The sequence below is a fragment of the Oreochromis niloticus genome, linkage group LG7, assembly GCF_001858045.2.
Source record: "Oreochromis niloticus isolate F11D_XX linkage group LG7, O_niloticus_UMD_NMBU, whole genome shotgun sequence".
Classification (NCBI taxonomy): Eukaryota; Metazoa; Chordata; class Actinopteri; order Cichliformes; family Cichlidae; genus Oreochromis; species Oreochromis niloticus.
Window position 1 is genome coordinate 5,764,720 of NC_031972.2, and position 101,740 is coordinate 5,866,459.

At 38.7% G+C, this 101,740-nt stretch overlaps 2 protein-coding genes across 2 annotated transcripts; both read right to left on the reverse strand.

Annotated features, from left to right (window-relative positions):
* Nucleotides 1–21,634: 21,634 nt before the first annotated feature.
* On the reverse strand, nt 21,635–83,673 carry si:ch211-266k8.4 (TBC1 domain family member 10B). Its single transcript, XM_005449358.4, has 15 exons — nt 83,390–83,673; nt 82,641–82,728; nt 82,425–82,532; nt 76,944–77,136; nt 76,478–76,603; nt 75,174–75,297; nt 74,844–74,913; nt 70,767–70,881; nt 70,488–70,605; nt 63,220–63,332; nt 46,347–46,448; nt 44,359–44,549; nt 41,931–42,043; nt 37,358–37,630; nt 21,635–22,990 (listed from the first exon to the last, which is right to left on the reverse strand). The coding sequence occupies exons 1-15, from the start codon at nt 83,530–83,532 to the stop codon at nt 22,924–22,926; spliced, it is 1,944 nt and encodes a 647-aa protein (XP_005449415.1). The 5' UTR covers nt 83,533–83,673; the 3' UTR covers nt 21,635–22,923.
* A 1,598-nt stretch (nt 83,674–85,271) lies between these two features.
* Nucleotides 85,272–94,095, reverse strand: olfml1 (olfactomedin-like 1). Its single transcript, XM_003439575.5, has 8 exons — nt 93,558–94,095; nt 91,388–91,491; nt 91,063–91,253; nt 90,858–90,961; nt 89,392–89,580; nt 87,636–87,816; nt 86,365–86,524; nt 85,272–86,259 (listed from the first exon to the last, which is right to left on the reverse strand). The coding sequence occupies exons 1-8, from the start codon at nt 93,681–93,683 to the stop codon at nt 86,103–86,105; spliced, it is 1,212 nt and encodes a 403-aa protein (XP_003439623.1). The 5' UTR covers nt 93,684–94,095; the 3' UTR covers nt 85,272–86,102.
* Nucleotides 94,096–101,740: the final 7,645 nt, after the last annotated feature.

A 101,740-nucleotide genomic window follows, 5' to 3' on the forward strand; every position in this document is an offset into this window, starting at 1 on the left:
GACTGTGGCTCCACACTGACTCCACAATCTGCCTTCCCACTCGGAGATTGGCCAGGTTTGCAAACAGGAAATAAGTTAGGGCTTTAATTTTTACCCATAGTGCGAGGCAGTTATCAAACATTTTAACAGACACCATTACAAACTACAGTCTTTGGTGTAAATGTTGTGTATTTGTATGTCCACCAACCCCAGCATCTTCCTCTTAGTCTGATGCAGTTCATAAATGTAAGGCTTTATTACCAAAATGACACCAAACAAACAAAACTCACACTGTGAACATCATCCAGAAACCAAATCTTAATCCTTCAGGAGTTGATAGTGTGCTGACTTGTAACGAGGTCTGAGCCACTCTTTTTTCTCACTGAAGTGTGTCTAAACACACAGCTTGCGGTTCGGTTTGCACGAACGTGCTTTTTTCCACTGTAAACACTGGTCACTGTAAGAATTCGTAGCGCTCAACGTGTATCCAAGTGAACCACAGAATAAACTGCACACTGTTGTGCAATCAGACAAACAAAACATGCAGTAATAGGAAGGCTGTAATTACTCTTAAACAGCCACTAACTACATGGGTTTTGTGTGTGTGTGTGTGTGTTTCTGACCTCCTGGTGCCATGCTTGGCATACTCACTGCAAAACCATTCAATTTACTCAAAAGACTGGAAATTATGTAACTTGGCATTTAGGCTGCTGGGGATACATTCAGTGTGTGTGTGTGTGTGTGTCACTGAGATAAATAGAGACAAGCAGTGATGAGAAGACAAGAGGAGAGGGTGATACAGTTAGATTATGCAATTTTGTTAGAGTGTTTTGTGTGTGTGCAACTGTGTGTGTGTGTGTTTGACCCCCTGGTGCTGTGTTTGGCACAGACAGTGTGGGGTGGTATAAGGCCCAGTTAGCAGCAGCTGCTCACATCTTTAAACCAAAAACACCACGGTTTATGTAACCAGACCTGGAAAAACGTGCAAAGACAACATGCATAATGTATGCACAATGGCTGAGTGTAAATACGACTTAACTAGCAGTTTATCGACATGGAGTTACTATAATTATATATAAACTCACCTGCAGGGACCAGATGTAATACTGAGGGACACAAGAAATGAGAAGTGGGGTGAGAGCGTGGGGCATGAGAATGAGAAAAAAAGACGTATGTAGTGAATGAGTGTATGGGTTGTGGTTCTGTTGCTGACATTCAGGTAAATTATCTCAAACAGATGCAACATGCAAGCACTGATGTGCTTTTTGAACCTCTCAATGATGGAAACGCTTTGAATTTTTGAAGCAAACTTAATTTTGCAGCCGGTGAAAGTCTTCACCAGCTGTCAAGCTCTTTCGCTGCTTTTCCCACTGATAAATTATTTCTTCCTTCTTTTAAACTATAGAAAATCTACGTGTGATTTTTGGATTCACCCTATTGGCCATCTGCCTCTGTGGCCTTTAAAAACCTGAGTTCATATGCATACATACAGGCGGGCGGGGATTTATGGACAGCACGCGTGACAACAATGATGTAACATTGTTACGTAGAATGAACTGAAAACCTCATAATAAAAAACAAAAGAAAAACAGACAAAAGCTTACAACCACACAGCAAACTGAATAAATGAGTTTCTCCGAGTCCTTCAGGCCGAGGACGCGGATACACAAACAGCTGTCCAGCCTGGACAAAAGAGGATAGTGTTTGAAAGAGTGTGTGTGTGTGTGTGTGTGTGTGTGTGTGTGTGTGTGTGTGTGTGTGTGTGCACGTGCAGTTGTGTGTTAAGTTAATCCCTGATGACAGCTTGCAGACAGACATACAGACAGAGCTGTGTGTGTGTGTTTAGTATTTGTGGAGTAAGATGGTCATCCTGTGTCTTCCAAATCATTTCATGTCACAACAGATCTGATGGACATTTCAGTGGAGACACATTCAAACACTATCTGGGCACCGGATCCTCGTCAGGAAATGTGAGACTGAAAGGTAAAATAGATGGAGAGCGTCTGTTAAAGCAATGCATTCATTTGCCCTTTAAAGCTGTGAGTGTGTCGGGCACCCGTGGGTCACACAGCTGGTGACAGATGCAGCTTAATTTCTAGTGCAGCATTTTAAAAACACCTCGTTAGCAGCTCACCATGTCAAAATCTAATCCTCATTGAAAGGCTTTAACAGAATTTAATTTGGAGTGTGAGAAAGGGGCGGAGGTATTCTTAGGATGTGTTTATTCTCTGTGGCCTGATTGATATTGTGCATTTCAGCTGATTCTATCTGGCAGCGATCAGCCACTGCGATAAGACTGAAAGCCACAGCTCGTCTTTCTGCTGTGTCCTTAACTGGCCTCTCGCTTTTCAGAAGCCAGCTTGTTGGAAATTATCTGCAAAGTGATGAGACATCAACTTATGTTTACTGAATAAGAGTAAAAATGAAAGCTATACCTGCAGGACTTTTCTTTATGGGGCTACACGTGTTTTACCACCACCACCACCACTAACAACAACACTTTACTCTTTTTTTTTTTTTGCATATCTTGATTAATATTTTCACTGCCTGTTATACAATAATTCTTTTGCCTCACATACTATACTATACTACTATTTATACTTATATCACACAAGCATGTATTTATTCTATTTTTTTTATTATTTTATTCATCTATTTTTTAGCTATTTTATTTTATTTATCTATATATTAATTAATTTAATTTTTGGCATTTAAATTGGTGGTCATTCATAGTCAAAATTAAGTGTAGACAGCAGTTTAAATATTTATTTTAACAGATGTAGGATTCTTACAGAATCCACTGTCAAATGTGCTATGCCTAAAATCAGATAGACAGTGTAGCACTAGCAAAAAGCTGCTATATACCATCAACTTAAGTTAAATATATACAGTCGAGGGTTGAAGTTGCAAAGCAATACGACATCCCACAGCCCACTTACAATCTCACCACATCTCTTTTTTCTTCTCATCATAGTGATGCATTCATGGTGCAGATGCAAATGAAGTTGTGGTTGTGGTACTACCTAGCTAGCATCTAGCATATAAAGAGTAGTGATTTCAAGAAGCTCAGCAAATGTGATGAATGTGTTCAGATTTGTACTTTCAGCTAGCAGACACACCCTCTGGAAAAGAGTCTCTGTGCAGTTTGCCACAGAATGAATCTGCTATCTAAATATACAGTTTTTTTTATTAATGTGCAACACAGAGATAGAGAAAGAGAAGACAGGAGAGGAGAATGAGAGATTATGTTTAAAAGTATAAACTGCTAAGCAAGTCAAAAGTGGCAATTTAAGTCTTAAATATCATGTCCTAATTAATTTTAGAGCTTTTAAATGAGATATTAGATCTAACTAACCCTAGCTAAGTTGGTTAGCAAACAGAGTCATAAGACTAGCCCCAGTAAAACTGATCGTGTTGAGAATATGAATGTCCATACTGGATTGGAAAAAAGTCCATCAAGTGGGTAACTACAAGAACACCTCCCATCAGACACCGCAGTAGGATTGTGCAGTCACTCTGGCACATTAGAGTTTCCTCCATCATTAACCTTTTATCATAGCCTACACAGAGCCCTGACCCCGTGCAACAAGTCACTTAGCTCATGATTTATAATGCTTGTCAGTGATATTATTTATTTAAACACATTTTTACCCCAGGGTAGAATGTGTCTAAATACACATCCTCTATGAAATCCACCAAGGCCGACAACTGAGTAAGAGAGTCAGACCATAAATAATGAAGCAGAAACAGCTTGTAGGGCCAGAGCTGCTGTTCTGCCATGTCAGCCTGTATTAAGACAGGGACTGATGAGGACAGCAAGGGTGGAACATAATCATACGTTTTACTTAGAGAATCACAATCTGGTGGCAACACTAATGAGCATGTCAACATGCATTAGCAGGCTTGTACTTTAAGAGACCAGCAGGCAAAAAGAGACCAGGGAGGAGTTTTTAATAGCATGAATTTGAGCTGTGTGGTTTACAACTTTCAACGTGAAGATACTGGTTAAAACTCAGTAAAGAGCAAGCGTCCCTGACGCCGAGAGGGAAACTTAATCCTCTGCAGCATCGGGGATTTACAGATGTGTTAGCACTTTGTGACAGTTTGTCCTCAAATAATAAAAGCAGCTGGCAGCAGCGCATTGGTTAATGCAGGTGCGAGAGCAATGACAGGAACAAGATACTCCAGTCATGAAATAAGCTTGCTTCAGTTTTCTGGCAGGAAATCTGACTCAACACAAACTACTTCTGTTTTATTTTGACTGCATTTGTCTGCCTGCTGCAGCAGTGCTGTCTGACATGGTCGAATCCTTCAATCCTTCTTATCCACAGTCGTGTCACAGACAGTGTCTGGAGGCCAAAATACATCAGAACAGTTGATTGTTTAGCACGGCTGATATTTAACACCACGTTCATCCTTTGGCTACACATCATGCCGGTTTATTGAAGCAACTGCAAATATACAAACAAATTCCTGCTCGGCTCCGTGTCTCTTTGACGCTTTCTGTTCTTAAGCTCTGTCGCAGCATTTCTGGAAGAGAAAGAAAACAGGCAGGGAAATGTTTTCATGCTTTTGTATTAAAAACACATCCCCAGGTCTTTAGGAGGAAAAAAGACGATTAAATTTTTACCAGCTGCAGTTAAGGAGAAACATTTATTGAGCACACCTTAATGTTTTCCAGAAGACAGATTTATCCCTCACAGTTTTCTAGCTTAGTGGTATTAAGGAGTTACATGCTCTTACTATCTCAGTGTACAAAGTTCATCTCCAGCTCCTCCAGCTAGTGAGGCTTGTTAGATTTGGTCAGAGACAAGAATCACTGCTACTGGTGAAATGTTACTTACAAATGTTAGATACAGAAACAAAAGCACATTTATAAATAGTGACACCTGTGAGAGAAGTCATGATAAACACACTGGAACAGAATAAAGGGTAGAGTGATTATCAGCCTGGCTGATTATTGTATATATCTAATGATCCATATGCTTATTTAATACAAGTATTGATATAATCAATTCATTTTCACAGAGAACCACTGCTTTGGTTCTCTGTGACCAATACTGTTTATTTATTAATTAAAGCTTTATTGCTCTTTAAATTAGACAAAAATAAAATCAACATTTATGCTAAATAAGAAATGATTATGTTTTGTGCATCAGGACATAGAGGTTAGGCTCTGGAGCAAGGATTAGCAAATGCATCAGCATCGGTCTTAGTCTAGGAAGAGTTATTATTATTATTATTATTATTATTATTATTATTATTATTATTAGTCCATCATTCTACAGAGAGATTATTCACAAATATAAAACACTCAGGATCGCTGCCAACCTTCTCAGAAGTGGACGTCCCAGAAAGATCTGCTCAGAGAAACTGCAAACAAACTCAAGAGCTACATCTGAGATTCTGTAGGCCTCAGTTATTGTGTTAAATCTTAAAGTTCATGACAGTAAGACTGAACAAGTATGACTCGTTTGGACGGGTTGCCAGGAGAAAGACTCCTCTCTGTAAAAAGAACTCATATAACCTGTGAAGTGGATAAAACCCTGCTCTGTTAACTGTAACTCAGATTTGTAAAATCTTTTACATGACCCCTGTGCTGAGGACAACTTTAAACTTGGAATCCCATCCATATATAACATAATCCAACACAATTGTGTTTGCATTGGATTGTTCTGGCACTCCTTCCTGAAAGTGTCCTGTCACATTTAGTCACTTATTACAGAAGAAAAAAAAAGCTGGATGGAAAAAGAACAAGATGGAGAGAGAGAGGAGCCGTGAAAGGGGAGTGCAGGAGCAGATGATAAACAAGAGGAATGAGACACTGTGATTTATACGGCGAGGAGGGAGCTGGGCTTTGACGTTGATGAACTTGATGAGCCGGTTCTTTCTTTTCCTCTTCTTTCGCTTTCATTCAGACTCTTCAATCATTCCTGCAGCTCTGTTCCTGCCAGTCAATTAAGGCAGACGCCAGCAAGGAGGGCGGAGAGATGATCAATATTTCACAAAAGCAGCTCAGCGAGACAGAGCGAGTGCCGGTGGTGACGCCAGAGACACAAAGACACAAACAAACAAAAAAAAAGCTCCAGAGTCCAAAAACTAAAGTCAGTCCTATATACGAGTTCCATCAGTTGGTGTGAACAGAACAGAGAGGTGTGGGTTTGATCAGCGGAGGCATAAGATTTATTAGACTTCAGCTGCCGATGTCCTCTGTAATCTCAAAAGTTGCATGAAAGTTGTTGAGGCAGTAGTTATGACTTGACTGCTGTTACTCTGTTTCAGTGCCAGAGGAAAGCTGATGCTGCACTCCTTAACTTTTTCATTAGCTCTTCCTGCGCCAGTGTTTTGTGACCTCAGAGGAAAATGACTCAGTTTGATAATAACTTAGCAGTGTGCGGCAAAGCGCGATGAGATAATTGAAGAACGTATCGCTCAAACATCAGGTGCCTTCCTATTTTTAAGTCACGGTGCACAAATTCTTATGATAGAAAATCCAAAGAGCGTGGGCTCTTTTTGTGCTGATGAGATCATTTTCCAAGTCTGTGCACTTACTTTCTAATCAAATGTTTAATCAAAATCATGCAAATTCTGATTAGAAGAGAAGTTTGAACTTTTGAGTGATTTCCTCTTTTGATAAACATGTATAGTCAGTACTTTTGGAGCGGGATGGTTAGCAGCACTTTCAAGCTTTCCTACATACTCATATTGACTAAAGTGCACCTTTAGATTTCTCACGAGGTCCCTTACACTTTGCAACCTCTCTTTCATATCTCAGCTTTAAATTGTGTGCATTCTGCTGAGCACAAATCTTTTAAACTAATTTGAAATTTCGATAAATTTCATACAAAAGATCTGCAGTAATAGTGACGCCTACAGTGAGTGGCTTTTCATATTACTTTACTAGCAGCCATATACCAGATATAGTTGTGGTCAAAGTCTTAAATACACTCATGAACATGAATGGGTTTGTTTAATTGGACCATTGTACAGCTTATGTCTTTCATGCCTTTAAAAAGAATTGGGTAAACCAGTTAGAATTTGATCTTTTTAGGATTTTCTCTAATCCACACATGCTCAGAAGTATACACCAAGTATACGCCAACATTTGGTTAAATAGCAAGGTGCACTTCAACTCATTTTCCAGCACAGACGTGGCTTCTAATCGCAGTCCACGCACTTCACAAATGTTCAGCTTTGGGAAGCCCAGAAGCTTAATAGTAGTCTGCTTTATCCACTCCATGCGTTTGGGATAACTGTCCTGTTGAAACATCCAGATAAGTTTCAATTGTCTGTTAATACAGGTGAAGTTGAAAAAATCTGGACGTAGTCATTCTCATTCTTCATTATTAGATTTGTACTACTACCGCTTGCAAAACAGCCCCAGAGCGTGATGCTACCACCGCCATTAGCTGAAGTAAAAACACAGAAAAAAGAAAAAAAAAAAAAAAATTAAAACAAGAAGTAAACTTAAATGAAAACAGTTCAGAGGCTTTTATCATTTCACTGAATTCTGTCTCCTATGACCTATGAATGAATCTTAGTACACCATGTGGAAATCCCATTATATTGTGGAAAAGTGTAATAATTCTGTAAATGAAAGAAAAGAGGGGACTATTACTGATTAGGCTGATGTTGTTCCTAGAGTATTTAAAAGTAGAATAGGAGGGAGAGCCTTCAGTTTTCAGGCTCCTCTTCTGTGGAACCAGCTTCCAGTTTGGATTCGGGAGACAGACACTATCTCTACTTTTAAGATTAGGCTTCAAACTTTCCTTTTTGCTAAAGCATATAGTTAGGGCTGGACCAGGTGACCCTGAATCCTCCCTTAGCTATACTGCAATAGACGTAGGCTGCCGGGGGATTCCCATGATGCATTGAGTTTTTCCTTTGCAGTCACCTTTCTCACTCACTATGTGTTACAGTTTTTCTCAAATGCTAAAACACATTTCACAAACGTTCCCACCATGTTCCCCAATGTCTAAACACAACACCCTTTTCTAAAGCTACATAAACACAACCACACCTTCCCACTGCAAAACTCAAACTTTCACACCAAAAGAGCAGCTCGGAGCTTTCAAAAATGTAAACACTATACACATCATTACACACTACAGCAAAACAATTGAAAACACAATGCTCAATTTGTGAGAAGGTTCTTTGTTTCATAACTGCCAATGCATATTTTTCGAAACTATACAGTAACGGATCGTCGTAGATCTCTGCAAAGGATTAGGCATTTAGATTTGTGAGTTTCATATGAAGAGTATAAATCTATAGAAAATCCTGCATGTACGTACACTACTGTAACACAACTCAATGCAAAAACAGAATCTATTGCACACAACAGTACTCTTGAAAACATGATCAGGGTGTGAAGTTTTTTTATTTACTTTATTCACACCACACACACACCAAATCACTGTGCAGCATCGTGTCGCTGAGCTGCATCGGGCCACATCACCTCATCCACATTGCAGGCTATGTTGTCTCTCGCCAGGCACCGCGAAAAACGCCCTGGAATAGCGAATCCATCCTTGGAAGGCCTCTGCTGGGATGTCAACACAGGCCAGCTCCATTGCCCTTAGGAGGTTCTCTCTTGTGTATGGTTGTCTGTCATAAACCTTCCATCTTCACGATGACAAGAACTCCTCTATAGGGTTCAGGAAAGGGGAGTAGGGTGGCAGACAGACGTTTAAAAAGTGGTCACTGTTGGTGGTGAACCACTCTCTGATTTGGTTTGTTCTGTGGAAGTGGACATTGTCTCAAATGATCACATAAATGTGATGTGCGGGCCCAGGATGGTGTTGTTGGCGGTCCAGGAGGATGTCTTTTAGCTCCTCTAGGAAGGTGAGGAGACGTTGGGTGTTGTAAGACCCAAGGACAGCATGCCGGTGGACAAGCCCCTCCGAACCCATGAGGGTGATATTACCCCCCCGTTGGCCAGGGACCTCAGTGATGGCTCTTTGGCCAATGATGTTATGGCCTCTTTGCCTTCGTTTCTGCAGGTTGAAGCCTCATCCAGGAAGAGGTACTCATGAGGTCTGGCCATCGCGTCCAACTGTAACATCCTCTGTGGCAATGTGAAAGTGGACAGGTGTTCAGAACAACAGTCAATCAGGGAGCACAGTATTGTCCAGAAGTAATGTACTGAGCAACACAGTATGTCCACTAACTGTACTGTGAACATGGATGTATACTTACTTGCACATACTCGTAACGTAGGTCTTTGTGTCGTGCAGAGTTGCGATCAAAGGGATCGCTGTTTCATCCGCGTCTTTTGGCGCCGGAGAACTCGGTCTATTGTGGCCAAGCTGACATCGTCAATGCTCTCAAAGTTGACATTATCGGCAATGACTTTGTCTCTGATGTCCCGGAGTCTGATGAGGTTGTTCCCACGAACCATATCCACAATGAGGGCTTCTTGTGCCGTTGTAAATATGGCAACCATCCCACCTCTATGTGGCATTCTTTCAACTCTAAAGAAAGAAACATGTGTTGTCAATTGACATGTGTTACAATACAGTCACAACTGATTTGAACTCCTCTTCCTCGTTGGCCTGCTTCTCTTCTTCCAGGGCCAGCTCTTCTCCCTCCTCTGCATCGAATTCCTCTTCCCCTGACTCAGCCTTCATCCATTGTGTTTGTTTGGAATCTGCACTCTGAACTTGCTTTTATACATGTGTTCACAGCATTAGCAAAAAGTGTCTTCAATTTTGAGTCGTTGTGTGTAATGAATGACGCCAGGTATGTTCATTGTGTTCAAATATTGCTGACTGTGGCAAGCATTTTGCATCACATGAGCTTTCATTTGAGAATATGAGCAGAGTTCTTTTGCAACTTGTGTTTTAGCAAGGAAAGATGTGGTTAGATTTGTGACAACGGAGGATTGTGTTCTGTGAATTGTGTCTTCATGTCACATGTGTTTATGATAGTGGTAAATGATGGCTAGATTTAGTAAATGTGTTTAGACAACTGGTCATTTGGTTTAGAGGATTGGCTTTTGTGTTTTAGCATTTGAGAAAAACTGTAATAGACTTCCCTGCATTGAATCATACCTGTTATTAATCTCTGTCTCTCTTCCACAGCACGTCTTTATCCTGTCTTCCTTCTCTCACCCCAACCAGTCGCAGCAGATGGCCCCTCCCCTCCCTGAGCCTGGTTCTGCTGGAGGTTTCTTCCTGTTAAAAGGGAGTTTTTCCTTCCCACTGTCGCCAAAGTGCTTGCTCATAGGGGGTCATATGATTGTTGGGTTTTTCTCTGTATCTATTATTGTACGATCTACTGTGCAATATAAAGCACCTTGAGGCAACTGTTGTTGTGATTTTGCGCTATATAAATAAAATTGAATTGAATTGAAATTGAATTGAATATGGGAATTTTCCATGTTAATGAATATTTTGCACATCAAAATAAAAACCTTGTTAAAAGTTGGTGAATTTGCCCTTTAAGACATACAGCTGGGATAGGATCCAGATGGAAGAGATGCAGTATTGTGCAAAGGTTTTAGCCATTTAAAATAAAGTGAAGAGGCTTTCAAAAATAGTGCCATCCATAGTTTTTATTCATAAGCTGACTTCATGTGAAGTGTACCTTCTAAAGTGGCTGCAACCTTGTCTCAGTATTGTGGCTCTGGATACACACAGAGTACATTAGTTGGATCAATTCATTATTGATTTTGGTCTTTTAATGGAATTTGTTGAGTGTAAGAAAAATGGAGAATATAGCAGGAAGAAAATGTTTTGCACCCCATCTTCTTTCCAGCATGGCAAGATTGTGAAAATCCTCTGGCTCCGTCTTAGCGCCACACCAAAATAGCAAAGACAGAAAAAGATTTGTAGTCTGGATGACAATGTCAGCTGAGGACGCACAAGGCAAGTCAGAGGGAACGCAATGAAATGTAGAGTGCCTCATCTGTTGGAGAAACTGGAGATAAAAGACAGAACAGCTAAAAAATGGCATCGCACACGAGAGCAGTCCTGACATCATTCGTGGATCACAGGAAGGAAAGGCACTCGTCTATTTTAGTCATCGTTGTTCCAGATGGGCAGGGCCGGGTCAAACAGAGCGGAACAGTACGATTCTCCATCACGCTGATAGAAAGAAATCAATTTGTGATGAAAGGTGAAAAATACTAAGGAGCCAATCAAATTAACCTCTCAGTTCTGAAGGCTCACATATACAGAGAGCTTCAGTTTTGTATGCAGAGGTTTTGCAACATCTGCTTTACATGTTTAACAGAAAATGCTGTAAGTTTCAACAACCCAGAGCTACATCAATGGGTCGTCAAGACACCCCCTACTTACTGCGATGATATTAAATCCAAAACTATCTGCCTGGCTGGACACCACTGCTTAAGACAGAAAATACAGCTCTGAAGTTTAGTGATGGTAAGCAGGTGGATTTAGGGAGTTATCTGACGTCAGTCCCAGATTCAGACTACATGATATCTGTATGAAAGTAATCTGACCATAAAACAAAGTGCATAAAAGATTCAGCTTTCTGGTCTGAGAAGTAAAGCTAATGTGGAGGTGCTTTAAACCTGCATTCTTTTTAATTGTCAGCAGGGGGCGACTGATCTGGTTTCAAAATGAAGTATCACCGTGTAGAAGTCTATAAGGAAATAAGAATACTTCTCACCTGGATTATTATCTCGATAAACAGTTTCCAGTCTCAGTTGCTACTTTTAGGCTTTCTGCAACACAGGATGATTTTCATTTAGACAATTATTCTTTCATTTGAAGTCAGATTTGTGGTAAAGGTGGCATCTGATTTAGAGGATTTGTGAATGAGTCGAGTTTAGCCCCTCAGTGCTCAGTGACATGACATTATCTGTTTTCTGTAGCACACTTTTATAGCATTAATCACCAATAGCCCAATCAGCTTGTTCATGCTCAGTGTAGCAAATGAATGTTGCTACACGCTGCTTTGAATCGTAAGACCCATTTAATTGCAGGTCCTGTTTTTCTTTCATGTGTTTCTTGTAGCTGATGATGCCTGAATGGTTGTGAAAGTCTGGAAGATATGACTGGCCTGTCAGTCTGTCATGCGTCAAACATTTAGGACTATAATCATTTTACGCAGTGACTATCTTATCAGACACAAATATTGTGCAGGCTGAACCTAGCACCAGGCAGCAACTGCTACTGGGCAACATAAGTACCAAGGAAAGTCTCAAAGAGGCACCGCCTTAAGGACAAACCAAAGAATAAATGTCAAAATGTTCTTCCATGACTCACCGGCTCCGTACGTCATAACCTGACTATTACTCTAAGGCAGAATTACTTCTGACTGTGCTACTCAGAAATAATAAAATAAAGGATTAATAATAAAATAATAAAGGCAGAATGCAATGACTTGCAAATGTGATAAACCAATATTTTATCTGCAGTAGAACACAGAAAATTTCAAATGTTGAAGCTGAGAAAATTTGAATGTGATTGCAGCAGCACATCTCATGTCAAAAGAGAAATAGCTGATTATTTATCTCTCTATCGTTATGCATGTATGTGAACAGCACTCCACCCGGTTAAACATCAGCCCGGAGTCAACACACACTGCCTGAAGCTGCCTTAACCTCACATTCCTCAAAAAGTGTCAAAAGCACAAACACCAGCCGGTGTTAGGGTTTAAAGGAAATTATTATTTTAAAACACTAAATAATATATTTAGCAACTCTCCTTCTGTAGGTTAGTGAAAGACAGGATCTCTTAGGAAAAAGGCAGAATCTTTTTTTCCTCCACACTTTCACATTTTCTCCGAAGGAAAATAGTCGATGGGCTGCGGTGGTGTGTGAATGTGTGCGAGCTCCTAGTTCCCACAGGTGGGTGGTATCAGAGCTGAGCACCAACAACTTATCAATCATCCCACAGTGGAATTAGAGACAACACACATGCACCCCTCCCCCCACAACAAAAGGGTTTCTTTTTCACTGTTTAGTGGTGGAAAAGTTTTTTTGTTGCCCACCAAAATCACCATTTTTTTATCGATTTAATATTTAAATCAAGTAAATTTTAAGGAGAAAAAAACCCCATGACCAGTTAAAACCACAGGCACACTTAAGTCTGTGAGTCAGCACTTGTTGTTTACACTGTTGTCATCATGTCACAGTGTAACCTGAGATAAATGAGGAAGGGGCTTAGAAGGCAAAGCTGACCGAGGGGTATCAATCAAAGCCTTACGAGATTGTTGAAAGGTATGTACATTTAGAGATGGAGCTACCTTTAGCAGGAGACTATTGAGGCCAGGTGTTATTAACAGGCTGCCCTGGACTACAAAGAAACCTACCCATTCATTACCATTGCTGGCACGATAGGTACTTATTATGTATTAGTATAAAGGATGGATGTGATTTGGAAGCTTATTACATAATGACACCATTTATTATATCTAGAAAACCAATATGAAGGCTGTTATGGGGGCTTTACTGCCACATTACTGACAGAAGCTCCATCTCACATATACAAGAAAATCTATATAATGACAGTAGGTGTAATATATATATGGAAATACACTCTCTCCTCCTTAACGGGTGAGTCCGTCTGAATGAAACTTGCACAAATATCATCATACATACAATAATTAGAAACACTACGTTTTATGGTAAAGATGAAGAGGTGTTTCACGACTTTTGATACCCCATGATCCCCAAAGAATTTTGCAAAATTTTACGGCAAATTTTATTTTCACGTTTTTCAATTAAAACCATCAATGACTCTTCTGGTAAAGAAGAAGATAGTTAGGACACCAACGTTGCTCTTCAATTGAGATGATCAACAGAGTATTGCAATAATCAGAGCCAGAAAAGACAAAGCATGCCCTCATGAAACAGAGATCGGTATCAAAAACAGCTCAGTTTTAGTCAGCATTTTTGGTAAATGAACCAAACTCGGTATAAGTCAAGGTGGCTGAATCTTTCCTTCATTCTGATTTAATGTCACTAAATTTTCGAAAGCTTTGTGCTGAGGTTGTTGGATTGCAGCGGGATCTACGTAACAGTTACAAGCCACTCACAGGATTGATCTTATTGAGATGGGATGCGTGCTGAGTATTGAAAATAACAGTGTGCTGAGAACGGAGCCTTGAGGGATGCCGCGATTAAGTTTCGGCAACTCAGGAGCTTGCATTAGTAATGGCCAGAGAAAATGTTCTGTTTGAGACATAAGAAAATAAAAGATCCTTGAAAACTAACCCAGATGTTGTGCAGGACAGTAGAATGATTGACGCTACAAAGACGGAGTTTGAGCAGAGCCAAGTTGGTGCTAGCACCTACAGATCTGGCACAACCAAGTGTGTAGTAACACCCCCATGAGGGACTTTACGAATGATGCAAACTGGAAAAATGGAAAAGCTGCAAATCTGGATGGGCATGCTGAGTATGGAAGAGGCAGGCAGGATGTTCCCTAGGTCTCCAGCCTCGCCATCATCCTAACCAAAAGATGAATAGAGGGAAACAGATGCTGCCTTTTGCTTTCCTGTCTGTCGCTTCCCATTACCTCTGCAGTGTGTGCGCACTTACATAAGAGGGGTGTGTGTGTGTGCTGTCATCAGCACAGCTACAAATGGGGGTTGGTCTGTGAAAGAGCACGACAGGCCCTAAACCCTTAACTCCTACTTCCTTTTTATCAATACGCAGGGCACCAAATACCAGGTATTCCTCATTCATTCTAAACTGCATAAATATTGTTTACACTTCCCGCTCACCTTAATATTAATATTAATTAATTGATATTAATCAGAAAAGTTCTGTCATACAATATTTAAAGATGTTTAAATATAAAAATTATGACAAGTCTGCACCTCTGAGGTTTCTCTAGTGGGCAAACATCATCTGTATGAACTGAAATGAAAGATTGTTGTTTTTTTTTTATATATATTTTAATTCTTCCACTGACAAAACATTTTTAATGATTGTCTAGTTTCCCCTTCTAATTAGGGGACAATAAGGTTTTTGCACTGAATAAATTTGGTTTATCACCTACCCTTGACACTGCCTTTCCTACTTTTATTTTATATTATTTTAGATATATTTTCTCTAAAGCACTTTATGGTTCCTGTCTGTTAAAAGCACTGGATAAATATTGGTTGCTTTTATGTGATGCTCTTCTGCAAAAACAACACACAAATCTATCCAAATAACGTCATGTCACTCTTCATATTTTTTGTTTATATAAAAGTCAGGTAAATAAGTTAACTTTTACTGTATGTCATGTTAGAGCAATGACAACGACTCTGTTTCTAGAGCAGATTATTACCACATACAGCGACATCACTGATTGATTAACCTGATTTTTCAACATGCTTTTGATTCATTAATCAAAATGTTCATATTTTAATTGTACCTGACATGAGCCAGGCTCAGCTTAATTTAGTGAGAAGTAAACATTACATCAGATTAAAAGAAGGATTATATATTGTGATACATCAAATTAAACATGTCGGTAAAGTGGAACAACCTGAGCTGATGCTCAGATATCAAAAACCAGAATCAGGTGTCGGTGATTGGTGGAGATCTATTCAGTCTAGTTCTAAGTTGTTCTCTGTTTACTTTGCAAAGTAACAGCTGTAGTACACTCGATGCTGTCAGGAGGAACCTATCAGCAAACCAACAGCTTTTCCATGTGGAAACTGAGGTTAAAGGAGTGGACATGAAGAGCTTTGGCTTCTCTCCTTGCTTCACTCCTTCATGTATATATTTAATTTAAAAGTTAGAATGATGGCAGTCTGGTTTATTACATGTTGAGAAGCTGTGAACTTGATTAATATTATTTTACTTCTTCTCTAATGAGTCTAACTTGATAATGAGACGAGATTAGTGCTAATAAACTTGAAGAATAAATACAAATTCGGGAAATTTATGTTTTTTGATGTTTTTTAAGTCCCTTTCTCAGAGCAGCGGACATTTTATTAATATAACACTTGTATTAGATTAGTTTACTGTTTCTATGAGGTAAATGAAGCCAGACTGAGATTATGCATCCCTAATCTGTTAGATACTGGAAGCCCTCAAATGTTGGCCATTTCTCCCATTGACTTAGTCGTACGTTGATAGCTTCGTAGGTTGTGAAAACAGTAATAAGCAACTAGCAGAAAAGGACGTCTTGATACATGCTCAATCATCCAGGTAAGTAAATCCCAAAAGGTTGATTCTGTTCATCTGGATGAAGCGTTTTCAGTGGGAGAAACGTTTCGTCACTCATCTAAGTCACTTCTTCAGACTTCTTTAGCAGAACAGGAGGAAAATGAAGGATGCGCAAGCAGTTTACATCCAGCAGGCCGGAGTATCTGGAAACTACAGGTGATCGATAAGTATTGATACTACTAAGTAGTTTGGGTTTGTCCATAAATATTATGATGTATAGCATACTTTTGCAGATCAGTACTCTTCTTAGAGTGACCGTATCTACATCTTCACATCTTTATCTACATTTTTACTACTTTAAAATTCTTAACCCAGACTTTAAACCCTCAGTATTTCCAAATATCACAGTTTCTACAGAACTGGACTGTTTGTTTTTTCTGCAAATTAAGATTTCTTTTGGTTAATGGTTAAGTCAGATGCTACATAACCATCTACTGTTTGAATTACTAGGTTATTCATATCAAGTTCAGACTTGCGCGCACTGACTCAGATCCAAATGATGTGAAAGAAAGTCTTCAGAATCATCCAGTACAGTCATATAACTTGAATTTCGTAGCTGTTTACACGTATTGCGTACATTTCCATGCTGTACACTGTGCTAACCTCTTGTATAACCGCATTTCTGGGTCTTGTCATGCCAGCACTTGAACTAATTATGTATACAGACTTGACATGATTATTTATGGTTTTATGATTAGTTAAGACGCTGCAGTTCTTGCCTGGGTTGAAACTGACACTCCCACGGTTAGTTCGCTCATTCAACGTGGTGCAGGGATATTTGGTTCAGAGGGACTCTCCTCCACTTTACCCTGGAATGAAAGAATGCCATTGTAGATTATCTGAGAGGGGAAGTTAAGAAACAGGTGGCAATCATTAACCTCCGGTTCCTATCCAACAAACTATGAATTCTCACATAAATGCCCCTGCTCCATATGCAAGAGTGACAGTATTTATGGCATTTTCATACTAATTTGTTTGTACAGTGCATTTGTAACAGTCAGAGAAACTGTAACGAAACAATTAGTCCAACCTTTAAGAATTTGGTGAAAAAATATATTGAGTCATCAGTCTTGCCAAAAGTAATTTTAAACCTGCTGTTAGTTGAAAGCTGAAACTAAAATAGCTTTGTTCACATTCTCAGCCACAACAGATCGTGCTACAATATACTATTGTAAATATTGAAGGAAACCATGGGAAAAATGTTTGCTGAAGGCATTGATTTAAAAAAAACACACACACACACACACACACACACACACACACACACACACACGAAATGGGTATTAAGGCAGCAGCGACCAAGACGGTGCACTACAATGTAATGTAGTATGAAGCAGTGTTACCTATAATGATAACTGTACATTTGTGGGGTGTGTTTGCTTTAGTCTATGTCCCATCACGGTAGTATGTTACAAAGAGCTTTGCAGGCCAATGTCTACATACTGTTACTGCAAACTGTCACTTCAATGTCAAAAATATATAGAATAAGTTCTACAGGAAACCTTCATTTGTGTTGCTGGTCCTTTAGCTCGCTGAGAAGCCAAAACTTAAACACAAAACAAAATGTCTTTAGTAAATAGATTACTAAAAAAAAACACAACAAAGATGGACATTGCTGTGTTCAGAATTGGTGTTGGACTTTGCATTTTGAAGCCTCAGTGTCAGCACTTTGGCCACCACAATGTTTGTCTTTACTTTAGCAAGAAGTTACTACATCAGGACCAATGACTGTCATTGATCAGGACCATAGGGCTCAGTGCATACTTGCTCAAAAGGGTGCAAAAGAACAAACATGATGGAGAGATTCAGTTCAATGACTGGTATAAGTGGAGTCCAGCAGACAGCTACAGGTTAAGGCCCTTTCATATAGGATGTGGCAAACACTCTGAAACCCATTCTTTTCTATTGCTTGTGCAAGGCTCGGTTGCCCGTGAACGAGCCGGTGAGGAGTAGTCATGCATGGTGTAAAAGGGCCTTTAGGTGACAAAACTATCAATCTACACAATCTAATTTAATCCCCAACAGTATCCAGATGGATAACTAATGAGCAGCTATGGAAGGTAAAATTATATTAATTATAATCCACAGAGGCCAAAGGTGGTTTTTGTACCAGGCTTTAAACAAACGTTTAATGCTGTTAAGTTCGGCATTTTAAAGGATGCCTCAAGTGGCCATTAGACGAACTGCACTTTTTGTTGGCTTCACTTTTTAGCACTGGGGGTTTCCTTTTCTGTTTAAGACTTTTCAACAAATCCATATTTGACCCACAGATAGGTAACCAGCACTGTTGGTTGGACTGCATTCAAGTGCAGCTCCAGAGCCTCTGCATTGGTTGAACTACAGTCAACGATGGATTAACCATGGATGCCGATAGGAGTTGTAAAAAAATATTTTCTCCTTCGTGATATTTGTGAATCCCAGTTCTGGTATTTAAAAAAAAAAATGAAAGTGCTTCCTAATGGGCATCTAATTACCTTTTAGCTGATATTATCTATAATCTTTTAGCACTTCCTTAAACATCAAGCATACACTTATACAGGCAGGATGGGGAACAAAACCTCCATGGTGGAGGTAATAATATGTTAGGTGCCTTACATATAATTATCCCAAACAGCAATTTTCTGTATTAAACTTAAATCCAGAAATGTAATGTTTTACACTGAAAATATAGCCATTATGATACGCATGCCTTAGTAAAATGCTCCAAAAAGGAAGGTCTGCTTAATGGGTTTGGTGTTCTTTTGTTGTTTTAAGACTTCCTACAATAAATACAAATCCTAAATCTGCAGCATGACAATATTTTAGGGGCTTCGGGGAAATGTGTAAAAACATCAGTGTTAATGTTTGACCAAAATGTGATCTGTTTCGTTTTACCTCAGCTTAGAAACAGACTTAGTATCCCGTGAATCCAGGAACAAAATACCTGCTGTACCCAGTTTAAAACTCTAAGCACAGGCTTAATGTTTCTCATACAGAGAGCTGATTTCATAATGACGTACTGAAACTGTGCAGGCCAAGTGAACACAGGTATGCGACCTGCTCTGTGCACCCCCGCCTTTTTGGGCAGGTTGTGCAGTTTGTCTTTGATCCTGAACTACCGGGTTAACTAATTTCAAGGTCAGAGGGTCCACAGTGTACATTCCACAGCTTTTAATAGGTCACTGCTACAACACTTTGCACTGGAAAGAATGACAGAGCATGTACAAAATTATTAATTAGACGAGGAGCAAACATGTAGAGAGGAGGTGAAGGATACAAAAATGTTCCCACAGTCTATCTTCTTTCACCTGCTCCCCCGTTTAACAGCCTCCGCCATTAGTGAGCCAAGTATCAGGAACAATGTCTGCTTGTCTCAGACTATGCCCTTCGCCCATCCTCTGAAAATGCAGTTTGCTGCGACATGATAGATTAATGCCAGCACTAAATCAAGCTCTTCTGTTGTGACACTGCAACCTGGTGTTAATAAACAGGGAGACCCTGGGCTTTCCAGGTAAACAAGGAAACAAAGGAGCAGTTAGAGTATGTTAGAACATAATCTAGTGTTTATCTGGTACATAAAGTTTTATTACATGTAAATTAAGCTTCGTTACCGTCATTCCAGTCAGCTGAGCAAATCAGCTGCTGATTGTGGTTTCATATGTTTGACACAGATGCATTACAGAGGCAATGCTTGCCTTGAGAGTGTTGGTGGAGAAGTATACAGATCAGAAGTTGCACATCTTTGTGCCAAGAGAGGAACTATAGTACTGCATGAGGAGTTGGGAGTGGCAGAGAAGTACAGTATGTGAGGGTGGTGCAGGACACGTAACATGACAGTGGTGAAGCATGCGGCAGGAGTGACAGATGGGATGGGGTGGGAGTACATCAGGGATCGGCTGTGAGCCCATTCTTGTTTGCAGTGATGATGGACAGGCTGACAAATGAGGTCAGGCAGGAGTCTCCATGGACCATGATGTTTGCAGATGATACTGATCTGTAGTAAGAGTAACAGGCAGGCGGAAGATAGACTGGAGGGGGGGAGGTATGCACTGGAGACAAGAGGAATGAAAGTCAGTGGAAGCAATACAAAATACATTAGCGTGACTGAGAGGGAGACAGATGGAATGATGAGTATAAAAGGAGTAGAAGTGGTGAAGCTTATTAAGTTTAAATAACTAACAAAAAAACACAGGGGGGTGGAAATGGAGGTGGCAGAGGTGAAGATGTTTACATTTTTGTTGCGTGTGGCCAGGATTACAAATAGGTATATGAGAGGGACAGCTGGAGAAAGAGTAGAAAGGCTGAGATGGTTTGGACATGTGCAGAAGAGGGAGAGTGGATAAACTGGAAAAGGGAAATTGGATTTTTCCAAGCAGAAAGAAACAAGACAGACCAGAGAGAATAAGAACTTCTACTCCTGCACAATCGAGAGCGTCCTGACGGGAAACATCTGCACCTGGTTTGGGAACAGCACCAAGCAGGACAGACAAGATCTGCGGAGTGTTGCACTCGGCCGACCGCATCACTCGATCAGAGCTTCCTGACCTGCAGTCCATCTACACCAAGCGGTGCAAGACTAAAGCCAGGAAGATTATGATAGACCTCTCCCATCCCAACAATGGACTCTTCTCACTGCTGAGGTCTGGGAAGCACTTCCGCTCCCTTAAGGCCAAAACAGAGAGAATGAGGCGGAGCTTCTTCCCCCAGGCTATTCGGGCCCTAAACCAGGTGTAGGACTGGACTCTCTCACACACATCACATCACCGCACGCACTCTGCTTATTTGCACACTTCTTATAATTAATTTTTTCTTTCTTTCATAATTTTCTTCGTAAATCGTTACTTGCACAGTCCTTTTACTCTAAATTTCTAAGTTAAAACCTGTAAATTTTGTAGTAATCTGTAAATCTTACTGTCATTTAATGGTCGGGCATTGCACAGCAATAAACATTTCACCACATGTTGTACTGTGTATGGTTTTGTATGTGACAAATAAAATTTGAATTTGAATGAAAAGGCAGAGTTTAGAAGTAAACATAGATCAGTTTAAAACTTTAATCTTTGCAGTCATGTTAGTTTTTCCATTTAGCTTCCAAAACCAGTCACATCATTTAATTACTTCAAATGTGAGTTAACTACAGTATCTTAAATTAAAACAGTTGCATGACCTGAAATAGATGTGAAAATGTGTAAAGTTACTTATTAGGAAACCCTTTTAAAAGACATTTTCAAAAATATCAACTATTCCAGACACATCTGTGACATTTAACAAGCTGACTTCCATCTGCTTTTGTAACCCACATAAACCTGCATTATTCTACTTTGAACTGTGGGAGGTGAGATAAATGGTAAATGGTAAATGGCCTGTATTTATATAGCGCCTTTCTGGTCCCTAAGGACCCCAAAGCGCTTTACATATCCAGTCATTCACCCATTCACACACACATTCACACACTGGTGATGGCAAGCTACGTTGTAGCTACAGCCACCCTGGGGCGCACTGACAGTTGTTTGTATATCAGATTATATACACATACTGGCCTGAAATGTTGCCACGTTTCAAATGTTAAGATCATGCTACCTAACAATGCAGCCAGAAGCCGCCAGCTTAGCTTTAGTACAACCAGCTGCTAACCGAGGGTAGATCATTCCCAAAACTCTATTTCAGTCATTCCATGTCAGTCAAACGTTCTTCTACTAGAAGGCGACGTAAACCATTAACGGTGTTAAACCATAAGCTTCAAAATATTTCCAGTGCTCAGCTTTGACTGCTGTCTTCAGTGGCTGGAATGCAGAGAGTTACATACTAACGTAAAGTAGCACCAAGAGGGGTCAGATTTACACACAAGCTTCCTGGTTAAAACTAACATCACACGAGGGACTCACAATCATTGAAATCCAAACCAAAGCTCTTGTGTTTTCTTGCTTTCCACAGTTCTGTACTTTAAGGTCTGATTAAATGATGCTAATATTGAGCTTTGTCATATTGAATGTAAACCACAGTCTCCAGTATCGAAAGCACACACTGCACACCCTGAACTTATTGATATTTATTGCAGTGCTACAAAAACATTCTGCTCTTTCTGTCCCTGCTATTTTTGAGTCTGGGGGAGGAATGACAGTTTATGTTTACAAGACAGTCCTCGTCCGTAGAATGTGGTCATTTTCAGCATTTTAACCAGAAGCCACCGCTTTTATCCTGGAGCACAACTGCACCAATAACCAATCAAACTGACCCAATTTCCAAAGCTTTTTCCACTCAATTTAAATGCAGTGAACACAAACATCAAAGACTGAGCACTGGTGATACTTTCTGGGTGTGACTGATAAGAGTTCCAATGCTGGTTCAAAATAATTACATAGTAAGACGGTGGTTTTGATAGTCTGATGAAAAACTGGCACGACCAAAGCAGAGTGCAGTTTGGGCATGCTCCTAAATAAATAACGTGTCACTTTTAAAAACAATATCATAATTTATTAGTGTCAGCTGCTAAAGAGAATAAAATGTCAATGTTAAGCATTTATGATTCTAGAAGAAATAAACTGCACCAGTAGACAGAAAATAAGCACACAATAAAATTCAGGATACACAATCAAACTACATAAAACAGTTAGCAGGTTTCACACTGCGGCTGATCTGAGATTGGCTATACAGCTCAGCACAAACTATAAAATCAGATTGACCTCAGATGATCTGGGTGTGTTTGAGGTGCAACTTTCTAATCACACATCCTTTACCAACTATTCTAGATCCCAAACCAAACTACATAGTATGGTTTAAGCATTGTATTCTTCCCTCGTTCCATCACATCTTTTCTTCTTCCTTCAGTGTCAGATCAGCTTCGACTCTTTGGCCTTCCTGAACGGGAAGCTGTTCTGCTGTCTGGATGACAACTCCCTGAAAGAAGACAGAAATAAATGTGAATAAATATTCAACTTTAGGGGAAAATAAACAAAAGTGGAGATAACATTAAATTACAAATCCTAGCAAGTTAACTGAACAAAAAGAAAGAAAGAAAGAAAGAAAGAAAGAAAGAAAGAAAGAAAGTAAGAAAGAAAGCAAACAGCTCCAAGGGCTTGATGGCACTGTGATACAGAAGTGCTGCATTTTTTGAGCCAGACATCTCTCTACTAACATTTAAATCATACACATTTAAATGTCAAGTACGTTCAATGTGTAAAGATACTGAATTTGTCACGCTGCAATAAATAGTAGGGATCAGCCAAACACTGGCATCATAGAATACTGGTAAATAAGATAACGTTTACCCGACATTCATCTAATGTGTCCAATCATTTCTGTGCTAAATGTTCAAAGAGAACATAATAAAGATGTGACACAGCGGTGAGCTGTGTTTCCAGAGGTGAGCAACCAATAATGACAATGAAAATGGGATGTCTACTTTTTAATATACAAGAAGAAATGTTTGCTTTGTTACATTATTCTTATATCATAACTTGGGTTGGTTCTCTAGCTTTAGCATTAGTTAGCATCATGAGAATACAAACACACAGCCAGAAGACTTCATAAGCTTATTTTGGCAGAATGCCTACATGTTGCTTCATCACATGCGTGTCTACAAAACCTACACACTGCAAGAGATCTTAAGCTTTATCATATAAGCAGAATCCAATAACGTGATTTTCAATCAAAGCAGTTTTCCATTTTAAACATTTACTGTAGGACAGGTTTCATCTCCTGGGAACAGCTTTTTAATACCTAAGCTTCCAGACAAATAAGTGACATGCCAGCAGACACAAACAACACTGGTGAGTTATAATTATGTTCTGGGATCTGACTGCTACACCCACATGCAGCAGTTTGTTTAACCCGATCGACTTCACATATTTAGTTTGGTTCATTTAGTGAACTAACATAAGCAAAACGACTTCATTTTATTTGCTGGATATCAAAACCAATTCTGTGGGTTTATTCAGTTATTAATTATGGTTTCCTGCATTTATTTGAAATGATCCCATCCCATCTATACCACAGCTCCTCTTAAATTGCACCACAGAAGATCACTCTCTGGAGCTCAAATGACATTTAGCTCATCTGCCAAAGCCAACAGACGCTGAAAATGTTCTTGGGTCCAAATAAACCACAAACAATTTTGTCCCCACCCAGCAGCTTATCTAAGAATCCATCAGGCGAAAACCAGCATCGTGGAATCAAATATTGTACAAACATCCTGAAAGAGGTTATGCATACAAAGCGTGTTTGGATCAAAACAGAACAGCGCTCTGAATATTTCAGATACCATCTGTCCTTCCTTTATTTTTTTTATTGTTTCTGTTTCTAAGGACTTTAAATATTTGACACAAAAACACTTCATACACACAGCCTTTGAACAAAATAAAAAAAAGACGTATTGCCTGTGACACAAAGTATTATCTAAAATTCTAGCTATGCTTCACTGTGCACAGTGAGACCCCGTCTTTACCGTCAAGGCCGTTTTACTCCCCTTTGCCAACCAATAATAACCCAGCCTGCATCAACTCCACATGAAATAAACAGCAATTGAGTTTCTTGGATTAAAATGTCTGACTGTGCTGTGATGATGTGAAGGAGGACTTGTGGCTGGAAGAGATATGCAAGTTTGTCTGTGTGAATATGCCTTTTCTCAACTCTGTGTTTGATTGACTCAGTGCTGTTTGGCTTGATTGTGTGTTTCTGTCAGTGTGTGAGAAGTGATTAGACTGAGCAGGTTAGCTATGGTGGCTTTAGCTGCATGTGGTTGGAGACAGACCCAACCTGATGCAAAACAGCCATTCACTGTGACCAGCCCTCAGCCTGGCCGTCTTACTATACAAGCCTGTAGAGGTCATTCAGTGAAAGAATTGACACTATGGTAATGGTGCTCCTTGACCTGGTCCCATACTATACAAGCATATGGCCAAGGTGGTCTTTATAACCATTTAAATGTTTCACTAAGCAGCACAACCCCATGGAGCAACCAGCAAGGTGGGCCCCACAGTATTCAGTGCTCAGCCTTTAAATGAACTCAAATAATCACTTTATATAGGCAAAGAAAGCCTATGGGGAAACTAAGGTGCCTCCAGGATTAACAGATACTCCCCCCCTCCAGAGACAGCTGAATGGCACAAGAAATGAAAACATATGGCTCAAACAAAAACAAGAAACGACCATTTGGAGAATAATGCACCCCCTGCCACCCACGCACAAACACTATTAAACAAGAAAAACACTGTTGAACAATTGCTGGATCTGGACTTGCATGACTATTTTGTGATGTGTGCAGCTGGACAGTATACATGCCTGTGCATATGGGTGTGCTCTCTTCATTCAAGGTGGAAACCTAGACTTGTGAAAACCCTTTCTCCATGCAACAACCCACATTCAGTCACCATTCAGTTTGCTCGTTCCTGCCACTGCACTGACCACACTCAAGTTACCCCCAGACCACTTAAATGTAAAAAAACAAAAAAAACAACAACCAACAACCCCAAATTGCCTGTAATCTGACATTGTTGCATGCATGGTTCAATTCACAAGGTGCATAGAGAATATTTAAGTAAGTAAAATAGTATAAAAATAGTATAAAAAGTATAGAGAACGTTTTCTTGCCTAAAAGCACAGCCACAGTAAAAAGAAAGTACACCCTCACTCAACTCTAATGTGTGACATAAAAATGATCAAATCCTTAAAAAGTCTTAAAATGGTTAAAACAACCTTGGATGAACAACAACAACACATTACAACATTAACATGTATTATACAGGGTTTAACAAAAAATAAGCTAAAATGTATGAGCAATGTGTGAAACAAACATAAGTATACCATATGACTGAGTAGCCCATAAAACCCCTTTTAGCACAAAAAAGTTAGCCTTTTCTCGATGCTCTTATCAGTCTCTTGCATCGGTTGTGGAGGAATTTTGGCCCACTTTTTACAACACTGCTTCAGCTCACTGAGATTTGTAGGCAAATCATTTATGCACAGCTTTCATAGGGGCCCGTCACAGGGTTTTCATTTGAGCTGTATTGTTCTGACCCCTAAATCAATACACAAGGGACACATTGATTTGTTCTGTTAAAGGAACGAGAGGTTAAAGCATCAGCTCTATCAGGAATACATTTATCCAAACATATCTAACAAAAAGTGAGCACAATGAGCTCTCTTGACATGTTACAGTCTGACAGTCTGTAACTGTCAGACTGTTTGTCACTGACATATTTTAACATATTTCATTGTCGTGTCAAACAAAAACTGCTGCGTTAATGTAGTTTGCACTCATGAGGAGCTTCAATGGCACTACTAAAACATTTAGAGTGGGTATCAGGTTGGGACCACACTACAGAGAAATGGAATTTAAAAAAAAAAAAAAAAAAAAAAAATACACTAAGATGGTTGTGACATACTAATGTCAAGCTCTGTCTCACACAGACACTCATACAATAAATCATGTAAAGCCTATTGTGTGTGTGGCGCAGTAATGGGGAATAATGAGCTGGGTAACATCAGTCAGCTAAACTGAGCTCAGGTTGCTTCTAGTTCTTAGAGGCTGTGTGCACAAATGTAATCGGGGGAAAGTTACAAAATAAACATTATTGATGAATATATAGTAATGTATACAAGCACAGATATGGATGGCACATACAGGCATGAAAAGAAAAGTCATTTTTACTCTGTTGCTATTCTCACTCTCCTCTAGCAGACATACACCATGCATAATTTAAATTCAATTACACTGTAAGGAGACATAAAGGAAACAGGAGGGAGAGAGAGAGAGACAGAGAGAGAGAGAGACACACACACACACAGAGAGAGAGAGAGAGAGACTATGGTACAGTGCTGCAACAGTAAAAATATTTCCTTTGCTGTGACTCAGCAAGACCCACAAGCTGGGCTCAGGTACTCTTTGCTTTCTGCTTTACCTAACTTCTTAGTACATGATGCATCCATGACAAGTGACACCAGTGATACACTTGGAGAACCACTGTGGAAATACAGCTGGGCACTGTTGCACTTACGAGTCTCCAGGTACAAGCACATTAAATTTAAGTTGAGTTAATATTACTGTTCCTAGACTGTTTGTCTTTAACCTGCACACACGCAACATTGTACTAGTTTGTTGACTGTGGCTAACAGTAGTAGTGCTAGAACAGCAGCCTTCAGATGCCTGTGCAGAATGTGGTTATGCATTACATCCACCAAATGATTATATGCCAACTTTACACTGACACAGTCCACATACAACAGCTCATTTTCTACATTAAAGTGTTGCAGAACCATGTTGGATTTGCACAGATGCCATTTATCTTAATCTTCACCTTCTTAAAAAATAAAACCCCCAAACTTCCTATTACATAGAAAAATCAATCAGGTGGCATTATAACATATCTGAACTAACAGGTAACTGCTGTTCTATATTAGTAGAATAAAGTTGTTTAACTTTATTCAAATAGTATTTTTGGCACTGACTAGCAAGAGCAGAAATGTTTAAACAGGTCTACAAATATATTTTTTTTTTTTTTACAGATGGCGCACTGGGTCTGCGCATCTACACTCACTAAACATCAACTGCAAAATTCTGATGTTTAACGGGTAGTATTCATGGTTTGAAGTGGCATGTTAGCATGACAACATTTTCGCACAGCACAGAGGAAGCTGGTGGTTTAAAAATTATTTTTAAAGAGAAATTCCTCACATCTTCACCATCTGAAGGAAAAAAATAGTGCAAGGACGGGACTGAAATCACACACCTGTGATAAATGCAAGCAAGGGGATAAAGAGGAGCAGGGCAGTTGTACTGGGGGGGTTTACAAACAGAATATCTGACTCTTACTTGACAATGCTCAAGTCTCAAGAAAACTCACTATGGCTGTATCTTTGTGATGTTTTGTCAGAGATTTCCTGTGTGGCCTCTCTTCTTTATTAACCAACATACAGTACTCCATCTTAACACGTCAGTGGCAAATTCTGCATTTGACAAGCAGAAACAAAGACCTCAGTCATACATCAACAACCTTTACAGCCCCGTCTCCCTCATCCTGTCCTCAGCAGGTGTTTATACTCAAGATAGCAGACATCAGATACAATCTAGGCTACGGGTAATAGGAAGCTCTGGGAAGTTACTAAAGAACTCGAGCATGACAGTTTATTTAAAACAAGTAAGATGCCGATCAGGGTAAGCATAGACCACCTCATTTTCCCCAAACACTATTTTTTTTAATATTAGTTTTATTTCACTTTAAAATGAAAAAAAAAAAACGTATTGAGAAATATCATCAAGTGATAAACTAATCCAGATATCCTTTAATTCTTACGCTTGGACTGATTTTATACATAGTGGGAGGAATTTTCAGGAATATTACTGCAGTTACACATTATGCTCATTTTTCCAGCTTCAAACTGTGTACCACAAATATCTTTAAACACCTAAAACTTAAACAAGTATCAGATATATATGCCTGTTGATTATATCATGTTGCCCATTGTTCTTTTCCCGGGAAATTATCAGATAAATGAAGGTCTTTGCTAGGTCACCAGGTTCTTAAATCTGGTGATTCGATCAGAAAGTCTCTGACATAAAGCCTTCTAAAATCTTGAATTAATATCTTTGCACAAAATACCCCCATTGGCTGTGTACCAGAGGAATTACAGATTGCACAGCTCTTTTATCCAGGCTCTGTTTTCTTTTACTGGCAATCACAAAGGTCCTAGTGTGACAGTCAGCGACTTTAACCTGTTCCATTCATTGCTGTAACTATCATTCAAACCAAAGCCTTTCATTACGCTTACAGATAAACAACAACCTGACATATTTCTGGTTGAAATCTCAACATTGCTGCCTTTTCCATTTTTCAGTAACAAAATGACAGTTTTCTTTGTTAAACCAGACGACAAGTGCGTACCTAACGGAGAAATTTACGTTCAATCCAATTTATTACTTCCATTTCGGGGAGGGGGGGTATCCTTTTCATTCAACCCTTACAAAAACAGTGAGGTGTGGTCCATTCATGGTTCACTCACTTTTACATTTGTACCTGTTAGCTTTTGTTTGCTTTTCTAGATATATAGCACGGTGTGGGCCAGTGGTGCCATTTATTTACAGTAAGCTGTCCTGCTGCCTTGAGGCTGACCCCCGACAGTGCAAAGGTTAGCCCTTAAAATACTGTCAACATGGAAAATTGACTCTAATGAAATCATAAATAGAAGTGGTAATAGTAGAAGTAACAGTACGCCCACATTCGTCAGTTCCAAAATAGCCAAAAATCACCTTTTACTTTGTTGTTGAAGCCTCCCAGGCTTCAGGGATGACGTGCCAAGTAGAGTGGGTGTTATATAAGGTATGTATGATCAAGCCATAATCACTGCGTGGGATATCAGTGCAACTCCTGCTGTTTTTTTCTTTGTTTTGCTATGTTTTTATGCATGTGTGACCTTAAAATTCACACGGGTACAGCCAGGTGCATAAGCTCATATCTTTGCAGTAGTTGAGGCCAGTTTAAACACACAAAACGACAGCCGGGCATCGCTGGGAAATCTGGAATGATGTCATGAATGATTAAGACTATAGTGGTGTACTGTATCAAGGGAACAGCACTTAGGTGAAAACTGAATGAATGAATGAATAAATAAAAACATGGAAAACAGCAGTAATGATGACGAAGTATAGCCTGTCATGATCAATTGAACCTGTCATGTTTAACAACAGCTGAGCATGAGAGGATTAGCGAGATGTCACAGGAGCGACCGGCAAGTTGAGACCAGACTTGAAACTTTTTAGAGGCACATTGCTTTTGGCTGTCACATCACATAACTGGGTTTAGGAACAGCATGTACTAAATACTACAGTCTTTTAATATTTTTAAACTGCCAGAGGCAGTGAGAGAGATATAATTATATACAAATGAAAATACAAAAATATGCTACAAGGAAAGGATAACAGACAAAAAGGAAAGATGCTGATATTATACTGTAATAGTGGTTTTTACTATAAATTTTTTTTTTTTTTTTATCAAATTCAGGTCTTGTTTGTTGTGAATTTCTATTTCTTTATTTATCTATTATTAAAAACAAAAACACAAAAACAAACTAGTGAGTGGTGATGGTTATTACTGAAAAAAAAAAAAAAAAAAAAAGGTTAGCCAACTGTTAGCTTGTTTCACTGGCAGTTTTTTTAGTAGTAAACTGAATGACAAAGCAGCACATAGGTAAGTAAAATTAAAAGTAAAACTGCAGCTTAGCTGAAAAGCTTTAGCAGACTTCCACTGCTTACATTAGCACACATTTTCAGTGCTGTAGCTGGTATGGCTGTGCATCGTCTTTATAGTGTGAACATATTAATTTAGTATAAACTTTAATATTCTTGCTAACAGAAGGAGCTTTTATATAAGACTCAGTCAAACAGTATGTCATGAGCACCGAGAACAATCGGCACTAAACATAAAAAGCTAACCATAAATACCGTAAATCCCGGACTACAGAGCGCACCTGATTAAAAGCCGCATGCTCTAATTGTAGAAAGAAAATCAATTTTGTACTTGTACAGGCCGCACCGGATTTTAAGCCGTATGCGTTCCACTTGTAATATGAGATATTTACACAGAAATATTACACGTGAGGATTTTTAACGTTTAATTTAATCCGTAAGGTAACATAAACGTTATGGTAACATACAAAAATACATACTGCAAATGCTTTTTTTCCTCGAACAGCGCCTGTAACACGGCTACCTTTAAGTATACGTACGTATCGGTAACACACAAATTACGTTGCTTATGGTTTTTTTACGGAACAGTGCACAAACAACATTACAACATCTCTTAACAACCGATAAAAATATACACCATATATACTACTTATCATTTTGATTGGTCTACTGTTACCAGGCAAAATGTTTTGGCCGCATGAAAAAAAAAAAAATGCATTAGCCGCACATCAGTATAAGCCGCAGTGTTCACAGTGTGGGAAAAAAGTAGCGGCTTATGACCCGAAAACTACGGTACACTTCACACTAGATCTTATATGAACTTTAGTGAATGTACTGTCATCAATTTATCATTTCTGGGATTTTTGTTGTTACATGTTTTAAGATTGTGACTACACAGAGTAAAAAAGGCTTTAACATATAATAAAAAGCCTAAATGTGCTCAATACCTTATCCTATAAAGTAATAAACTATCCAGTGACTGAATCCATACTTTACTGGTAGTGTTCAGAGGAAGGTCTCACGTGATTGGCCAAAGTCCCACACACTGCAGTAATGCTCCCACTGTCCCTTTCTTTCTTGTGTTTGACCACTCATTCATCCTGTATCCTGACTACGCTGTTACATAACACTGCTACACCTGCATCTTAACAATGGTAAAGGTGGTGTGCGTGTAAATCTAGTACATCCATGCAAGCGCTCCACTTTTTCATGCACATAAAGGTTTTTGTTTTCCTTTTACAGCGCATTTCATTATATGTAGCATAAACGACTCAAAGGCACACATGTATGAGGGGCCGTACAAGCCAAAATTCATTCTTTCACTCTCACACACATACATTCTTCTTTCACATACATATATTTTCACTCTCACATACATACATTTTCATTTATGCATTCCTACATTTTGCTCTCATTTACATGCATTCAGTATGCATTTAATCTCACAAATAATATATGTATGTAAGCAGAGAATGCATACATGTCAGAAGAAAATATATGTATGCAAGAGAATAATGTATGTGAATGAAAGAGTATAGTGGAAACGGAAGGAGTTTAATGGAAACGGAAGGCTGGGTGTCTGTACCGCTGTGATTGGCTGAGAAGCACGCGCGGGTCACTTTCAAGTGTCTGACAGCATGGAGGGGGGAGAAGAAACTCGAGTTCTTCAGCAAGCTATCGGGGTGTTAAGAAATATTTTATCATCTCCTGAAACGGTGACATCGTTGTCCTCGTCACTTGATCGAGATGGGACGGGCTCAACTTTTTTTTTACGTGCGCTCAGAATAGTGGCACAAAAATAACGCCACAGTAACCCAGAAAGAGTAATATTTCAAACTCCGCCACTCTGTGCTTCTCTGCCACTGCCTCGTTTGAGTTTTGGACGAAATGGATTCTGGGATATTGCATTTCGTCATTTCGAGCCGATTGGAGACCAGAACAGCCAATCAGATATTTTTGCATCCAAGTCTGTGATTGGCTGGTTTATAATAATAATACATATATTATTTGTGAGATTAAATGGATACTGAATGCATGTAAATGAGAGCAAAATGTAGGAATGCATAAATGAAAATGTATGTGTGTGAGAGTGAAAATATATATGTGTGTGTGAAAGAAGAATGTATGTGTGTGAGAGTGAAAATGTATGTGTGTGAAAGAAGAATGTATGTGTGTGAGAGTGAAAATGTATGTGTGTGAGAGTGAAAATATATGTGTGTGAAAGAAGAATGTATGTGTGTGAGAGTGAAAATGTATGTGTGTGAAAGAAGAATGTATGTGTGTGAGAGTGAAATATGTGTGTGAGAGTGAAAATATATGTGTGTGAAAGAAGAATGTATGTGTGTGAGAGTGAAAGAATGAATTTTGGCTTGTACGGCCCCTCATACACATGCATTAGACTACACATATATGTAAAACGTGTATATAACACATTTTACTACTACGCTGCTGCACATACATCCTAGATGAGGATCAGATGACAAACTTCAACCCCCTCACACACACACACACTAATTGTTGGCTTGTACACTTCTGCCACGCTGCAGTGTCACATATGTTCTGCTGCAATAATGTGTGTGAACTTTTATTACTGCCTTCAACACATGAGGACCGCTTTACTGTGTGACTCTGTATTGTTGCCTACAGAGATACACACTTCAGTAGATTTATAAGACATCTGTAGCCTTGATATAAAGCCAGCACTTCTTAGTGAACTATTCAGTGAAGCTGAAATCAAAATACATGCCATTATTTGTCATGAATACAACGATATCCGTGTTATTATAATGCAAAAGAAAAGAGATTAAAAAGAAATCCTTTACCAGACTTTGAAAAGTGAACCTGGCTGCAGTTAGATTTAATTAAAGAAACGAACACACCCAGTTTCTGTGAAGAGATGGCCGAGGGACACAATGTGTGTTTCTTAGTAAATGTCAGCTCACATATGTTTGTTCTAAGGAAAAAAACAAAACAAAAAAACTACCTTGAAAATTTACAATAAAAACAATATTCATAATAAACAATATACACTATAGAACACACTGTACCTAATTGCAAATGTGTGCTTCAAGCACAAAGAAGAGTGTTTGTGTGTCTGTCTCTACTGCAGACAAAATACTGGTTGAACTAGTTACTTGGCACCGTGTCAGTAATAATTGGTTTTATGACACTTGAGAGAAAAACATGTTTTCTTGTCTCCTAGCTTGTCTATCTTGTGTTTCTCACATGATCACATGACAGAAAAGAGAAGATGGATGGAGAGACAGGAGGATGGGAAGTTCTGTGAGCAGGCCAAGATCCAGTGGTTTTCAGAAGAGTGTTAAGTACAGACCAAAGCTGAATTCAAAGCAATTTCTAAAACAGAAAATATCTGTGTCCTGGCAAGGCATCGCGTAAACAAATTTAACTTAACCCCCTCCAAAACCCCCCAAAAGGAATTCCAGTCCTTTTTCTTCAGCTTCAAGTTTTGAGCTCTAGCAATTGTGTCGCTGTGATTAAAGCTTCCTAACATTAACAAATACTGCTGGGACAAAGAAAAAAGGCAACTGTTTAAAAGAAGGTACAATCAGTACACAACTAATGACTAATGACCAATACTGTAAACAATCATCCTATCAGCAAACAGATTATGAACACTGAGAACATGTGTTTTATGTGTGCACTCATTTTGCAGCCATGACATCAGGGTAAATTTGTATGCAGTCATCAAAATTTCGAGGACCCCTGATTTAAAGGACTAGCATGCTATCATTTGCTAACTATGGTCAATTTATCAATTAGTGTCATAACTGTAATTTTCAATTTTGTGCTGATGATGGTGTGAAGAGTCAAGAGATCACCACAAAAAAATTACAAAGTCATTCTGAATGAAACATTCATCAAATTTCATGACAATCCATTACCATCATGGCTCTTATTATGGTTCAAGCTTATTATGGTTCTGGTGACTATGAATGGAACAAAATGTTATAAAGCCTTTTCTTTTTTAAAGAAAATAACAGCAAAAATGATATTTCTAAGGCAATACAGCTAGCAAAGCACAACCCCCCCCCCAATCAAAACAAATTATTTATACTTTTTATAGGTTGCAGTGTGCGGTATTTAATGTTGTATTTCACAATATGGCATCAAAATAGATAATATAGTCCCTTCTTTTATCTAATGTTTTTCAAAGTCTGAAATGATTGTTATTTATCTTAGAGGGGCTTTTAAGTCATCCTTGGTTTTAGCCCCCTTCACATACCTTTTAAACCTATTTTCTTCTTCTTTGATGAGGGTCAGCCAATTAGATTTAATCAGAAGGTGGGCGGGGCTTCTTTGTTTTTGTGTGCCTGCCTGCTTTTACCAACATACAGAAGCTGTTTAGGGCAGTCTGAAGCTTCAGCTTTTGATTCTCAGAAATTCTGGCCCAGTTTAATATGAGCTTCACATCTTTGGTTTGGTTATATCTTAAAAAAAACGAAAAAAGAAATCATTCCCTGATGTGAGCTGCATGATGGAAGTTATGAAAAGGGGGAAAGTAATTTCAGGCTGGGAGTGTCAGGGCCTCTGGCAGGCAGATAGTGTCCATCACTGATGCAATGAATACAGGACAGCTTAGCTCATCTTCCTGCACATACCAATCCTATTGCCTTGTTTCCCACACTTTCAACTGCTCATTCCCTGATTTGTCACTAAGCGGTCACTTAATATAAAATTCCTAATGGTAATTAACTTGTTAAAGAAAAGTCATTTAACTTTGTGGATTCCTTTAATTAGATTATTGGGAGGGACACTATGTACAAAACGCGCATTGTGTGTAACCAACTCAACAGGAAAGTACTGTTCTATTTTAGTGCTGTGTGTCCCCACCCTGATAGTAAAACACTATGGAAAACAATGCATCACAACGAGGGAAGGAGGGGCTCATCACTTTCTCGTAGTCTGTCACTCACATACACACATCTTATAAAACCATTAGACCCACCATAAACACATTGGTGTTTACAGCAGGAAACAGTACATACTAATAAGGATCACTGGGAAATCCAGCTGTAGGTTTGTGGAACATGGCAGCCAGGAGTTTGTGTGTTTCTGTGGCTAAAATATGACATTTTATAGTATTAAACATTCATGACAGTAAAAATATTTTGACAAGCAAAGAAACATCAGTGGTGTACTATTAACCACTCCTGTCCCATAAATATTAATAGGATGAAAGATTAAAAAGTTGCACTTCAACCGAGCAAATGAATAATGAATGTTTTTGTATGGTGAGTAAGTCTGGTGCCATTTCCACATACCACCTGTTTCTAGAAAAGTACACACAGTGAAAGGTTAATGGATTTCATATATCATTGAAAAAGTCTGTGTTAAACAAATTCGTGGGGTCCACTCGATACTGTGTAAAGCCAAAAGTATAAATACAATATTCACTGCAACAATATAATATTATAAAGTATAAACACGCTAACAATCATAAGGCAGATGTGGATACAGGGTCTTAGAAGTGCTGCACAGCTTTTCCATATGTGTGTTAGATTGTGTCATCCAGTAACAGCTGTAGCTGAGTGAGTTACAGCTTCAATAAATGCTAATATCATGATATTCAAGGCCACTGTGCTCTCAGATATAGTGTTAATATAATCTTTACATCTTAGTGTTGTCAGTGTAATGGTGGGCAACAGGAGTGAGCCAATATTCTCTTTCACTTTCTTATAGCAGTATTACATTTACTTGTGGCACTTGTGTCTGAATTTCTCCTTGAAGCACCTCAAAATTGTATATTATTAAAATTCATAAATATTTAAGTGGCTGCTCTACATTGATTATCATAATTTGTATCACAAGTTGAAATTGTATCTGAATGGCAGGTATAGAAATAGGAGAAAAATGGCTTTGTACTTCTTCAAACCTTTGACTCTCTTGATATTGATTATATAGCTGGGTTTGGGAGACATTACTTCATAAACATTCAGTGTAAGAGCCAGTCAGACTAATTATTTATGAAAGATAGTTAAATTATACTATATAGTAAATTAAGAAGTGTAGATCTGTATGCTGTAAGCTGGGATCTAATATTTTGTTACTGTTTAGATTCATTCAATGTGTCTTGGCTTTGTCTTTGGAATCTTGGAGGGTGTAGAGGATGGCAGTGTATGGAAATTAACATTAATCTGGCTTCCAGTCAACTTTGGAATTTTCTGTTTAACAAAAGCTGAAAAAGAAATTGGTTTCTGTGGCAGCTGTGACTGCCTGTAAAATAAGTACGCTTCCTTCAACCACATTATTACAGAATTACAAGCAGCTCATTTGATACTGTGAAACCTGATATGTTATGTGATGTGGTATGCTCTGCTTACCAAACTAATTTTAAGCTCGTCTCCAGCCGTATTCCATATCCGTTATCAGCCCATAAAAGAGTTTATTGGGCAGGTTACAGCCTGTTAATTAGCAGTAAGGTTGTCCCAACTTACTCATTAGAGTTACAATCTAGCAAATCCACAGTAAGTGAAACCATTTATGGAACATTTTGTCAAATTTTAAATGTAGTACATTTTTTAGCTATTTTGTATCTTTTTGAATACATTCATACGACTGAAAACAACGAAGCCTGAAGACTAACATTTTTTTCCCCAAATTAAGTTGTTAGTGTTAAGATTATTCAGTGTGGATTAATCAAAATAATAACTGTAAAAGTTGTTTCAAACCGGGCTAAGCCACTTTTAACTAAGGAAAACATAGGTGTTTATACAAAAGTCACGAGGATATGATATAAACCTCACAGTGTTTTCAGCTTTTCATATCTGTGTAATGTGGGACTCATTCAGAGAACACATTAGCATGCAGCACATTTATTTGAGGTCATTGGAGGATAAATAATTCAATCTGGGTGGAAGGAGATTTAATGACAATGTCAAATTAGACTTTTAATGAAATTAATTTTATGCTCTCAGGCTGTGTACAACTAAACACCCACAACAATTAACACTTTCAAGAATCTAATATTCTGTGACTCTGAGGAATAAAGTTCTTAATTATTCACTGCAGGAGGTATGGCAAGTCTGATGGCATTTGAAGGTGAAAAATGAATTTGTGGATCTTACTTGATGAGAGCTGTCCTGGGCGAGTCATTCTGCTCCCCACTTTTAGGAACACTGGAGAGCTGAAGACTAGAAGGTGGACTACGGATAGATGGAAGAGTGGAGGAACAGACGGATGAAGCAGGAACAGAGGAGGAAGAGGGGGGAGGGGCCTGCTTAACTGGGCTCTTGACACTTGGAAGAAGACGGAAGGACTTGACTCTGCTGTGATTGCTCCGACCATGAGCCACCTTGCCAACAGGTCCTGTACCTGACCTCTTTAAGGTTTGCTCTGACCTGAAATACAATTGTACATGGCTGTAGTTAATTTGAATCACTTCACTAAGGGATATTTCTAAAATTAAATCTGAAATGTAAAAATTCATACAATACAGTTAAAGTGATCAGAAGTTACTTGTACATGGGAATGAATACATAAAAACAACAGTAGCAAGGGGTGAGAGAAATGTAATGCTCACTGAACACATGGAAAATCTATAAGAATAAGAAGCAGGAAGATGCAATGTAATGTTTTGGGAGAATAAGGGAAGAAGCTAGACCTTGTGGAGTGCCTCATTAGGCTCACCTCAACCACATTATGATTTGGCACGATTCCATCTACATTTACACATGTATGTAACCTCACAACATGATCATTATGTAGGCCACGAACACACTTCATAACAAGTATGAATGAAAAATACTGAAAACCCCCCGAAAAAACTGATGTGGGCAAGTACTTCAAACCTTTAGGCTACTTTAGGATGTTAAATTATGATTTTGGATTTCAGTGATTATGACAAGATAATCACGATAAAATTATGGCTTTTTTTGAGCATGAAGCTTGGTCTTATGCTTTAAATCAGGTCTGTCCCAATAATGTGTATTTCACCTTTCCTTAAAAACTCCCATCTCAGAGACAAGATGACAAAGATCTACATAAAATGAACAAAAGTTAAAAGGTCCAAAGTAAAAGGCTTTGACAAGTAAATCTGTGGCTCATTCACAGATGCACCACCACGCCCACCATGTTCACCTCTCTCTCTTTTTTTCACCTGATTATTTGAATTTTAAGAAAATCCCCTCTTTAAAAAAACAAAAACATTTTCTTCTCATCTTGCAGTTTTTGCAGTTATTGAGCAAACTCAGCTAGGGGCAAGTATAGCTTCTTGTTCCATCTCATGACAAACATCCATATACCGTAATGGAAAATACAATGCAACTCAATATCTGGGATGGAATTACATAAAAATGATGCTAATGTCAAGACTTCAAAAGCTATTCCATACCATAAAGAACTTTCCCAAATAGATTTTGGATTCAGATTTGAAGATTATCAAATCTGTTGAATGTATGTAAGCCAGGTAGGGAGGCCAGGGGGAATTCTGAGGGACAAATGCCACAAAGGAACGCAGAGCATTCCTACTGTTGTCTGATGGACTCCTGTACGGCGCTTCATGTTTTGTCTACTGGTTTCTTAACAAATTCAACATGTCTGACAATATACCTCTGAGACAAAGGCTGAGCAAAAATACTCAAACACTGCACAGGGACAGGTATGTCACGCAGTCTTGGTATAATGTTAAGTGACTGTGGTATTCAAGTAGTGTGACCTCTTAGTGTAACAGGGGTCACACACTACCACCAATCCCTGAACTTTGACCCCGCTGAAGCTGGACCTACTTAGCCAAGTCTGATAGGATCCGACTTCTACGCAAGATGTTTTTCTTTGATGTTTGCTGTGAGCACTAAAAACTCTCAAGTCCTGGTTCAACATATCAGTTGTTTGTGAACAGATTATACAGAAAAAAAATCCTGATGCAAACTGAGTATTTTTGTTTGCCCTCAAGAGAAGAGAACAGAGCTCACCCTCTCAGTGACTTAATGATGAAATTAAGAACATCTTAGAAACCCTTTGCAGTAAGCAATGTTAAAAATGTATTTTTACTGAATCCTTGAAGCCCTGCTGAGAAACATAGCAAAAAGAAAAGAACAAAGCTAACAAACTGGATTAGATTTAAATTATGCAAAACTCGGCATAAGTGAGATGTGCAAAGGATTTTTTCTCATCATCTTTGTTCCTAATTTCACACTTGGGTGGTGTGAACTGCTTCATTCTCACTGACCTGCCGTGACGAGAAATCATCTAATGTTTAAAACGTGTGTTCTTAATGTGACAACAACCTTACAGGCTAATATCAGGTTTAATTAATTTATATAATAACTTATAACAGATGTATTACCATCTCAGATAATGGAAAATAATTACCAATGCTATGATCCTAAACCTGCATTAGTGTATGACTCTGAAAAAGGTATATCATCTAGTTATTATCATTATTTTTAAATACCAAAATATTTCTCCTTCTGTAAAAAACGCATCTGGAACGTAACTCATGTTGAAGGGGATTCAGTTTGGTTTTATTCTTGTTAAGACAGTAGACATTTTCACCACCTGGCCCTAACCGTCATCCACTAATTTGCCACCCTATTACAATAATCCCAGTGGTGACCCCTGGTGACCCACAGCCTGGTTACAACAACCTAAACCACTTGACACAAAGACAAAAGCTGCGAGGAATGACAAGTATGCTTGAAACATGAGCACAAACACATGCGTGAGGACACACACACACACACACACACACACACACACACACACACACCACTAACATGAGTGTGACAGCCTATGAGAGGGGAAAAAAACATTACAATGGGAGGATTAGAAGACTTTTGTGAAATTCTAAAAGCTGCTGAAAACCGAGTTGGTGAGTTTAAGTGACTGAAATTGTAGAAGTTTAAAAAAAATAATTAAATGACTGCATGCTATCATGCAGCAAGCACAATTTGTAACTGTTTGTGTTCTTATGTAAGGATTAGGGTTTCATTACATGGTGTTTGACAAAACCAGTGGCCTGATAGGCAGGTAAAAAAAAAAAAAAGTATCCCAGGTAACAAAAACAGCAGGAAGGGTGTGCAAAACGGGACAGTGTAAGCGATTCACCTGCATTTGTGACTAAAAATGGAAACATCCAGACTGTTAAATGTATTTAGGAGTACGTGCACGAACAAAAACAATTGAGTATCAGCCCAAGCAGCCTCTATTATTAAAAATATTATTATTATGGTGGTAGTTCATTGTGATGCTGCCAACTCTCCTCTTTGACACACACATACACACTTTTCACTTACTTCCATCCACTGCTGCTTTGTTTTACACAGTGAAAAAGCTGTTTAAAAACGAGGTAAGACAAAAGCTGCCCGTGTGTGTCTGCTTATGCAAATAAACTGCAAATCTGGCAGATTTCATGTAAACTTTGCTGCAGGATGACATCAACCATCCGTCTCTATGTCAGTGTGGTACCTGCAGCATGCAGGTGTGAGTGCAAAAGCATGGGGCACAGTGTTTACTCCAACACATATATTGTTAAGATTTTAACACAACTGAAGGTTTTGACTGTTAAAAATCTTAGTGCTTTACAATAAATATTTAAGGTTAAGCTACCAAACCATATTTAAATGTAATTAAAATCAGTTAAATGTTTAATGGGCCAGTGAAACATAAATGAGACCAATAAAACGTGAAAATGTAACATTGACATTAAATGACCCCTTTCTGTAGTTTCCCTTTATATTTACTGTAAATAAAGGAATGAAAAGAAAAAAAAAATACACTAGCCCAATCCTGTAGTTTAGGACATGTAGTTTTAAATACGAGTTTTTGCGTCCGTTTGTGTTGTTCCTCATGCTTTTAATTGTTAACTGTATTATGTATGTGTGGGCTAATTTGCATATGTGCATAACCACTTTTAAATATGCATGGGCGGTGGAGGTCACAAATCAATTTACTTCCAGCGCCTGTCCCAAGCCTGGATAAACACGTGTGGCATTAAGGGCATCTGGAGTAAATATGCACATGAATCCGCAGAGGCAACCCCATTAAAGTTTCGGAGCAACCGAAAGTATCTACCTACTCGCTTTTAAGTATGCATGGGAAAACCTCTCATACAGTAAAGTCCCTACGAGATAAAAGAAGAGTTTCTTGCATAAGCCCTACAAAGTGAAGACCAAATTAAGTTTGTACACACCTAACTATAAAAATGTTTCAAACTCTGACAAAGGGACTGATGATGAGCAGCCCTCAGGACAAAATTATAATCTCACATTCCAATTTGTTAATGACTCATGCACAAGAGGTTTCTCACAGCCCAAACAGCTGCAGGGAAAATTTTAAGGGATTGAGGGAATCAAAGAGCTCACCACTTAAATGAGCATAAAAGAAAAGGTGTTGATGAAAGGAGAGGGTGTCATGAATTTGTTTAATGTACATAAACAAAGGGAGTCTGAAATGGAGAGAAGAGTAATGATGATATCAGAAGGTGTTAATAAGCTTCAAAAAGATTTATTGTGGATTGTACATATTTTGTTGGAAAATCCTGGACAGACTCTGCGTCCGTTTGTGCTGTTCCTTTCAAACAAACAAACAAAAAACAGAATCATCCACTGTGGAGCAGTGGACATTGTTCTAAACCACAGTCAAGCATAAAATTTAAAAAACATGGGTGAGCACAGAGATCTCATAATTAAACTTCCTTACCCTTCAGTTTTTTCGCAATCTTCTGCATCTCCCACAGTGACATCGTCACTGCTCTCCTGCACTACTGGCTGATTCGTGACGCCTCTCTGCTGGGTCCGCCTCCTGGATCGAATCTGAAAGAAGAAACGAGGAGCTGGTAAAGGAGCTGAAACCAGATGATTTGGGGCTGAATCATAGCGATGAGATGTATCCCATTCTGTCTCATCAGCTACAGTGACATGACTTTCACAATGTTATTAATTATGAATGATCATCAAGACGGTACTGTGTCATACCGACTGTGCGCATTTTCTATAAATTAAAAACAAACAAACAAACACACAAAATTAAATGCTACACAATTTGAGTCTTTACCATAAAGTGCTGTTGTTGATGTTGATTGTGCCAAAACTGAACTTCAACACTTTTATAGACAATGAACGGGGATTGTGTTTGGCAGACAGAAAACAAGCCAATAAAATCTAAGAGTTATTCAACAGAATTAACTTAAGCTTCTTTGCACTGTATTTTCAATCTCAATTTTTTGTTTTCAAACTTTGTCTGCTTGCGGCACACTAGCTCAATTGGACAACTCCAATTCTTTTTTGCTGCTCTTTTTTCTATTATTTTTCACTTTCAGTTTTGAATCGATCGTCTTTATGTTTTTTTTAAACTTTCTTCTGATTTGTTTCCAGGTTGCATGCCCAAAGTCTCTCACAAAACCCTAAGAAATCCTGTTATTCTGTCACTTGCTAGTGATTCATGGACAATCAGAGCTACAGTTTGTTTGTGACAAAAAGGTCACTTTAAACAAAAAAATTCTGTTTACACAGAAAATCCTTTGTGTGCCAAGCTGTGGTGTCAAAGTGCAGTTCCAAACAAATGAACGGAGCTGAATGTCAAAACACAACCACCTCCAGAGATTTAGTGACCTGTGTGGTTTCATAACCCAACATGAAACGCTCCATCGATTTTATGCTCATAGCACTGTCTAACTGAGCTGTGCTGCTGAACATGACCAGTTTATTTATTCAGTCATCAGGCTAATAATGAAGAATTACACTAAGTAGACCCAGCTTGAAATAATAAGCATTTGTTTCCAGATATAGGAATGTGCCCTGACAAATAATCCTCTTTTTCCAAACTTACTGTAGCTGCTTCTGTGCTGGCACGTAAGGACAAACACTTGTGGTTAAAAGTTCAGAAAATCCTTGTTACTAAACATTATGTAAAGTCAGCATGGGGAGTACAGAGATAAGCCCTGCTGTGTCACAAGTGATTTACATGAGATGCCAACTTGGTGATCCTTGCTGCCCAGATTGGCTTTAGCTAAAGGATTTTGGATTGTGAATGGAGCTGTTGAAACTCTTGTAGTCAGACACTTGGTCTTTTGTTAAAGGCTTTCATAGATGCTGGTACTCAGTGAATGTTGGTTAAATTAAAAACAAAAGAAAACTCAATTTAGGTGAGAAAAATCAGAGTCTCCAAATGGGAGGAAATCTTGCAGAGAATTGAAGTTAAGGGGAATGAGCACTCAAAGAACAGATTGGAAGAATAACTTAATGTTGTACATATATTGCTTAAGTTTGAATCAGAATGAACTGTGAATAAGAACATTATTATTACTTTATTATTAGTAAGCCAAACAAAGCAAAAACCAGAGTGACGTACAACGGCAGTGATCGGGTTTCCAAACACACCTTCTATTTTTGTTCTGTGGTGGGTTAAATGGAAAATAATTAGGATGTGGTTATTAATCATTATCTCCTCAGTCATCAAACACTTGTGTCAGTCACAATGGAAAAGAAAGAACAAGATATTGAACAAGTGACTTTTCATAATAAATGTATACTTTTGCATGTGTAGTAAAGTAAGGCTTTGGCATTTAGAAATATATGACAGATGTGAAGATCAGGTCCTCTCTGATATCTGTCCAGTAAAAACAAGACTACGGCAAGCAGCCATTGAGCTCAGGGCAACAACCTGAGACAGGAAAGCAGCCAGGCAAGCCTGTCCAATAGTAATAAAACCTCCCTACCAGCAACTCTAAATCTTATCTCTAGACATGTTCATACACAAGGTCTGTAAAACTCAGGTGTGACTATGATACATGGGCAGTTTTATCAAAGGTTTTATGCTGGAATGGAATCAAATGGTGAATCAAAGAAACCCTCAAAAAAAGGAAAAGGTCCAGGACCTGTCTTACGGAAACTTAAAGGACTTGTAATTTACACTCTATAGCTTTTTGCATAACATGCAGGTATGAGTAATAATAATCATCTTATCTAAATCTCTGGGTAGGAGACACAACAATTCTCCATACAAAAGGCTTGTGCTGTGAGTTACACGCTTTAAAACCTATTGTTACAGTCATGGTTTAGCTGTATTTCAAAGCAAGACAATTAAAAAAAAAAAAGAAGAGAAAAATCTCACAAATCTTCAGTTTTACCTGTGCTTGTGTTAATGAAGCTGAGGTCCGACTCCTGCAGAAGCGTCCAGTTGCAGGACTCTGCTGTCTGGGCGCTGCCTGTGTTTGTGAAGTCTTTTTTTCGACCCGTTGTCGCCCCATTGGGTCCAAAAGGTGCCGTTGAGCCAGGCGCATCACCCGTGTCAGTATATTTACAGCCCCTGGAAGCGTGACTGGAGGCAAAAAACACAACGCAAGAATCTCTCATTCTGCTTGGAAGAAATTCCTAGATCTTTCATTCTCCAAGAAGAACTACTGCCTTTTGTTTCCTGGCTCTGCAAAACAGGGAATGTCATTTAAGATGGTGTAAATCTGCTGTAATACATTTTATTCAACTCCCATATTGAACACATATGTGGCACTTGAGTACTACTCCACTAACAAACTCTCGGGTACAGCACAGTACTGATAGTGCAGGCAAAGCATGCTGGAGTAACAAAATAAGTTATCATTCCATGACAGAGCTGCCCCTACTAAAATGCCCGTGTGTGTACTGTGTGTGTTTTGGTGTGTGTATGTGTCCTTGCTATACACAAATGAATGTTATCAGTAGCTTCCCATATTTACACAGGGGGCAGAATCTGCCTGCTTAGGCAAGCTGTGAACACAAAGACTCACTTATAAAGTGTACTGTCCATGTTTGTGTGCAGGCACACTGATGCATACAATCACAGTCAAAGACTCTGTAGATGTATCTCATGTTTATGCAAGTGATTAAAGCACTGTGATAATTTTTACAATGCACTGAAAGGAGACCCTGATATACTATACCATTTCAACAGGACATCAGAAAGTGAGCATTAATTTAGCAATTTGAAATCTTTCTGTCATCAAGCTGTGCTAGAAGAAAACCTGTGAAAACCTTAACATCCTAATATTCTTGTAATATTTTTGACTTTAAAATCCAGAAGCAAGATTTTGAAAAAAGCATCCATCACATTTTAACAATGTACCAGCTATTGTTTATGAACCTTAGCATACTAGTAAGGTTCTACTATGAAGATGGACTTACAGCTGTGTGATTTCCTTCATCTTGTAAAACTTGTTAACTTGAATTACTCAGAAGACCTGGGGCTCAAATACCTGGGGCAGGAACGTTTTGTTGTTACAGGCCAGTGACCGTTCCAATAAAATATTTCTCAATGAACTAAAGTTTAACATGATCAGCAGCCCAGAGTAAAATAAATAAATACATAAATAAATCAGCTTGCTGTCTCGCAAGCTGATTGGCCAGCTGCTGGGTCGTTGGGGCCAGTGATTATGTCACCACCAACCACTGTAGTGACTTGATCTGTGAAACAAACACGCTGAAGTGACCTTCGCTGACCACTAATTTTGTTTCTTGCCACCAGCAGCCAATTTTCACATTATAGGAAGCCTGCAAGGTTACTGTGTTAAGGAGGCTGTTATTAGTGAAAACTCAGCAGGAATGCTGGCTGTGCTCGACAACACGAGCAGTTCACTTGCATTTCTGACTAAAATAGATGTATGCTGACAGTAAAATATGTAGGAGCATGTGTGTGAAGTATTACAAAATTTAGCCCAAGCAGCCTCAGTGTTTCGACAAAAAAAAAAAAGCGGCTAACCCAGCTGCAGTGAAGATGATGATGTTTACCGTAGTTCACTCCTCTACAATTGAGGCCTTAATTCCTTAAGCAAACTGATGACAAGCAGTTTAGCTAAATTATTAGAGAGGATTATCTTGCAACAGTGCTATGGCTTAATGGAACTATTAGGCAAGTTTCTACTTGTCATACGTTTTGCATGGCTCTACCCTACGTTGAACCAGCTCAACTAAATTTGTACCACAGACTTCTTTTTCTTGTTTTAGCATGGCCCTTTCAGCACTTCCGCTCAATACATGGATGCCGCTCAATACATGGATGTGAGGGTTTCAAAACATTATGTAGACCAGTGATGTATGAACACATGAACATTTGTGCACATAAGGGCAAACGACAGAAACTCACCCTTCTCAGTGGTCTTTTCTCCCACAGATGCTGGTGATACATTTTCTTTCTCTTTTCCTTCTGTGACTTCGCCAGACAGTGTGCCGTGACTTTCACTCTGTTCTAAAAACAGCACATCACATTTTAGACACAATAGTTTAGTTTACACCATTAGAGGCAAACAGCAGGAAAGTTTTTCCAAGTCTTTTTTTTTTTACAGTTTATCTTAGTCACTGGTTTTGTCGACACATGAAACATACACACAAAATCTACCAAAACTACCAGAATTTTCAGCATTCATTACTCGCCATAAAATTGTCTGATTTGCAGCCAAGTTAAAGTTATATACAACCCAATCTATGTGTTTATTAGTTTATCCCAGTAGTTGGATTATTGTGTCTTTACTGAATACATTGTATAATCAATCACACTTGCAAGCTGGGAAAGTAAGTGAATCTCTGTAGTTATGACTCTTCCAGACGGTACTTGGAGTAAAGTGTTCCAATTAAGGGGATGAGGCTGAAAGTGTGGGTTATAAAAAGGTGCCCCTCTCTGTGTATAAAAGCATACAAAGTCTGGTTACTTAATGTCTAAGCAGTAAAATACTAAATAAGAATGGTGTTAAGCACTCCAAAAAAAAAAAAAAATACTGCCATGTCTTATGTTTATGAAAAAAAATACCTAGAAACACTTGAAGATGCTTGAAACAATGTTCTCTGGACAGATTAAAATGTTTTTTTTATATTGTACTTTTTGGTGTAAAGCATATGATTAGGCTTGGAGGAAAAAGGAACTGAACCCAAACAGTCAAGCATGGTGTTTTTGCTACTACAAAACCTGGACACCAAGAGAACAATAAATTCAAAATTGCATCATGAAATGTTACATTTTAACCATTAATTCCAAATGAGATGCTGTATAATGATATGGTAATAAGCCTTGTTCTCATGTTCATTTTGGTAACTAGCCAGATAAAGCTGTGGTATGGTTGCAGTAACTGGGTTTAACCTGTAGCATGTGGCAAGAATCTGCAGAATGAGCACTTCTAAAATATCAACTTGGTCTGAGATGCTGAACTTATTTCAGGTTTGTGCCATGTGGGAGGGAATGATGGTTTAGACTTCTAATTTATAAGGATAAGGCTTCTGGCAAACAGGAAGAGTCAACGGTACAGCGCAGTGTGTCCCAGTCATATGCAAGGTCTTTTCTGGGTCCTGAGTACAGTTATCTTTGATGTTAAAACAAGTCCATTTCCCAGACACACCCTCCTCCCCCCTTTTATTGCCCATGGCTCTCTCCCATAGCCTCATGTCTCTCTTTGCTTCCTTCCCTCCCTGCGATCCATCTCAATCACTGTCAGACATCAGTTAAGGAGAGGTTACCTTCTATAGCCAAATGCCAACTTCAAAACACTGACATGTTAGAGCATGTCTCCCGTTAGCCACCCAAAGACTAACAGGATGAGAACATGTGGCATTAGCTCATCGCCTCTTTAAAATAAATTACAACGTGAAAGTATGTTCACTGCTGTTGTGTCGTGTGTGCGTGTGTGTGTATGGCTACAAATTAGGAATGACTTAATAGCAAATACAAATAGTTGTCTCTGACATATACTTTATCTGTGACATCATAGAGCTGAAACAGTCAAACATACGTATATAAAAACTAACCATGGATGCAGGAACACCTGTGACCTCAACTCAAAGTTTCTGTATGACTCAGTGTTATAATTAGAAGTTCCAAATGGTTGTGTGTGTTTGACTTATTGCTGAAACTCACCCTAGAAGCATGTCTACCCTCACTTGAGGTGCCACCTAACAGTCTCCATTTTCACAGAACCTCAGTGATTTAAACAATACACGTAGGCATTACAGAACAAAAGCTACACTGTCCAGTATCAGACCAAACCTTACAATATACAGTTCAATGTATCAACACTATCAATTATTCCCTTAAACTGAGAAGAGTCAGAAGAGTGTGCAGTGTATCTTGGCACATGTTTAGGAAAAGGTGGGTTACAGGCTGGAAAAGCCCAGAGTCTATCACAGGGCTGACACAGGCTCAAATTGCAAGAGATTAATGGAGCTGCCTCTCCAGAGGGTTAGGGAAAAGTTCATGTCCCAGCACTTGGTCTAATCTAATCTAATAAGATCTGGTGTAATGTAAATGAGTGGTGTTGAGTGGCTCTACAAAAAGGGATAAATTAATTAGCTATAAGGAGAAAAAAAACTGATATATGTGAGAAAACTTGTTATGTTGTGGTTACGTTGTGATCTGCAATATCTTAGTTATTCCTAATATATGTCCAAGCTTACAAAGAGAGCATTAATGCCTGATACCTCTGAACCTTTAGTGAAAACTTCATCTCACATTCACCATAAACAAGTGTGTCGTTTGTTTTTTGGTCTGACTGATCAAAATTTGGGAGTAAAACTTCTGAGACAACCACCGTCCAAAATCTGATCTTGTTTTGAAACTCACAAGCTGAGTCCATATCATTAGTTAACATGATGCTCTGATCTTGAAAACTGAAGAGTTTGGAAAGAACAGAGTTGGTCTCGCCCTGCTTGACCTAAAAGAATATTATGTTATGTATGGTATACTGGGGTACCCCTGGGTATCAAGCCAAATGGAAATCCATTTAATTAAAACTAGCTAAGATTTAACCTCAAGCTAAGCTCTGACATAAAACAGCTCAAGAGGAGGCAGATTCCATTTCAGGCATCACTATGAAAATATTCTGAGATTATCAAGAAATTCCAACTGGAAGGTGACAAACTTAATAAGGCATTCACATTCGACTGAAAAAGTCACTTGGATGAGTGACAAAAACGCTATGTCCAGATGAAGAGAAGGCATTCACAGTTTCCCACGTTTGACTCAGCAAAGACAGCTAACACATTTTTAAAGTGAAGTGGGAAGGAGAAAACAGCTTTTTGTAACCTTGTTGAGAAGAAAACACCTTCAGATCACCTTCACATTTACAGGACAATAGATATACAATTGTGGAGAGTTTCAAAACATGACCTGAATTCACTATAGACTACCAATATACAATGTAACCAGGTTTAGAACATCTCTTTACAATGTATAGCTAAGTGTATAGAGGAGTGTTCCCTTCATCACCTTGGAGGAACAATGATCCCCCACTGGAACCTCCGCCACCAATCCCCACATGCCCCACAGCCCACTGCATTCCCCAAGGTCTGTTTTTAGACACACCTACGTGCATATCTATGTATATACACAAACAGAAAGACAAATACACAAAACCAACACAAACATAGTGATGTGGTTACTTGCAGCTATTACTACATATGGTCAGAATCCCAACTCCCACACAACCAGTTGGTAATGTGAGTGTAGGTAAGCTCAGCTCCGGGCTTTCTCTATGACTCAGGGATATAATGAGAAGGTATGAATGACAGTGTGTTTTTCTGCCCACACTCTCTCTGCTTCTCTCTCACTCTCAATGTCAGTTTCAGATGACAGAGCACTCTGCTGATTCCTCAGTGTTCAGGAATTACTGCTGATGACACGCAGCCTTTTGAAGGTTGTGTTTTGGTGTGTTTGAAGCGTCTCTTGTCCCCTGGGAACAGGCAGCGCAGCACACCTGTAGCTGGGATTGAATAAGCTTTAATGTAAGCCTGGGCTCAGCAGATCCTGCAGCCTGGGAGCTTACTGACACTGCTCAATGGAGGCTTTGAAGTGCTGATCATTTACAAAAAGGAGGGGTGGTAATGGACACACAAAATGTCTTAAGGGAAGAAACACAGAAGAGGACGAAAAACATGAAGACAAATAGTCAGAAACATGTTTGACGTTTACCATGTTCCATTTTTTCTTTAATCTGTGCATTAAGTTTGGAAATGACATGCGACACCTGGGAGTCAGCGCAGAAAACACAAGGTTTTACTATGAGTAGTAAGCAGAAAAGCTGTTACCCAGCATTTTTGAAAATTGGAAATTCTAGTGTGACATAATGACCCGAGGGTAAATGACAGGACTTCTGTCTACTAAGCAATCTTTTCATATGTTTGGTGATGTAATAAACATACAGACTGCTGACCTTAGGTTGCACACTGCAGAATCTAATTTATTTTGCAAAAGAAAAAAAAATCCTGCAGGACAAACAAGACATGATGAAAAATATCATTTCTTATTTAAATCAGCATTGTGAGTAATTAACTGATCAGTCACATCATTCACAATAATTTATTTGTAAGCTAAAGGTACAGTCAGTTGTTTCAGTTTATTTATTAGAAAAAGAAAGAATGCGGTTGTTCATACGTCATGTAGACACATTATTCATATGTGCACCAAGAAATGACCGATGATAGCTATGTTTTATAGGTGAACAAGGGCCAGAATTATGGCCCAAGCTCTCACTGTGGTTGTAGATATCGAATGGCTCGAAGAATCTGGGTGGAACCAAATAACTGATTGTTGATTTTCACAGTCAAATGATTGAGTTTAAATAATTTTTTTATATATATATATGTTAACAGCACTGACACTGTGCTCTTGAAGTGAAAAACAACTCTAGCATTCAGAGCTGGCATTACAGTTAACTAAGTGTAAAACAAAAAACACCTAACTGTGAATTAACCTGTTCGAGTGGAAACATGTCTGTGGATATTCTTCAGCTAAAGCATCTTATACTCATTAAACCAGGGGGCATAATCTCTTATGAGATAGAAGGCCGAACAAAGTTCTTGTTATTTTAGCCTACTAGACATGACTAATCAATCTTAAGTCTGCAGACTAGTAAGTCAGACAACAAGGACACAAATGGGAATTTTTTTACTCTCTAAATATTGGCTTTGGCACCAAAATTCTAGTATGCTACTGGTTGGCAACAAATGGACATGTAGTCATTTTATTTCTCTGGCTGATTCCTAAAATGAATTCAATTCAGTTTTATTTACACAGCACCAAAACACAACAACAGTCGCCTAAAGGCATTTTATACTGTAAGGTAGCCCCTACAAAAATACATACAGAGAAAAACCCAACAATCATATGATTCCCCTATGAGCAAGCACTTTGGCGACAGTGGGAAGGAAAAACTCCCTTCTAACAGGAAGAAATCAATATTTTAAAGCCTTTATTTAGAAGCATTCTACTAAATGCCCTAAACTTTGAGGGAAGTCTCCAGAAGAAGAAGAAGAAAAAAAGAAGAGGCTAGCTGAAGTAACAAAAACAAACAAAAAAAGCTGTTTCCCTCAATTCTGAAGGTGGTTAAATAAAAGGCTCCAAGAACAACTTATTGATTTTAGCGGTCTCTTTCTTCAATATTTTACATTTTAGTTTAGAAATGTGATCAATAGGCTCTATTTAAATAGGCTGACTAGAGCAATAGCAAGCAGAAAAAAAAAAAAAAAACCTACACAGCTAGTACTAATATAGAAAAAAAGGGAGCGAAAAAGGTAAACACAAGAACAAAAACAGTAGGAAAGACAAAGAAATGAACACTAAGATAATCTCTGAAGTCTGTGGTTATGAGAGAAAGAAAGGGGATTTCCACAAAGAGGCCACGGTCCACTTAAAGAAACACAGACCCTCCCCTTTACTACTCACAAAAGACTTTTCTGGACATGCTCTTAAAAGCCATCACTATAAACCAGAATGTGTTCTTAATTATTAGCAATTTTAAATCTAGTTTAAATACAATACTGATTTTACAGTTTACATGACCGTTAAGGTCTTGAAAGTACTGAAATAACTGACTGTTTCCTATGAACTGCTGTGCCATGTTATTCACTGGGTTTGTGTGCCTGCATGTATCTTAGGGTACAGTAGGAAAGAATTATCATTTGGACACACAAAGGCAAGAGGACGACAGGAGGAGGAAATTAGATAAAGGGGTTAAAGAAACAGTATATTCAGGAAAATGCAACCAAAACACACACTTCAACTTGATGAGCAGTTTGTGTAGAAACTAAAACATTTAGTTTCTACACATTTAAATAATCATAATTTAACTCAGTTAAGATGAGACCTTTTGTTTCCTGCTGAAGACTTTGTGTGTTAATATGTTAGATTTTGAAACAATACTCAGTGAATTATTTTAGGCCTGTGATAGATTGGCTGTCTTTACCATTCCTTTCATCCAATGGCAGTCACCCTTTCTCCCTGATGCATATTCAAACATGTCGTGATCTCAGAGTTCTGACCTTTTCTGTTAGTTGAGGACTTAGAACCCCATTTCATTTTCATTATAGTAATTTAGAGAATTAGTTCTTATTTATTCTTAGTTATCAATTTGAGCTGCGCCCCGTTTCTACAGAGTTTTGGGTTTAACTTCTAATTCTTGGGTTCTTATAAGCTTCAGTTCCTACACTTGAATTTATTTTGTGCGTTTTCTTCCCTTTGCTCTCGTCTGCTCCTTTTATCTGACAACTTGTGTTTGATAGTGCCAAGTGTTAGTCTTGGCACTATCAAATGATGTATAGTAAATAAACATCCAGCATCATAGGCACCTGATATCCTTCTGCAATTTACCTTAAACAGGGAAGTCATTAAGTCAAAACATGGTTCAACTTGTTTAAATCCTGAATGTGTTTACAATATCTAATCTTAACCTCTTAACTATTACGCCTCAAAAGGACTCAATCATCAAGCATCAGGCTCCATGAGAGCAAACAAACACATACACCTACACTTCTATTTGTCACAACAGTCTGGGCTTACAATAACACTTAAATAGCCAAGGAGATCATCTCCTCTCAGACAGTATGTTGTCATTTTTCAAAAAGGAGACGGCAACTAAATCATTCTTGCGGTTTGTTTTTGAATGTTTGTCGCTTTGCGTGCATGAAACCGACAGACAGGAGAAGCTCCATTATTATTGGCATTAATCGGTGGTTAGAACTGCAAACAGAGTCAGTAACTGATGACAGGGGAGTTGAGTAAAAAACAAAAACAAAACAAGGTCTTCGCATGCGCTGATTCAGTCACTAATGTGGACAAAGAAATGAAAAGTCCCTTTAGTGTATTGGTACATCAATGGCTTAAGAGTATAGAGGCCATGACAGGGCAGGAGTAAGAGAATAGATGTTGCAGGGTATGAAGAAGGCAGGAGGGAAAATAACAGCAAAGAAAAGGTTAAGGCTGAGGAGGATGGAGGCAAAATGAGAAAGAGAGAGGGAAAAAGCTGAATAGAGTAGGAAAGAGTTTCACAGCAGAGGATAAGTTAGAAATAAAATTGTAACTGTTCTGTTTAACCATTAACTAAGTTTGAGCTAATCATAAACTACATTTAAGGTAAAGCTTATGTAAGAACCAGAATACCGGAGGAAAATAAAAAAAAAACCCCCCAAAAAACCAGAACAAGAGACAGTGGACCCCACAAGTCTGGGGATGACAACTTGTAGGAATAAGTTATTATCTTCTGATAATAACTTCAGGGAATAAGTTAATTGTCTTGTGCAAACAAGAAACTAACTTTTAACTGCTCCTATGATTTAATTACCCTACTTTGTACACAAAATTAGTAAGTAAACATAATAATCGCATCTCGTGGACAAAGTAAAAACTTCATCTGATGAAACTTGGACAAAGAGGATTGGGAGAGAAAACAGGACATAATGGATGGGAGTGGGCCTGTTTGGCCCTGATCCCCTTTGACCCATGGGTATTGACCTCTACCACACCCTGTCATTCAAAGTGTGCCTCTTAGCTGTAGCTCAGGAGGTAGAGCAGGTCACCTACTGATCGGAAGGTCGGTGGTTCGATCCCTGGCTCCTCCAGTCTGCATGTCAAGTATCCTTGGGCAAGATACTAACCAACTTGCTCTCCGATGCATCCATCGGAGTATGAATGTGTATGAATGTTGTTAGAAAGCAGTAGATAAAGTGCTTGTGAGAATGGGTGTGATTGGGTGAATGAGGCATGTTGTATAGAGCGCTTTGAGTACTCCGTGAGAGTAGAAAAGCGCTGTATAAGAATCAGTCCATTTAATATGGCTTAAGCCTTACTGCAAGGTCAAAGTTCATTCCCAAAGGGCTAAAGTTCAAACAAGAACTCCAGCGGCTGAGATGCATGAGTAATAAGTAACACGTAAAAGGCAGGATATGATAAATGTTAGCTTTGACACTGTTAATGTTCTTAATACTGAGAGAAAAAAGGGGGGATGTGGTCATTGAAAAAATAAACAAGACGAAGTGCATGAAAAGAATCAAAGCAGTCATTTATCTATTTTCTAACATGTAATTACAGCTGTCAAACTACACAGATGAAAGAATCGAAACAGAATGTGATGCCGCTAATTTAAACCCCAAAACATGAATGCCATGCCATTGTGACATGATGATAGCTTGGTCTAACACAACACCTTTATCCAACACAGTTAGATAAAGGTAAGTTTGTTGCCTCTATTATCACCAATCAGTCAGGTCTACCCTGCAGTTTCTTTGTGGGTCAGTATGAATGCATATTTTACATCCTTTGTTGGTTTTACTGTTTTTTTTGTCTTGTTTTTTTAAAGCATTTTCTATTTAAAAAACAGTGCAGCAGAGAAAACTATTTTACCCTTTTTGGCAAGAAAAGAGATGACCCAAATGTATGTGTATGCAAAACATGAATAACCTCTTTAACAAATTATGCCCTAGATTTTAACGGAAGTAAACATAATTAAGACAATCCATTAATTATTAACATGGCACATTCTCTGCTCGAGTCTGAAAGCCAAGTTCCAGCACACAATGTAAACAAAGGTGCTTTATTCACATGCATGAGCACAAAACAGTGCTTCTTTCCTGCTCTTATTTGATCACACACAAGCACGCTTCTCCTTTTACCTCAATTATATAGCAATACACACACTCCATGATAGCCAGAGGGACTCCACAGGGTGTAACAGCAGAATAGGTCAATGTTGTGTTGGAGTATGTGAACACACACACATACTTAGAGAAAAGGAAAGCAACCAGGCAGGAAAACCTTCAGGGTCTAACCCTGGAGGAAAGTATCTGGGGCTCAGTATGATCTGAGCCAGCAGTGCTTTCCTTTCTTTCCTTTAAAAAGATAAGCTTTTGTCTTCGCACAGTCTTATCTCCTCTCCCACCTGCAGCCTCTAATCCCATTATCCAACACATTTATACACAAATCACAAATAATTAATAAGGCTCATAATTTCATCTAATTAAGGACCGTGTGCAAACAAGCGCAGAATTTCAAACCAGCCGCCTGCGTCTCATTTAATGAGGAGAGATGAGGACACGGAAACTGTTGTCAAAGTCTCTTGCTTTGTGTTTTTTCTGTGACAGCTCCTAACTTATGAAAACATATTTAGATGCACTATCAATATAACTATTCTTTAACTTAAAACAAACTATGCACATGATGAAACAGATTAGTTGGATAGCCCATAAACTGATTAACAGAACAGATCAGTGATCCAACAACTATGTCAGTGATATTTTAAACAGAAATGCCATTCATTTTCCATTTCTGTAATTCTGTCATATGTTGATTTGCTGTGCTTTTAATTTCAGTCTCATGTCACATACCATTGGTAGAATGAAATGATTCTTCAAGGGGTTTTCTAGGAGCGATCACATTGACATAACGGGACATAGATTTAGCCCCCATTTTAAATGAGGTCATATGTAATAGTAAAGATGTTGTAGTGCAAGATTTAACATCAGAGAGGCCAAGGACCTGTAGTCCACTCCAGTGACATAAACCATTTCGTACCTTAGAAAATATGGAAGCTACTACTTCCTTGATTGGTTAATTTGCGCTATTGTGAGACTTTGTATTTTATTGTGTTAGTTTTGAGTACTATGTTAAACTGCAAATGTTACACTGCTTTCTTGAGGTGTGTTTTTTTCTATGTAAAGACAAGAAGCGGTGAAAATGGAGGCAAAAGAATTTATATGATTTCAAAACATTTTTAAAATTAGCAAAGAATACTGGGTGAGATTCACTGATGGGCAGGGGATTCCAATGATGCCAATGACAATCAAGCAAAGGAAGAGGAGAGGAATGGAAGTAGACTAAGTGAAATAAAGATTTCCTAGTAAAGACAGGTGTACTTTGAAAGGACTACCCAAAACAACTACCCTGACCAACTTCTTCTGCCTTACAACACAAATCTAGCTAATACAGAATTACATCATGGACTGATTGAGTAGGTGTCATTCCAAGTGAACTACCAAAGACCAACTAAGAGGAAGGACAATTACAACAAAGCCTTAGGAGAAAAGCTTACTAGAAAGCATTCTCAACTGAAAGGTCATAGGTGGGCTAATGGAGGTTAGAAAGCTGACATACTTGGGGTACTAATCAATGAAATTCAGCCCAAAAAATTTAGACTACCAAAAACCAACAAAAGATCCCCCAGATAAATTCTCACACTCACACTCACACACACGATGAATTTGGCTGTAACACAAACATCCGGCCATCCTCTTCCGCTTATACTTATCACTTTCGAGGGAGGACTGGAGCCTATCCCAACTATCACAGAATGAGGCGGGGTGCTCTCAGAACAGGTCGCCAGTCTGTCACAGGGCTTCAAACATCTCTATACAATATTTTACTTTAGCAACTCGATTGCTGTTGAGAAAGGCAATAAATATGTTAATCTCAGCCTGACCTTTTTGCTAGCAAGATTTAAAAAAATTTTGAAAATTAATAAATAAATAAATAACAAAGGTAAAAGAATGAGATCACAGATACAAGCGGTGGAAATTAGCTTTCTCCAAAGGACTGATGGGCTTTTCCCTTTGCGACAGAGTGAGGAGTTCAGTCATTCAGGAGGGGTTCAGAGTATAGCTGCTACTCCTCCACATTGAAAGGAGCCAGTTGAGGTGGTCACCTCCTGGGTTCATGTTCTGGTGTGCCAAAAAGTGATCGCTGACCAAAAAGTGAATGTCTTGTTGGCCTAAAATCTATGAAATATTTGTCACACATATCTCTTGTGAATGCTATCTAGCCATTTTAAGCCAGAAAGAACATTTCTGTAATGAGGCAGAAGCTGCAATCAGTTTTTGACAACAAGACTTTTATATATTCTTTAATTACAAAAGTAGAATTCTGACATTAAAAATGTCTTTTTCAAGAGATCAAGCCAAGAGAGTAGAAGAAATTGCAACCAGTGTAAAATAAGTTGATAATGATGTGGAAAACAGTATGTACAATAACGCAGAGTCATAAAGACATTTGCAAAACAGGTCACTTCTTTATTTTTACGTATAACCCCTTCGTAAATCCTGTTGACTTTAGACTATTTATCAATATACGCAAACACACAAACACTGGAAAACATGTTTTGACACTGGCTGAGCATGTCCTACCGGGTGGACGCACCGTACTAGCCCCAGGATACAGTGGAGAGATTATAGCTATTGGCTGATCCTTAACTATTTTTCAAGTGGTTGTCATAGAGCTGGGCGATAGAACGATAACGATATGTATTGCGAAATAACTTTTTCTTGATAGAAAAATTAAACTATTGCGATAGGCCTCATCTCTCTTGTCCTCTTAAGAAAAAAAAAAAAGAACAGCCAATCCAAATTAAGTAGCGCAGAGCCGAACCAATCACAGCCGCAGCGTCACATCACGTGACTTGTTACGTACAGCACAAGTGCCAAGGCGCACATGTGTATTTGTTTTTGCAGCCGGGCTGCCCAGGTAATGGAGGAAATGAGTGCGCCGACTAGAGAAAAATCAACCGAGAGCGTGAGCGAAGGTTACCGAAGAAAAAAACGATGATGGTTCCAATACCGGAGAGCTTGTCGAACGGAAGGGCCACAGAAGTTCTGTAGTGTGAAGGTATTTCGGCTATTTCAAGTCTGACGAAAAACAGAGTAGCGCGCACTGTAAATTGTGCCGAAAGCAAGTCTGGAAATACAATAAAGCGGTGCATGCTCAATCTCTGACTGAAAGCGCTAATTCGTCATTCGGCTTTTGTCAGACTAAAGTAACTGTTAAAACTGTTTGAAAAGCTAAGCTATACAACAAGGAGAGATTAAGAATTAACTTTTAGTTCTCAGTTTATTTGATATTGACAAAAGTTAGTCAATTTTGTCTGTTCTTCTGTAAAACAAACTAAGATTTATTTTTAGAATTAATATTTTGTTTCTAAGTGGAATTGACAATTTAGTCTGTTTTGTTTGTTCTATTTTGAAACTTAAACGCTTTAGCGGCTGCCCTTTGTGTAGTTTGCAATATTTGCCTTTATTTATCTGAAACTGAAGTCTCATGTTCCTTAAGTACATCTACCCTGTTGAACTTATTATGGGAAATAAATATTTAAATCAAAACAAGCTGCTGATTATTTCACATTTTACTTGTGAGCAACAGCACATTTAAATCTTACAAATATAGTTATTTGGCTTATATCGTGATATATATCGTTATCGCCTGAAATGAAAAAAACATATCGTGATATGAAAGAATCTTATATCGCCCAGCTCTAGGTTGTCATGAACTGTAGAACAATGTGCATCAATCATAATGCACAACACAAAGCAACTTTTCAAACAGCTTCTCATCTGGACACCTGCAGTAGTTGTGCAAGACTAATTTTTTATTTTTATATATAAATAGGTCACAAACTTTGGACTCTGACACAGTAAAAACAAACAAACAAACAAACAAACAAAAAAAACACCTCTCTTGTCATTGTTTGTGCGGTCATTCCAGTTCTGAGGCCTGAGGCCATTTATTTTTATGCTAGCTTGTTCCAACACAGACTATTTTCAACTATTTAAATAGACTAATTTTAAACCCCTCTAACCTAAGAGAATGTTCTGTTAAGGTCTATGAGCTGTGAAAGAAGCATACTTGTTTTATATTATCTTACTCCATTGTTACGCTGTCTGAAGCAGAAATGAAAGCAAAAGCATAAAAAATGTAATACACCAAGTTGCAAAGGTAGTATTGTGTGCCTGAATCATTTATCATAAACCAAGGAAGCAAAGAGAGGGAGGAAATGGTGCAGTTACTGTTTTCACTAAATGATCCCAAATAGATTCTGACGCAGTCTAGCCACACACGCACACACACACTAATATACATAAACTACTGCAGTGTGTCCGCAAGAGCCAAATAACAGATGGACAAAGAGTCAAGGTCAAAAACGGTGTGAAAAGGGGATAAAACAGATTTAGAGAACAGATGGACACAAAATTCACCAAATAAAATGATAACAATATGATTGCCTTAAAAAAAAAGAAAAAGAAAAAAAGAAACTTTCATCTGGGTTAAAAAAGTGAAACTGTTTGTAGTGCTGGATGTTATAAATGATCAATATGGATAGAAAAGAAATTAACTAATACCAAAGAGATCTGTAAAATAATGGCTAATACACCTTTGACCTAAAAAGGTAAAATTTGTGCAATTATAGAATTTGAACTTGAAGGTTTGATATTAACAAAACCTAGAAACTGCTGGATGAGCCAGTAGACTATGTTATGAAATACTGGTTTGCAGCAAACCTCTGCTATTCTCAACTAATAACATTCCTTACCCTCTCCTAGTCATTGGTGCGGTAATTTTAGTGGTCGTTAATAATTGAATTATTCAGAGTTCCAAAATGGGTATTACATTATATGAGAGTATTTAAATTCAAATGTATGCAGGCTACACAGCACTGGTTGGAGGAAACAGTTTGGGGGCACTGAATAAAATGAATGCTGAGTCACTGCACTGAGGCTCAAGAAGCAGGCGGACAGGAAGAAAACAGCGTAGGTATCATGGGAGCCTGCTGAGGAGAACAGGACACTGGCATCTGCTACTACACCAGGGGAGTTGTGGGAAAAAGAAAAAAAAGAAAAAGGAAAGAGACATATGAGGGCAAGAGAGGAAATGGAAGTACAGCACAAAGAGGAAAGGAGAAATGATGAAGTGCAGCAGAGAACTGAAGGGTGAAAAGAGGGCAACAGAGAACCTAATAAAAAAGGAGAATAATAGAAGAGCAGAGAAGGACAGGAAGAGGACAGAAGGCAGAAAGGTCTAAGAGGGGCCAGGATAGGGACAGAACAACATCTACGTGTTCTCAATGCTTCTCAGCTTGACTCAGCATAATCTGAAGTCACTCAATTCTCCCTTTATTCCTGACTCAGCCTGCTTTTGGACGTGGCCCCAAGGCCCCTATGGTCACAGGATATATACATTTTTTCCATGAAAAATGCTCATTAATATGATATGCAGTTATAACTGTAAATAACAGAGGTTGTAATTAAAGATTTTATACATACATTACCACTTTTAAAAACAATGAACTTTAAGTGGCTTCAAAAAAAAAAAAAGAGCATTTGCGATATGACATGAACTTGAGAAATGGCACAGATCATAGTTGATGATTAATGGAATTATTTTTGTTAATCATTAATCACTTGGTTTTTAATGAAATGTCATAAAAGCTGTACAAAGGTCCATCTCACTAACAATCCTGCACTCTAATGCAACAGTATTTTGCTAGTCAAGAATCTTTAGCATCAGCATTTGGGGCTTTAATTACAGTAAAACTTACCTTTATTAAAAAAACAAAACAAAACAAAAAAACTAAGAAAAGAGCTTCCTTCTTGAACTAATCTGGACCATGAATATCCAGATTAGTTCAAGAAGGAATTTCTTTTTAGTTTTTTTGTTTTAAATACAGACATACATACTTCATGTGGAAGCTGACAAAAAAAAATTACAAAAATTGCAATTACAAACTGTGTAAACCATCTTGGTATAAAAATAAAGCTGACACTTCAGATCATAACAGCAGATGCCACTGTGTCAATGTAACTCAGGATAAAACACAGAAAAATATGAAGGAGATTTTCCTGGCCTGGTCTTTTATAGCATATAACCCCATTGAAAATATGCTGCAGTAGATCAAAAAAAATGAAGAAAACCACGAATCAACCACAATTTAACATGTGGATTTTGGTCTTGACGTACACTGAGAGAGCTTTGAAGGAAGATTTTATCGTGGTGGTAGCAAGACAGAATTCACATCGATGTTTTCCAAACGTAAAGCGTAGTTTTGGTCTTTTGCTGCTGGTTCAGCGAACTTTGATCGAAGAGAGATGAAACCTGCAGTTTCAGAATCGGCTTTCAGCACCAGTTGGCGTGTCCGTGTATATGCCCTCAAGTATGTGATTACCTGTGCTTTAATCATTTGGTGTTTTATCTGTTTAGTTTGCTGAAATGGTCTTTTGAGCTTTTAGCTGAGATCGTGACCTTTCTTGCAAAATACATTTATATTAAAAAAAATTGATTTCAGGAGTTTTTGAATGGATATTGGATTTTTCAAATTAAAGTCCATTTGAATTGAGAAACTGATTTTTTTAAACCCACCACTGAACAAATGTTAACTTATCTGGTGCACATGTTAACATTAGCCATTAAAAATTTGGCATTTACTCAATAGGCACTTTCAATTTTCTTTTTATAATAATTTATTAAAAGGTGTTTCATCTTTTGTTGTAGCCAGCTGCGAAGTTTTAAAATCAGACAGTTACTTGCTAAATCTTTCTTAATTAGTATTTTGTAACTTCACCATTTTAGCATATCACTTTAGCCAAAGTTCATTTTAAATTTTTTAATCAATGTTCTCCTATCACAGTTTCGGGTATGTGGCAGGTAAATTATGGAAAACTTGCCACAATTCTTTTGTGGGTTTAATATGTCTTATTGTCTTTGGCCTTTTAATGTAATGCCAGTATGACTTCTTGATGCTAAGATTAGTGCTCTGTGGGGATGTACTAGTTGATGGAGGATAATTTGATCTCCTTGGGCTGAAGGAAGTTTTTTGTGACTGTGGCAGACTGTTCTGGGAAGTTCAGGTTGACTGTAAGTCATGTCCAAGTCTTGCTTCATGAACAGATCTATTTTCCAAAATGAACAATGTTCTAAAGTTACCAAGCAGAGGCACTGTGTTTCAAGATTCAAGCGGCTGAAATGCTAATGAGAGCGTGGACCACACATCAACAAATGTGTAATGACATTCTGATTATTCTTAAGCGTCACTAGCAGACAGAGTGAGTGAAAATGTAAAAGAAACGGACTGTTGGATTCTGTCAGAGGCAGTAAATGAATCAGCTCATTCCCCCCCCCCCTGTTGTCTTCAGGGCTAGACAGCCAGACAGGCTGGCAAATAAGGATGACTCATCCTGACTCTCTCACACACACACGCGCGCACACACTTGCCCTTCTTTCTGCTTTCCCCACTACACTGACAAACAGCCCTGCAGCCACCAACATGTGACTCATCTCTTAGCCTTTCTGGGTCTGTCAGGATGCACCCCAAATACATACACACACACATACACACACTTAACTGTGTTTTGTGAAGATGAGACTCCAGTGGTGAGGGGTTTCCATGTCTTGTGGAGGTGATACCTGAACAACCTTCAAAAGAGATAAGCTTCTTTGATATGTTCAGTTATACCAGGGACAGCTGAACTGACACACGCATGAACACACCAGAAGCCCGTTTTTTTCTAAACCAGTCTTTGGGAGATGTCAACTGACACCATAGTCAGAGTCAGAGTGTGCCTTACCAGCATTAACATTTCCATAAAAGCAAAATATTTTGATTTGTTTGTGGCAAGCAGCAAAACAACAGACATTCAAAAGCCCTTCAGTAGGAGACAAAAACCTAACAAGCAGTTTAACATTTATAAAGCGGTAAACTGTAGGAAAAAAGGGACTGAGGTGAACAAGGGGCAACTGTTTTCACCCTGTTGTAGCAGAGTTCTCACGAACAGGTTTGTGAATAAAGTGTGTGTGTGTGTAAGTAACAGGATCAGCATGTGTGCCACTAAAGGTTAAGTGATGAATGAGTTACCAGAGTTTGAACGGCTATTTGCGGAGTGCCCCAAAGTGTCCCTCTGCTTTGTAAGTTTCTGCTCAACAAAACATGTTCTGGTTGTGAGTGCATGAGTACCTGCTTTTGGTTCATTGTGGCTTTCATCCAGTTCCAGGCTGTTCATGCATTTAAGCTCCCAGTCTTGGACCTCTGTATTCCACAGGGCAGGAACCAACACAGTATACTGGGCCCTTTGATTAAGAGACAGTACAGGACACATTACTATGAAAATAAAGTGTACATATGATAATGCAACTTCTGATGTAGTATTCAATCTGCTTAAAATCGCATCCAAACTTATTCAAATGGATTCGATATGGTACGGTTTCTATAATTTAATTTGGGTTTATTGCTTCCAGCTTTTAAAGAAACTGAAATTAACAGCAACTGAGAAGATGATTGATAGGTGAGAAAGAAAATGTCAGTCTAGCCCCAGAGTTGACTGCAAAGGGCATCTGTGTTAGAGAGGCAGATTATCTGTAACATACAGATTTGTAAAGTAAAAAACTCAATGATGGATAAATAATAACTTATCTGTATGAATGATTTATGCATCAGGGTAATCGACTTTAAGAACATCTAGCATAAATAAACCCGACTTCAATATGTACTTCACACAGAGTCCTGACACACATATTGATCTTCAGTTCACTCTAAAAGCAGACAAGAAATTTTAGTTAAAAACCATTTTTAACTAGAATTGGGATAGATCACAAGGTTCAGCCATGTCCCAGCATAGAATGACAGATGGCTGCACATAACAGCCAGAGCACTTTCTGGAACATGGAAATTGAGTGAACTTGTGGGAAGAAGATAGATGAATGAGGCAGAATTTTGATGGATCTGGGTTTTTGTCAGCTCATGAAAAGATCAAGCAAACGTTTCAGAGCCGGTGATGGGCTGCTGATGTATGGTAAGCAGAAATCCGTCCTCACCAAACAAACTGATGCCATAAACATACACGACACACAAAAAGGTTTCAGTTTGTGAAGAACAGGCAAGAGATGCACAACAGTTCTTTCAATTTTCACAAAACTTTACTTACAAAACTAAATAAACCATAATCCTCCTGAAGCTTGCACCACTAAATAAACAAACAGAGCAGACCAGTATTGCTTTTACTGAAACTTTGCTCAACTCAAGTTTGTAAGTTAGATAAAAGTTCTTTAGTTGGACAAAGAATAACTATAGTGGTATAATTTGAAATGATCTGAAGTTGTATCCACTTCACTTACAAACCCTCAAAGCCAAAGATCATCGCTCAACTTCAGTGTTTAAGAGGAACACAGTGAACGTGAAAGACATAAAACATGGCTTTCGAAATAACATGTGATCTGCATCAAACTAACTTCAATGGTCTATTGTGAAGGTGTGGTTAAGACAATGGTTCCCAAACTTTTTTTTGCCAGGCCCCCTTTTGTTTTACAAGAAAAATGTTCATTTTGCTTCATTGCGGTTTATTTCACACCTCAAACATTTAGTAAATGATTAAGAAAATACAAGTAAACGGCAATAAATTACAGGTAGTAATAAAATATACTGCTAACTCTTTTACGCTACGTCCACACCTACACGGGTATTTTTTGAAAACGCAGCTGTTTCTATGTGTTTGGGCTTTTCCTCAACACGTAAACGGCGTTGCGATTCACCAAAAACGGAGATTATTTAAAACTCCTTTTTTGCGTTCATGTGTGGACGAGGAATACAGAGTTCGTCACGCAACGTCAAAGGTATGTGCCTCTTTTCACGTCACGCTGTGCGCCACGTTATTGTTTACACGAGATGAATTGCAGAATGGCAGATAGAGACAAAATACTGTTAATCTGACTATCTTCAGGTTTTACACGCTTACATACACACGCAGTTACTGTCCCTCCATTTAGAAAGGCAGAGGCGTCAGGGTGTGATTATTTTACGTGTAGTTGTTTTTTTCCTGTGTAATAATATTCAACATTGCTGTCAATACATTTTTCAAAAAATGCCTCTCTGTGCAAAATGGGTTTAAACACATAAACAGCTATAGGATGCTGTTTGTCCGTGATTTGGAGAGCCCAGCGCTGCTCCCGACGCAGGGAAACTAATTTTGCAGGGGAGACCTGGCACTTGTGCAGGTGAAGCCAAAGGGAAGATATGCTTCACCATATTTTCTAATCTTTGGCTTGGAAGGAAGTTGGTTTGGAAACATATTTGACGATGCTTCATCTCCTGCTTTGCGTTTGTGTGGGAGCCCCGTCAAAAACCTGTCCATTATGCTAGCAGTGTCCCAGCGTTCTTTTTTTTCTTTTTTTTTTTCCTTTTCATACAGTGCCCCCCCTGTAATGGCTCTGCGGCCCCCCTAGGGGGCGGGCCCCACACTTTGGGAACCTCTGGGTTAAGAGGAGGTCACCTAGGTACCTAATAACTCTTTACAATACAACACATCGGCACAGCAGAGTGATTTTTAATTCATTTTACTTATTGAATAGAGTGAAAATCTGTTTTTCTTATCATAATAAAACACATAATATTTCAAATATCACACATTATCAATATGGTAGAAATATAAGTTTGTAAGTAAGGTATGGTACGTAATATAAGTTGGGGTTTTTTGGGGTTTTTTAAGGAAGGAATTAACATACTTTTAAAGTAGTTCAAAGTATATACCAGATGCAAACACATGCTCTATACGACACAGCACAAGTTTGATCAATCCCAGACATTTTTTTGTATCAGGTTTCTAGGAAAGTATTTTAAAAAGCTAAAGTAGTTATGTGTTTTGTTTCACTAAGACAGAGCAACTGAGCAACCCTCAGTGTGAGTGCACCAGAGACTTTTTTGTAAGCCACCCTTGTCACTGTGAAATAAACAAATGATGTGTCAACCCCTCCAGCTGAACTAGAGTGGCAGTGTGGATAAATGAATGAATGAATGAATGAAAGGGCGCATAGGAGAGGAAAGGGGGATGCAGAAAAGAAAATGAGAACACAGGGGAGGAGGGATAACCCACACTGTTTTATGGGAATTGGCTATTGCGAAGGAGGGGGTAAACAAAAAAGAAAGAGATCGGACTGGTGGCTAAGAATGCTGTGTATGGGAAGTGAGTGGGAGGGGGTGCAGAGGGGGAAGCACAGAGACAGGACTCTGCACAGGAGATACTGAAGACGGCACAATGAAAAGTAGCTACTGAAGGAAAGCGGTAAATGAGTTGGAGGGGTAGTGAACGTTTCAAGGTGATTTGAAACAAAATTTAAAATAAAAAAAATAAATTCAAGCCAATTTTATTTGAAAATGAAGACTATAAACCTAAAAATAAGTAACTTTTAACTTGAAGAGTTATACGTTTTACTGTGTCTCTACATGCTGTGCTCTCCAAATGCACCTAAAAGTAACATACTGAATAAGCAGAAGTATGCCAGCAGCCTCTGGGAAAAACTATCTAAAAGCAATGCAGTGTATCTGACTGCTTTATCAGAGGTTCTGTAAGGTCATCTATAGTGCAGCCTCCTCGAGTCAGCCTCCAGCTAAATATGAGGCTGACTTGACCTCAAGTCAAGATAACAACACTCATAAAAATAATTAACAAAATAGGTCTGTAGTTTGTGGCAGTAACAGCTTAGGTAACAGCTTGTTAGTGGGCAGACATAAAAATCCATCCCCGCCCCTCAAAATAAAGGAAAAACAAACCAAAAAAAAAGATTACAGTGAAAATATTTCAGAGCTGGACAGTACACAGCAGGCTTCTCTCTGGCTGACACACACACCCACACGACAAAGAAATGACATAGTGGAAACAACCAAGGTGGAGTGACAGATAATGTCCTTTTAAATATAAGAACTCTTCTGCTTTGAAAGTTCAATTAAAACCTTTGAGGTTAAAAAGCCCCAAATTTGTATCAAACACACACGAGTAGAAAATGAATGTTTTCAGCTGCTCCATCCAGAACACGCGTTTTACTCAACCACAGCAGGTAGTTAAACAGCAACCTCCTGGCTAATTTGTTTTTCTAAATTCATGTAAAACCTTTCTTTGAAACACGCATTTGAAAAACTAGCATGTGAATTCAGATGGAAAAGTGTGAATTTTAGGCAGCACTCCATTTTTCTTCACCTCATCAACACATTACATCACACAAGGAAGTCTCTGTGCAATCTGCCTTGGTGTTCTGTGCAGTAGAGGGTGGCAGTGACTCCAAGTGGTAGGAATTGTGTGAGCTGGGTGCGTGGGGGTTGCACAAACTTGAACCCTACAGGACACGATTCCAGAGTTTTCATGACATGAAGAGCAATGGAGCTCATTTTAGTATTGCAAATAGTTCACATGGAAGATGCCAACTTGTTTGCAAACACTCGCAAACATCTTACCAAGTAGTACTGAAACTGAAAATACACAATGCAAATCGAAAACAGGCCATTGAAATAAGTCTGTTGCAGTGGAATGGCACAGCTTTTAACTTGAAGGTGAACATTCTCCATTTCCAGTTTGGGTTGTACTTTAAGCAGCAGTGAAACTTCAAACGAGTAAGTGGTGAGTGTTCGTAAACAAGTTAGCATCTTCCAGGCAAACAAAGGGTAGCCAGGGCAGTCTTCTGGCGACCAATCACAAGGAGGTTTTTGGTGCAGTGCATTCTGACCAATTTCACTTAGCATCAAAAGCCAAGCTTTTGTAGGGGGGGATAAACTCCACTGCAATAACAGCTTTGAATTTTAGTGAATATGTAGACATTTTTTTTCCACCTGAAAAATCTAGTTATTGCTTTTTTAATTTATTCGCTGAAGTTGAAGTTTTTAAGGTGCCGGCTTTATGCTGACAGACTGCTATAGCCTGTATACATTTAACAGGTCTTCATAAACAAAGGTACATATATATCCTCAACAGAAAGAAAAAAAAAAAAAAAAAAAAAAAAAAAAAAAAAAAAATCACTGAGTTTATCAATTTTTTTTAAAGAGCCATCATCACCATCATGTTGTTTTGTTTATACCAACAATATGCACTACTTACAATATTAATGAGAATATTGATCATTATCAATAAAATCCTAGCGATAAGCATAATCATAATAAATACTGTGTTCAAGACAGGTGGCAGCTAACAGCTAACAATAAGGAAGAATGTCATTAAACCCAGCCTCAGGGGGTCACAAGCTAGTGTATTCCTAGTGCTGGTCCCAAGCCTAAAAATAGGGAGGGTTGTGTCAGGAAAAGCATCTGGTGGAAAATCTGTGCCAAATCAAAACATGTGTATCCAGCCGCTGTGCCAACCACTTGGAACTAAAGGGGCAGCCAAAAGTACATATTAGGGTTTAAAAAAAAATCCTAATCAATTTTCAGTTGATGAAGATAATAGATTTTTATAATATCAAAGAAAAAGTACCCTAATGGAGCTCAGTAATACAATTTTAGGTTAAATGATTGAAAAACAGTTTTTCATAAGCTGCTGACACTAACTTACTAGGCAAATCTTTTTAATCAAGAAAAGTGATAAAAACATCTATTAAACTCACATACCTGGACTATGCCTGGATCACAGATGCAAACCAAATTATAGAGTTAAGAGCTGAACTAGCTCTTACATGCAGAACAGCTGTGAGTATTTCAAGAATTTTAACAGTTTATAAATATTGGTGCAAAATAATGTGATATCTCATTTTAATCTGTAATCACCTGAGATTTTAAAAAATGTGAATGAAAAGAAAGAACAAAGAGAAGTGATTCTAAGAGTCACTTGGAAAAACAAATAGCAGAAGTTTAAATTAAAGAAAAAAGTACGAAAATAATGTATGAAATACAGAAGCTGCTCCTTTACTGGTGATATTGGCTGTGTTTGGAGTCATTATTATAGACTATGTCTGAGATGACAGCTGACTGACAGCCCAGTGTAGACAGACAGTCACATGAGATGGATGAGCCTCTCAACCACTCATTAATCAGAATGGCCGATGCGGCTGCATGACAACACCCATTTATACCACTCACAGAGTAAAAAAGAGCTGAGAGGCTTAAAGAAAATTAAGGAGAGGTTGAAGATCACTGCCCCTCTCCTCCTTCATTTTTCTCCCTCTCTTTTGCCCCCCCCCCCTAAATTTTCTCTCTCTGACCCCCATTCATCCGTTTTCCTTTCCCCACTTGCCCCCTTTCACTCTTTCTTCAGCAGTATCTTCCCAGTGTAAGGAGATCCTGCCCTGGGAGACAGCCGGACCACTTAGTGTTGACTTCTGACCAAGCTTCTGCAATGATGCCAAGCAGGCAACAAGGACTTCTCAATGTGACGTGATGGCAGGCTGCCCACTGAACGCCAGGGCTAGAACAAAACGGGCCTGTCAGTGCTGCCCTTGATGCATGCTTTTACAAACTGCAGAAGAGGTTCACAGATGGATCGAAATGTTCTGTTTCTTTCATTGTAACATAAAAGAAAACACAACTGATTGCTTTTTTAAGCGGAATGTAAGTTAGCTATAAATGTTACAAGTACAGCATGATTAAACAGTTATTAAGCTGTTACACTCAATAGTCCCGTATAATTGGTCCTTTCTAATCTACTTTGCAAGTCACTGGTGCGTATCTAGTACATATGCTCCATCTCTGGCTCATGATAAAGTGCTTTATCACTACCTGTGACATAGTTACACTTATAGAAACTACTTGGCTCCGTTGCCTCCATTTGTCCAGGATCTACTTTACAGATCTTTGTCCAAGGTAAACAACCTTGGGTCCACACAGTGTCACCTGTCTACAACGAGAAGCACACATGAGGGTAGAATTTAAGTAGCTGAAGGGAGCTTATCTATTAAAACAAATATGATAAACTGAATTTTAATATTCACTGTGCAGCTGCACGTCTCTCACAGACAGACTGTATACACAAACCCAGTGACCCTGCTGAGTTTCCATAACTACAGCTCCATGTCAACAAAACATGTCCGTCGGCATGTGACGTTTATATTCAGCATAGTGAGAGAGAGACAGAGGGCTTCAACCAAAAGCACCATGGGCTGCTATTGAAGAAACTAATTTAGCAGAAAGGATGTTTAATCCAGACATGGACGAAAACAACCTCGCCAAAACACTAACACTCTATTTTTCCTGGAATGCTTGATGTCAAACATGTCCAGTCTGATGAGCTGATTGATATTCATGAGCTGCCTGGAGTTTTATTTAGTGCCTTAAAACTGAGCCCTTGGCTCTGAGAAATGTGCAGCACATTGTACCCATGCAGCTCAAGCATGAGGGTGGTCTGGGAAAATATTAATGCATGAAAGCTAATGCATGTGACAATAATAGATGTCAAAAATAGAAGGATAACTGTGCACTAATGCTAGAACAGCAGAGCATTCAGAAAGCTTTACATTCTCAAGTCTCGTTTTACTTACACATCAACAGGTACTCTTAACAGCAGGGGTAATATTGCTCCTTCATCCTTCAGGTCCATTAGTCGGGGCTCCAAGAGCTCAACAATGGTCAGAGCGGTACGGAAGACAGCTGACAAGCCTGTGGGAAGAACAGGAAGTTAAAGCAGTAGTTCAACATTTTAGCAGTTTTTGCTTTTGTGCCCAGAATTAGATTAGAAGATCACTTTTACTGTCATCTTTACTGAAATCTGCAGGCCAGCAGCCAGTTACTCAAGTGAAGTTCTGTGACTGTGCACCCACCGTGTAGAATGATGAGATCCCAGACAGTCAGGACAGAGTCCCAGCAGGGCAGGGAAGTGAAAAGGGTCAGGAACCATGGCATCACAAAGTGGACTGACAAGATTCCCACTGACTCCTGAAGGGAGGATGGAAAAAAAAAAACAGGAAAGATTGGCAGTCAGTACTAAAGGGTCATGCCAAATCAATTTCCTTACTGAAAAATCCTTCCACTACATAAAATGATAACAGTCATACCAAGCAACCTTGCAAAGGCTTTTTTGGTGTTTTCCTGTAACCATTTGCTTTAGGAAAGAACACACACTCTGGTGTGGCATTCAAGATGCCTCCTGGCTCTGTGTGCTCAGATCTGGTGTGTGCAGCACAGGTGCAAAACTCTGTTTACAGCTGGTTTGCCTCGACTCTGATGAACAGCTCTACTACAAAGGAAATGCTGACCCCTGATCTCTAATAGGCTTCTTCTGTAAGGGGAGGAAAAAACTGCCTACAATAAACCCCTGGCGGTGTGTGTGTGTGTTTTGCCTTCAGAGACAATTAATCAGCACAAATGGTATCAGTGAATAAATTTATGGTGGTTCTCAAACTGAGGCTGGCCACACTAATGGACCATAGAGTCATTGCAGGTGGAGTGTGGATGACACAGGAAAATACAGAGCGAGACTAATTTGAATAAGTATACTTTTGTAGGGAAAACAAGACTTTGTTGATGTTATTTGTTGTTCATTATTTAACTAAATAACTAATTCATTTTTTTTTAAATTGGTAAACTCATGTATATTGATTTAAAAAAAACAAAAAACAAAAAAAAAAACCCCCACAGTGGCATAGGATATGATTTACAGCAACAACAAGAGAACAAGAGCTGTGCATAAGCCTCCGGTGACGACTTAAAGCCCACGCTGCTTCAACAACCTCCAACAAAGCACTGCAGTCTGCAAAATACAACCAGACCACGAAGGCATGTTGCACAGAAAGAGCAAGTGACGAACAGAAATTGACGCAGCTAAAACGGTAGAAAAGCAGAGCATTAAGCAACTAGTTAACAAGCACAAAGCAAACCCTAAGATTAAACATCCTTGCCAGGCAATATCTGTAAGGTTTGTTATATAAGACAACTGAGTGCAGGCTTATGATGTTAAGTTACTTTAATTTAACAATAAATAAAGTATTAAGCAGTTGTGTTACACTTTTATTTAACATTTCTGGGGCAAGCGCTACTACTTTTACGCTTACATTTGACTTGCGCATACAGAGTTTACATGGTTGGAAAAGAAAGATAGAAAACACCCTTCACTTTGTTTGCACTAATAAAAATGCTGCTGCCTTCAAGCTGCAATCACAGATAAAGTAGTTGATTTGCTATATTCTCATAAATATCATTATTGCAAATCTGAGCCTAGATACAGGCATTTTCAAAATGTTTAGTGAAGTATTTAGTACACAAAATAAACTGACATCTGTAAAGAAAAGCTCAAATGAAAAAAAAAGTACAATCTGTGGTTCACTAAATGAAACAAGTGTTACTCATTCAGTAACAGTAGGCCTGGTGGCAGAAAACTGCACAGCTGTAGGTCTTCGCCCCGTTTAAAATCACTCATTTTACAACTTTGACAAGTGACGAACCAATAGACTGAATGGGAAAGGAGGCCCAACTGATGATGGAGACATTACAGGGCCTCAGCTTGCAGATGAATCAGTCATCACATAGCTGTATCTGCCATTTAGATTCCCCAAATAATGCCAGCAGAAACAAAGGCACCCAAATAAGCAAAAGGTTTTCAGTGTTTGCTTATATTAGGGTTCATACGCATTTTTCAAGGTCAAATTCAAGCTCTTTTTAAGCACTTTCAAGCCCTTTTTAAGTTTTTCCAGCACATCATCAAAAAAAAGAATGCATGTTTCATTTTGCATCACCTCACTAAGACCATGTAAAAATTAAAACAAATCATATTTGTTCAACTTAAATGTCCTTTGTTCCCCTTTTGTTAAAACAGAGAAAAACGCACCACACAAAAATACTGAAAGAGGAAATGGTTGCCTTATATGCATATAGTTTACAAACTCAAAAAACAGATTTCTCTTAAAAATTAAGATGTGCAAATGTGAACAAATCAACTTGTTAGTGATATTCATCTCCGCTTGGAAAAAACAACCCCACAAAACAAGAAAACCGCACCAAACACCACAATAATACACAACAAGGCCAAATTACTAAGTCTTCTCATCAGATATTGATGCTTCTTTCCTATGTGACACAAAAATAGGAGACAGATGTTTGTTCTTTTAACTAGTTAAGCACCCACGCCCAGAAAAGTGGGGGCACAAGGGAGGAGATCAAGTTTAATCAGTTATAACACGAGGTCAGAAATATAAGTGCCGACATGAATAGTGTCACAGGTAATATCCATATTTTGATTTATGATTTTCTGGAGTTGTGATGTGAACCAAAGCATATTTTCAAAGTTGTTATATGCTATAAAATGCTAAAAACAAAAATTAGGTGAGGGAAATAAAAAAATCCCAATATTCTATATTTGAGTCACAGTAACTTTGACAAAGTAACATCTGCAGTAATATTTACACCGCTGATGACATTTCACAAGTGTTAGCTTTATTTCGATACCAAGATTGTTTACATAGTTTGTAATTGCAGAGAAATACTCCATTTATTTTGGTCATTCCATTTTCGAACAGAAAGGTCAGAAAACCCCTGGGGGCCTAACAGGTTAAAGTTCATTCCTAATAAAACTTACTGTGAGATGTTTGACAACATTGCTGTCTGTATTATTGTTAAAGTCATAAATGATCACCTTTAAAAGTGTTTGTGCTAATAACACCATGTACAGTAAGACAGGCATGGAGAACAGCACTGACTGGAAGTGCTGAACAGATGACACACTCAGTTCAATTCAACATATAAGACTTTAAGAATGCACAAGCATCTACCTAAAATCTATTTATTTCGTCTATCATCTGTGATGTAATTATGTAAAGTTATAATGTATTTTGTTCATCTCCCTTAAATAAATAAATAGGCAGCCTTAAAGTATTAAATATTCATATATTAAAACACTTAAATTTGTCTCGTGTCTCAGTGGTTGATAGTGCCCCACACGCCTCAATGTGAGCTTGAAGCCATTTATAATTTTTAAGTTGTTTAATGTGTAGGTGCTTACAATAAACAGATTCTGAATGAAAGCCGGGGAACTTCAATAGCTGACGACTGACGATGCAGAGAACATTTTACTGTGAAATGGAATCTTCATCTGATGGCAAAAAGCACCGCACAGAATACAAAGTGGTCCATTAATGTGATTCACTTACACGATCATATACTGTACTTGGTGACAAAGTCAGAACAGCTGTGCATCTCTTCCTGATTCTTATAGATTACAATGTGAAGTAAATGATTTGGCCCACTGTAATTAGGGAACATAGTTGAATGGACATTAGATGGGCAACTAAATTCAAATGTGTTGTCTTCTAATATTTTACTAGTTCTGCTTTGTTTGTAAAAATCCTTCTTTGGTTCTACCAACTCTTTCAGCATGTTTTTACATGTGTAAAAAAATATTAACAATAACCGTATACAGACAGTTAAAGCTTGTGTCTAATACACATTTTAAAAATACAAAATTCTCTAATGTTCAGGCACAGCATCGGGCCAATTTAGGGCTCGAATAATTCATAAACAATCCTGTAGTAATGTTAGCAAAAAGTTCACAACAAAACTCTGCTTTAAGCAGGGTGTTGAATGTTTCATGTTACATTCTGTCATTTTATTTGTTTTGTTTCTTTATCTTGGGATGTGTAAGGATGTTCATGTAGAAACAGATCTACCTATATAACAGTTACATGTCTCTTTGTATTGGTGTGCCCTCTTGTGGGCACAACAGGACACTCAATTGTTTTTTTCCCCCTTTAAAATAATGTGACTTTTGGGCATCCCTAAAATGAAACAAATTACTTCCAGGATTTTTGTAACTCAGATAGTAATTTAACAAAAATTAAAGTTTATCATCCAACTTTCATTGTTTGCAGAAACCCAAATAGTGAAAAGCGGAAAAGAAAAGGACTCACCATGTGCTTGGAGAGCTGAGGCTTCCTGTGTTTTAAGAACTGGTCAAACACCTTTACCTGGTGCTGCACCCTAATCAAGAAGAAGAGAAAAAGCCAGACAGTTTAGCAGATCACAGACACACAGAGACACCAAAAAACCCCAACAACAAAAGGTTTGTAATTATTGTTTCTGGGAGCACTTCATGATAACCCAACTATCAGATAAAACAGATGAAAATTTCTTTTCTTTTCCTTAATTTACATCAGTTCTATCCACACAAACTACACCCTGGTTGTTTATTTTCTTTGTATTTGTATAAAGGCCAACAATAAGAACTGAAGTTTTCTTACTTGGTGAGACTAAGGTCAAACATTTCACCCAGATATTTGGGTTTATCCAACAAAGCCACCAGAGCCCAAAAGGCCTCCTCCTCCCCCAACTCCATCAGCAGCACTGCTGCTATGTAGGACATCCCTATAAAATGCACAAAGATTTTTTCCTGGATGAAGCACAGGGTAACATGTAGCATTAATATGGTTTATCAAGAAAAATATACACGTGTTTATACGGGTGCTCGAGATCCAGCTAATCACGGGTGTGTGTCACCACATTCTGCACAAGCAAAGAAAGAATGTTGCTGTTTATGATCTCTGCACTGTGCTAAATCATCAGACATCATGCAAATAATGTTATACACAGCACATAACTGAAAGTTTTCAGACACACACTGTGTCTATCCGCATTAGACTGTCCTCAGGTTTGACTTGCTTTGACTGGATGATTAGTCTGACATCAGTTAATTGTTTTCTTCCTGCACAATGAGATTGTCAAGCACAGCAACACTGTCAATGAAACCGGCCATAAATTAATTTTTCTCCCACCCATAAATTTTAAAAGACATTCAAAATAAGACTTCTAGAATATATAATGTCATGCCAAAGAAGACCACTAGAAACCATTGTTCACAAAAGGGCCATCAAACAACATTGTGAAACGTTTAATATAAAACAAACAAGATACAAAATGTAATTATAAGTATTGTCTATTTGGTGCAGATAACTGGGATCAGCTTTCGGCTATATAAGATTTACAAAATAACAAATGTTCTCTATAGTTTTACACTAAGCAGTATTCTTACAGAGATAAAATATATTAAATATTTAAGAAGAAAATTGGGAAGACAGAGCAAAGGTGATGGTGATGTTTCAGAATTCCAAAACAATTATTATTATTGTTATTTCTGCATATCTTTAGGTTTTGAGACTAAATTATTCTAAAGTGCATCATGACAGAAATGTGTAATTAATACAGGAAAAGATATGATTACTGAGCCATTTTTAAAAAGAACTAAAACAGCATCAATTCTGCTCTGTATTAAAAGGTCATCTACCTCCATCAAGTGGTCACATTATGTACTGCAGTGTCTATAGAATAACTGAAACTGCAACTTTCAAAAAAGTGTGCTGACTGATGAGAGAGCACAATGTTAGGTTTAAATCTCCCACAATATGTAGCATAAGACCAATAAAATTTGTTAATATTATTTGCTGTGTAGCACAGGCAGACAAAAGGAAAGGGTACCACTATAGTGCATCCAGTTAAAATGCAGAGAAGTGAAAACATGCACCAACAGTTCAGTCATTCGTCCCATTACCTTGGGTGTATCCAACCTTTGGGTTGTATTTGGCGTAGGCGATCAGGACCCTGAAGAGTTTAGCTTGACCCTCGATGGCCTCGGGACTTTCTCCCATCAAGGACCGATGAGTAGGGAAGGAACGCTCTGTTGATATGGACCATTTCAAATGAAGTGCATTACTTTTATTCGTTTCAGCTACACATGGTGCAACATACAGAAACACTATGTGAAGTGATTAGGGCAAGACAAGTGATCAAGCTTTAATTTTAATTACAAATTTGGAGATGACGATTTCGGTTCGCTTTCCTTGTTTGATCTTGTGTTACAAATCAAGCGCACCTTTGTCTTTTATTGCATTCCATTTTATTGCAACTATGATATTTAACCCAGCTGATCAGCTCTTAATGCGACTGAATAAAAATGGTACATTTAATAACATAGTCTATAAATGTAATAACATTTTTGTTGCCCTGTCTGAACTCACGCAGGTCCAGGGCGATTTGTCTGAAGAGTGTGATGTCATCGACAGAGTAGCGGGGCTTTGAAGGGCTGGTGGGCTGTTGACGGTTTAAGCCCAGGTCGTTCTGAGTGTCGCTCAGTGTAGTGATTGCAGATAAGATGCCGTATTCACTGATTCCCAGGTCGACCAAAGGTCCTCGCACCTCAGACAAACACATCTGTTGAAAAGAATACAACATATACTCTGGCTAGAAATCCATCAATAACATTAATGGTTGACAGAGAAAGGCACTGAATGCATGCAGAGTAACATGGATAAATGAAAACTTCAATGAAACTGTGGCATTTGAATGCATTAAGGCACTATAGAGCAGCTGGGTTAGGGTATTAAATACAGGGTGTTAGGTAAAGAGCGTATTGGCTCAAACATTTTTTAAAAATTCAGTTGTTATCTTATGTATATTGTTAATCCATGAAGTTGCATTTCAGTGGATACAGCAGGGTCTTTATGTTCTTCTTTGTTGACTTTAATAAATGAAATTCACATCTAACTACTAAATTTGCACTAAACAACCTTTCTGTTCTATAGGAATATAATCAGAATACAACCAGCTGGCAGCCAGTTGACTCAAGTCATTCAGACTGATGGCAACATGCTGGCAATCTGTCTGAATATATAAATTAAAGAGCAATTATTTGCAAACCTTTGACAATCTCTCTAATTCTAATTTGCGATTCTAAATTAGCCAATGCTTGTCTGTCCCTCTGTGTTAACCATGCAACAGACTGGCGACCCGTCAAGTGTGCACCCAGACTCTTGCCATACGACAGCTGGGGTAGGCTCCAGCAACCCTGAACTGGATAAGTGGAAAGAAATTGATAAAAGTTACAAAAAAATCCAAAAAAAAAAAAAATCACTAGGGAGCCACAGATTTATTTATTTTTGTGTAGATGCAAGGAGTTTGCTGACCTATTTTACTTGTTTGACTGAGCTTTTAGCGCTCTCTGACTTAAGCTATATGTCAAACTAAGTATGCTCAGTGTTGGATGCTTTATTTCCCCTCGTTGAATCAATTAAATGCAAGTTTGTGTAACTAATGCCATTTCAGGATGATGGTGCAAGAGATAAGCCCTTTTGTTTGTATTATTCGCAGAGTACTTTAAATTATTTAATAAAAGATTGATATTTGGTATATCCGTATCGATACAATATCACCATGCAAAATATCAAAACTATGTTTTCACCACTAGTGAATCGACGTTTACAGCACATAACTACTTTACCTAACTTGTCATTATTATTCCAACCAGAAGGGTAATTAGCAAATACATTTAATTTCTTATTTGGTATTATTTTTTCCTCCCTCCCTCCCTCTCAGTTATTTTTGGTTAATTAAGTGAGATTCAGCAACTACAGGCTGCAGGTCTCTAGGCCTGTGCTTAGCTAACATTATTGTTAGCCGAGTTATTGTATAATGCAGTCCTACTGCTTAGTGTTACAGGAAATAACACAGGTACAAATGTTGGCTAGTTAACATTACTTAATTGCCAAATTGGGTTTGATTCAGCAGATGTAGAACTTACCCCCTTCTTTGCAACTTCATCTCACCAGCTGTTCACACATTTTTGTTTCACTTGAACTCATACAGTGAAGTTGCAAAATTATTCTTTTTTGTGCGCTTCTAGGCTGTCACTGTTTGACATAAAATGTTTTTCAAACAGTAGCTACTGTGTGGAAAACTTGGAGCTGCTCCCGCAGTGACACATTGCAGTATCAGTGCAATCTGAATCTGACATATCATTGGAAAAGCACATAGGTTTCAAACCTCTAGTCTGAATGTGACACTGCACGTAATGTGAAGGCACACAAGAATTTGTCATTCATGTCCAGTTGGGCAGAAACATTTCTCATCCATCTTCCAAGGTTGCAGAAATGTCAAAAATGACTAAAAACGAAATAAGTGCCCAGATCTCATGGGAGTATTTGTAATTTATTTTCAAATGAAAAGTATAAATCATCCTAATCAGGGCTCTAGAGTGCGACCAAATATTTTCGGGTAGCACAAAAAAAAAAAAAAAAAAAAAAATCTCTGCAACTCTCCGTGTGGTCAACAACAGACACACATTATGCCCCTATCGTGGACTAAACCAATCAGAGATAGTCAGGGGCGGGACCTCTCTGATTGGCCGTGGTCCAGTTGAAAGTGCAGGTGGAAGAGGGAGGTGAGTAGCTTGAATAAAGCGATATCAATTCATTAATACATCAATACTGAAGAAATTTAAACTTCTTAAATTTATGCAAAATTGCAGAATATTGCAGAATATTTTTAAGGTTATCTGCTATAAAACGCCAGACCAGGAAAATCTCCTTCATGTTTTTCTGTGTTTTATTCTCAGTTACTTTCACACAAAGGCATCTGCTGTGATGTTCACAATTCTGATGAAGTCTCACATGTATCAGTACTGATAAATGATCAGAATTATAATATTTCTGACTGTCTGAGGCTAAATTGAATCGAATCAGGACTTTGAGAACCGGAATCGAATGGATTATAGAAATCAGTGATGATACCCAGCCCTAGTGAGCAGCCTAGGCCTGACAGAAGTGGATGTAGCTGTGGGTAATAAGAAAAGATGAAAAGAACTATTGATAACTTTTGTGTTAAGTTAAGGACTGATCCGTCTGAAATTCATAGCCAGCTCTGACACGGTGCCATCAATCTTTGAATGCTGAAAAAGCAGCAGTGTATCCAGAAAACACATTATATGCTGCAATAAATGCACTGCCCAAGTGTCCCCTCTCCCCACTGCCTTTCAGCAGCAGGCAGCAGCAAACAGGTCGTCAGAGGAGCCAAGATGATGATTAAGTTTAACATTTTCTACAATATTGACAAAGCAATTTAAGCACAAGTTTGTTAGTTAATAATTTAGAAATGAATATTGTCTGTAGAGCTGGGCGATAAAACGATAACGATATGTATTGCGAAATAACTTTCTCTCGATAGAAAAATTAAACTATTGCGATAGGCCTCATCTCTCTTGTCCTCTTAAAAAAAAAAAAAAAGAACAGCCAATCCAAATTAAGTAGCGCAGAGCCGAACCAATCACAGCCGCAGCGTCACGTCACGTGACTTGTTACGTACAGCACAAGTGCCAAGGCGCACATGTGTATTTGTTTGGGAAGCAGCCAGCGGGCTGCCCAGGTAATGGAGGAAATGAGTGCGCCGACTAGAGAAAAATCAACCGAGAGTGTGAGCGAAGGTTACCGAAGAAAAAACAGATGATGGTTCCAATTCCGGAGAGCTTGTCGAACGGAAGGGCCACAGAAGTTCCGTAGTGTGAAGGTATTTCGGCTATTTCAAGTCTGACAAAAAACAGAGTAGCGCGCACTGTAAATTGTGCCGAAAGTCTGGAAATACAATAAAGCGGTGCATGCTCAATCTCTGACTGAAAGCGCTAATTCGTCATTCGGCTTTTGTCAGACTAAAGTAACTGTTAAAACTGTTTGAAAAGCTAAGCTATACAACAAGGAGAGATTGAGAATTTCCTTTTAGTTCTCAGTTTATTTGATATTGACAAAAGTTAGTCAATTTTGTCTGTTCTTCTGTAAAACAAACTAAGATTTATTTTTAGAATTAATATTTTGTTTCTAAGTGGAATTGACAATTTAGTGGTCTGTTTTGTTTGTTCTATTTTGAAACTTAAACGCTTTAGCGGCTGCCTTTTGTGTAGTTTGCAATATTTGCCTTTATTTATCTGAAAAAGTCTCATGTTCCTTAAGTACATCTGCCCTGTTGAACTTATTATGGGAAATAAATATTTTAATTAAAACAAGCTGCTAATTATTTCACATTTTACTTGTGAGCAACGGCACATTTAAATCTTACAAATATAGTTATTTGGCTTATATCGTGATATATATCGTTATCGCCTGAAATGAAAAAAAACATATCGTGATATGAAAAAATCTTATATCGCCCAGCTCTAATTGTCTGTATGGACTTCCCCCCCCAAAGAAAGTGCACATGTAAAACTGCGGTGTTAAGCGATGCGGTTGAAAAATTTGAGTGCGCCTAACTTTTGTGCCGGTACGCCTAAATTTTTAAAGTTAGGCGTACCGGTGCGCCCATGTCAAAAAGTTAGTCTAGAGCCCTGCTAATATTTAGTCAACACATCTAAAAAGTTGAAATGAGGGGATTTTTGTTGTCGTTTTTGTTGTTTTCTTGAGGAAATTGCCAGCATTTTTTTTCCAAGGAAGACTAGTGTGTCAATTAAATGGCTCAATGACACAACTAAAGTAAAGTTAAATGTTAAAGACAACATTTTTACTTTGCAGCAAATAAAGAAATCAAAAATATGTCTCAAAACTATTTCTGCTTAAGAGCTGAACATTCTGGGTTCACGAAACATACCTAAACCATATTGAATTAACTTGTTTTAATTGATAGCATGTTTTGTCCTTCTCTACATCAAGTAGATGAAAAAGAAAATTATGGAATCACATTGCAAATAATACTTGCAGAAATCTAAATATGCAAACTAGTCTGCACGCGATTTAAAGGAAGCTCTCAGCTGAAACAAAGCAAAGAATTATAAAACTCCTTCAAAAGAAAATCTTATGTGGTGACTGGGAAAAATCAGAGCAAAAAAAAGTTGAAAGGTTAAAAATGAAGGAAAACATATGAGTAGACTGAAGACAGAGTATCAGGACTGAAAACTCTAAGCAGTACGCACTGAAATGAAAACCAGCACAACAAAACAAATGGAAAAAAAAAAAATGGGCAGAAACAGGAGTCAGTATTTGAGATAGAACTGTAAGAAAGTGGCTGAATGAAACTGAAACGAAAACCAGCACTCACATGTACACAGAAGAAAATAAGCTTACAGTGAGCTAAAGAGAAACAATCCTGGGCTGCAGATGAAAGTGATGCTCACTGATGAATCATCAATCTATATTGGCCAAGAGATGATGCTCATACTTTTGTCTGGTACTTTTGCACCAATTGTGAGAAGGAAAAAAGGGACTTTCCTCCACTCATGTGATAAGGGGTTGATAAAGAGCCAGAGGAGATGGCAAGCATGACATCAACACTAAATTCAAAGCTCATAATTTGGATACCTTTTTCCTTTCCTTGTTGTAAAATATATTTGGCGAAGATGAAGTTACTTTTTTAGGGTGATAATGCACCTTTCCACAGAGTAAAGTGTTAACTCAGTGACATGGCCAGCAGTCCTGATGTCAGTCTGACAAATATTTTTCCCCCTCAATATTGCGCAATTCCATCTTTTTGCTCTATGTATAAAAATATGCCATATAAATTAAATTTGTTTAAGACATGTTCCATGAAGCCAGAATGTTCCACTAGTAAATAAAAATACTTCTGTGTTATATTTATAATATTTTTAACAGCGGCTGTACACCGTTGTGCAACTTTATGACAACCTGTCAGTATTAAAGTGTGCAGCTTTGCAATGTCATTCTTTTGGATGTCACATGGTATATTACCTGGTAGTTGAAGTCACTGGCATCTCTCAAAATATCAGTTGTAAGCAGGCACTTCCATACTCTGCCTCGCAGGCTTGGAGGGATACCCATTCTGATAAATCGCTCAATCTGAAAACACAGCAAGAGTGCGAAGAAAACAAGCATGTTCGAAATGTTGCCAAATGTGCAAAACACAAGATTTTCATCAGTGCTTTTTGTAGTTTATACAAGTCTTACTTGGCTCTTGCAGATAAAGCTGGCTCCATTCCAGTAGCTGAGCAGCTCACACAGCTCTTTCACCCTCACTGAGCTCAGCTGGGGGTAGCTGATAGACAACACAACATGGTGAGCTTGGGCTGATTCATCAGCTTTTTCAATCAGACAGATACTGTCATTTTCAGTAATGCTAAACTCTGGGCTTTAAGTGCTCAGTGTCTGACAAACCATGACTGCAGCTAGTCAGAATGTAATACAATACTCACTGGAGGATGTATTCAAGTAGAGATTTTTGCGTTTTCATTATCATTTCATGTGTATGACGTGTGGACATATAAGCCTGCAAGGTACACCTGAAATAATTTTTGGCAGAGTAGCTTTGTCTAACATAAATAATCAGCTTAACTCAGCTTTTCTTGTTTGTTTCAGCAACTTGTTGAACTTAAATTCAGTTTAATAAATGGATCAATACAGTTGGCGATAAATAATTTAAAAGACTTTAACCTTATTAATAGAACGAGGTTTTCACTTCTAAGAACAAGATAGTTAGAAACTCTTAGAGCCGACAGCTAATGTTACCACGACTATAACTTACTGAAGTGATTAATTTACATTAACAACAAGATTGAAATCAGACAGTTAAAGAACACAGTTGAGACAGTGAATACTGAAATAACTAGCGTTCAGGAGTAAATGACTCGGGTGCGGAGCATAATAAGCCAGGCTAGTCGCTTACACGGGAGCTAATGTATCGTGAACCTGTTCCGCACCTGTAATCGTGACACCGGTGATGAAGTTTCTGGTCCTTTTTCTTAGTGAGAGCAAAGCCGAATTCATCAAAACGCAAATTCTCACTGCGCCTTTTAATTGTTGAACTCCTCCTGGTGGCGTTGATACTGCTTCTCCGCTTCATGGTGATGAGAAAGTCCTTCGAACACTACTTCATCCGTTCCCAAAAAAGAAAAATGAAATTCACCTTCCAACTGATTTCTTGCCGCTTCTGTCTATTCGGTCGCTCTTGGACCGCCCCCCTTTCCTACGTCATCTCCAACCGAAAATGGGCGGGTTAAATCAGAGACTTTGAAACAAGAGTGACGCGAAAATGCCATGAATCTATATTACTAAACATAAAACAACAATATGATTCTTTTAAGATAAAGAAGCGCAAGACCTGAAATATATATAGTGAAATGTGACTTAACAATATTAATGTAAACTGAAGCAACGCAGTCTTTGAATGTATCTGGTCAGCATGGAGCTGATTTTCACAGTTCTCCACCCTGGGGTCAGGCGCTCGAAGGGTCACCAAGTACATCTGTTAGACTATGTGATAATTAATGTGGAAAGCAAAAAAGAAAGAGCAAAGTTCTTGAAACTTTAAATGAGAATTTATTCTGGGATTTTTTTCTTGCTTTTAGTTATGTGTAATTTTATAGTTTATTTGAAATGGAGATATATGACAAATGTAGAGGCGTAGCTGCTCGCTTTTGTGGAACAAGTTTTATTTTATACAAACCTTTAATATTAAAAATGTAGTTTTATCATCAGTGCTGGAGAAAAAAATGTAGTTTATTGTCAGTGTTTTTACTTTGACTTTTTGCAGATAAATGAAATATATTTATTCTATCACAGTTAATTATTACTATCTTTTACATCACCATTTTCTATCAAGTTTAAAACAAGGGAAATGAAGTAATCCACTCTGATACTTAGCGAGTTTTACTGCAAAGGGGACAGAATCAAGGTAAACATGTAACCAGTCATAACCAACAGGGGGCAATGTCACACTATTTACATCTGATTCACATCCATTTCCAACCATCTCAGCGCACTCACATAATAAAAGTCACAAACAGTTTACAATAGAACCTTCATCTATATCAAACTAAGAAATAACGTTTGTTGCAGATTATGGCAACACATTCACCACCTTTAAAAAGCAGATTCCACAATTTATGTGTCGTATTGAAGTTTTAGTCTCAATGAATAAGTCATTGGTACCAAAATAACAACTTCCTTTGACACTGTATAAACATACAGATATTAAAAGACAGTGGACCCAGAGGTGACGTCTCGTCTTACTGAATGCCTGCTGTACTAGACCGCTACTTTTTTTGAGGAGAACTGGATAATGTGAAAGTAAATCCTCTTAAGATGCTGATTTTAAGAGCATTCTACAAGAAGATGCAAATGTGCAGAGAATGAATGCAGCATGCACTCTGGTTCTGCGTAAACTGAGATCATTATGCTTTGATGTCTCAGTGCATGCTCAACCATAAATGTAAGGAAATCACAAAAAGCTGATTCTGTTCAGCTGGACGATGCGTTTTTCAGCGTACGTTTCACTCATCTCAACATTCAGATGAACTGAATCTGCTTTCTGACATAGTGTTTGATGTTGATGAGAATGTGTCGTTGAAAGGAAATGAGAGATTCCAGCACTATTTTGCTTCTGTCTGTAGAATATACAATGTTGACATTTGGTTGTCCTTTCCTTGCTCTACCTCCGCGAATCTTCACTCCTCATTGTCTTCATAAGCAAGCCGTTTGGGAGAACTCAACTATTCAGCTGACAGAGACATATTCTATGTTACATATTTCAAACAGTTTTTAAGATGGAATTCATCATTCTGAAAAACATACTGAAAACCGTGACATGTAAATGCTCTTTATTGTGTTGCTACAAAGTATAAAGTACAATGCTTAAAAAGGCTTCAGTTAGACATGGAACTTATGTCTATAACCCTTCACAGTGATAAAGGCAGCATCCATTGCCAGCAAAGGAGCACTAAACAACAGCAGATTATAAAATACCCTATGATTAGCTTTCCTAGATGTACGCTTTTATTAGTGATTTTTTTTATTGCATGATTTTCAAGTGATAATAGAGATTTTAATACAGGACACAGAATTAACCTACACATTCTCACACCCGACTCGTCACACACTGAAACTTGTTCTGGAACTGCTTCTTGTCATATTTTAACACTGGGGTGCCTAGTTGATATCAGCGTATCCGTATAGTGTCAGCACTTCACATAAAAATAGCATGCATTATATATGTTGGTACAGTTAATGGCCGTTTTGAGTTTAAATGCAAACTTTCTATTTGAATTTCTGCTTTTATGGCTCATAAAACCTTTCTCTAAATACAGTGATAATATCGTTATCGTGAGGGGTTTTTTGATCACAAAAATCATAAAGTGTAAATCTTATATTGTGGTAGACCAAGACAGAAAACAATCATGTTTTAGGTTAAGATACACCCTTTCATGAACTACACATTAAAATTAAACTTTTTAAAACATTTTAAAACATTTCTTTGGTTACCACATCTTTAAACAGCAACAACACCAGTAGAGCAATTTTTCTCATGATTTCATTGGGAATGTTGAATAATTACACTTAAGGGGTACCCAGCACATTACAATGCGAAGCAACTATGTCCTGAACAAACATCAGTATATGAACACTGTCGTAATATTAGTCTGCAATGACTTGGTCATCCTTGCGTGTCTCCACTTTGTATATTGTCTGGTAGCCATCATCCCAGGCATACAGCTGCTTGTCTCCGGGGTGATAGTGGATGCTGCTATGGCTGGTGTAACGTTTCGGGAAGAACATCACAGGACTCTCATTGCTGCATATGGATGGCACAGGGAAAAGAAAGTGGTTTGTCATGTAGATACTGTATGCATGTATGGAGGTGTATACTGCGCATGCAAGTGCGTGTGTACAAGCCAACCTGTGAATGGTGTCATGGATGTCATAGAGACACTGTATGGTGGAACGTCCTCCATAGCGTGTGTTGTAGACCACATAAAGGGTGCCACATATTAGGAAAGCTCCTTCAGCATCATGGCTTCTACACTGTGTGTCCCACACAGACTCTACTGCCAAGGTTCCTAACATATAAAGAAACAAAGGTGAACTGAATGGATATATGTTCTTGCTTTATGTAACTGGTTCCATGGCGAGATCAAACCATAGAGGGTATAAAAGATGGATGTAAGGCTCTGGGCAAAAGTTTTGAGTCACCCGTAATTTGCAAAAAAACATGCAAAATAGGTGCATTTATTGAAATTATATAGTATATAAGCAAAAATAGAGTTTATACAGTTCTTATAGTTTTAAAGCAAATAATTGGTGTGACCACAACACAGCCTTAGGGAACCCTTCTTGCTATTTTTTTAAGTAGTCTAGGGGAATAGTTCTCCAGGCATCTTGGAGGACATTTGATGTTGGCTGCTTTTTGTTATGTTCTCTCTCCCATACTGCTTAAATAATGTTTCTGGGCTCTGGGAAGGCCAATCCCTGACTGATAGTGTTGCATTGTGTGTTTTTCTATCCAGGTATGCTTTTATTACATTTGCAGTATGTTTGGGATCACTGTCATGCTGAAAAATGAAGCCAGTTCCTTTCAGATGCTTTCCAGATATTATTGCATGGGGAATCAAAATCGTGCTACTTTTATGCTTTGATGAGACCATTTATGGTAACGATAAACTGCACAGTAAATGGGTCAGTTGCAGGGCCAAATGCATTTGTCAGGTCCTGTGTCAGGTCTTTAGCAGAATTCTTTCCAATTTTTTTTAGTAATCACTTGCAATAGCTGTTGTTTTTTAGCCTTGTGTGTTCTTTTGACCTCCACTTGTCCAAATAAATAAATAAAGCACTCCTTTGAAAACTGTTAGGAGCAAGAACTAGAATGAGTGAACAAGCAGCCCATGTACAAAGAAAAACTTTGAAAGACCTTTAGATCTGTATAGTCCTCCTTTCTGACTTGTTGAATGACCGTAACCAACTGAGAGCATAAACTCATCATTAAGTGTTTAAAGCGCAAATAAGGTGATGCCTGTTTTCCCATACATTTCGCCTCCTGTTGCCCAGTAAAAAATTTTTTTTTAATACAGTCTATGCATCAGAAACCACTCTGATGCTTGTTTTATTATATATATATAGACTCAAAACCTTTTTTCACAGAACTGTGTATGTCTAGCAGGAGTAGTACTTTACCTATTTCCAGTTTGGTGATGACCAGGTTTCCTCCATACTCAGCATCTGCATGGATGACCCAGAGGCCAAGTTCATCAACAGCCATGTCCAGGTAAGTGTTCGGGTTCAGACTGTAGACGGGCATACGACCAGCTCCTGGAAGAAGAGTGCTGTCCACCACTGTGCCATTCAGCAGGTCTACCTTTAGGATTTTAATTGATATGAACGGACATCGTTATAGCATAGAGGGCCTTTTATTTAAGTCACTTTATCTAACCACAAAATTAGATTGAGTAACTACTGAAAGTATGTGAACAGTGGTGTGCTATTTTAGTCACTTTATTAGCACAGAGTTGGAGGGCACTGCATGTTGAAACTGGACTAAGATAAAAGTTAATGCTAGCATGCTAACAAACTTACGAAAGATCCATTTCAGACTAGCATTTTTGGCTTGGAGTAGCGTATACTGTAGGTATAATTAATAATATTGTGGTTTCGAGGGTGTTAAAAAGTACAATGGTAGACAGAGCCTTCAGGATTCAGGCCCCCTTTCTGTGCAACCAGATCTTAGTTTGGATTCAGGAGACAGACAGCCCTCTCTACTTTTAAGATTAAACCTTTCCTTTTTGATAAAGCTTATAGTTAGGCCTAGATCAGGTGACCCTGAATCCCTTCTTAGTTACGCTGGAATAGGTCTAGGCTGCTGGGGGCTTCTCATTATAAACTGAATGTTTCTTTTTCACTCACCTCTTTTCTCTTACTATGTATTTATATACCACTCTGCAATTAATTATTAGTTATCTCTGGCTCCTTTCCACAGCATTTCTTTGTCCTGTCTTCCTCACATACCCCACAACTCGTGGCAGATGGTGCTCCTCCCTGAGCCTGGTTCTGCTGGAGGTTTCTTCCTGTTAAAAGGGAGTTTTTCCTTCCCACTGTCACCAAACTGCTTGCTCATAGGGGGTCATAAGATTGTTGGGGTTTTCTCTGTACTATTGTAGGGTCTTTACCTTACAATATAAAGTGCCTTGAGGCAACTGTTGTTGTGATTTGGTGCTGTATAAATAATAATAAAATGAACTAAATATTAATGTAGACTCTATTTAATTTTGGTGACTAGTAAGACCCAACTTGGCTTGTACAAACCAAAGGCTTTAAAAATCCCAGGCAAGCCACCATATATCAAAATGTGGTTACTTTATGTACTACTTAAAGAAGGCTTCTGTAAAAAGAAAAAGAAAGAAAACCAGTGCACACATGAGCGACCTTACACAAATTAGCTGTGTTAGCAATACTCCCATATCAGCTAGAGTAGGTCAGAATCACTTGCATGGCAATGAGAGGGACACCACATTACTTACTATTTAATATCAAGATAGTGATATTAAGTACAACTGAGGCAAATATGACATTCCTCACAGACATGTATTATATTTGTGATTAACGGAATAAAATACTGTAAATTCTTTAACCCCCCCCAAAGTATCCTGACAAAAGTCTTTAGCTCTGCTGGAACAAAACTGTTTTCTCTGCTCACTGACCTCAGCTGACACAGAAGTGAAGGAAAGAAAACAAGAACGACTCCTCAGTGACTAAGCTCCCTGTTATGAAGTCTCAAACTGGTAAACTGCAATTGTATCCAGCAACTGTTGCCAAGCGACATGAACTACTTTAATCAACCCCTTTTGTACACAGAGTGCAAATCAACACAAGAATGCCTTGATGTGAAGTACACATGAACAACATCACATTCATGTTTGCCAAATCACTTACAAACCTTCACTATTTGGTTTGTTGTATCTGCTTTGTGGTAGTAGAGGAATCCATTGTAGACCACATGACCCGATCCTTGCCAGTGGAAAGGCAGCTGCACCACCTTTGCTGGAGATGAAGTCCTCTCTGTGAAGCTTTGCAGGGAAACATACTCCAGCACGGTGTCGTTACGAATTCCGCTGAGCAGATAAATCTGAAAGATTGGGACAAGCTGATAAGAGATTTTGCAGCTCAGCTTTATATTCTATTCTTTATGAAAAACTGCATAAAAAGGCTGTTTTAAAAAGCTTTTAGCATTTTGGTTGGCATCATCTTAAGTGTTTTGAGCCAGAAAAACAATTTTTGCACATAGTGGTGGTTAGTAATGTACATCTGTAGGGTACATGTGTGAACAGCCGCAGACACCATTTTATTCTAACTAACATTTAAATAAAATAATAGAATTTTACTCACTTATAAAGCTTGAAAAGACTTCTTGGACAGTCAGTTAACACACCTAATCATGCAGCTGTAAACATGTTCATTTAAAGCACTAAATTTTGCCACTTTAACACAGCAGTCCATGGGAATTGTCTCACTTTTGGAACAAGCCTCAACTGGCCAAACAAGAAACTGCAGTCTGGACTCAGCTTTTAAGTTCAGCTCCAGAATATTGGGAAGGTGGTTTTTTCTTTTGGCCAATCTTATATAACTACAATACACCCAGCCATTTACATCTGGGTAGAATTGTTAATTATTAGGAGCTCCATAGTATATAGTTTACACATTTGCCTAACAAGCCAAAGATTCCTGGTTCAGTCCCAGGAGGAGTTCCTAAAGCACTGGCTAAATGTAGCTTTGTAATTATTAAAGCCGTGAGCTATTGTTTATTCACTTGCTCACTCATTACAAGCAAAGAAAACAGTACATATTTAACAGACATACAGAAAAATTAGCATCTTTGGGAGCTGTTTTTCTGGATCCCTGAAAAACACAGGTCAATTTTCTTACCCTCTGCTGAACCATATTTTTTGTCACTAGCTCCTAATCAGGAAATATCTGGCTCTTTAGATACAAAGTGACAAATGTTACAACAGCTAGTGTCAAACTTGAAAGGAAAGTGAGAGCCAAGGGAGTAAAATTATACATTATAAAACCAAATGACCTGAAGCTGAGCTCAAAGATGTTAAAATGTTTTGCAGAATCCAGGGAAGCTGCTCAGTTGGTAATAATTGTATGTGGTTTTATCACCTTAAGCCAGCCATTTCCATCACAGGTGGTCATCTGATAACAGCTGATGCAATCATATAGGACAAAATAGTCCAAAAAGCATGATTCATTTTGATTATTCTGAGAACAGATCAGTGATTGTCCATTAACAGAGCCACAGTGAGAGAAAGATAAACAGAAGAGTGCAGCTCAGAAGGAAAAACAGCTCTCCCTCTGCTGCAAACAACCAGTTATTTCATCATCTATAAAAAAAGAAGAGACCTTGGCTGATCCTTCGGAGGGGTCCTTGAACCAGGAACCATAGGTGTCTCCTGCCTTCTTTACAATCTTGAGAGACTTGATTTGACTCAGACCAGTGCTGCAGTCTGGAAAAATCACAGAAGCAGGAATGAACATTTTGTTGTTTGTTTCTGTTTTCCAAACTTATGTTATGTGGACCTTTAAATATCTCGTCTTATTTAAGCACCATTTTGCACTTTGATCTTGGCTTTCCTTTTCAGCAGGTCGAGTTCTGCCGCTTTTATCTGCTGTTCCAGCAGTGCCTCCTCCATCTCAATTTCAGACTGACTGGGAATTTTGTTTTCCAAATATTCCAGCTCTCTTTCCATCCGGTCTACACGTACAGACATGCCATCCATCTGGCTCTTCACCTCTGATCTACACAGCAAAACAGTGCTTATTTCATGTATTTCATTCAGTCCCTAGAAATTTGTCATCACTTTATTCATTTTTTCACTTAAATAGTGTGTACTGAGAGAAACTTTGTAAAGGAGATCTTTCACACATGTTACCTGAGAACACTGAGTGTAGACAGATAACCTCTGATTTCACTGGAGAGGTCAAAGGTTCTTTGGGTGACGCTTGTGGTGCTCTGCTCACACTGATTCAGGCGCTCCTGGTTTCATGAGAAAAGGAGTTAAAATGTGAATATTTAGTTTGAGAACTGATGGAACTAATATCAATTTTTTTCTCTAACAACAAAAAGGTTCACGTAAATTTTACTTGGTCAAGTATGAAGAATACCTCACACAAAGCCTTGCTCCGCTTATTCTGTACATTAATAGCACTTGATGCTACATCCTCACTCGGTATGGTTTGACCATTGGCTTCTGGTGGCTAATGCTAAGATGTTTTGGGTTGATAAATTAAAAGAAATACTGGCGACCACCAGTGATATGCCTCAGCATCCTAATACATGCATCCATGGTGTGAATTTTAAATTCCTGCATTGCTTTGTTTTTAAGTTATCGCATTCACAAGAAAAGTTGACCTCTCATGTCGCCCACCCACCCAGCCGTCTGCCAGGTGGGGTGACAAAACCCCATCAACCCTTTTACGGCTCAGAGGTAAAAACTGAACGGTAGCCTCCCACTGTGATGGGATCAAGTTTGATGATCACTTGTTCCCTTAATGGAAGGTGTCACTGTGAGGGAATACTAAGGTTTTCTTAGCATTCACCTCTATTAAGATGAAACATTTCTGTCCTGATCATAGTGGTCTGTTTCAGCATGACAGTGACCTCAGCCACAGGGCATGGAGGTTTACTGAAGGGTGAACTGTTTTAAGTCATGATCAGGGCATTCCTGTTTATTTTTGTTTTGTGTGGAAATTATTATTTTTTTTTTTTTTTGGAAGGTTCTGGGAGTTGGATGGTTTCCCTCGCACCTGATCTGCAGCTCTTTGTGGAGTGGGCAGTATTTAAGAGCGCTGTGTGCAGCAGATCATCGCCAGATTGTCTTCACCTCTTCGGTGCCCACCAGCCGTCAGCTGAACTCAACTCAACTGGTCCCTGATCTCCAACCTTCTTTCGTGGAGATTTCCGAATGCTTCTCAGAACCAGTAAATCGTGCCCTCCTAACCGCTACCACCTGCCCACTCTCTGCCAAACTCCCCAGTGCTCTGGATTGTAGCATGGACTCCTCCTTCCTGATTATGGAAACATCACAGCAAAAGTAAGGCTGAAGACTTTGACGGCCTGCTTCGGGATTCATTCACTACCGCTCACTTACACTCTCTCTCTCCTCCACAGATTGCACAGCTCACCCCTGTTTTTTGTGAGAGCAAGTTTTGTGTTTGTTAGATTTCTGGATTCCTGGTTTGGTTTTTCTTAGCTAATAAACTGGAAACTTTATTGCAACATCATTTTGTGTTTGAGTTCAGTTTTTGCTTTATAGTTATTCCAGAGATGAGTTTCAGTTTTGCAGCCCTGCCTTTTGGCTCATGTCTTGATTTCTATTAGTAGTTTTCAGTTGCCTTTAATGTTGCCTGTGTTTATGTCTTGGTTCTCCTGTGCTCACTTGTCTGACATTTTGTTAAGTGTTAGTGTTCATGTCTGGGGCTTACATCATATGTTGATTTAGTTGTGTTTCTGTTTCCCCCCCTACTTTTTTCTTTCTTTCTTCTTCTCTTTCTTTTACTTGTACAGGGGATTCTCTCCCCCTCGCTCTATGACAGCTGGGACTGGCTCCAGCTGTTCTGTAATCCCACGCTGCATAAACAGTAAGAATGATGGAACTGGCATAATTTGTATCTTGACAGCCTTCAGCCAAACACTCTTTAACTGCACAGGTTCACTGATCAGTCTTTTCTTTATTTGCTCCAGTTCTGCAAAGCTTCTGGATTTTGATAACAGACTAAGCTAGTACCTGAAAGTCCTTCAAAATGTAGTAAACCCACCATAATGAGACATGGTGTATTTCTATAGATTGGAAAAACATACTGACTGATATTTTTTGTTGCCTCATTTCGATTTCCACAACTCTAGATGATCAGATTATGCAGTACAGATGAAATTTTCTGAACTGAACTGCAGCATTCAGCAAAATGTAAAAGCAAAGTGAGTAACACTACAAACAGCAGTTAACAGGTGGGGGCTGAGTCTATGCTCTTTGTGTCTCTGACCTCGTGCCAGATGCACATACATGTAGTTGACATGAAACAGAAGAACCAACATCAGCTTACCTCCATCTGAGCCAGTCTCCTCTCCAGGTACTGGATTATAAAGGCATCCTGAGAGGAGCTTTGGCTCTGGACTGAGCCAACGATCAGACACAAAGATATGAGAAAGAGAGGAAGTATGCCCGACATGACTAAAACTCAATAAGTCTGCCCAGAGTAGTCGGCCCAAGTTTCACTGCAGCTGCAGAGGCAGTGAAACTTGCCTCTTTTTGTTTCTGAAAAACTTGTCAGTATTAATGAGACCACTTCCTGTATTTCCGCAGCACTCCTGCAGCACAGAGCTCAGTAAAAGTTCTCCAAAGTGAGAGCGTACAACAGTTTTGCTGTTATAGAAGCAATCCCAGAGTCCTTAAGTGACTGAATTCTTCTCCTTCTGCTTTATTCAGGAAAAGTTGCAGCTCCAGAACTTTCTGCCTTGTTTCTCTAATAAGTTGTTCCTTCACTGGGTTTTGGATCCAAGTGAACCTCACCCACGGTCCCTCCCAGTCTCTCTCTCTCCTAGTCGCTCTGTCTGCCTCTCTCGCCCACCCTTCTACGCTCTGGTTTTTTGTGCATTTGAGGTATGAGAGAACCATCCAACAGAGGAGGGGGAGAAAGAGAGACAGTGAGAGCTAGAAATAACCCCGACAGTTTATACTCCATTGGTCAATCCAACATTTTTTCCATTGTAATACTCTCCAGATGGCCCACTGACACGTCCTCAGTTCTCCCACAGAGCGAACCCTGACCCAATAAAGTTACCAGTTGGATATATTAACCAAATCAGTGCTCTATAACCTGTCTAGAAATGTTTTTCAAGTATGAGGAAAAAGCCCATTTATACTAAACCCATTCACAAACAAACAAATTGTATTTTACAGGCAGGATTTACAGGGTTTATTTTAATATACTGATACAAAACAATAATTACAAAGTTGTCTTTTAATTTCCATCTACTTATCGTTGTCGGGGGGGCTGGAGATAATCCCAGCTACCATAAGAGGAGAGGCAGGTACACCCTGGACAGGTCGCCAGTCTAACACATAGAGACAAACGACCATTCACACCTATGGAAAATTTAGATTTACCAATTAACTGCATGTCTTTGGACTGTGGGAGGAAGTCGGAGTACCTGAAGAGGACCAACACAAACATGGGGAGAACATCCCAACTCCACACAGAAAGTAACCGGCCAGGTGCTGGAATCAAACTCAGGATCTTCTTGCTGGTAGGCAACAACTGTGCTGCCCGTCTTTTAACATTGGTAACATTTTTAGCTCTCAAACAAAGATATGTGAAAATATGTCAAAATAACAAATGTGTTTTGTATTATAGGGACATCTTGTGGTGATAAAACACAAGCCAACTAGCACCATCACCTCCAGTCTCATAGAACTGCTTTGTTTTAGCATAGCATGAACCCCAGACCCTGTGCCATGCTTGCTTGCACACTGCACATGACATACCTTTTACAATCTGCCGACGACTGGAGATCTGGTCGCTACAGGGGTCCAGAATTACAAGGCTTATCCATTGTCATGCAAAGCCAGCCACTGAGGGGCCACATTCCTGTGTACTCCTCATACTTTCCCCAGCCTCGGATAAATGGGGAGGTTTGCTGCAGAAAGGGGATCGGGTGTAAAATCTTTGTCAAATCAAATATGCAAATCATAAATAAATAAATAAATAAAGCATAAAGATGCAGCTGAAAGATGAAGAAGGAGAAAAAGATACAGCTGTCACATAGGCCATCCACCCATCCATCTATCCTCTTAACCGCTTGTCCATTTTATAGTCACAGGGAAGCTGGAATGTTTCCCAGGTGCCGCTGAGCAAAAGGCAAGGTACACCCCACACAGGCTGTTAGTCTATCATCAGGCATCATGTAGGTCATGCTTTGGATCATTTCTAGGCTGCAGTCTCTTGGTGATGACAAACATAAAGACAAGCTCCTTGCCCACATTCTGAAGAAATGAAGAAAAGTTAGGTTAAAAACAAAACTTTTAACTCTTTCACACATTACAACTTAAAAAAAAGAAATCGGGGTCACCGGTTGTCAGATAACTCCATAAAAAATGTTGCAAAACTCTGCACCACAAACAATTTTGAGATTAGCAAATGTGAGGCACACAGTTAGGTGTCTGTGTTGACATCTACCTAAACAGGTGAGTTATTTAAAATAATAATTTAAAAATAATCACTCCAGTACAGATAATATGAAGGGTGGAAATTATCTATAAGCTAATTAGCTGTAAATTGGGAGTATTGGGGATTAACTCACTTTCGTAGCCAGCCTCACTTCTGTATTAACTTCAATTTTTTTAGCCCCAATTGGTAAAATTACACTATAATTATATGTCATTAACATTTCCTGATGTAACTGCTCCTCTGAAAAACTTTAAATCAATGCCACTTATCATGCAGACATATTAATGATAAGCTTTTAAGACCGATATCTTACTGTGTGGTTCCAAGTTTAACCTATTTCAGCTGTGAGGTTTCTGCCCTTGCTCCCATCCCTGTTGATCCATGTGATATTCTGACTGATTTAGGTCCAAATGTTATCGCTGCCAGATAATTCTTGCTTAGCTGCTGTTTTTTCACAAGTCTCCATTGGCTGCTTCTCAGAGGCACGTGGAACTGTTTTCTTGGCTTTTGTGGTGACAGACAACATCTGGCTATCAGCTTTCTCAAACACCCGATCTGGGCTGGAACGCAGAGCTCTGGTTAGAGCATCAACTACATGCGAGCAATAAAAGATGATAGAGGAGGGCTTTCTAACACGTTAAGAAAGAAACATTTTTTTCTACCCAACCTATTTGTGAAAAGACACCAACACTAAATCCTGCTGTCATCATTACAGGTTTTAACCATGAGATGGCGCCACATCATAAAAAGAATACACTCAATACTACAGCACAGTACAACCCGACAGTAGGCACTGCCCTTAACATCACACCCCCACGGCAACCACCCACTCTCCCCACCACTTTACCTGTGGTCTGTAATTACAGCCTGCTGCTAAATCCTCTGTGGTGCAGTGGTAATAATGAGGACCCTATTCATGACCGCTACTGCATTGCTGTGGTTACCGCGGTTTTTTGGGGCTTGCATGAGGTAAAAAATAAAACATTGCCCATTAGTGACTGAAAATCATGGTTTATTGTTGCATGTCTATAGGTCACAAGCACTTTAACAGCTTTTTCTTTCTTGGATGGTTCCATCTGGAATATCTTAAGAGGAATACTCTCCGTTATCTCATAAGAGCGAAGTTATGATGAAAATATAAAAATGTACACATAATCAACTCAAGCTCATATTGTAAGAACTTTTTACTATTTAATTCCTTCCTATTAATGTTTTTTTTCCTACCGTTAATGCCGCATGAACGATTTGACAAATTACCTATTATATATTGTTCACTGTTTCATCACCTGTGAGTAATTTATTACAGCAAAGAAAAACACTGTCATTCACTTTATTGGAGTGTAACACAGTGAAGCTCTTAATTATCTGAAAGGATTATGTATTGCTTTCAAATTCTTCCTGCCCTTTGCATGCACATCTACTGATTTATTCTTTTATTCTTGTTCTTTATTCTTCTATTTTTATTTCTGCACAGCACTTTGGCCAGCTGTTATGTTGTTTTAAAGTGCTTTAGAAATAAAGTGAAAGTGAAATAATTATTCAGGACCTAATATTACCCCTGCTGGACCCACATTATAGGTAGATATGAAGATTTTTTTATAAAATTTTTAAATCATAATCAGCTTTTTTGACTTTTTGTACACATATAAGATATTGGGGTCCAGCTGTTTATTTGCTCTCATTGTACATAACAATGCAGAAAAAACTGACAACATGACACAGAAAATAACAACAGACATAGCATATTTAGTTCAATGTTGGAATTAATTTTCTTTTTTTAATTAGTTATGTGAGGTAAAGTAAGGTAATGGTTCTTGCCCTGTGTAAGTGGATCAGATTTCTCTTAACCACAACTGTATAATCTTCTGGTTGTGCACGACACATTCGTGTGGGCCCACACAGCCCAACCACACATAAACACACAATGCGATGTAACCTCATGAAAGATTCATTACAATTTGCGCAGGAGTCCTATAAAATATCCATAGAGTCACAGCAAGACATCTGACTGAGTTTGCATTCAGGGCTGCCAGAAGTAATCCCTCGAGCTTTGTGTGTGTGTGTGTGTGTGTGTGTGCATGTTTCTCTGTATGAGTCTGTATTTATGTAAGAAAGGAGCATGTTTGCAGTATGTTTGCTCATTTATACTGTATGGGTTTATATTTTTCTATACGTGCGTGCATATGAAGGATGCATTCGTTTACATCGTTTGACTTTAATAGTGTCTTTAAATACATGTACGCACCATACCAAAAGCTGGGTATGTTTGTGTGCATGCACATATGCAACATCTATGTGTATTCGGCCATGTATGTTACTTCTAGTGTGCACTAGTGTATGTTCTTGAATGTGTGTATATGTGTGTCTGAGTGATTGATTGAGTGATGCCAGCTTCCCACCACCCTCTGTCTCTTGACCTTTCCTACCAGTCTTTGTGTTTAGCAGATGATGAGATTTTAATGCCAGCCAGTGCAGACAGGTTCCATCAGGATACAGCTTACACTGAGCGGTACGGGAGGCAGACGGCGGGAAAGAAATGTCCATCATGTCATTGGTAGTCCTTAAAATTGAGTTTTCATTGACATTTCGACATTCTCATCGCTAAAGTAAACATCCAGTAGATTTTTCTTTTAGTTAAAAAAGAAGCTAATTTAATTTCTCCAAAGTTCATTGTGAATGTACAATAGTCTTTTTTTAAGATTTCAATTGAGTCATGTAAATGAATGGACAATTATAAAACAATAGACTCAGAAAATGCAAACAGACTATGGTTCAAGTCTGAGCTTGAGTATCTAAAATACAACATGCTACTCTGATGAGGAAAACAGACCAACGATCATCATTACATACTTTTAAAACAGAATAATAGGAATTAAGAAGGGTGGCAACAAAAACGCCCTCATAATCAAGATATGTGTGTTTGCCTGGAAAACAACACTACAAATACCCTCGTGGGCCGTACCTAATCAAGATGAGTGTTGAACTTTTTTAATTCTTCTTTAAACCTTTAAGTAACAGTAACAGTGATTTGACCTTTTTTGAAAAAATGTACACAAACTGTGTATAAAGGTACCTATCCAATTCTTTCATATTTTTTGTCATTATTCATTGATATATTGCTACCGCTATAAAAAGTCCATGTGATGTCTGAATGCACTGATTTGCAGCAATGTGATTCACAGCTTGCAAGTGGTTTTTCTGTGTCCTGCCTCCTACCTCTTGCAACACTGTACGAAGGCACTGTCTAATTTAAGCAGAGTATTTTGATAATATTTTGATATTTTAATGTGTTGTGTGTTATGTAGAAAATGGTATAACCTGACCTGTTTTTCACAACACAGAGTATATGTTTGAAATCAGCTCGAAATGGAAATCAGAGGCCGCTGTGGTTCAGGTGGCAGACCAGGTTGTCTACCTATCAAAAGGTCAGTGGATTGATCCCTGACTCCTCCGGTCTGCATGCTGAAATATCCTTGGGCGAGGTAGTGCACCTTTAGTTGCCCTTGATGCATCATGTGAAGTGTGAGTGTGTGTGTGATTAGGTGAATGAGAATTATGGTAGTGCAAAATAAATACCAGTCCTTTTATTTCACCAATGATGAACGAGCTATAATCTGGCCTCCCTTTTGGCCAATTTTCTCTTAAATGAGAGATTTCTATTTAAATGGGATTTTTCACTAAAGCAACAAATAAATAAATAAATATAAGAGCAAAATAAATACAAATCGGAGGAGAGGATGCAAATACTAATAGGCCAGGATGAAGGGTTCGACCAGCATGCTTGAGATACAAAGAGCAGTTTAATTAACCCCTTAATGTCAAGTGTATCATATTCCCACATAGAAAAATTGGCATGGCCCAGATCTGGCCCACATACCGAAAAGAACGACGGCCCTTTGGTGGCCCAGATCTGGTTTGCCAGAGGTGGCCCACACATGGGCCAGCACAAGGCCAGTTGCAGACACGCTGCTGGCCCTGTGCTGGCCCAGAACAGTTTCAGCTCTGGCCCCAGATGTCAGCCTAATTTGTACCTTAATTAAGCCATGTAATAACAACATGTGCCGGAACATAATAGTGCAAAAGTGAATGGACTGATTTTTATATAGTGCCTTTCTACTCCTGTGGATTACTCAAAGTGCTCTATACAACATGCCACATCCACCCAATTTCTCTAAACTGAGTGCTTCCTAACTACATTCATACACATTCACACTCTTGACATACAGACTGGAGGAGCCAGGAACCACTAACCTTCCGATCAGTAGGTGACCTGCTTTACCTCTTGAGCTACAGCCACCCAGTGGTAAACATGAATAAACTGTCACTAAGTTTTGGATAAAGTGTACACTCACAAACCTGTCAAACCTGCATTTGAAACGTTGGCTACCATAGCAGTATAGTATTACAACATGGCATTTGGGTCTTCTAACTAAAATAGGAAAATAGGAACAAAACAGTGCCATCATTGCCAGACCTGGCCCACATCTGGTTGACATACACCCTGCAATAACACCAGTTAGTCAGAAGTGCCAGCTTGATGCCGGATCCGGGCCAGGCCTGTTTTCTATGAGCCTGGGCCACATAATCCAAATCACAATCGGGCCAGATGTGGCATGCCATCACATAAACAGTGCCATCTAGGCCAGCCCTGGCCCACATCTGGATGACATACCACTTACCATGCCAGAAGTCAGCCAGCAGTGCCAGCTTGACACCAGATCCGAGCCAGACCTGTCTGCTATGTGGGTTCGATACAGTTTTTTTAGTTTGTAAGAGTTTTTGAAATGTCTACATCATCAGTTTTACGACTTGGTTGGCTGTTCAGTTTTATCTTTGGTAAAAGTGCCAAAAAATATATTTTATTTTACAATTTATTTGATTTGAATTAGTGCTGTCAGCGTTAATCTCGTTAAAATGACGTTAACGTCATAACCGCGTTAACGCGGCAAATCTAGGTTACCGAGTTAACGCATTCATCCCGTGCTTAGGGCTGCATGGCGTCAACGCGTTAGCGCGGGTAGCTCGTTAACGCGGTAACTCACTAACAAAGATTTGCTGCGTTAATGCAGTAATGGCGTTAACGTCATTTTAATGAGATTAGAATAGAATAGAATAGAATAGAATAGAATAGAATAGAATAGAATAAAATAAACCTTTATTATCCCACGGATGAGAAATTTCGGTGTTACAGAGCTCTTACAGCAAGGGAAAATAAAATATAGAAGAAAGACACAAGGTGGTCCTATAAAGATTAGCAACTGAAGTTTGTATGTACAGGTATATACAGGTAACAATGTACAGAATATGTATAGAAAAATTGAAAAATTGCACGGAGATATGTATAAAATGTAGAGTAAACAAACAAGCTGGTGGACTTCAGCGGACAGTCCAGGACAGAGCTGGCCCTCCTGACCAGTTTGTTGAGTTTCCCCCTGTCCCTCTCTGCCATTCCACCACTCCAGCAGACCACAGCATAGCAGACGCCACCACAGTGTCATAAAATGTCCTTAGGAGTGTCCTGTTCACCCTAAAGGATCTCAGCCGCAGTAGCAGGTGGAGATGACTTAGACCCTTTTTGTAAAGTGCATTTGTCTTTGTTGACCAATCCAGTTTGTTATTGAGGTGAACACCCAGGTACTCGTACTCCTCCACCATTTCAATGTCCAAACCCTGGATGTTCACTGGTGTAATAGGGGGTGGCTTCTTGCTGAAGTCAATCACCAGCTCTTTCGTCTTGCTGACACTGATGCGAAGATGGTTCTGTTCAGACCAGCTGACGAAGTCATTGATGACCCCCCTGTATTCCAGTTTGTTTCCCTCCGACACCCGACCCACAATCGTGGCGTCATCTGAGAACTTCTGGAGATGGCAAGTGTCCGTGTTATAACTAGTGTCCGTGTACAGGGTGAAGAGGAAAGGGGAGAGTATTGTTCCTTGTGGGGCTCCCATGCTACAGATTACCACCTCAATCACACAGTCCCGCAGCCTCACATACTGGGGTCTCCTGGTGAGGTAGTCAATAATCCATGAGGACAGCTGATGGTCCACTCCCGCTCCCT

Bases quoted from the DNA above. Each gene is read 5' to 3' on its own strand.
- olfml1 (XM_003439575.5), bottom strand. From the start codon at position 93,683: ATGTCGGGCATACTTCCTCTCTTTCTCATATCTTTGTGTCTGATCGTT. The intron at 91,254-91,387 runs GTAACATGTGTG...TTTGCTGTGTAG, and splicing joins TCTACACTCAGTGTTCTCAG to ATCAGAGGTGAAGAGCCAGA. The intron at 90,962-91,062 runs GTGCTTAAATAA...TGATTTTTCCAG, and splicing joins CAAGATCAAAGTGCAAAATG to ACTGCAGCACTGGTCTGAGT.
- si:ch211-266k8.4 (XM_005449358.4), bottom strand. From the start codon at position 83,532: ATGAAGCGGAGAAGCAGTATCAACGCCACCAGGAGGAGTTCAACAATT. The intron at 77,137-82,424 runs GTAATATACCAT...TCTTTTCAACAG, and splicing joins CCAGTGACTTCAACTACCAG to ATGTGTTTGTCTGAGGTGCG. The intron at 42,044-44,358 runs GTAAAACTGAAG...TTCTTCTTTCAG, and splicing joins CTTCATTAACACAAGCACAG to ATTCGATCCAGGAGGCGGAC.